General features: G+C 39.7%; 4 protein-coding genes across 9 annotated transcripts; 2 read left to right on the top strand and 2 right to left on the bottom strand.

The window, feature by feature from the left end:
* Positions 1-40910: 40910 nt before the first annotated feature.
* Positions 40911-97981, top strand: LOC137239711 (ATP-dependent RNA helicase Ddx1-like). 2 transcript variants are annotated; one of them, XM_067765325.1, is made up of 5 exons: positions 40911-42965; positions 43032-43547; positions 43960-45025; positions 45095-45222; positions 97968-97981. In XM_067765325.1, exons 1-2 carry the CDS (start codon positions 41896-41898, stop codon positions 43054-43056), a joined length of 1095 nt encoding a protein of 364 aa, XP_067621426.1. In that variant the 5' UTR covers positions 40911-41895; the 3' UTR covers positions 43057-43547; positions 43960-45025; positions 45095-45222; positions 97968-97981. The 2 variants fall into 2 exon arrangements, with proteins under 2 accessions (XP_067621426.1, XP_067621425.1); XM_067765324.1 differs by having other exon boundaries at positions 40911-43547.
* LOC137239710 (uncharacterized) lies at positions 84882-101157 on the bottom strand. Of its 4 annotated transcripts, none has more exons than XM_067765321.1 (3): positions 100215-101157; positions 87568-87690; positions 84882-87372 (listed from the first exon to the last, which is right to left on the bottom strand). In XM_067765321.1, exons 2-3 carry the CDS (start codon positions 87640-87642, stop codon positions 86281-86283), a joined length of 1167 nt encoding a protein of 388 aa, XP_067621422.1. In that variant the 5' UTR covers positions 87643-87690; positions 100215-101157; the 3' UTR covers positions 84882-86280. The 4 variants fall into 4 exon arrangements, with proteins under 4 accessions (XP_067621422.1, XP_067621421.1, XP_067621423.1 ...); XM_067765320.1 differs by lacking the exon at positions 100215-101157 and adding an exon at positions 91796-92951; XM_067765322.1 differs by lacking the exon at positions 100215-101157 and adding an exon at positions 87972-92950.
* Positions 101158-101306: 149 nt separating this feature from the next.
* On the bottom strand, positions 101307-102828 carry LOC137239712 (uncharacterized). Of its 2 annotated transcripts, XM_067765327.1 has the most exons (3): positions 102650-102828; positions 102390-102576; positions 101307-102323 (listed from the first exon to the last, which is right to left on the bottom strand). In XM_067765327.1, the coding sequence occupies exons 1-3, from the start codon at positions 102698-102700 to the stop codon at positions 101851-101853; spliced, it is 711 nt and encodes a 236-aa protein (XP_067621428.1). In that variant the 5' UTR covers positions 102701-102828; the 3' UTR covers positions 101307-101850. The 2 variants fall into 2 exon arrangements, with proteins under 2 accessions (XP_067621428.1, XP_067621427.1); XM_067765326.1 differs by having other exon boundaries at positions 101307-102576.
* A 30105-nt stretch (positions 102829-132933) lies between these two features.
* Positions 132934-134179, top strand: COX4 (Cytochrome c oxidase subunit 4). The gene is made up of 3 exons (XM_067769482.1): positions 132934-133039; positions 133451-133874; positions 133941-134179. Exons 2-3 carry the CDS (start codon positions 133463-133465, stop codon positions 134072-134074), a joined length of 546 nt encoding a protein of 181 aa, XP_067625583.1. The 5' UTR covers positions 132934-133039; positions 133451-133462; the 3' UTR covers positions 134075-134179.
* The last annotated feature ends 10000 nt before the right edge of the window (positions 134180-144179 follow it).

Raw genomic sequence — 144179 nt, 5'->3', positions numbered from 1 at the left:
TATAAAAAAAAATTATTTATATAAATTTATGTATATATTACCCTAATATCGAAAAATATACATATTCACATTCAAAAGGAAACTAACGCCTAAGCTGATCACCCTAGTGTATATTTTACCTTAATATCTAAAAAATAGAAAGAACTCAAATTTAATGGAAAGCTACAGCCTAAACTTAAATTTATTTTGTGTACTAACAACAATATTTTAACAATTCAAATTCCTGACCTACGACAATAGGAAATGTATGGGCGAAGAAAACAACAAAACCAAGGTATATAATGAAGAATGCTTTGCACAAAATGTGCAATAACAAAGTAAGCTTGTAATCAAATTATGTAAATATGTATGTTATTGTGTGTATACAGAGTAGGCAATTATATTTGTACACATATTTTTATTCGTTTTTCTTTTCTATTCCTGATCTTTTTGCTGATCTCTTGTGAGAATTGTCAGCAATGCTACTATATGTACATACACACTTGCTTGTATACTTTCATAAATTTGACCATAGATTACACTCACCGCTTTCTCAATCTGATGGAGACGCCTGCATTTAGTTGACTAGCTATGCTGAAAGGTGTTAAAAAAAAGGCTCAACATACATATATACATACGTAAAGCTACCCTCAGTTACTCAGCCAGATCGCTCGCTTGCGATCTTGGTTTATGAGTTAATTAGTATGTTGCTTATGTCCGGGCGATTATGCACGCGGCCAAAAAAGACCATGTGTACAAAAAATGTTGAACAAAAGAAAACAAGTAAGGAAGATTAAGTTCAGGTGTAACCGAACATTACATACTCAGTTGAGAGCTAAAAGGAAAATAACCATGTAGGAAAATGAACCGAGGGTAACCCTGGAATGTGTTTGTATGACATGTGTATCAAATGAAAGGTATTAAAGAGTATTTTATGAGGGAGTGGGCCATAGTTCAATAGGTGGAAGCCATTTAGGTATATCGCCATAAAGGTGGATCAGGGTTGACTCTAGAATTTGTTTGTACAATATGTGTATCAAATGAAAGGTGTTAATGAGTATTTTAAAAGGGCGTGGGGCTTAGTTCTATAGGTGGACGTCTTTTAGAGATATCACCATAAAGGTGGACCAGGGGTGACTCTAGAATGTGTTTGTACGATATGGGTATCAAATTAAAGGTACTAATGAGGCTTTTAAAAGGGAGTGATGGTAGTTGCATATGTGAAAACGTTTTCCAGATATCGACCAAAATGTGGACCAGTGTGACCCAGAACATCATCTGTTGGATACCGCTAATTTATCTAAATATATAATACCACGAACAGTATTCCTGCCAAGATTTCAACGGTTTTTTATTTCGCCCTGTAGAACTTTTTCATTTCATTCTACTTAATATGGTAGGTGTCACACCCATTTTACAAAGTTTTTTTTCTAAAGTTATATTTTGCGTCAATAAGCCAATTCAATTACCATATTTCATCCCTTTTTTCATATTTCGTATAGAATTATGGCATTTTTCGTAATTTTCGATATCGAAAAAGTGGGCGTGGTCATAGTCGGATTTCGGCCATTTTGTATACCAATACCAAGTGAGTTCAGATAAGTATGTGAACTGAGTTTAGTAAAGATATATCGATTTTTGCTCAAGTTATCGTGTTAACGGCCGAGCGGAAGGACAGACGGTCGACTGTGTATAAAAACTGGGCGTGGCTTCAACCGATTTCGCCCTTTTTCACAGAAATAAGTCATCGTCCCAGAATCTAGGCCCCTACCAAATTTCACAAGGATTGGTAAATGTTTGTTCGACTTATGGCATTAAAAGTATCCTAGACAAATTAAATGAAAAAGGGCGGAGCCACGCCCATTTTGAAATTTTCTTTTATTTTTGCATTTTGTTGCACCATATCATTACTGGAGTTGAATGTTGACATAATTTACTTATATACTGTAAAGATATTAAATTTTTTGTTAAAATTTGACTTTGAAAAAAATTTTTTTTTAAAAGTGGGCGTGGTCGTTCTCCGATTTTGCTAATTTTTATTAAGCATACATATAGTAATAGGAGTAACGTTCCTGCCAAATTTCATCATGATATCTTAAACGACTGCCCAATTACAGCTTGCAAAATTTGTAAATTACTTTCTTTTAAAAGTGGGCGGTGCCACGCCGATTGTCCAAAATTTTACTAATTTTCTATTCAGCGTCATCAGTTCAACTCACCTACCAAGTTTCATCGCTTTATCCGTCTTTGGTAATGAATTATCGCACTTTTTCGGTTTTTCGAAATTTTCGATATCGAAAAAGTGGGCGTGGTTATAGTCCGATATTGTTCATTTTAAATAGCGATCTGAGATGAGTGCTCAGTAACGTACATACCAAATTTCATCAAGATACCTCAAAATTTACTCAAATTATCGTGTTAGCGGACGGACGGACGGACCGACATGGCTCAATCAAATTTTTTTTCGATCCTGATGATTTTGATATATGGAAGTCTATATCTATCTCGATTCCTTTATACCTGTACAACCAACCGTTATCCAATCAAAGCTAATATACTCTGTGAGCTCTGCTCAACTTAGTATAAAAAAGGTAACGAAAAACTTTACAAAAAAAAAAAACCAGGTGATACCAAAAGTATAAAGCAAGTATTTATATCTTTAGTGCCAACAGGTGTGTTAAAAAAATCGCTAACAGAAAGTGAGAAAAAAAAGGCTTGTGCTTAGAAAATTCTGAAAGCAAAGCGAAGGAAAAAGTTAAAAGGTCGCGGTCGTAAAAAAAGTGTTGTGCGTTTGATAGCAAATCGATGATATTATCAGTGATGGTGAGTGTTGCTGATAGAAAAAAAATTCCTCAAACTCAAAAGTTGTAGTTGTCGTTACTGCTGGGACCGAGTATCACCAAAATCATGCATTGCAGTTGTTGTTGTTGGCGTTGCGGCGCCAAATGAGAACATGTACCTCTTGTTGGAAGCTGTTGGTGTTGCCGTTGTTGTTGTAGTGTCGGTTTGCCGGTACGAATGTAGTTGCTGTTGTTGCTGCGTTCTAACCCCGCCAATAAAACATGTTGCCAAAATTGTGTCGAATGTGTTATTGTTGGGTGCTTTCTAAAAACGTAAAAACGTGTGGTGCTGTGGATGGTGGTAATTGTTTAATAATTTGGGAAAAATTTAAACAACGTGACATCAGGACGGACAAGGCGACAGCTGTTTCGACTATACCTTGTAAATCTCTTCAAAGCCTTTTCTCCCGGGAGTGGGAGTCGAACTCGCACTCCTACGATAGTTGAAATGGTTGTAAACGCATTCAGCTACGTCATGCCTGTTGTGTAGTTCTTCCCAATTGCCTTCTTTTTGCATATTTTAATCTTTTACACATTGCATACTTCGTATGCAATTATGTGTTAAAGCTATGCTTGGTACGGCGGTTTTCAAAGAAACTTTGGTTTTTGTTGCTGTTTTCGTTCTATTTTTAGAACTACAACGAATTAACCAATTTTGTCTGTTTGTATGATTTTAATAATCGGGGATTGCCCATATTGCTATTGTGGTAATTGTTGTTGGGCGGTATTTCGCCAATGTAAAAAATATGAGTTTGTTGTTGGCGTTGCGCCACCAATATAAAAACGTTGTTGTAGGGCGGTACGTCGCCAATATAAAAAATATGCTGTTGTGGTTGTTGCGGCCGTAGGTTGCCAATATAAAAATGCTATAGTGGTTGTTTTTGTGGAGTGCGCTACCAAATTAAAGATGTAGTGTAGTGCGTGGTAGTTGTTGCCGGGCAGTATGTAGCCAATTTAACAGGTGATGTGGTTGTTGTTGTAGACGTGGTTGTAGACGTTGAGTGCCGTCGGGAGTTTGATGCCGCTAATTTGCCTTTTTAGGCCGTAAAACGAGACTTTAAATTCTCTCAGTGGCTTCTTTTCAGCAGGAAGTGCCCTGTTACGATACAAAAAAAAAAACGTTAGTCTTGCAGCATTTCTAGCATTAAATTTATTTTATTTTTATTTTCTTTTTTGTTGCCTGCATAATTATATACTCACCGACATACATATATCTGTATGAAGGCGTGCATACATGCATCCAAGTTTGCTCTTGGCTTGCTTGGAAAATTGGCTATATAGAAGCCAGCTTCCCAGTGGGCCTGCCAAGTTGGAGGAAGACAAAATAAATCCAAGGGCAGAGAAAACCATCAGACTTACCTGGTTTTAGCAGTCGCGATAGCCTTTGTGGTCTAATTTATTTCTGCTGCAACGGTCAGGATCGGGAGCTAGTTGGAAAACCAGATGGCCGCGAGACACTTTTCGTCGCGCACTACACAATTAAAAAAGTTACTTGGTTACAAAATTTAGTAAACAGGCTTTTACGTCGGTTTGAGGCGAGCACTAAAAACTTGGATTATTTAAAGATTTTTAAATTTTAACCACTTTCCACTTACACTCGGTGGCACTGATAAAATAATACTTTGGCCCGTTGGCTCAATTTCCCCCTTCTTATAGCCACCGCCGTGGTCAGGAACGTTACCCAGAAACAGAAAATTCCTACCTATACATGCCAATCTTTCATTTCGGCTTTCCCGTATTTTCCATCTATACAATCATGCACTCATACATTCACACGCTTACCGCTCCACAAAACGAACACCTACACAGATACATTAGGTTCGTGCCTTGACCGCTCACACTGATGCATTCACACGCTCATAAAAAAATAAAAAAATAAATAAATGTAAGGCGCGATAACCTCCGAAGAGATCTAAGGCCGGGCTTCTCTTCCAATTTTCGTCGTGCTCCTCTTGATTTTCCCTACAAATTGGCCGGACGGGACCTACATGTTTTATGCCGACTCCGAACGGCATCTGCAGGGCAGATGAGTTTTCACTGAGAGCTTTTCATGGCAGAAATACATCCGGAGCGCTTGCCAAACACTGCCGAGGGGCGACCCCGCTTAGAAAAATTTTCTTCTAATTGAAAAATCTTATTTCTAAAATTTCGATGTTGCTTTGCCCGGGTTGCGAACCCAGGGCATACGGTGTGATAGGCGGCGCACGCTACCATCACACCACGGTGGCCGCCATGTCGCCGCTGTTTTTCATTTAACTCATACGGCGAAAGGCTAAGCAGCGACATCTATTTTTGAAAAAGTAGGTATATTAAAGGCCGCGTTGCCAACCTAAAAAGAAGTAATTAACAAATTATCTAGCTCACAAATTGAACCAGACTTCTATCTGGATTTATCTGGCTCAAATAGTTGTTGTTGCATTTACATGCAAAATTATTTATCAGGCTCAGGATTTTGCCACCGGATGATAGCTATTGTGTTCACTATAGCTACAATGTTGTCAATACATGATGTCATTAGATTAGTGGCAACATTGCGGCTAAGGCACGGGATTGGACACAAAACACATAGACACATATACGCGCTGTCACTCATTCCAGCCAGTATGTAGACAGGCTGTCGTTACAGGCTCGCAACCGCCGATGGTGCCTGCACTATGCAGCGTGTGCGTAGAAAAGTTTAAACGCAGCCTGGCAAGTATTATTTCCCGCGTCCAACGTGTGGCCTCGACCCACGACACAATGCCGGGCCTATTTCTCTTCACGCCTTTAAATTTTTGTACTGTTTACCAACAAACTAAATCACTGGGCTAATGCTACTAGTTAAACCTATATCACAGGTACTACTCTACATATCTAATGGTAAATAAAATATCACAGATAAAAACTAAATAAAAAAATAAAATAAAATAAAATAAAATAAAATATCACAGTTAGCCGAAAAAATTATAAAAAAAAATTGTATAAAATAAAATATCACAGATGGCGGAAGAATTAAAAAAAAATTCATAAAAAAAAAATATCACAGATCGAGTAGTTAAGTAGGTAAGTAGGTAGGTTGAACTGGCCGGTCCATGAGGACTTCACGTAGACTGATTGAGTCCGTAGTGTTACCAGAAGTTTGTTTTAACGACCAAACTGAAAAACCCTATCAAAAACCAGGACCTATGTTATAAAATAACTCCGTCCTCTTGGCAAATACTAGAAGCTTCCTAGGACTTAAGCCACATGCTGTTTCTAGATCTGACAGCTGTATCACTCCTAATAGCTGGAGTCTTAGCCTGGCAAGTGCAGGGCACGAGCACAGAACGTGCTCGATCGTTTCCTCCTCCAACCCGCACTTCCTACATCTGCTATCACTGACCAAGCCTTATTTAAAGGCATGTGACGCCAGAAGGCAGTGTCCAGTCAGAATACCCGTCATGAGTCTACAGTCCTCTATTTTTAATGATAGGAGCAACTGTGTTAGTCTAAGGTTTTTAGACCTACACATGATCTTCGACACTTTACAGCCCCGCGCTTGAACGCATGCCTTTCCCGCTTGGTCGATCATGTGCACCTCTCGCCTTCGCTTATTCTCGCCCAATCTAATTGGGACATTTCCGGAGAAAGCTTCAAGGGATGCGCCCTTTTTAGCTAGTTCGTCCGCTTTTTCATTCCCATCTATTCCCATATGCTCTGGGACCCAATATAGATGTACGCTTCTCCCTGTCCCGATTCTCTCCAGAGACTGCTTACACTCTAACACGCATTTAGATGCTGTGCTATGCGAGATTATTGCCTTAATTGCTGCTTGACTGTCAATATAAAAGTTAACACGGTTGCAGCTTAAGCTATTCTCTTCCAGGGTTTCTACTGCTTTAGTTACGGCTAATATTTCCGCTTGGAAAACGCTACAGTAATCCGGCAGCCTATAGGATCTGTTTATTTCCGGATCAGCGCAGTATACCGCAGACCCTACTCCTTCCACTGCTTTGGAACCATCGGTGTACACATGTATCGACTCGTCCGCCATTTGCACACCCTTGCGCCAACCGCCCACCTCTATTGTGGCCTTAAGATCTCCCTCGAAGCGCAGATAGGGAATCATGTAGTCTGTTCGTCTTGTGATTGATGACGCTATACTATTATGGCCATATGGTCGGCGCTCAAGCTGCCCCGAACCACCGAGCCTGGTTGCGGTCCTTAACGCTTTGTTCTTTGCTACCAGGTCTACAGGTGGAATGTGCAGAATTGCATACAGTGCAGCCGTCGGGGTTGTTTTCAGGGCTCCCGTAATGCTGAGCATTGATAGTCTGCATACCCCCTCTAATTTATTGAGGTATGTTGTTTTTTGTGTGGCTTTCCACCAAACAAGAACTCCATAGTATAGAATAGGGCTTACGATCGCTGTAAAAACCCAATGAGAAAGAGAGGGCGATAGGCCCCACGTACACCCCAGCATTATTTTACATGCATAGAGTGCGGTTGAGGCCTTCTTGACCCTCTCCTCCACGTTGAGCTTCCATGACAGCTTACTGTCTAGGATGATTCCTAGATATTTTGTGCAAGGTTTCTCCTGTAAGGTCACCCCTCCTAACTTAGGTCTGGTCCAATTTGGGACCTTGTACCTCTTTGTAAACAAGACCACATCCGTCTTCTCCGCATTGACTTTCAACCCGACATTTGATGCCCAGGTATGAATATCCCGAAGCGCCCGATCCATCAAAGAACTAATCGTTGGAAGGCACTTTCCACAATTGCAACGTCATCTGCGTAAGCCGTAAGTTTCACGGGTCCCTCATCGAATTGCATGAGCAGTTGGTTAATGACCAGCGTCCACAGCAGAGGTGATAGCACCCCTCCCTGCGGCGTGCCCCTGTCCACTGATTTCGTGGCCTCGTACAATCCCCATTGTGATGTAATCTTTCTGCAATTTAACATGCAGCCGATCCATCTGATTAAGGCAGGATGTACTTTAATGTAATTAGGACCATCCATAATCGCCCATTTTGCAACATTATTGAAAGCCCCGGCAATGTCCAAGAAGACTCCTAGAGCATACTCCTTATATTTCAGGGATTTCTCTATGCTTATTACCACCCTATGCAATGCGGTGTCTACCGACTTGCCTTTGGTGTACACATGCTGTGTTGTGGAGAGCAGCTTTTCATCCACGTTGGACTTTATGTACACATCTATCAGCCTCTCAAAGGTTTTGAGCAGAAATGATGTTAAGCTAATGGGTCTATAGTCTTTGGGATACACGTGCCCGATCTTCCCCTCCTTTGGTAGAAAACTACACGAGCAGTTCTCCAAGAGTGCGGTACATAATTCAGTATTATGCACCCATCGAATATTATTTTAAGCCATTCCACGACCGCCCTACTTGAGACTTGTAGCATGGCCGGGAATATACCATCTGGGCCCGGCGATGTAAACCGGTCACCAAGCCCGGCACTACTAGCTCCGTTATCGAAGTGTGAGTGATGTCTGCTGTCTCTTCTAAACCGTCTCCCATCAAGTAGGTAAAAGAAGGTAAAATAAATAAATAAAATAAAAAATTTAAATAGATGCAAAAATAATCAAATAAATAAAAAAGGTCAGGAAAAATAAAAAAAATTTAATAAAATAATTACATACGTCAATGAGTTAATAAATAAAATACGTCATTAAGTAAATAAATAGACTACGTCAATAAATAAATAAATAACATAGCACTACAAAAAACATTAAACTATTTCGCAAAAATGTCTTTAGCGTGGTATACGCCGATCTTTTTCCCATTGCTGTCGCCAATTTCATACATCGAATTTCCGATTACATTTAAAACTATACATTTGATTTGTTTCGGGGCTAAATTGGCGTTGTGATTGTCAACTTGGAAGCTTTGTTTGAAGTTTCGGCGGTATATCACTTGTCCAATCTGAAACTTTACATCTCTACTTCTAGTGTCATATATCTTTTTACTCCTATCATGGGCCAACTTCAGCTCTTTCAATATATTATTTCTTATCATCTGCATTTTATCGCTTTGCGCTCCTATCTCGCAATCAACATCTTTCACTGCCGCCAGCTTTCGGTATAGCTCGTATGATGCAGCATGCTGTATCATAGGCATAACGAAAGTGGCATAATATGGAGACATGTTGATGGCTGAGTGTGCAACGCATGCGGCATCGCTGACGCATTTGTCCCAATTTTTCTGGTTATCCTTTATAAAGGATCTAATTTATTTATTTATTTATTTATTATTTAAAGTCGACGACAAACTATGGTCGACTGCATAATATAAAATATATATAAATATACAACTCAAAAGATAAAATTTAAGATATATCGAGATTTCAACAATGTTATATTACAAACAAAGAGAATATTAATGAACATTACTATTTAATTTCAGAATATAATAATAATGAGAAATATGAGCAGAAATAAGATCTTATGCCGAAATCTTATACTGGCGGAATGCATCAGATTCCGCTCAGCATGATTTCGGAATGCAGTGGATTCCAACCTCCCTGTTGGAATGCAACAAGATTCCAATTAGCATGTCATGGGAATCCGGCAGTGCTAAGAGTAGTGTAATGAGGATACGCCATCACAAGGCATAAAAAAGTAACATGACCTGTGTTGTTGGAATGCACCAGATTCCAATCAGCTCGATGTCTGACCCATAAGATTATACTGCCGGAATGCATACGATTCCGGTCAGTGACTCATGAAAAAGCATGTTTTTTACGTTGTTGGAATGCACCGGATTCCAATAAACACAGTACTGTCTTGTTCCTTCTTAATGATACATGTTGATAAATGTTCCTCCATCCTGAAGCGAGATAGTTCCTGTTTTTTTATGGAAGGAATAAAATTAATTAGCTTGTATCTCTTAAATTATGATCTGCAGAACAGATCTATTTACCCTCTCCGCAGCGTTACCCTGTGGCGAATAAAATGCAGTTTTTATGTGCTTGGTGCCGTATTTTTTCAGAAAGTGGTTGAAAACTTCTGACACAAACTGCTTTCCATTGTCTGAGTGGGTAGGTAGGTTGAACTGGCCGGTCCATGAGGACCTCACATAGACTGATTGAGTCCGTAGTGTTACCAGAAGTTTGTTTTAACGACCAAACTGAAAAACCCTATCAAAAACCAGGACCTATGTTATAAAATAACTCCGTCCTCTTGGCAAATACTAGAAGCTTCCTAGGACTTAAGCCACTTGCTGCTTCTAGATCTGACAGCTGTATCACTCCTAATAGCTGGAGTCTTAGCCTGGCAAGTGCAGGGCACGAGCACAGAACGTGCTCGATCGTTTCCTCCTCCAACCCGCACTTCCTACACCTGCTATCACTGACCAAGCCTAATTTAAAGGCATGTGACGCCAGAAGGCAGTGTCCAGTCGGAATACCCGTCATGAGTCTACAGTCCTCTCTTTTTAATGATAGAAGCAACTGTGTTAGTCTAAGGTTGTAAGACCTACACATAATTTTCGACACTTTACAGCCCCGCGCTTGAACCCACGCCTTTTCTGCTTGGTCGATCATGTGCACCTCTCGCCTTCGCTTAATCTCGCCCAATCTAATTGGGACGTCTACGGAGCAAGCTTCAAGGGATGCGCCCTTTTTAGCTAATTCGTCCGCTTTTTCATTCCCATCTATTCCCATATGCCCTGGGACCCAATATAGATGTATGCTTCTCCCTGTCCCGATTTTCTCCAGAGACTGCTTACACTCTAACACGCATTTAGATGCTGTGCTATGCGAGATTATTGCCTTAATTGCTGCTTGACTGTCAATATAAAAGTTAACACGGTTGCAGCTTAAGATATTCTCTTCCAGGGTTTCTACTGCTTTGGTTACGGCTAATATTTCCGCTTGGAAAACGCTACAGTAATCCGGCAGCCTGTAGGATCTGCTTAATTCCGGATCAGCGCAGTATACCGCAGACCCTACTCCTTCCACTATTTTGGAACCATCGGTGTACACATGTATCGCCTCGTCCGCCATTTGCGCACCCTTGCGCCAACCGTCCACCTCTATTGTGGCCTTAAGATCTCCCTCAAAGTGCAGGTAGGGAATCATGTAGTCTGTTCGTCTTGTGACTGAGGACGCTATACTACTATGGCCATATGGTCGGCGCTCAAGCTGCCCCGAAGCATCGAGCCTGGTTGCGGTCGTTAACGCTTTGTTCTTTGCTACCAGGTCTACAGGTGGAATGTGCAGAATGGCATACAGTGCAGCCGTCGGGGTTGTTTTCAGGGCTCCCGTAATGCAAAGCATCGATAGTCTGCATACCCCCTCTAATTTTTTGAGGTATGTTGTTTTTTGTGTGGCTTTCCACCAAACAAGAACTCCATAGTATAGAATAGGGCTTACAATCGCTGTAAAAACCCAATGAGAAAGATAGGGCGATAGGCCCCACGTACACCCCAGCATTCTTTTACATGCATAGAGTGCCGTTGAGGCCTTCTTGGCCCTCTCCTCCACGTTGAGCTTCCATGACAGCTTACTGTCTAGGATGATTCCTAGATATTTTGTGCAAGGTTTCTCCTGTAAGGTCACCGCTCCTAACTTAGGCCTGATCCAATTTGGGACCTTGTACCTCTTTGTAAACAAGACCATATCCGTCTTCTCCGCATTGACTTTCAGCCCGACATTAGATGCCCAGGTATGAATATCCCGAAGCGCCCGATCCATCAAAGAACTAATCGTTGGAAGGCATTTTCCACTTATGACAATTGCAACGTCATCTGCGTAAGCCGTAAGTTTTACGGGTCCCTCATCGAATTGCCTGAGCAGTTGGTTGATGACCAGTGTCCACAGCAGAGGTGATAGCACCCCTCCCTGCGGCGTGCCCCTGTCCACTGATTTCGTGGCCTCGTACAATCCCCATTGTGATGTAATCTTCCTGCAATTTAACATGCAGCCGATCCATCTGATTAAGGCAGGATGTACTTTAATGTAATTAAGACCATCCATAATCGCCCATTTTGCAACATTATTGAAAGCCCCGGCAATGTCCAAGAAGACTCCTAGAGCATACTCCTTATATTCCAGGGATTTCTCTATGCTTATTACCACCCTATGCAATGCGGTGTCTACCGACTTGCCTTTGGTGTACGCATGCTGTGTTGTGGAGAGCAGCTTTTCATCCACGTTGGACTTTATGTACACATCTATCAGCCTCTCAAAGGTTTTGAGCAGAAATGATGTTAAGCTAATGGGTCTATAGTCTTTGGGATACACGTGACCGATCTTCCCCGCCTTTGGTAGAAAAGCTACACGAGCAGTTCTGCAAGAGTGCGGTACATGGTTCAGTCTTATGCACCCATCGAATATTATTTGAAGCCATTCCACGACCGCCCTACTTGAGACTTGTAGCATGGCCGGGAATATACCATCTGGGCCCGGCGATTTAAACTTAGAAAACGTCTTCACTGCCCACTCGATCTTGGTATCGGTCACCAAGCCCGGCACCACTAGCTCCGTGATCGAAGTGTGAGTGATGTCTGCTGGTTCTTCTAAACCGTCTCCCGATGGGAAATGTGTATCGAGAAGCACCTCAAGGGATTCCTCACTATCACGTGACCATTCCCCGTTCTCTTTCTTTATTAGTCCCTGGACTATGTTTCCCTTTGCTAGGACTTTTTTCAACCGTGCTATTTCACTGGAGCACTCTATGTCCGTACAGAAACTTTTCCATGAGTTTCTCTTCGCCCTGGTAATTTTACGCTTGTAGATCCTCAGTAGATCCCTGTACTCGTCCCGACACGCTTCGCTTTCCGCGGTCTTTGCGAGTTTAAACATTTCTTTTACCTGTCTTCTTAGAAGACTCAGCTCATTGCTCCACCATGGCGGCTTTGCTTTTCCTCTGAATCTTCTTAGAGGGCAAGCTTTGTTATACGCAGTCATAAGCGTCCTTGTTAGGAATTTATTCGACTCCTCCAGTTCCTCTACATTAGCAACCTCTTTGGGTTGTCCCAGTTTCGTTTCTACATGTTTCTGGAATTTAGTCCAATTCGTTGCCCTAGGGTTTCTAAAGGTTCCTCCCTTCTCTACCCTCTTTAGTGGGATGCTGAAGCTTATATACGCATGGTCGGAGAAGGATGGTCTATCGAGAACCATCCAATCATACCTTGATATATCACGCTCGGAGCTCAATGTAATATCCAGAACATTGCTGGATGTTGGACCAATGTATGTAGGAACATTTACCCTGTTGGCTATCTGCAAATTGGTTTGCAGGATGTAACAAAATAGAGATTCGCCTCTCTCGTTCGTATCTGCTCCTCCCCACGCATTGTGGTGCGCATTTGCATCTGCGCCTATGACCAACCGCCCTTTGCGCCCTTCCTCCTGTACTAGCCTTTTGCACTCCATCGGTGGAACCTCCGCAGCATGGGCCATGTAGCAGGACGCCAGGATAAATGCCTGCTTATTCTTTTGCTCTACGGCCACCGCTACGAGATCCTCGGTGGTGTAATTAGGCAGCATATATGAATGCAGCTGTTTCCTTACCATTACTACAGCTCGCACCCGTCCTTCCGTTTGTGCGTAGTAAACGCCAAACCCGCGCGCGCTAAGTCCAGAAACCTTTCCTCCCGATGAGAGCCACGTTTCCTGGATCAGCGCCACGTCAAACGAACCCTCCTCAAGGGTTAGGAGGAGTTCGCTCGACGCCACTTTACTGTGTTGGAGGTTTATCTGTAGGACTCGCAGCACCATTGGGCTGTTTGTCCCCCTCCAGCACCTTCGTCTTGACGTCGTCGTCCTCCTCTTGCCCTTTTGGTTTAGAGTATTCGAGGCGCCCTTCAGCCCCTCGTGAATGTTGTGCCGTGTGTTCCTCTGTGCGAGTCACAGCACCATTTAGCGTTTGATCCTCTTCTAGCACGTTCGTGGTGACGTCGGGGACCTCCACCTGTCTTTTTTCCCTTAGGCTTCTGAGGTCCTTTTCGACTTCGCCCACTTCCAGCGTGTTAGGATTTTTATCCTCGGGACTTCTTTTCCTGAGTCGCATGTAAATTTTGCCAGTGCCAAAGGACATTTTGCCAAGCTGCGTGTACAAAATATCCTCCGCCTCCTTGTTTATTTGGAAGATGTAGAACTGACCATCCTCGGTAGGCCGAGATACAGTAAGTACCTTCCAATCCTGTGTCGGTATGTTCGGATTCTGATTCTGCAGAAGTCGCAGTGTATCCTCCGACTTCATCACGCATGGTATCCATACCTTAACTTTTGGTACCGTGGGGATTTGCGCTTTATCCACCACCTCAAACCGCGCGTTCGTGCCTTGCCTTTGGAGGTTTGGAACGACTTCCTCCAGCCACCGCAAGCTCGCGATGTTGTCGCACGCTGTCATCTTCACACCATTATACCATCCCCCCGAATGAAAGGTTGGAAGGGGCTTACTTGGTTGTTCCCGCATCATCTTAAGCATTAAGCTAATAAGCTCCCTTTCCACAGATCTCCACCTTTCAGTAGTCATTTGTCCGAACGGACTGCTACGATCAACCAGCGCCACAGTCAGTGACTGCTTTGCCACATCACTCATCTTCTCGGGAAAAGCAGGAGTCTTAGTGTTATCTCCCTTTGGAACCTCCGAGAACACCGGAGTCTTCGCGTTAACTCCCTTTAGCGCCTCCGAGAAAGCCGGAGTCTTAGCGTTATCTCCCTTTGGCTTATCTCCTACTTCCGTAGTTGGAACTTCCCTCTGACTGGCAGCTTTCGAGGTAGTTGCTACCTCGCTATTGGAACCCATCTGTCTTACAGCTTTGGGCCTACTTGTCTTGTCTATGCGACTGCCCTGCCTCGCGGCTCTAGGACTGGGTCCTTTCTGCCTCTTGAAAGCAGGCTCGTCGCCTTCTGCCGAACGTTGCCTCTTCATTCTGCCATTCGACGCTTCTTCCTCCTCGTACCGGTTGCAGAACCGAGGGTTTCTCGCAGCAAACCTTTTGAACTGCCTTCGACCTACTTCTACCGCTTCATGGGCCCATTCCAAGCGCTCGATCTCCACTTCTGTTGGGTCGACCACTGCTCCCAAGCGTTGTACAATTCTTAGTGCTGCACGGTACTGCGAGAGAGCTCTTTTACTTCCTCTGCTCCGTACCCTTCTCCACTCTTCTACTCCGTTTTCATTTGTGTGCTTCTCCAACACGGAGTTCATTGAATCAGCACTACTCTCGCTCCCCGAGTCCGACGCATCGCTTAATTCGTATTTGTCGTCCCTGGATTGCGACTCAGTCCTCCTCTTTACATCCTCCTTATTACGTTCAGGTAATGAGTTGTTCATCTTGGTCGTACGACCACCTGCCCGACAAGGCGGGCTCAGCGGTCCAGTATTATATACGGGGAAAGAACCGTCCGCCACAGCAGCGCCCCTTACTGCGGTAAGGCCATAAATACTTCCCGAGATGGCCCGGTATCGGGAAGGCTCCGTTCGAATACAGCCGAATTTATCCCCTGGCTGCAAATCGTCCAATAGGCACGGTCCGCATAACACCCTGGATTAGGGGTTGGCAGTTCTTGGTCACCGACATCCCGCCGCCCTCCTATGAGGCGAAACGGCGTAGATGTCAGTCCTAAACAGCTCCGTCTCATAGTCGGGCGCTATGGAGTTCGGCTAAGCCCTCACACCAACGACAAGGTGCCTACCCTAGTGAGGGTGTCTGAGTGGACATACTCAGGCACACCAAACACATGGAGGACATCCCTCTGCAATAACTTGACGACTTCGGCTGAAGTTGCCCTTCTCATCGGTTTTAAAAACACAAACTTCGATGAAAAATCGAAAATGATCTAAACAAACAAAGACATTCACATGACCCTCACTAGTACGCGGATAAGGACCCATAAAATCAATGAACAGACGTTGGAAAGGTCGTTCTGTGACTTTTTGTTACCCCATTAACCTTTAAAAACGTTTAAAAACGTTTTGTTTCTTATTTGCTTTGCAAGTTTCACAGTCTTAACGAATGCACAAACATCGCTTGCCATGCCTGGCCAGTAATATTTTTGACGTAGTCGGGATAGCGTTTTGTGGATACCACCATGACCAGAGGACGGTGAGCTGTGAGACGACTCTATCGGCCCGGTCGCAATCCCGACGGAACCCAGAGCTTCCAGCTCTGGTCCGCTAGAAGATCATCCCCCCTGTCGAATTGCGTCCGTTTATAGATGTAACCGTCCGATATCCATAAGTCTGGTAACTTGTCTTTATTCTCGGTCACCGTCTTTTTCAACTCCGTATACTCCTCCGACTCGAAGCACGGTGACTCGAGACATACATCGATGTCTCTGTCGTTCGTCTGTATTTCGTCCATGTGCATTCGTGAGAGTGTGTCAGGAACCACGTTTTGTGCACCTTTTCGATGTTGGATAACGAAATCATAACCCTGGAGTTTCAAACTCCACCTTGCCAACCTCCCAGAAAGATCTTTCTGATTCATGAGCCATTTGAGGCTGGCATGATCAGTTATGATGGTTAACGGGGTTCCTTCCACATAAGGTCGGAATCTCTTCACACTCACGATGGCGGCGTAGCATTCCAGTTCGGTGATGCTATAGTTTTTCTGCGCCTTATTTAATTTTGCCGAAACGTAGGCAATAGGTCTTTCGTTCTGGTCATCGTCTAACTGAAACAAAACTCCTCCCACTACGTCAGTCGATTCATCACATTGAATATAAAAACGACCATTAAAGTCAGGATGTGTGAGCACCGGTGCAGAAACCAAACTCTGCTTTAAATTTCAAATGCTTTTATTGCTTCGTCCGTCATTGCAAACTTTTTGATTTTGTCTTTCTTCAGGCAGTCGTGCAGCGGAGCTGCAATAGTCGCGTAATCCTGTATGAAACGTCGGTACCAACCCGACATACCCAGAAACCGTCGTAGTTGCTTCGGGGTTTTCGAAACTGGAAAGTCCCGCACAGCCTCTTTATTGGCGTCCGTCCTAATACAACCACCCCCGACTACGTACCCTAAGTAGCGAACCTCTTTAAAACAAAACTTGCTTTTTTCGACATTAATCGTTAATTTGGCCTCGCGAAGACACCGAGCGACCTTTTCCAATAAACACATATGAGACGAGAAATCTTCAGAACACACTAACAAACCGTCAAGATAAACAAAAACACATTCACGTAAAGCGGCCGGAATGACCTTGTCCATGAGACGACACATTCGTTGTGCTGCATTGCACAACCCGAAAGGCATGACCGTGAATTGGTATAGGGGTCGGCCAGTGACAGTGAAGGCGGTCTTTTCCCTTGACTTCTTCTCCAGTGGAATCTGCCAGAACGCGTCCTTTAAATCGATGGCGGAGATAAATCTGGTATTCTGTAATCGGCTAAGTATTCCATCGATGTGGGGTAATGGGTAGGCATTCTTTATCATCCTTTCATTGATTTTGCGGGTGTCGAGGTACAGACGGTTTTTGGTCCATTTGATCAACAGTGAGACTGGAGAGTTCCAACTGCTGTTGGACTCCTCGATGACACCCATGTTCAGCATCCTCTCCAGCTCCGCTTATATTAGTTTTTGAATAGCTGGTGAAATCGGGTAATGGCGCTGCTTTACTGGCAGATTCTCGTCAACCACCTCGATGACGTGTTCCTCCTTATCTGTTTGGCCTAACCCTAATACCGCGAAGGACGGGAATTGGGCCTTCACACGCCCCAACATTGCATTTTGCTCCGGCGTCAAAACGTGCTGCCCAGCGTCGAAAGACAAGTCACCCTCGGCGGGTACGAGCTCCGCCACACTGGCAACATTTGGACACACATTCCCATTCATACCTTTACTCACAACACTCATACCAAAGGCCTGCCAAAAATCTAACCCAAAATACACCTCCTGTTGCAGATCAGGAACTATGAAAAATTCTAATTCTCTGGTCTTATTATCCCACTCGACTGGTAACTTTATGACCCCTACCACGGTGGTTTCCTCTCCGTTCGCGGTTCGGATATTTTGGCCCCTGATTGGCACAATCAAGGCCTCTTTACCGCCTAGGAGTCCCGCCGAGCCTTTTCCTAACCAGCTGGCACTCGCCCCTGAGTCCAAGAGAGCCAGGACCTCATGACGTCATTGTTTTGGCGTAAAACCTGTTATCTCCTTTTGGTGGTTTACCAAATATTTAAATATTTATTTTTTAAAAATATTATGTTATTTATTTGAAGTATAAAATATTATTTTTGTTTATTTTTGAGTTTAGATATTTTCCAACTAATTAGAATTTTCTTTTTTTGAAGTTATTCAAAATTTTAAGTTAACACGAAAACTCAATTAAAATTATTTTAAAAATTAAAGTAAAGAGTACAAAGTAGTTAACACTATATTTACTCCCCCTCCAAGAAAATTTGAAACAAACAAATAATTAATTAATATTAAAAGTAACCTTTTTTTGTTTTTTGTTGTTTAATGTATTTGTATTTAAATTAGTGTTAATAAGTATGTTTGCTGGTTTAAGTAAATCAATTGAAATATTTTTAATAGTATTTTTGTATTCAATTGTAAATGTTTTATTTTTCTTAGACATAACTTTAAAAGGTCCTTCATAAGGTGATTCTAAATTAGATTTACGAAGAACTTTAACAAAAACATACTCACAATTTTCTAATTGTTTAGGAACGAAAAAATTTTCTTTATTATGATGAAACACTTTAGAACGAACAAGCGAAAAATATTCTCTTATTTTATGAAGAGCGTCATTAGAAAAATCATGTTCTTTATTACTATTTGAAATAATTAATTCACCAGGTATTCTAAGTGTTTGGCCATAAACAAGTTCAGCAGATGAACATTTTAAATCTTCTTTAATAGAAGTTCGTAAACCAAGTAGAATGAATGGTAAAATGTCAGACCAATGAACCGAGTCGTTTGATGCTATAATTGCTGCTTTTAAAGTTCGATGAAATCTCTCTATCATGCCATTTGCTTGGGGAGGGTAAGGAGATGTATGAATTTTATGAGAACCTAAAAGTTTAGTTAATTCCGTAAAAAATTTTGAGGTGAATTGTGAACCTTGATCTACTGTAATATTCAATGGTATACCAAATCGTGGTATATAATTTTGAATAAAAGTTTTTACTATAGTATTTGTTGAAATATCTTTAAGTGGATAAGCTTCAGGCCAACGTGAAAATCTGTCAATAATTGTTAAAATATAACAATTTCCATTTGAAACTGGAAGAGGTCCAACAATATCCATATGAATATGTTCAAAACGACCTGATGGTATTTGAATTTTTTGGATAGGAGATTTAGTATGTCTTGAAATTTTGGATTTTTGACAATTGATGCAAGATGAAGTCCACCCGTTAATCTCTTTACGCATGTTAGGCCAATAATATTTATTTTGAATTAATTTTCTAGTTGTTCTTATACTTGGATGAGATAATGAGTGAATTTTGTCAAATATAATTCTTCTCATAGAATGTGGAACATAAGGTCGAAAAGGTTGTAGAGAAACATCACACCATATGTTTAAATTAATAATTGGAATATGAATTTCTTTTAAATTATTTTTAGAATTTGGATCAGAAATGGTTTTTTGTAAAAATGTATCAGTTTGCTGTTCTTTATATAAAGTTTCTAAATTTATATCTTGAGTTGAAATTGCATTTATTTCTGGAATACGGGAAAGTGTGTCGGCAACTATGTTGTCTTTTCCACGTATATATTGAATATCATTTGTAAATTGAGCAATATATTCAAGATGACGTAGTTGACGAGGAGATCTATCTACTTTAGAATTTAGAACATGAATTAAAGGTTTATGATCAGTATAAATTGTAAAAGTTCTACCTTCAAGAAAATGTTTAAAATGTTTAATTGAATTATAAATTGCCAAAAGTTCACGATCAAATGTTGAATATTTAGTTTCTGTTGTAGTTAGTTTTCTTGAAAAATAAGCTAAGGGTTCTAGTATATTATTGCTAGTTTGTTGAAGAACTGCTCCAATAGCAACATTTGATGCATGTACTGCTAATGATAAAGTACCATTTTTGTCGAAATGTGTAAGTAAAGTATTTTTAGATATTTTCCAAATAATTAGAATTTTCTTTTTTTGAAGTTATTCAAAATTTTAAGTTAACACGAAAACTCAATTAAAATTATTTTAAAAATTAAAGTAAAGAGTACAAAGTAGTTAACACTATACTCCTTTCACTGTAACAATTGCTGAAACTATTTTATTCTTCAACCTCTTAAAATATTTTCTCTTTTCCCTCATCTTCTCTATCTTCTTAAAATTCCTGTTTTGCTTCTTCGTACTCTAGCTTTCTTTGGTGTAAACTCTTAATCTCCTTTTTTCCCGTGTCACCCCTTCCTGCTTCACTTCTTCCATGTTTTCCCTATCCCTTCTCCTCAAAATTTTTACTTGAGTGTTGCCGGGTTGCCTGTCTTCTGTCTGGAGTCCCCGGTTAACTCCGCCATCTTGGGGTTTCCATTTTTTGGTTTAAACACGCAAAAGGACGAATCACTTCCACACGCAAAACAGACCATATTGTGGAATGAGGACGAACATTTATTTGGCTTTTGTGCTTCTGCCGGGTTTTTCACAAAGTGATCCACCGGCATACCACACGAAAAACACAACATTAAGTGGAAAGGCGAAGCACAAAAGGAATTGATTGGCTGGGGTTTGGTGTAGGGGTAGAGGTTGTGGTTGGTATTGGGGCTTCCCAACATCGTCCCCCTGTGCCCTCAGTTCTCGCTATCGGACATTTGGCACACCAAATCGATCTTCTGGGAGAAATTTAAACTATTTTCCGAGTAGTTGAATGACACCCCGTTCGCGAAGGAGAGCCTAATCGGGCGTTCAGGGCCAAACGATCCGAAAATACGCGACGCGCATCTATCGAAATAGTCTGTGGGCACAAAGTCGACGGCCCTGGGAATACCAGTGTAGATTTGATTGAACACCGAACCAGCGATCTGGTTTTCTAGCGGGGACCTCGTAACGCTCCTAGTGACTGGTCTAGCAGTGCTCAGTATACCTAATCCCCCTGCAACACGATTCTCAGCCTCCTCGTCCTTGTCAGACATTCACTGTCTGAAGGAAACCCAAAAACAAAAGTAAACTCAAGTAAAATTGGAAAAATAAAAACGAATGGACTAAAAATATTGTCCCGGACGCCTCAATGTATCCACGGGCACGATATCCAAACCGCGAGTACCCACCGACGTTCAACCCAAATGGAAAAAAAGGAAAATTAAAAAATGTGACCCAAAGAATTAATTTCAATAAGAACAGTCTGTGTATATTTGCAGATCGAAATAGGTTAAAGTAAATATAAAACAACCAGGTAATATGATTCAAAAAATAATAAATAATATAAAGATACCAAAAAATTCAGTTTATATGTATAAAATCAATATGTTAGTGTGTATGTGTATGTAATTCAATTAGTGTATGTGTATAAAAGGATTAAATTGTATGCCTTATATGTCTATTGGGCAGTCCTATAGAAATTAACCCAAAGCCAAAAAAAAATAACCGGGGATATATGTAGTTGAAACAAAAAATATTCAAATTCAAGTTGGTAAACTACGATATAAAGGTATGAAAGAAAAAAATAAAAAAATATATATATAAATAGGGAAAAAGCTTCCGAATCCAAGAACAAAAAAAAAAAAAAAAAAACCAAAGGTTCTACTCTAACCCTTCTATGAACCCAAAATAATTAAAATTTTAAAATTAAATAAAAATAAAAAAAAGTTTGTTATTATCCAGGCACTTTGTTAGTGGTTGTATTTGTAGTGGGTTACCCAAAAATTTTAAAACACAATTTCAAAAAAAATGTTTGGAAACAAACCTAATAAGAAAATAATCGTAAACAAAATTTGTTGATAACCTCGAAAAAATACTGAATTTTTGAATTTGAAATAAAAAGTTAACAACTGAAATTGAATGTATTAGTATTGGTGTCTGTGGTGCCGCCTTGGCGAAGGTTCGATGACGGTGATCACGTCCGTAAATAAGTACCTTAAGGTCTGGTCCGTCGTGCTATCCGTGGAAGTGTGGCACTTCACGTTCAAGAACTTACTCCTAAGTGCGGATGCCACACCTCCTACTCCTAAATATCGTGGCGACGACTGTAAACCTCACTTACCGGCAGTGCTGGACTCCCGGTAAGGTAGCTTAAACAGCTCGCCACGACCTCCTACTAACGTCCGTCTTCTAGCTGAGTATCATACCAGGCACCACTTAATCAAGTTGCAGGAACACGAGGAAGGAACGCCGGCATGAATACTCAGCCACTCCCCATTCGTTTGTCATGGTGACACTTGTCGACCAGGCGCGCCCAATCGGCGTTGCCATCATGATGGTCCCTGTCCTGTCAAAAGACGAAAAAAGGGATTGGGTTTGGATGGAACATGGGATAAAAAAAGGAAGGAAATCTGGAAGAAAATTGGGAAGATTAAAGAATAGTGCAAAATAGAGGTTACTTGAAAAATGTGGAAAATAAAAAAGGATCGGGCTATTAACGTTGAAAATACAAAAGGTAAAAACTGGAAGGTTTAATGGAGATCGAAGAAAACTGCAAAACAAACTACAATTTTAGTAATGATTTAAAAAAAGAGATGGAAAGACAAAACAACTAAAAAAGGTCATCGGGCTATAGTCGTTGGGCGCCATAGTTACGTGACTGCCTGGTATGGGAGAGGAGGAGTTGCGGGGTGGCATGGTAGTAGCCCGGCTGAGGTCGGCTTTGAGGCGCGGTTTTTGCCACTTCTCCTTTCCCAACAGTTGCATAAGAATAAGAAATTTCTATTTGGAAACAAATAAAACTAATTAACTGCACGCTTTGTACACATCATAAAAATTTAAAGCTCCTTTAATAAGAAATTCCTATTTGAAAACAAATAAAACTAATTAACTGCACGCTTTGTACACATCATAAAAATTTAAAGCTCCTTTAATAAGAAATTCCTATTTGGAAACAAATAAAAATAATTAACTGCACGCTTTGTACACATCATAAAAATATAAAGCTCCTTTAATAAGAAATTCCTATTTGAAAACAAATAAAACTAATTAACTGCACGCTTTGTATACATTATAAAAATTTAAAGCTCCTTTAATAAGAAATTCATATTTGGAAACAAATAAAACTAATTAACTACACGCTTTGTACACATCATACAAATATAAAGCTCCTTTAACAAGGAGCTTTTCTGGAAATGTCATTTTTAGAAGTTTTGTTGTTCTTATTAATTAGGCGTTTAGAATTGTGGCACACCTTTCACTCTAAAACTTAAGATTAAATGGTCCCAGTGTTGTATAATGCCAATTTCACACAGATGCTTAATGAAATAATTAGCCAAGTTTTCTACATTACAATCCAAATCGAACTCAATCTTCCATACAAAATACATATTCTTAATTATCTGAATTATTTTGTTTTGTTGATTTTCCGGCAGTGTGGATAAATGATGTATATTGGAACGATTTTCCGTCATCCCTTGTCAAATTTGGTTTTGAGACAAACCGGTCTCGGCGTTGTACCACCATCAGTGTCGATTTTCGTTCTGATCTGTTGTTTTCGTTTGTACAGGACAAAATAATTATTGCCATATTGAATGCCTAATCGAGTGAAAAATCCAGGCGGTTTTGCTTGGTGCTTCGATTTTTATTGCCAATGTAACAAATGCCAATCAAAAATAAATTATTTTTAATAAGTTACAAAAAATAGAAAAACACGAAAATATTCAAAATTTAATTTTCGCTGCATTTGCTGCCTAAGATAATATGGTTTTATCGAAAATATGCACATTTTTGGATAGGTTCAACATCTATGGGTTGTTGCGCATGCATTTTATATTGATTGTATTTATAGTTAAGAAGGAAACGGCTGCTTTCCATTTTAACTATTTTTTGTAAAAACGAAATTTTTTGTTGGGGCTGCTGAAAGATGTTCGTTTAATGAAGCAAAAGATCCTGTATGAAAAGGGAAACTTAATTACTTCATGAAATAAAATTGTGATTCGATTAAGTTTGTGTGTGAAAACGGCATAACTCTAACTGGAATTGTGAAGTATTTTTATTGTGTCTAATTCCTAAAATCTGCGGGAAAAGTTATTGCTTATTTTTTACTCACACGACCCAATTATGTATATATAGCGGCCACAAAATTTAACTTGTTTCACTTTATACCTTAAAAGCGTTGGGAATAAACTTAAACTAAAATGAATTTACGTTATCATTTCGCACTACTGTTTGTCGTGGTGAGTTGCCATTTCTTCACTTATGCGAACTCGGAGTTTCGCATTATAAATGGCGTTGATTGGGATATAGCGAATAGCCAATATTTGGTAGCAGTAAATTATAGCCGCGAGAATATTTGCGTTGGTTCATTAATCACTATGCAGAGGGTGGTAACAGCTGCGCATTGCGTTATTAATAAATATGCGAGCCTCTTCACTATTATAGCTGGTGTCACCGATATTCGTGATTTAAGCGTAACTGGACAAAGTCGTGATGTGGAGAGGGCAGATTATCCATGTAAATTTAGTCTCCAAACAGGACATTTGGATATAGCTGTAATTAAAGTGACTCTAACCTTTGACGCAAGTTCAACAGTAGAACCAATATCACTTTGCGAAACTAAATTAACCCGGGGCACAGAAATGAAAGTATTTGGATGGGGTTTTACAAGAAAACGTGGAAATCCTTCGCCTACACTCAAAATTACTGTCTTAAGTGTAACGTCATTCAACCAATGTGCGGACCGTTATTTTGAGAATGCGAAAATTTTAACAAAAGCAATGATATGTGCTGCAGGTCGTGGAACTGATATATGCAATGGAGATTCTGGGGCACCGGGCGTTGTGAGTGGAACGCTTTGTGCGGTGGTATCAAATAATGTAGATTGTGACAGCGACTATTTTCCGACTATACTTACAAAGATAAATAATCCAGATGTTCAAGAGTTCATAAATTTAGTGACGACATATTAATTTTAAATCAACTGCTGAGTGGGAAATCACCTTAACTCGCCTAAACGCCCAATTTCAGAACTTTTTTCATAAACGCCCCAGCTCACGGCAAAACATACATATAAAACGCTATGCTAAGATAGAGCCTTTTCGAAACGGCAGCAGGGATATGGTGATATTTCAATCAGTAGTCGAAGTGGCGATATTTTATTTTTTGTTATCTACAAATAAATGTTTATAATTGCGATATAATAAAATGTTTGGTTGTATGCAATTTAAGTGTGACGGCTTAGGTTGTGAGATCAAACTTTAATCATAGGTTCATAGCGGTCGTAGTATATCGGCGGACTGGGTTGCCAAAAATGTTGCAGTGTTCAAAAGCTTATTTGGCAACTAAGAAAACGACGCAGTTAACAGTAATTTCATATAGCTGCAAGCCAAGGTGCAAACTGCAACTCATGATGTCGGTGTGCCCATTTCAAATATAACTTGAGCAAAAAAGTATCTTTCCCAAACTGTCCTATATTTACAATAATCTTAAGATCTTACTTACGTACCTAATTGGAGTTTAACCGTTTAAACGGTTATGGCTGTCTAACAAAGCGCTCCAGACGGTTCTCCGCTCTGCTCACTGACACCAATTGGTCACACCAAGCTAATTTAAATAATTTTCCATCTGCCTTTCCTTTCCAGCGGGGTGGGGGCCGCCCTCTTCCTTTGTTTCCATAGCGCATTCCTATATAAAAATGCATTTCTTAGCCGGAGCATCCTCTTTCATTCGTATAACATGGCCTAGCCAGCGTAGCCGCTGCGTTTTAATTCGCTGGAATATGTTGGCCAATGTTGCCATTTTAGCTTTTTTCAAGTTAGATTACCTTTTTTTCTTTGTTTAGCTTGAAAAATTGCGACCTAGCTGTAAGCTTTTTTTCTACATTTATATTATGTCGCTTTCATGTTTGTCCCCTCATTTCCATACGAATTTTTGACCTACGGAAAAGTCTTTTTCGGTAACTTCCCATTGAGGTAGACACTTGATACTTAGAACATAGTTCAGAACAGGGAAACATTATAATGCAAGTGGAACAAAATCCGCTAGGTGGCGCACGGATCGAAATATACAGAAAATTAATTTAAAAATGCAAATTTTGCGATCGACTTTTAACTAACTTCTCGGTGATCCAGAGACTTGAAACATAGCACATAGTTTGCGAGTCGATGGCACTACCATTCGTGGAAAACAAAATGCCGCCAGGTGGCAGACGAATCGAGATAAACGAAAATCCCTGAAAAAACGCAGGGAATTTTGCAATCGATTTTTGAGTAACTTCCCGGTGAGCTGGAGATATGAAACTTAAGCCGTAAATCAGAAGCGGATAACAATGTAATATTTTATCAATAAAAAATCCGCTAGGTGGCGCATAGATCGAGATATTAGGAAAATTAATTTTAATTTGGGAATCTTTCAATCCATTCTTAACTAACTTCCCGGTTTCCTAGAGACTTGTAACTTAGCACATAGTTAGAGACCCGGTGACAATACAATTTATAGAAAACAAAGTTCCGCTAGGTGGCGTGCTAATTGCGATAACTACAAATCCCTGAAAAACGAGGGGAATCTTGCGATCGATTTTTGAGTAACTTGCCGGTAGAGCGCTTGTTTAAATTTTAAATAATCAATTAGTAAATCCCAAGTACATGGTTTGCCTTAAATTGAAAGATTGTGCTCCACCTTTATAATTTTAAATCCCAAAATTCTTTTACAAGAGCTATTTTTAAAGTTTTTTAGTCAAAATTCAACAAGACTATTTCCGTATTAAATGAAAAATTGCCTTCCATTTTTTGGTCCATTTATATAAAGGTAGTCCTTAAAATTTTGTATCATCTTTTTACTTAAAACTTAATAATGTTAAAATATTTTTACATTTACTTTGTTTTATAGTTCTTTCTTAATGAAAAAGTGAAATTTTTTAAGTAAACTTTGCATTGAAGAAACACCATACCTTCTTTTATAAAAAAGTTTTATCTGGCTAGCTCGACCTCCGCGTTCTTAGTAATACGAATATACGTAAATATAGTCAGGATTAGCTTCAAATCAAATAACAAAAGTCCTTTTTAATTTAAAACTCCACAGTTCTCATTTTCTTTTAGCACACTGTGCGGAGTTTTCACTCAATTTTTACACACGCGTATGCAATTGTTTTAGTATTTGTGTGGCCGGCTCTGTTTTACATTGTCGCAACGCATGCTTATTTCGGTTGGGGCAAAAACGCCGGTTGTTTGCGTGCGCTAAAAAACGCAGTGGCTTGTAAGGCATCGGGGCAGCTTGAGTGGAGGCCATATGGCCATAGCAGTACAGCGCCATCTAATATCGGGCAAACGGAATATATGATCCTGCGACTTTTTTTCGAAAAAGATCTTGGGCCGTTATTGAGTCGGAGGGTTGGTGTCAGGATGCAGAAATGACAGAACATACAAAACATGTGTAAACAGATGGTCCCAAGTTAATCGAAGGGATCGGGTCTGCTGTCTGCTGTGTCAGTCCAGAAAGAAGTAGATCATCCAGGCTGCCAGAGAACTGCAGTGTCCTTCAGGCGAAAATTATAGCTGTGAAGAAAACAGAAGAAATTCTGGAGGAAGCGTGCTTAAGTTGCAGTCGCGTCAATATACATATATATTGATAGTCAGGCTGCGATTAAGGCAATAATCCCACACAGTACTTCAAGAAGTGTTCTGGAATGCAAAGAGGCATTGGAAAAGCCCAGGCCGGACCATACATCTATACTGGGTTCCGCTCATAAAGCGATAGAAGTTAACGAAAAGACTTATCAGCTGGCAAAGGAGGGTGCAATACTCGCTGAAACGGCGACAGGCGTCCCAATCCGTTTAGGAGAAATTTACAAAAAGAAAGGAGTTGCATATGATCCATCAAGCAAGAAAGACGTGAACAAGAGCGTGGAGCTTCACATTTTTTTTAAATTATGTGTAACTCCTACGATATCAGGCTCACAAAGTGGCTCATATCTCTGAAGAAAGAATACTTAAGGCTCGCGATGGGCATACTAACAGGACACTGCCTTCTGACGTCACATGCCTATAAGTTAGGTCTCGCCAGCAACAGTAGGTGTAAGAAGTGCGAGCTGCAGGAAGAAACGGTTGAACACGTTTTGTGTTTGTGTCCTGCGCTCGCCAGATCAAGGCTCCAGTTATTGGGGCGAAAGAGTTAACAGATCTTGAGGCAGCAATAAAGCTAGGCCAAAGAAAACTTATAGTATTTGCCAAGAGGTCGGAGTTATTCTACAATGTAAGTCCAGGTACCTGATTGAAGTCCTTCCGTTTGGTTGTCAAACTAATTCTGGTAACACTATAATACTACAATAATATAATGATATAATACACTAATACTGTTTGTGTATAACTGGTAAAAATAATATTTAGAAAGACAGTCGTATTCTGGCCTGAAAATAAAGTTTCTCATACGTGTTTGTAAATAATGTGTACTTTAGAAATTTGATTTTGCCGTAACGTTACTGAAGATATTCAAAATATAACATGAAAATCTAGAGATTGATTGAAAAGTTTTATTTGATTTGAAAAAAGTTTCATTTCACCTGGAAATGATATAATAAGGCCCTCAAATATGCACGTATCCATATATTAATTAAAACAATTTTTTTACACACAATTTTGTTGGTACATTTGATACTAAAAATCAAATATTCTCTGCACCTAGATTAAATATTACTGCCTAACAGCCGAATAACCACTAGTGATGGAAGATATGGCTATTTTGAGCCATCAGTGAAAATAGACATGGCTATTTTTGAATCGCGGCTATTTTTTACAGCTATGGCGATCGCTTTAATTTATCTTTAATAAGCGAAATCTGCTATTATTTGTATACTTGGATATAAAAAATGAATGTTTAAGTTTGTTTACCGGAGTAGATTGAATGTTACACATTAATTTAATTTAGTATACAGAAAATATGAACCAAAATTGGAATAAAAAGAAAAAAATATGTACCTTTTATTGTAAACTGATGTAATGTGAAATTCTAATTTCCTGAGATGTTTGATATATATTATTAACTGGCTGACGACAATATGTTCAGACTCGTATTACATTCAATGAGATGAAACTAGCTGAAATAGATGTCTATGCATCTTTGTTTTATAAATTTTGCTAATTGAAAATGCTTTGATTTTTAATTGTAAGATGAATCAACCCGAAATATATCTGTAAATGTAACACCAAAAAACATGATTTATTACTATTATTTTTATACTACACCGATGTATTCATAAATACTCCGTATGAATTTATTCTGAAAGTTGTATTTGGCTGCATAATATTTATATAGTAAAGTGAAAAAATCTTTAATGAAAAATACAGAGGAAAAATATAGCAAATTCATCAAACTATTAGCCACCCACTTCAGTGCCCTAGAAATTAGCCGGAGAATTCAACCATATACAAAGCCATATGACAAAGCTTGAATTTCATTCTCCCAAAAAACTTAAATTTTGAGTTAATCTGTTTACAATAAGTCGAGTGATATATGTTTCTATAATTCTTTTATTTTTCCATCAAAAATACAAATTTTATAAAACTTTTAACGGCTACAACATAGAAGTATTAACTTATGAATAACACATGCATTAGTTTCGATAACGTTTTACAAGACGGTGCACCACCTAATTTTTATCGAAATTTATCAAAGGTCATATCAAAAGACACGTCTGGACCTCCGTTTTAAGAATCCGAAAGCAAAAATTACTTTTTTATTTCTGTCAAAAGATATAAGAAAAAAATCGGTTCAAATTTCCATGTGGTTGTTGTTTTTTGCCAAATTTGATGTACACATTCACACTAATGCAGAAAGGTGTTCTGTGCGCATTTAGTTTTGATCCCCAAACCGGTGTCGGATCCACCCAGGGTAATTGTTTATAAGCGCGGCCGAAGGCCGCCAACCCAAAAAGGTGTTCTACGCAAACAAATTGTGGATCGGGCGCCATATTTTGCACCCTCCCGGGGTCGTTTTACGGTTTTTTGTAAATAAATTTTGACTGAAATAAAATTTTTGATTTTCGCTTTCGGATTCTTAAAACAGAGGTCTAGACGCGTCTTTTTATACCACCTTTGAGCAATTTCGATAAAAATTAGGTGGTGCACCGTCTTGTAAAACGTTACCTTAGTTTCATGTCCGAATCAGTTTTAGCAAGCGTAAAATATGCTATTGTTTTTAAACGGTTTTATTTAGCTTAACTTGACAGGCTGGTTGGTTGGATGGCTGGTTGGTTGGCTGGCACAAATTTTGTAATTGAAATTTAAGTAAGTTCCCGATAAGCTACAAGCTTGATACTTGGAATATAGTTCACAACCCGATGACAATTCAATAATAAGAAAAAAATCGCCGGTAGGTGGCGCAAGGATTAAGTTATTCACAAAAATCGTATTTGTGGTCCGAGTTGGCTCATATTTGGAACACATAATACATACAAGAATAGAAAGCGACCTATGAAAAAATCGCCGCTAGATGGCGCAAGGATCGAGATATTCACAAAAAATCGCTACCTTCCAGCAGCCCCGCTGCTCAGCAAGCGACAACAAGTACCCGCTGTTGCTCGCGCCCACGGCGCCACCAACTCACACGGCTGCTCCCACTCATACATACAATATCCGTAGTAGAGTCGGGACCAATGCCGAGCATCAGCCCCTGCCCCTGTCTTCTTCCCCCCTTTTTTCCGGCAGCAATTGTGTACGTCAGGGAAACAGACTCTTAGTCCCTACCTCCCTCTGCACCGTTTGCCAGCACAGAATATATACGTTTGCGACATCCGCCCAATGCAACTCCTGCCATGGACGGTGCCACTTTCCTAGATGTTCTCGTCTCCGCGACGGCAACCCCCCGACCGGTTTCATTGCGCCATGTTGCCAGGCCGCATACCCAAATACACCGGGTACCCCAATGCCTACCCAAGGACGTCTAGTCCCAGGCCGTCAACAGCAATCGCGTTCTGGCCTTCCACAACACAGACGTAGTCACCCGTCACTTACTCCCAGAGTGACGACGTCTCCTCCTATGCACTTCAGAATTCTGCAGTTAAACTGTAATGGATTAACTGGGAAGATCACGGAGATAGTCGTCTTCATGAAGCGGCACAACATCCGCATTGCTGCGATTCAAGAGACTAAACTCACAGCAAGATCTGCATTGCAGAGCTGTTCTGGGTATAATGTCCACAGAAAAGATCGCGAGAGCGGAAATGGAGGCGGCCCCGCGTTTATCATACACCACACTGTGCAATATCATATATTTGATCCCGACATCGACCGCAGGGACAGTGTCTTAGAACGTCAAAGATTATCTGTCCGGTCGGGCGATGCAAATCTAGAAATCATCAACATCTACATCCCTCCTGTCACTGCGTACTCACTGGAAATAATCGCATTATCTTAGGCGATTTCAATGCCCATCACGATCCCTGGCATTCAACTTGCGGGTGGACAGTAGAGTGAGATGTTTGCGGATCAAAAAGAAGAAACGACGTTCTGCACTATAAACGGAGACGCCCCCAAACTTATGGTAGGAAGCTGTCACAGTTCGCCGGATATTTCAATCGTAAGCGCAGAATTCGTAAACTGCGTCAACTGGCAGCCGATGGTAACATTGGCATCCGACCACCTGCCTATACTTATTTCGCTCGAGCGACCCGTGACTTCATCATCGCAGAAAAACGCCTTTTCATTAACTTTAAAAAAGGAAAGTGGGACGAATACAAACCCTTTACAGACAACCGCTTTGCTGCCCTCCCTATCCCAACTGATGCCCGCCAAGGGGAGCGTGCTTTCCGCAAGGTAATTGAATCCGCTTCGGCTCGTTTCATTCCCGCCGGTAGAATTTCTGAAATTCGGCCCCACTTTCCGGCAGAGGCCGCAAGTTTAGCTAGAGAACGTGACCTTGTAAGACAGCTCGATCCCGACGACCCCCAAATAAGGGATATAAACCAACTCATCAGATTGCTTGTAGATGAACACAAGCGGGCGAAATGGGAGGAGCACCTAAGCGGTTGAAACCCCTCTGCCGGTGTAGGTAAACTTTGTCCACTGTTAAGTCCCTACCGAATCCGTCTAGGCACAATGACAAAGCTTCCATCGCCTTTGGCGACAAAGTGCTGTCGGATGCGAAAAAATGCGCGAGCGCTTTCTGCCGACAATACATAATGCATTCTACGGTCGACAAAAATAGACGGAGGGCCAACAGACACGCACGTAAACATAAGTACAGCACGTCACCAATTACCATCACCGCCAAAGAGGTTGAGGATGCCATCGGTCATGCTAAACCATCCAAATCAGTGGGCCCAGACGGCATAGCCATGCCGATGCTTAAAAGCCTAGGGAAAGAGGGTTTCAAATATTTGGCACATGTCTTCAACCTGTCTCTTTCCACTTTTGTCATACCCGAAAAATGGAAAATGGCCAAGGTGGTCCCGCTACTAAAGCCTGGGAAACCAGCTAACATAGGAGAGTCATATCGCCCGATATCTCTCCTATCGCCAGTAGCAAAGACGTTTGAAGCCATTTTGCTCCCCCACTTCAAAGCAAATTTGCAGCTCGTCTGTCATCAGCATGGCTTTAGAAAACTCCATAGCACCACCACCGCGCTAAGTGCCATTAGTACCCAGATAAATTGTAGTTTAAATCAGAAGCCCCACCATAGAACAGTACTCGTAGCGCTACACCTATCAAAAGCTTTTGAGACGGTCAACCATGGCACGTTACTGCAAGACTTGGGAGGGTCTACCCTTCCCTTATGTCTTAAAATGTGGACCGCAAATTATCTGGGTGGTCGGCAGGCATCGATGCAATTCAGAAACGAAATATCAAAGCCAAGATGAATTAAACAAGGGGTGCCTCTGGGTGGGGTCCTATCCCCACTTTTGTTTAATTTTTGATATCAAAACTACCTTCGCCACCAGAAGGAGTTACTATCGTTTCTTACGCCGATGACTGCACAATAATGGCCACAGGCCCGGGCCCAAAGATCGATGAGCTTTGCAACAGAATAAACGGCTACCTCCCTGATCTCTCCAGTCTTTTCGCCTCGCGAAACCTGGCATTATCACTAAATCATCCGCGACCCTATTTACAACTTGGACGTCCCAAATGTCGACCATTTTGAACATCCACGTCGATGGCACTATGCTACCGACTGTCCTACACCACAAAATCTTGGGTGTGACGTTTGATCAGGATCTACATTTTGGTGAGCACGCAGCCGCAATTGTTCCGAAAATCCAGAGCCGTAATAAAATCCTCAAATCCCTTGCTGGCAGTACTTGGGGAAAAGACAAAGAAACGCTCATTACCACATAAAAAGCAATTGGCCAGCTGTTCGCGTGCTACGCGTCCCCTATATGGTCGCCAAGCCTAAAAACGAGGCGAGAATACTCCCCATTATGGAGAGAAATGAGATGCTAACCAAACAGTTCCTGTTGAATACCCAGAAACCTGGGCATCCCAGCAGACATCTGATTGATGAGCCAGCACCGCCTAGGGACTTAAGGAGCCATCTCCGTAAGCATTTTGAGGAAATACGGCACCTGAGAACTCAGCCGTATGAAGCAAAAAAACACAAGCAGGTCCTTGGTGAACTCCACAAACAGGCGTCGGACCTTTATACCGGGAATTGCCCCGTGAATCTAGTACTCGGGGAACAGTACCCAAAACTTGCGGAAGAGGAACGCATACTCCCCAGGGAAATGCGAGTCACTCTGGCTCAACATCGTTCTGGATACTGTAACAGGTTAAACTCTTACATATCCAGAATCAACCCCGACTAACAAGATGTATGCTCCGCTTGCAATGTGTTCCCGACATGACACCAACAATCTCTTCAATTTTAATGTGGAACCAACGCTTCTAAGACCCCTTTCATTATGGTCCACCCCTGTCGAAACAGCAAGTTTCCTTGGACTCCCGTTAGAGGATATTGATGAAAATTTGTGATCGGTCGCAGCTATTAGGTGGGGCGAAACATTGCTACAACAAAAACAACAACAGGGCAATTGGCACCTCCTGGGGATTCTCGCCTAAGTTGACCTACTGGATTTACACAGCCATTGTGCGCCCGACTCTTCTTTATGGTATCATGGTCTGGTGGCCTGCACTAGCTAAAAGTACCTATCTTAAAATGCTTCAAAAGGTGCAACGAAATTCGGAGCTCTGCATTACCGGGGCTCTCGTCTCCACTCCAGATTCCGTTACATACATACGTGGATACATAGATACATAGATAGATACAGGCCAAGCTAATAAAAGCGTGTTAAAAAGGGCTCCAGTATACCCTTTCGTAGATGTGCCATGCATTCACTTCTATCATTAATAAAGGAATGCGTTTTTCGCATTATGTGTAAGGTTTCAAATCTATGGCCATTTGGGGTGGTCATAAGTTCAATTGACCTTATGTCCGTTAACCGTATGTCACCCCACCACACTATTGCATTGCCATCGAATTTTGATACGTGTGCAAAGTTTCAATCAAACTTATGGCCATTCAAAATGGTAATAAGGCCAATTGACCTTATGGCCGTTCACCTTATGTCACCACACCATCACATTAATGCATTGTCATCGAGCCTTGATACGTTTGCAAAGTTTCAATTAAACTTATGGCAATTCAAAGTGGTAATAAGGCGAAGTGACCTTATGGCCGTTGACCTTATGTCACCACACCATCACATTAATGCATTGTCATCGAGCCTTGATACGTGTGCAAAGTTTCAATCAAACTTATGACCATTCAAAGTGGTAATTAGGCCAATTGACCTTATGGCCGTTCACCTTATGTCACCACACCATCATATTAATGCATTGTCATCGAGCCTTGATACGTGTGCAAAGTTTCAATCAAACTTATGGCCATTCAAAATGGTAATAAGGCCAATTGATCTTATGACCGTTGACCTTATGTCACCACACCATCACATTAATGCATTGTCATCGGTCCTTGATACGTATGCAAAGTTTCAAATTAATCAGACTTCTAGAAACCGGTGAAAATTAAGCTCAAAGATTCCGTTACATACATAGATAGATACAGGCCAAGCTAATAAAAGCGTGTTAAAAAGAACGAAAGAACCGAATATCTGAAATGAACGAAAAACACAACTCTATTGTATCCAATAAACTTTTTTACTCAGACGGAAAGTAAAGCACACAGATGAGTAGTGATGAACGATATTGCACTATCGATGATTGCATCGCCGCTATCACTATTAGTATTAGAATTTCATGCTGAAGGAAAATCGCCAATCGCTATAATCGCTATTGGCGATATTCTGCCAGAGGTGATTGTCATTTAAAAGAATCGTATGAAGGAAAATCACCAATCACTGATATCTTTGGATTGCAATAGCAATAGCTATTAGCGATTAGTCAATAGCGGCGATGCAGTCACCAATAGCGAAATATCGTTCCATCACTAATAACCACCATGAGCGAATATAGCGAAAAATATCTGCTCAGTAATTCGACGTAAAATTCTAACCGTTGACAACATTACTTTACTTACTCACTTAATTGGCGCTTAACTGTCTAAACGGTTATGGCCGTCCAACAAGGCGCGCCAGTCGCTCCGCCAACCGGCGCCAATTGGTCACACCAAGGGAGTTTAAATCGTTTTCCACCTGGTCCTTCCAACGGAGTGTGTGCCGCCCTCTAGCACTGCTTCCATAGGCGGGTTCCGATAGAAACACTTTCTTGGCCGGAGCATCATCTTTCATTCGCATAACATGGCCAGCGCAGCCGCGTTGACAACATTGCGTTCACAAAATTATCACTCAAAGATATATCAGCACTTGTGTTCGCTGAAAGCGCCCAATGAGGAGTTTTTCTGCGCCCAGGTTATGATTTAAGTTTGGTCTCACTACCTAAAGCATTTGCATGCGTCACACTTTCATTGCATGCAACCAAAAGTTTTTGAAGTAATACTTCTTTAGCCGCACAAAAGTCACAGGTTGAAAATGCAGTTCGTGTGTATGTTCGCTGTGAATTGCTTTCTCATTCAATTCACAGCGAACATACACTTCGAGTGGGATGTATTTATGTTCATAATGGATGTACATAAATATAAAAAAAAAAATGTAAGGCGCGATAACCTCCGAAGAGATGTAAGGCGCGATAACCTCCGAAGAGATTTTAGGCCGAGCTTCTCTTCCAATTTGCGTAGTGCTCCTTTTTAATTTTTCCTACAAATTGGCGGGACGGGACCTACTTGTTTTATGCGGACTCCGAACGGCATCTGCGAGGAAAATGAGTTTTCACTGGGAGCTTTTCATGGCACAAATACACTCGGAGTGCTTGCCAAACACTGCCGAGGGGCGACCCGCTAAGAAAAATTTTCTTCTAATTGAAAAACCCTATTTTGATGTTGCTTTGCCCGGGGTGTGAAATCAGGGCATTCGGTGTGGTAGGTGGAGCACGCTACCATCACACCACGGTGGCCGCATATGGATGTACATATTGTTACGAATATTAGCAAAACTAAGGTGTGCTGCTATCTCTAAGCCGATGCTAAACAGTGATATCATGCACATCGATAGATCAATCATTATGTATCTACATAAACGAAACAATAATTACGTCTACACATATGTACCATGTACGTATACGAGCAGCGGATAGTCAATGCACAAACACATGCATATATCTGAGATACTCCTGAAAGTATGCAATGAGAGAAGTTATAAAATCGTGCAATTGTAGTTACAGCTGAGAAGTTTGAGAGCTGATGGCATCTAGTAGATTCTGGAAATGGAAGAGCCTAGAAGATGCGAACGTTGAAATCAGAGAATATAAAAGGCAGCAAATGTAGAGGCACTGGAATTCAGTTTGATTTGAGCTATCAAGCAGTTTCGATTAAGACGCTATCTAGCGAGCCATAGCAATATTATTTTGGAAGTCAGTTTCATTTGAGCTATCAATCAGTTTGGTTATTAAGCCAGCTAGTTGCAAAGTATAAGTGTTTTCCCATTATTCAATATTGGAGTTATTTATTCAACAGTTTAGTGATTCGGACTTAGCAGAAGAGGATTTGCAAGTAAATTCGTTACAATTGGTGTCAGAAGAGGAACTGTTGAGTAAATTCCAGAGGACAACAAGGACATTGCAAAGTTAAGTGAATTGAACAACTGAAGAAGGAGTTGGAGAACCGTGGATTGAATACAACCGGCATTAAACTCGAACTTTAAGCACGACTACGAGATGCAATGGAATTAGAAGGAATTGACGTGGAAGAGTATGTCTTTCATCTTGATGGCGATGAAACAAAATTGGAGGAGAAAAATGAAACACCGCAGACAATGGCGAACACAGACTTGAACGTGATATTGGCTGCAATATCGGCACAAATGTCCGAAATGTCATCACAAATATCCACCAACATGTCATTGCAACTGGAATCACAAAAGACAGATATAACATCTAAGATGGAAACACAGTAGGAAGAACAGAAAACGTATATGTCATCACAGATGGAATCCCAAGAGACACGAATTACATCAAAGATGGAAACACAACTGAAAGAACAAGAGGCCCGCATAACAGTACAACTCGAAGCGCAGGAGGCGCGTATATCATCAAAACTCGAAGCGCGTATGGACGAGAAAATAACGATGTTTGAGGAAAAAATCGAAGCCGAGGTGGATGCTTTGAGAGGTCGTATACAGGAGTTGCAATTACATCGCCCAGCTGTTTCAACAAGCAACCGGGGGGAATGTGGCACCCGGGTCGTGGGGCGCGATCGTACGCAAATAGAAGAAAATAAAAAGGAAGAATTAGTACCGAGTCGTTACAATTTATTTATAAAAGATAAATATTTTACAATAATTGTTTATACAAGTGAAGCACTCACAAACTTCCTGTTCGTCAGGAAAGCTAATTAAAATACAAAATGCACCTAATACATTCAATGTTATGCAAGTAATTAATTGCAAAGAGAAAATTAAAAATTAAGTGACAATGGCGAGGAGTTAAGTGATACCAAATAAATTCGCTTGGCAGTTCACAACTTATAACATTAATTGTTAGCAAATATTAACTCACTGACACTCGCAAGTTATTTATATGTAACACTGTATAAAATGGTTGTTTTGTCTTACTCACCTGGGGCTAGCTGCTGGCTCGGGAACGTTCCAAAATAGAAAAGAAAGCCAAGACCGCGAACAAGTCCGCGGCACCTGCCGATAGCTAACTTTCGTTAAGTTTTTCCCCTTCAAAGTTAGCTCTCGGCTGGTGTTATCCGTTACCGGTATTAATAACAAAATAATTAATGTGCGTGTTAGGGTGGTCCGAAATATTTAGGCTGGTGGCCTAAAAATGCCGGCCCCCTTGCGGCGAGCAACTTGAAACTCGGTGAGTACGCCAGCAGCCTTCCCAAGGCAAGATAAACTAAATAAATTAAAAATATGATATGTATGTATAGTTTCATAGTAAGTACGATCTCCGTTGGACATCCGTGCTTTCAATACTGCAGCCTCGCTGAGCTGTGGATGAAAAAGAAAAGCGTTAGTGTTCAAGTACTTGGGGTTGCTTGGTTTAAATGCACCTTGTGGTATAATTAAAGTTTTTATAGTGGGTGGGCTCCAGACACGACGAGGCCGAAAATTGTGGCTTGGGTGAGGAGCCCGCTGGCAGTCGACGCGGGTGTGCCGCCGACCATAATACTGGCGTAGACGTCGGCGCCCAAAGCGAGCAACACTGGCGACGATCGGTAAAACGTCGGATCGGCCAGCTTCATGAACTGGAATGGGGCCGCTACCGACGGGTCCAGATTGGCCGTGGGGTTTAACCTGGCATAGTTTGCTATTACGGTGGCTTGGTTCGTGATCTTTCCCGCTACCCCATACTTCCCTCGAAGAACGACGGTGCACCTCGAAAGACGTGCGGTATTGTTACGCTCCAGGTGTAGATCCTTGCACAGATTGGCGTCGATAATGCTGGTGGGAGCGCAGGCATCTAACAGGGCGCGGACCAGGTGTAAACGGCCTCCTGACTCAATTCGGACTATGGCTGTCGGCGCGATGGCGATCAATTCTAGAGTTATAGTCGGTGCCGCTAAATTGTCCCGGAGCCGACCACTTCTGAAGCCAGTGGGGGTTTGCTGTTGCCTCACGAGAGCTCGATTGTTGTTGCGCATCTTATTAGGGGCCGCCCTCCCAGTGAACTGGCGTGACGAGCGGGACGGACGCGGTTCCGCGTCGTCACGCTGTTTGCCAGTAGGGCGGTGCGATGGGCGGAAAGGACGTGTCTCCGCGCCATCCCCGATTTGTAAGCGCGCGAAAGCGCCGAGCATAGGCGAGCGGTTCTCGGGTCTCTCATGACGTAATGGGGGCCGGAATCGCGGCGTTTCTAAGCTGCCCGATTGGGCTACCTCTGCTGCATTGGCTAGCCTCTTTTCTTCCTCGACTTGCTGGGCCCATGATATCGTTTGCTCCGTGACATGGATGGAGAGGACCCCATCCGAGCTCGCATCGTCGTCGTCATGCTTGCTTTGAGGTGGCGACGGCTGATCCTCGTCCATATGTAGCGTCGTGTGATGTGGTTCACTGCAACGTTGGCATCGGTCTTGGCTGGGGCATATTTCCAGGCGGTGGAACGGGGATAGGCAGTTGGGACAATAGCGGTGAATGAGTATTGCACGTAGTCGCCCCTCAGTCGACATACCACGGAAAATAGGCACAATCGCACTACGTGCGGTTTAATGCACAGACGGCAAGTGATGGTGAACGCATTGGGGCGTGCCTCGGTTTTGGAGCGTTTGAATGCAAATCCAGGCATGTCTGGAAGTGGTAGCGTTTAGTAATATCGCTGCATATGTTGGTTGGGTGGCTAATGGCCGGAGACCAGGGGTCGATTCTGGCTGACATATTGGTTGGCGTACTCGGGATAAGGGATTCATGTGGAGTGCATAATCTTATTAGGTTATTCTGCATAGATTTTATGCTTGTGGTGGTTGAAAACACTATTAGACTCTTATTAAATCCTTTATTTAGATAGTACGCCTAAATGTATATTCTATTTTGTTGAATATTTTCAACAGGGTGAAAATTGTTATATTGAAAATAATCAAAAACAGTGAAATGTGGTTCCGGACATAAACTATGGCAATTGTATTTTTTTTCCATTTGTTTCCTTTCCTGATGCAGGTAATCAACGTTTATATGCGCGATGATTTGGGTAAAAGATGGTATCACGTGTTACCAATGTATTTTCAATGCTCTTTGTGAATCAGAGCTGGTTAATAAGATTGTCGTTTAAGCGACTTCGTGCAGATAAAATGTGCGACAGATGTAAAGAGGTCTTTATCCGCTGTCTGGGAACACTCTTTGTGTTGATTTGGGCCATGTTGTGTGAGAATCAGAAATTGTGGTGTGTTTGGTGATTTCAACACTACCGGGGATAGGCGGGGATAGCCTACACTATCGAGTGTGGTAACTTGTAGAGCTGTCAGCTGCTAACTCTTCCACTCATTGGAATGAGACAGCTATGCGGTGCTGCCCATTGGGCAGCGTAATTATACATAATGGTCATGTCATGAAAGTATTTAGGGAAAACTCGAGTCTGAGTTCTGACGCGACATAAATTTTATAGTCTTTACTACAAATTTTAATTTCTCCCTTGTTTGTATTATCTAGAGCATATATGACACTACTTTATTCTTGCTTAGGTTCCAGGCCAAAAGGACTGACGAAACTTTATCGGAACTTCAAAACACAAAAACAATTTCTATCATGAAAGCGAGACCACTGTTCACCAAAACTTAGGGAGTTTGACATGTTTTTGTTTATGTTTGACATTTTGATTTTGCACTAACCTTTTAGCAATGAAAACAATGCAAATAAACCGCGAAAATTATTTCGGTCTCGAGTGGTTCACTTTTTTTTTCCCAAGAAAGTTGATTTTGATCGTGTTTTTATGCACCACATTGTCAAAATAAAACAAAATTTTCATTTGTCGGAAAAAAGGGTAAAGCTGTTCGGGTACTAACACTCGAGTTTGTTGGATCCCGCGGATCCGACTTGTGATCCCATGGGGTCGCGCGCAATGTGTTTACGGCGTAAGAAAAGACAAAAGCAAATGTCATCGAGTGGCAACCTTGATTCGTTCATTCAAAAATGTCATTCATTCATGGAAATGAGTATACACACATTTTGAATGAATTTTCATTATGAAGAAAAACGTGTGATGGGTAAGTATAAGTATCGTTCCCTTTTTATAATTTTGTAACATTTTCTAATTTCTTATTCCTTTTTTTTCATTTCAGCTGATTACTAATCCTTCGCAAGAGCATGCTCTGATATTGAAAATATCAATAAATTCGGGAAAATACAAAATTTCATCAACGATTGGTCTTATAAGGAAATTCTAGAACATAGCGATAATTTTAATATACGTTTATGTATGGAACGCCGTCTACGTATGCCATTTTCGGATTCACAGACCGGTGGCGCAGAGTCCCGCTGTGCTCTATTCATGAAACAACGGCAACGAATGCCCGGATTTCGTGGTGGACAAATATAAACATATCCATCGGCACGTTGGCGTAAACCAAAGCGGCAGTACTTACTAAATCATCACAGTTATAAGAGCGTATCAATATCGTGCGCACCTTATCATCAAGCAACGGGCAATGCATCGGCAGAGTGTAGCAATTGTTGATGCTGATGGTAATTCTATGAGTGTTTCAGGCGTTAACGATAGCAAAGACTCACACGCCAACGCTGAAAAGGATTGGTTCCATGAAGATATTGATATGTCACATTATCATCATGTGGATGACTTCGAAGAGGATTTTGAATCGGACAATGACTTCGACGAATCCTATGGTAGTAGTAGTAAACGTAAACGTGGTACACGCAGAGGCACAGTTACCACTGATGGCACGCCAAACGGGGACGTAAAACAGGTCGTAATAATGCGGTGATGGTGGCGAGTAGTATAACCATTTTGTGCAGTAACGCTATTTGCGTGGGTGTTCGTACTATACCATTTAATTTTATTGGCTTGAATTCGTGCTCGTTAGCCTCTCCGTCGCTCTACATATTTGACATTGTGTACAGCGGCTTTAGCACCATAGTGAAAATTTTTTGTATCTCCGAAAATGACTGCCTTTGAAGAATTTTGTGTTTTACCGGAAATTGCCAAGGCAATCGAAGAAATGGAATGGACCTTGCCGACCGATGTACAGGCTGAAGCAATACCGCTCATTCTCGGAGGTGGCGATGTACTTATGGCCGCCGAAACTGGTTCTGGAAAATCAGGAGCTTTCTGTTTACCTATTTTGCAAATAGTTTGGGAATTATTACGCGATTTAGAGGAGGGAAAGGTTAGCAAACCTGTTGCTGCTGGTGGCGCTATTGCACCATGGACAATGTCGTTCTTTGATCGTGGGGCAGCACTTGCCGTAACAGCGGATAGAATGCGTTGTCAATCGCGTGAGTTTAAAGAATGGCATGGTTGCCGTGCAACAACCGGCGTCCATGGCAAAGGAAAATTCTATTATGAAGCTACTGTCACTGACGAAGGCCTTTGTCGTGTGGGTTGGTCTACTGAGCAAGCCGATCTAGATCTTGGTACATGTCGTAATGGTTATGGCTTTGGTGGCACAGGAAAAAAATCCAATAATCGTCAATTTGATGATTATGGGGAAGCATTTGGTAAAAATGACGTGATTGGCTGTTTTCTCGATTTGCAGGCCAATGAAATTGTGTTTGCCAAGAATGGCAAAGGTCTTGGTGTAGCTTTTCGTATACCTGAAAATCAATGTAATAAAACATTTTATCTAGCTGTTGTGTTGAAAAATGCTGAAATATTATTTAATTTTGGTAAAAGCGAATTTAAGTATCCACCAAAGAATGGTTTCATGGCGGTTTGTCTAGCAGGTGCTGAACGTTCTAAAGCAAATCCGCTTGCAAGTCCTGCAACAAATACAGCAGCCAATAAGCCAGCACCTAATGCCCCACAGGCCATTATTATCGAGCCGCGTCGTGAATTAGCTGAACAAACTTATGATCAAATTGAAAAATTTCGAGTACATTTAAGCAATCCGGATGTGCGTTCGCTGTTACTGATTGGTGGTGTTGAGTTAGAAACGCAGAAAAGTTCACTACAACAAGGTGTCCATATTGTAGTCGGTACACCTGGACGGCTTGAAGAGATGATTAGTAGTGGGTTAGTGTCGTTGACATATTGCAGATTATTTTTTCTGGATGAAGCTAATTTTTGCAATTGTTGTAGTGGTTGTAAGGGTGATTACTGCTAACACGACAAGGTTTTGGCTGACCATACGCGTCATAACCGGTATGGCTTGCTGTGGTTCCTTCATTGGTGATGACGAAGGACCTTGTGATGAATCTTGATCATCGTCTTCCTCATATTCGCCATACGGTTGCATATAATCCAAGTATTGTTCGGGTAAACTTTCCAAAAAGGTTTTACAAATCTTGTACAATATCTGGTATCCACAAGGATAAACCATTCGGTTTCACTAATTATTGGCCAGCTTTTGTGCAAAACCTGTCAAGTGTATTTCAGGGAATCTATTAAGCCAACGATTATCGGCAATGAATACGTATAATAGTGACAATGATATTGGTGGCAATGATGATAAGAAACACACAACTTCCCGTTTAAACTAACAAAGAAATTAGATTGAGTTGTTTAAGAAGGAAAGAGGAGGAGGAGAGAACATGGGGAAGAGGACTTACTCACTTGGCAGGGCAATGATGAAGCAAGTGCAAAGGGTATTGATTGGTATGCAAATTGATATTGATTTATGTTGAACAGTGACTGTCAATTCAGGCAAAAGCCTTAGAGTACACTAGAGTAGTCGGCGAAAATACAACCTTTTCAATCCATCGGATAAAGCTTTCTTATTTTTGTAGATTCGCTAGAAATGAATCTTTTATTGCTTATTTTCTTGAGGAAAATGGAGCTTTTTAGTGGATGGACTGAAGCAATTTTAGTTCGTACGACCGACCACCCCAATGTACTTAGAGTTTGCTATGTCCTAGGACAGTGACGCATATTTATGTATTTTATTATAATTTTTTTTTTTTTTAGCGCATATATTTTCGTATGCAACTATCTACATATAAGTAAATTATGTCTTTTGAGTATTTATGTACATACAAACACATGATATCAACTTGGTCTTTACTTGTAGGTACTGTCGTGTTGCAATTAAACAACTGAAATTGGGTAGGCCGTGCTAAGAACATTGCAAAGCCGTTGAGTCACCCGCAAGCAGGAGAGGGTGGTTTTTTTTTGACAGTATCTTGTATAGTAATTTTGCATTCGAAACGCAAAGTCGGGAGAAAGAGGAGATTAAGTAGTGGGTACCACTTATGTTCCAGCCTACATTGTGCAGGCTTTCATGCTTTGTTGAAAACAGCTAGAACTGGCAGACATTGATTTATCAGAGAATGCGAATTTAGCAGTGGCAGTAAAACATTAGGTCAAGAACTATGTAAACCATCACGAATATATGTTAATGAAATACTCGCGCTCTTAAGGGAATGCGAAATTAAAGCCATATCGCACATTACTACGGGCTTACTGCCAGATGTGCAACGTATTATACCACGGGATCATGAGGTCCCTCTAGATAATCTTAACTGCGGCATTGGTTTTGTAGTGATTGCACCCGAGCATGAGCACACCATTTTAGCGGGACTTGAATATAGTTAACGGGCTACACGTATGGGTGTGGCTTATAAACGCAGTAATCCCAACGAACCTCAAGTTGTTGTGAAATTTGCAAACGTTGTTCACAACTTCTACAACAATTACAAAGCAACCACGCAAACGTGTTTTCGTACTCATATCCGGAAATGGTAGCAATTTTCAAGCACTCATCGATGCTTGTCGCGATACATCGCAGGGTGGCATGCCGATGTGGTATTAGTTATATCGAATAAGTCCGATGTTATGGGTATTGAACGCGCGCAAAAAGCTGGAATACCTGCAGTTGTGGTATCGCATAAGTTATATGCAAAACGTGAAGACTTCGGCGCAGAAGTGAGTCGCATTCTAATGGAGTACAAAGTAGATTTGGTATGCCCGCTGGCTGGGTGGGGTAACAAAGTCACTTGTATTGAACCTGCACCAGCACTGGATGTCGCTGCTGTGGGGCATCAAGATGGCACAATTGGTGTGCTTAACTTTAAATTCGATGAGGTGCTTATGAATTCAAACAAGATTGGGTATTTTGGAATTTGGAAGACAGAAAGGTAATGCTGGCTGTGCAGTATCCCGTTGCTCTACGTATATTGATGATTTTGTTTTTTAATAACTTATAGATAGCTAGACAGATTTGGTGCTGTTATATCGGAATTTCCATTTGGATCAACAATTGCAAAAATGATAATTGCCGGCTGTCAAAATAATTGCTCAAATGAAATACTTTTAATTACTATTATGCTGTCAGGTGAGATTGTATGCATTATTATGAATTGCACAGACTGCTGTTTTTGGAAAAAAAAGACCCTTTAGATTTTAATAAGCACAAGAGACTCGTTTTTATACGTTGTTGTGGCTTTAGTAGATGTCACTGAGGGGGAGAATTCTTTGAATTGTGGATAGGTAGTTGCTCTCATTGTTGTTAAGCACCAGCGTTGTGGCCGTAATGTGCCAAGCAATAAAAAAGGGGGTATGCGGTGGCAGATAGTTTATCTGCTTTAGGCTTCTGTTGGCCTCGTTCGTGGTGAACGAGAGCTGGGTTACGGGGTTTGTTAAAACTGGTGGGAGTTACAAGTCTCCCTCACCTTCACTGGAGGGTGGTAGTAGGACCAATTTCGTGATTGGTCTTGTGGTTTGTCCCCTTGCCGTATCCAGTTCGACGACTCGAACTCGGTTATCGGGGCCATAATGAAGGGTGGCTATCCGACCTAGTCTCCATTCGTTGGGGGGCAGATTGTCCTCCTTAATGACGACTAGGTCTCCCTGTTTAAGGTTCGATTGTGGATGCTTCCACTTAACGCGCTTCTGTAATTCGGTGAGATACTCCGTTTTCCACCGTTTGCAGAAGGTTAGATGCAGCGCCTTAAGTTTTTCCCATCGATTGACGAGTGAAGCGCGATCCTCGCTGACGTCAATCTCGGGTGGCGCTAGTAGATGGCCCCCGACTAGGAAGTGCCCGGGGGTAAGTGGCTCCAGGTTGGACGGGTCATTTGAAGATGGGCTCAGGGGTCGGGAGTTGAGACAAGATTCAATCCTACACAGGAGGGTGCTAAACTCCTCTAGAGTGAATTTGTGATCCGATGCGATCTTTTTGAAATGGGTTTTGCAACTCTTGACTCCTGCTTTCCACAGCCCGCCCATATGAGGAGCAGCTGTTGGAATGAAATGCCAGGTGAGGGTTTGGTGGGCATACTTAGAGAGGGTTTTGTCGCACGCATCAACGAGGAATGCCTTGGACTCTAAGCGGAGGGCCCTCGACGCACCGACAAAGTTCGTTCCGTTGTCGGAATAGAGGTTTTTCGGGCATCCTAGTCTGGCGACAAACCGAATAAACGCTGCTAGAAACGCGGCGGTGCTGAGGTCGTTAGTCGCCTCTAAGTGGATCGCCTTAGTCGCAAAGCAGACAAATAGGCAGACGTAACCCTTGGACATGCGACATCCTCGTCCACTGTAAGACCTGATGTCAAACGGTCCGGCAAAATCCACCCCTGTATTGGTAAATGCCCGAGAAAAGGTGGCGCGTCCCGCAGGGAGAATTCCCATGAGTTGCGTCGGGGAACGTTTGCGGAATAGCGTACAGGCCTTACAGTTGTGGATCATGGATTGGATCATGTTTTTGACCCGAGGTATCCAATACTGCGTGCGTAGGAGCCGCAGCATTAGTTGGTTTCCGCCATGTATGGAAATGGTGTGGACAACCTGGACTAGGAGACGGGTGAGTCGGCAGGCGTAAGGGAGGATTATCGGCTGACGCTCGTCGACGGGAACGTCCCCGGATGCGTTGAGGCGACCCCCACCCGAAGGACATTATCTTCGTCGATAAAGGGGTGTAGAGAGAGAATCTCGCTTTTGGTCGCGATGGGTTTCCTAGTCCTCAGAGAGCTTATTTCTGCGGCATAGTGGTTGGTTTGGGATATCCTGATGAGGCGGCTAGTCGTAGCCTTGATTTCGTCAGGCGAAATCTGGCGCGACTCTGCTTTAAAGGACGTTTAGTTTTTGGATGAGTTCTATTCGAGAATCTTATAATGTAGGAGATTACCCGCAACGCTCTTGATAGATCGGAAAACTGATCAAGAATATCCTCGCTATTGTTGATGGTCGTTGCTGCATGCACTTGTACTTGAGAAGGCCATTTCGCTTTGCCTTCTTGCAGCTAAGGAGGTCCCTGCCACCACAAAGAGTTGTCGACTAGGTCCGTGGCTGGAAGTCCTCTGCTGGCTAAGTCTGCTGGATTTGATGCGGACTCAACATGATGCCATGCTTTCGTTCTTACCTTTTCCACGATTTTTGTCACCCTGTGAGCTACAAATTTTGACCAGGAACAAGGGGGTTTTCGAATCCATGCTAGGACGATGGTCGAATCTGTGAATGTTAAATGTGCCTAAGTTCAGGTTCTCCATCACAGTTTCCAAAGTCTCAGCCAGCAAGACGGCACCGCATAACTCCAATCGTGGTAATGAAATTGTTTTCACTGGTGCCATTCTTGTTTTTGCCATAAGTGGACTAACGTAGATCCTATCGTTGATCTTAGCGCGCATGTAAACCGTAGCCGCGTAGGCCTTTTCGGACGCGTCACAGAAGCCGTGAATTTCTATATCGTTGTTTGGGGTGAAGTGCACCCACCGAGGTATACGAATCTGGTTAATGGCGGGGCACTCCTGCATAAAGGTTTTCCACCGGTCTAAAGTGATTGAGGATACCGGTTCATCCCAATCCGTCCCCTCCAGCCAAATGTTCTGCATCTTAGCTACGATGATAACTGGAGCGAGCCAGCCTAAAGGGTCGAAGAGTTTGGCGATGGCAGATAGGATCGCCCTCTTTGTTAAGATTTCCTGGTTTTCGATTGGTTTCGCTGTGAAATAAAAATAGTCGGGATACGCGTTCCAACGGATGCCTAGGCTTTTTACCATGCTCGCGTCCTCGAACTCCAGAAAGTCTTCCGTAAGCCTGTGAGGTTTGTGTATGCCCTGTAGTATCCTACTGCAATTAGAGGTCCATTTTCACAGAGGGAATCCTGATGACTTTAATGCAGCTGTGATTTCATCTCGAGCAGTGATCGCTGCCTCGATGCTATGCCCCCTGCCAGGACATCGTCGACGTACATGCTATTTGGCAAGATGTGCGATGCGATCGGCAGTGAAGGTTCGACGTCATCTGCAAGTTGATGTAGGGTTCTGATCGCTAGATAGGGGGCACAGTTGACCCCAAAGGTTACCGTGTTGAGCTCATACACGCTGACAAGGTCCTCTGCTTTGAGTCGAAAAACTATTCTTTGGTATTGGGTTTGATTTTCTTTTACCCAAATTTGCCTGTACATCTTCTCAATGTCGCTGTTGAAGACGTACTTGTAGAATCTCCATCGGAGGAGCAGTATTGTTAAGTCGGATTGAAGTACTGGGCCGGTGTGTAGAACATTGTTCAGGCTTGTGCCATTGGATGTCGGGCACGACGCGTTGAACACGACCCTCACTTTAGTCGTTGTACTTTCCTCTTTGCCGCATGATGCGGCAAGAAGTAGCAATCAGATGATTGTGGTGGTACTACGGTGTGTACCTTGGATATGTGCCCTAACGTGACGTATTCTGTCAGTACCCTGTTGTATTCCACCTGTAGGGCCGGTGTCTTGGCTAGGCGTGTCTCGTTCCGATAGAACTGAGAGCAGACGCTCTTAAGAGATGGGCCCAAACAGAGGGTTTTTGGGAAGTCTTGTTTGAATGGAAGGGCGACGGTATATCTTCCATCTGAATTCCTTTCCGTTGTGTTTTTATATAGTGCCTCGCAATAGGCGTTATCTTCGGTCAGGGCCTTTTTTGTAGGTACATTTTCAAGTTCCCAGAAAGCGGCTAGCTGCTTGTCTAGGCTAATTTCATTGAAAAAGGATACCCGCGTATTGGTTGGGTGAGGTGCATCTGCACCACCGGTTAAAATCCAACCGTAGACGGTTTCTTGGGCGAGAAGCGTATTTAGAACGTTCTTCCGTATACCGTTTAGTATGATCTGGGGATAAACGTCGCCTCCAAGTATGAGATCGACTGGTTCATTAATGAAGAACCTCTTATCCGCCAGAATCAGATCAGGGAACGCTTGCCGAGTCGTTGCGCTAGCTTGGCAAGTCGGAAGGTCCGCTGTTAGTTGAGGCAGGACTAGGACCATTGTATCAATGCTTACTAAGGGGTCTGTAAGCGAACCTAGCGTAATCGCACATGATTCCTTTACCTGTGCAGATGGTGTATTATTTATTCCTGACACCTGCACATGCAAACGTTTGGATGGAAGGTTTATTCGCTTTTTTAGTCTTTCTGTTATGAAAGAGCATTCGGACCCAGAGTCTATCAACGCTCTGGCGGAAAATTTTACTCCGTTGTAGATTATATTCACCCGCGCTGTTCCTAATAACACCCCTTTTGTCGTGTTAGCATGACACGAAGTGACGTTGTTAGCATTATCTTGCCTTTTTTCAGCTTCCAGTCTTGCTCTAGCCTGTTGTGAGGTTGAAGGTGTATTGTCGGTGGCGTTTTGAATCCACCTTTGAGGAGTTGTCTTTAGTTGTGCTGTCGGAAGATGGAGCAAGGTGTTGTGCCTTGCGTGGCACGTGCTGCAATTGAATTGGCTAGTGCATCGTGTCACGGTGTGTCCACCCGACAGACAATTCAGACAGTAACTATTGCTTTTTACAAACTCGATTTTCCCTGACGTAGACAACCTACGGAATTTTTGGCAATTTCGTAATTTGTGCTCCGTACTGTTGCACATCTTACATGCTGATTTTTGTACGCTGGCTTGGTAAACCCCAAGTTTTGTAGAATTTTCCCTAGAATTCGAATTTTGACTTTTGGGTGCTTTTGTAGTTTTGTTACCCCTAATATCAGAAACCGTATCTAATGTCGGGATATCTGTCTTTCGTTCTACGGTCTGTTCCCAAAGAGCCAACGTAGATTCAGGGAGTTTTGTGGAGCATAGGTAGGTTATAATTGCATCCCAATTTGTGATGTCAATATTATGACATTGTAGCGCAGAAATGCAATTGTTGATCTCACGTTGCAATTTTTTAATTGATGTTCCACACTCCTGCTCGACTGCCGTCAGATTAAATAAAAGTTTTAGTTGTGTGTTGACGAGGATACGTTTATTTTCGTACCTGTCGCTTAGATTTTTCCAGGCGGTTGCAAAACCCTCGTTTGTTAATGAGCACCTGCCCACTATTTCTTTTGCCTCCCCTTGAGTTTTTTGTTTTAGATAATATAATTTCTCGACATCTTTCAGATCAGTATTGTGGATGTATATCGCCGTGAACATATCTCTAAAGGCTGGCCAGGAAAGGTAGTCGCCTTTAAATACATCGGTGTCACAAGGCGGCAACAGCATTTTATGTCCACGGCGCGAAGAGTCTTCATCCTTTGCTTCATCCTTTGCCGGCTGTGGGGTGATAGCTTCGGCTTTAGCCGCCACAGCAGACATGCATTGCAGGTAGCATGCGAAGCAACTTTTATTCTTCTTTCTTAGTGAGCTGAGCTCGTCTTTGGACAGCTCAGCATTGCTGAGAAGACTTTCATATGTGGACTTGGTCTTCTTCCATAGTGCTCTTAGCTCCTCTTGCAGTAGTGCAAGGGTGTGCTTGTTTCGGGACTCGACCGGGGCGGAGTTGAACTCTTGTTCAAACTCGACTATGGAATCAGCCAATCTGATATAAGTCTCCATTGATTTTATTAATTTGAATATCTTGTTTCTTTAAAGGGTTCGAGATTGGAGGCAAAAACTTAGTGGCGTTGGTGTGTATCTAACCGCAGCAAAAATTATAAGAGTGTTTTATTTTTTAACGTAGCCCAGCTATCAATCATGCTGTGATTGTGCTGTATAAGTAAAATCTTTAAAAATACACGGATTGAAATTCTGGTCGGATTGAATGTGTTAACACAGATAGCAATCTTATGTGAATTTAGTAATAAGCAAAAATTTGAATCAGATGTAAATCTTGACGTGAATGTAATGCGTGGCCAGTGATATGAACCACTTATAGAGATCCTCACGAGGATTATGTAGGCCACAGATAGAAATCCTGACGAGGATTTAATGTGTCTACAGTGATATAGAAAGAAATCCTGACGAGGATATAGTGTGTATGTAGTGATATGCAGCACAGATAGAAATCCTGAAAGGTTCTAGTGTGTACAAAGTGATATCAAACACAGATAGAAATCCTAACGAGGATGTAATGTGTCTACAGTGATGTGTAATGCAGAGACGAGAAATCGTCTGCAAATATTTAATATGTCTAAAGAGTGTATTGGACACAGATAGAAATATTTTCTGAAAATTTAGCGTGTCTAAAAAAATTTAAAAAAGGCAGATGTAATCCCGACGTAGATATAGTGTGTCAACCTCGAGATTTGAAACACAAATCGAAATCCTGTGGATTTAATGTGTGTAATTCTAGAAATTTGAACCACAGATAGAAGTCCCAATGAGGATTTAATGTGTATACAAAGTGAAGGTGAACGCTGAGTATTCCCGAGTAGCCAACCAGGGATCTTTCCCAATATAAAAAATAAATTTGTTTATCCAACTTACTGTGGAAAATTACGATTTAAAGTATTTATTAAGAAAAAAAGTGATAAAAATACAACTATATAATATAAAGCGGTCAGTATAAATTGTGTGATTAAGCCACTAGCCACCCAACGTAGTGATACTTTTTGGCTTTTGGTATTATTTCAGCTCGCAAACTGATTACTAAAGTGCATTCTGTGATAGACAAGCTAAGGCTATCAAGCAAGTGAAAATATGGTTCCTGACTAGGAAGTTTTGTCACGTATGTGACGACGAGGGGTAAAATACAGTGCAGTGATGAATGTGAAAAAAAAAAACGAAAAAAAAATTCACTGACTGTCTGCCTTGAGCGGTGTCGAGTAACCCTTACCACTGATGGGGGGAATTACCCGATCGTCAAAAGGCGATTGGGGTGTTTAAACACGAAATTTAGCACTTTCACTTGCTTTGCCTTTATTATATCTAACACGGAATGCACTTTCCGTGCGTAAAATCACGCAACTAATAAAAAAAGGTTTTTGTGCAACCAAGCAACCACGTACCCTGTGTTTTTAGTTGATTGATGTGATAAATGGACTGTATGCGATAATAATGGACTGGCTGATGAATGTGATATTATGATGATGATATGATGTGTATGACTGTAAGATGTGATGCTAATGGATGTGTTTGATGATGTGATTTTGATGTGATGAATCGACTGTATAATGTGATGATTTTATGGCAGTATGTGTGTTGTGTGATAGCGAGTTGCCAAAAATGTTGTGCTAGTTGGTTTCGTTTCGCTGATTACTTTTTCCAATGCTGGTTGAATTTAACACTTTTATAAATAATTTTTCTTGCTTGACTAATAATTTCCAACTCTTCCGCTGCGCTGCTTCTTTTTGATAAATCACCTATGTTGTCTTCGAATTCTTGATTTTCTCGGCGCGTAAGGACCAAATGTTGCGGGGGGAATGTGGCACCCGGGTCGTGGGGCGCGATCGCACGCAAATAGAAGAAAATAAAAAGGAAGAATTAGTACCGAGTCGTTACAATTTATTTATAAAACATAAATATTTTACAATAATTGTTTATACAAGTGAAGCAATCTTATAATGTAGGAGATTACCCGCAACGCTCTTGATAGATCATCAAGAATATCCTCGCTATTGTTGATGGTCGTTGCTGCATGCACTTGTACTCGTTTTTCTTCGATGTCTGTGTGGTACTCCTGTTCGCCTTGAGATGGCCATTTCGCTTTGCCCTCTTGCAGCCAAGGAGGTCCTTCAAAGTTAGCTCTCGGCTGGTGTTAGCCGTTACCGGTATTAATAACAAAATAATTAATGTGCGTGTTAGGGTGTTTCAAAATATTTAGGCTGGTGGCCTAAACATGCCGGTCCCCTTGCGGCGAGCAATATGTATGTATAGTTGCATAGTAAGTACGATCTGCGTTGGACATCCGTGCTTTCAATACTTCAGCCTGGCTGAGCTGTGGATGAAAGAGAACAGCGTTAGTGTTCAAGTACGTGGGGTTGCTTGGTTTAAAATGCACCTTGTGGTATAATTAAAGTTTTTATAGTGGGTGGGCTCCAGACACGACGAGGCCGAAAATTGTGGCTTGGGTGAGGAGCCCGCCGACAGTCGACGCGGGTGTGCCGCCGACCATAATACTGGCGTAGACGTCGGCGCCCAAAGTGAGCAACACTGGCAACGATCGGTAAAACGTCGGATCGGCCAGCTTCATGAACTGGAATGGGGCCGCTACCGACGGGTCCAGATTTGCCGTGGGGTTTAACCTGGCATAGTTTGCTATTACGGTGGCTTGGGTCGTGATCTTTCCCGCTACCGCATACTTCCCTCGAAGAACGACGGTGCACCTCGAAAGACGTGCGGTATTGTTACGCTCCTCAAATTTTCGGAGATACAAAAATTTTCACTATGGTGTTAAAGCCGCTGGACACAATGTCAAATATGTAGAGCGACGGAGGGGCTAACGAGCACGAACTCAAGCCAATAGAATTAAATGGTATAGTACGAACACCCACGCAAATAGCGTTACTGCACAAAATGGTTATACTACTCGCCACCATCAGCATTATTACGCCGCCGACTACCTGTTTTACGTCCCCGTGGTAACTGTGCCTCTGCGTGTACCACGTTTACGTTTACTACTACTACCATAGGATTCGTCGAAGTCATTGTCCGATTCAAAATCCTCTTCGAAGTCATCCACATGATGATAATGTGACATATCAATATCTTCATGGAACCAATCCTTTTCAGCGTTGGCGTGTGAGTCTTTGCTATCGTTAACGCCTGAAACACTCATCGAATTACCATCAGCATCAACAATTGCTACACTCTGCCGATGCATTGCCCGTTGCTTGATGATAAGGTGCGCACGATATTGATACGCTCTTATAACTGTGATGATTTAGTAAGTACTGCCGCTTTGGTTTACGCCAACGTGCCGATGGATATGTTTATATTTGTCCACCACGAAATGCGGGTATTCGTTGCCGTTGTTTCATGAATAGAGCACAGTGGGACTGTGCGCCACCGGTCTGTGGATCCGGAAATGGCATACGTAGACAGCGTTCCATACATAAACGTATATTAAAATTTTCGCTATGTTATAGAATTTCCTTATAAGACGAATCGTTGAGGAAATTCTGTATTTTCCCGAATTTATTGATATTTCCAATATCAGAGCGTGCTCTTGCGAAGGATTAGTAATCAGCTGAAATGAAAAAAAAGGAATAAGAAATTAGAAAATGTTACAAAATTATAAAAAGGGAACGATACTTATACTTACCCATCACACGTTTTTCTTCATAATGAAAATTCATTCAAAATGTCTGTATACTCATTTCCATGAATGAATGACATTTTTGAATGAACGAATCAAGGTTGTCACTCGATGACATTTGCTTTTGTCCTTTCTTACGCCGTAAACACATTGCGCGCGACCCCATGGGATCACAAGTCGGATCCGCGGGATCCAACAAACTCGAGTGTTAGTACCCGAACAGCTTTACCCTTTTTTCCGACAAATGAAAATTTTGTTTTATTTTGACAATGTGGTCCATAAAAACACGATCAATATCAACTTTCTTGTGAAAAAAAAAGTGAACCACTCGAGACCGAAATAATTTTCGCGGTTTATTTGCATTGTTTTCATTGCTAAAAAGTTAGTGCAAAATCGAAATGTCAAACATAAACAAAAACATGTCAAACTCCCTAAGTTTTGGGGAACAGTGGTCTCGCTTTCATGATAGAAATTGTTTTTGTGTTTTGAAGTTCCGATAAAGTTTCGTCAGTCCTTTTGGCCTGGGACCCAAGCAAGAATAAAGTAGTGTCATATATGCTCTAGATAATACAAACAAGGGAGAAATTAAAATTTGTAGTAAAGACTATCAAATTTATGTCGCGTCAGAACTCAGACGCGAGTTTTCCCTAAATACTTTCATGACATGACCATTATGTATAATTACGCTGCGCAATGGGCAGCACCGCACAGGTTTCTCATTCCAATGAGTGGAAGAGTTAGCAGCTGGCAGCTCTACAAGTTACCACACTCGATAGTGTAGGCTATCCGCGCCTATCCCCGGTAGTGTTGAAATCAACAAACACACCACAATTTGTGATTCTCACACAACATGGCCCAAATCAAGACAAAGAGTGTTCCCAGACAGCGAATAAAGGCCTCTTTACATCTGTCGCACATTTTATCTGCACGAAGTCGCTTAAACGACAATCTTATTAACCAGCTCTGATTCACAAAGAGCATTGAAAATACATGGGTAACACGTGATACCATCTTTTACCCAAATCATCGCGCATATAAACGCTGATTGCCTGCATCAGGAAAGGAAACAAATGGAAAAAAATACAATTGCCATAGTTTATGTTCGGTAACCTCATTTCACTGTTTTTGATTATTTTCAATATAACAATTTTCACCCTGTTGAAAATATTCAACAAAATAGAATATACATTTAGGCGTACTATCTAAATAAAGGATTTAATAAGGGTCTAATAGTGTTTTCAACCACCACAAGCATAAAATCTATGCAGAATAACCTAATAAGATTATGCACTCCACATGAATCCCTTATCCCGAGTACGCCAACCAATATGTCAGCCATAATCGACCCCTGGTCTCCGGCCATTAGCCACCCAACCAACCTATGCAGCGATATTACTAAACGCTACCACTTCCAGACATGCCTGGATTTGCATTCAAACGCTCCAAAACCGAGGCACGCCCCAATGCGTTCACCATCGCTTGCCGTGTGTGCACCAAACCGCACGGAGTGCGATTGTGCCCAATTTACCGTGTCGACTGAGGAGCAACTACGTGCAATACTCATTCACCGCTATTGTCCCAACTGCCTATCCCCGTTCCACCGCCTGAAAATATGCCCCAGCCAAGACCGATGCCGACGTTGCAGTGAACCACATCACTCGACGCTACATATGGACGAGGATCAGCCGTCGCCACCTCTAAGCAAGCACGACGACGACGATGCGAGCTTGGATGGGGTCCTCTCCATCCATGTCACGGAGCAAACGAAATCATGGGCCCAGCAAGTTGAGGAAGAAGAGAGGCTGGCCAATGCAGCAGAGGTAGCCCAATCGGGCAGCTTAGAAACGCCGCGATTCCGGCCCCCATTACGTCATGAGAGACCCGAGAACCGCTCGCCTATGCACGGCGCTTTCGCGCGCTTACAAATCGGGGATGGCGCTGAGACACGTCCTTTCCGCCCATCGCACCGCCCTACTGGTAAACAGCGTGACGACGCGGAACCGCGTCCGTCCCGCTCGTCACGACAGTTCAATGGGAGGGCGGCCCCTAATAAGATGCGCAACAACCATCGAGCTCTCGTGTGTACCTAAAGAGTGTGTTTATTGTGTTTTGTAGCAAAACAAAGGGGCGTAAAAACCTTTGTTTGTGTAATTTATTGAAAGTATTGGACATTTGGAGCCCCAAGTTAGCGGTCAGTCGAGGGTCAATCTCCGGCGGAGCCCTAATTATTGTGCGCGTGTTTTTGGTTGCTATCAATTTTCGCCCTAACCTCAAAGTGCTTGCACGTGGAGGTATACTTGTGTGTGTGCGCGCATTCAATCGGCTGTGAGTGAGTACCCAGGTGAAAACTTGTGTGTGATTACACACTGTTCCGCTTGGGACCAGTGTTGGACTACTTGCGCAGTGAGCGATTGTGGACTGCCTGTGTAAGGGGGCATAAACCCATATTTGTATCAGTGGCGGTATCAGCTGTAGTGTTATAGTCTGCCCGTTCAGCTCGGCGGAGCTTTCGTGCCGGTCGACTCGTCCCCGATACGGGGAACAGTGTTCCGTCCGTCGGGGCGGTGGTAGTGACCACGTCAGCACTTTGCTGACAAACAGCGAACGAGCTACGTCACCGCGCTATTGCTATAGCTGACGGGTTGGGCTGCTACTGCTGCTGACCACTGGTTCTGAGTGGTTATAGCCCTCTAATTTAGGGCAGGCTACATTCGCCCAGTGGGCATCGGTTTTCTCCTGGTGATTACTTCCACATCCGTGTCGTGTAAGTGTGACCAAGTTTGTCTCTGGCGACAGGCGCTTTGAGGAAATGGGGGGCAGCGCAAGGGGCGGTGCAAGGAAGCGCCCGGGGCCGCGTTCCGTCGGAGGTCGTTCTTCTGCGGCCGCTGATGGGTCGACCTCGCGCGAGGACAAGGGTGTTAGTGCGCGACAATTTTTGAAAGTGAACACAGGTAGGCCTACCGCTGTGCAAACTGAAGGTCGCAAAGCAGACAAAAAGGCGGGTAAGTCGGGGATACCGGTGGCGTCGGGGAAGGCGACCACCTCGAAAATTGCTGTGCAGATGGGTAAGGGCGGGCCGAGTAAGTCCGCGAAGTCAGAGAATGAGGAGAGTATTCTCCCGAAATCCGACGACGACGCGGAATTACCCAGTCTGCCGGAATCCGGGGTATGTCCCTTAAGCTGGGACAAATCGGATGTAGTGGGGGGTGCCGGATTCGCTCCTGAGTCCGTGGTGACTACTGTCGCTAGCTCCTCAACCGAAGGTAGAGCAGGGGGGGGGGGGGGGGGGGGGGGGGGGGGTAGTTATTTGCCTACCCTCCAAGGAGGAGCGATATAAAGTCCTCGCTAATAAGAAGTTTTCCGAGGTAGAAGTGTGCGAAAACCGGAAGCAAGGCACTAGGGTGGTCATTCGGGGGGCTTACGCGCAAATCTCCCCTGATGAATTCATGGAGGAGGTCTTTCGTCTGAACCTCACGAAGGTCGACCCTGAGTGTCAGAGGTCAGAGGTTAGGCTGATCAGTCGACCTTGGAAGGCAGACGTCGAGGGAGCAACGGTGACCGTCACCCTGGAGAGACCGGACAAGTTAATGTCCCCCCTCTTGGATGCGGGCCGTTGCTACGTCAAATGGTTTTCCTTCCCGGTTCGGCCGGAGAGCCAAACCTACAGCTGCTTCCGTTGCCTGAGTTTTGACCACCAGGTGAGGGACTGTGGGTTGAAGGCTGCCGTCTGTCGGAGGTGCGGACAGGAAGGGCATATGGAGGCAAAGTGCCCTAACGGGGTGCATTGCCGAAATTGCGGATTTAGGGGCAGACCCGCCGCACATCTTATGATGTCGGCGGAATGCCCGACATATGCAGCCGCTGTTGCCCGTGCACTCGCCAGACATTGATGGGTTTAGTTCTTCAACTCAATTGTCAGGGAGCGTACTCCGTTATGTGTGAATTGGGGGCGCGTATGGCTGAGGAGAGTTGCAGTATTGCCCCGCTCCAGGAACCCTACACTACCAATGGTTTAGTGAGAGGGCTTCCTGGAGGGTTTAGGTCCTTTTGCGACCTTCGGGGCAATGCTGCAGTTGTGGTGAATGAGCCTAGCTATGAATGCTTGTTGTTGAATGCGTCTGATTGGGGAGTGTGTGTGAGCATTGAGGGCTCTTTTGGTAGAGCCATCTTTGCAAGCATATACTGCAAGTTTGGGGAACACATGGAACCATACATCCAGTACCTCGATACGGTGCTACTACTAGCGAGTAGCACGCCAGTTATCATTGGTGTGGATGCCAATGCCATATCCCCTATATGGCATAGCAAAATATCCAGGATTTCTCCTGGATATGCTAGTCATGGACGGGCGAGGCGTTGGGCGAGTGGGTACTCACCTCTCACGTTCATTTTGTGAACGAACCGAGTGGGTGGTACATATTCGATGGGCCCATGGGCAGGAGTGACATTGATGTTACTCTCATGAATAAGCCAGCAGCGAGAGCGTTCAGTTGCAGATGGAGAGTAAGGGGGGGTGAGGGGATAAGCGACCATAATCTCATTGAGATTGTGGTTACCCCCCGTACCACCCCGGATATGCTTGGTACGCCTTCCGTAATGGGGTGGCGTACTGCCGGGGCAAATTGGACTCTGTACGGGTTATACGTCGAGCAGGAGGTGACTGCTACACCCCTCGATGTATTTGCAGAGCTCCCAGTAGACCAGCAGATTGCCCTCTTGAACGCCTGTATCTGGCGGGTCAATGACAGCATGTTTGAAAGGTGGAAGAAGGAGCGTTTTCGCTGTGTCAGGTGGTGGACGCGTGAATTGACCCAGAAGAAGAGATCTGTCAGGCGCCTGAGACGTCAGTTTCAACGTGCCCGGCATATCGATTCCGATGGTCTGTCCCAGCTTAGAAGTCAATTAAGTGTGGAAACGCGTGAATACAAGAGAATGATTGTAGAGGTTAAAGAAGAACAATGGCGCAACTTCGTGTCAGAAAACTCGAACGACCCCTGGGGACGGGTCTATAAGGTCTGTAGGGGTCGCCGCCAGACCGAAGTTAATTCCCTCCGTGTAGGCGAGAGAACAATATTAACATGGAGGAAATGTTCAGAGCTGCTTATTGAAGGGTTCTTTCCTAGGGCGGATGTTCAGGTAGCTCCCCTTGTACAGGATGTGCCTGTACCTCCACTAGAAGTTGAAGAGTTGGATTATACATTTGGCCTGGTTAGGTCTAAACGGTCTCCGGGTTTGGATGGAATAAACGGAGAAATGTGCAAGTGTTTGTGGAAGTTTATTCCGGAATACTTGGAAGCCGTTTATGATAAATGCATATAGGAGGGTTACTTCCCACGTGAGTGGAAAGCTGCTAGGGTTGTCGTTCTCTTGAAGTCGCCTGACAAAATAAGATCTGATCCTCGGTCTTACCGAGGTATCAGCCTTCTTCCAGTGCTTGGTAAAGTACTGGAGAGGGTTATGGTTGAGCGGCTTCAGGAGCTAGTTGGGGGTAACCAGTCGGATAGACAGTTTGGATTCAGGAAAGGACGCAGCATTGAAGACGCCTGGATGCATGTCCAAGACTGTGTTGAGAGAAGCCCCAATAAATATGTCTTAGGCATATTTATTGACTTCAGGGGGGCGTTTGACTACCTGCGCTGGGATAGGGTCATCGAGCGGTTAGTGGAGCTCGGCTGCCCAGAAATTGCTTTGTGGCAGAGCTATTTCTCGGACAGACGAGCTACTATCGTTGGTGCCTGTGAAAGTGTGGAAAGGGAGGTGGCTCGAGGTTGTCCGCAGGGATCCATCTGTGGTCCATATATATGGAACATGATGATGGACTCCCTGTTAAGGCAACTCGAGCATCTTTGCAAACTCTGCGCCTATGCGGATGATCTCCTCCTATTAGTGGAGGGGGATTCTCGCGCCAGCATTGAGCGTACCAGTGAGTCTCTATGTCAAATAGTGGCTGGCTGGGGCGCCCATGTTGGCGTAGATATTTCGGTGGACAAAACTGTGATGATGCTGCTGAAAGGCAGATTGTCACAGAACCGCCCACCGGTTGTCCGCATCGGCGGGGTCAGCATCAGATATGCGACGAAAGTCAAATACCTGGGGCTGACAATGGGTGAGCGACTGAACTTCCTACCACACTTGGATGCTGTCAGGGACAAGATGCAGAATGTTTCGGGGCAGTTACGACGTATCATTCGGAGTGACTGGGGCCTGAGTCGCCGTGCCGTTCGCACAATATATCGTGGCCTATTCGTAGCATGTGCTACTTTTGGTGCCGCCATATGGTACCGAACGGTCATGACTGCTCATGGTCAGAGACGCGTGCTGAGCATACAGAGGTGCATGATGCTCCCATGCTTGCCCTTGTGTCGTACCGTTTCCACGGATGCGATGCAGGTGCTTCTTGGTGCACACCTTCTCGACCTGGTGGTTATACAGCTCGCTGTTTCCTTCAGGCTGAGAAGGAGGGCAAGTTTGCCGCCGTTGGAGGATGAATGGGCCGCCGACGATAATGTGGAGAGTGGATGGTTTGAAAATAGGCGTCGATTAGAAGGGGTGGTTAGAGGGAAGTGGCAGGAGCGCTGGGACAATAGTCCCAACGGCAGGGTAACTACGGGTACATCCGGGACGTTTCATTTGTGGCGGAAAATCCAGACTTCAGATTTAATCTGAGCCTGGGTTTTCTGCTTACTGGTCATGGTCCTCTTAATGCATTCTTGCATAGGAGGAGCTTGAGCGAAACGGAGGGGTGTGTATGTGGGGCTGCATGCGAGGACTTGGTGCATGTGTTGTGCGAGTGCCCGGAGTACTCGGACATAAGGGATTTGGGTAGTTGTGGGATTAATGCTGAAGAAGGTAGAGTTGATGTTAGTGGAGCGCTCTCCACTAGTCGGACTATTGATTTGCTCAATAGGTATGCTTTCGAGGTGTTTAGACGGAGGAGACGTGGTGGTGACCGTGGTGGTTAATTTGTGTGTGTGTTCGTGGATGTGGGGGGGGGGGGGGGTTCGAACCCCACCTCACCCCTAGGCGGCCGGTCCGGAGTAGGTGGATACTCAACCGGAAGTGGCTTCGGCTGCGAAAGTCAGACCAAGACTTTAAAGTGGTACCACGGGGAACAGATAGCCCGCGGAGCTTGCTCCGTTTCTGTTCGGTTGCGGTTGGCACCTTTGGGAGCATCGTGGTGGCTGTGGTTGATATCCGAATGCGGTAAGAGTTGGTCAGCTCGAATGTGGAGTTGCATTGCAACCGGGTGCCATGACCCATAGAATGGAAGAGGTGTTAGATAGGCCTCCAACCCCACCAAGGTGATGATGTGTCCACTCACATTATCGATTGGTACCAAGGTAAGCGAGCCTTGGGGGCTGGTCAGACCCACTTTGACCTGTGTACTTGGTACATGCGTGAGGTTAGGTCTTCGAAGACAGGCACTCACGTAAAACCTACACTCGCTGACCACGAAACCACCGCGCCGATATTCAAATTTGTAGGATAGTTTCACAACGACCCGGACAGTCTTTATGTGAAGTTTCTTTCCGATAAGTGTGCCAGCCGATCTATTCGAACGAATTCTATTCACGGTTTCATTTGTCTGAAATTTGGTATTAGAGATATACGCCGCCGATGAATGCCGCCACCGCCGCCGATTTGAGACGTTTTTCGCACGCCGCGTTACTATATTTTCTACTCTTTTAAGATTGTCTAGGCCATTTATTGTTCATCTCGAAAATTGGTCCGATATGGTCGAAAGGGGTATCAAGGGATGCGCATCACTGCCAGTTATAAAAATCCAATTGCGAAATTTATTTATTTATTTATTTATTTATTTATTTATTTATTATTTAAAGTCGACGACAAACTATGGTCGACTGCATAATATAAAAGATATATAAATATACAACTCAAAAGATAAAATTTAAGATATATCGAGCTTTCAACAATGTTATATTACAAACAAAGAAATATTAATGAACATTACTATTTAATTTCAGAATATAAAAATAATAAGAAATATGAGCAGAAATAAGATCTTATGCCGAAATCTTATACTGGCGGAATGCATCAGATTCCGCTCAGCATGATTTCGGAATGCAGTGGATTCCAATCTCCCTGTTGGAATGCAACAAGATTCCAATCAGCATGTCATGGGAATCCGGCAGTGCTAAGAGTAGTGTAATGAGGATACGCCATCACAAGGGATAAAAAAGTAACATGACCTGTGTTGTTGGAATGCACCGGATTCCAATCAGCTCGATGCCTGACCCTTAAGATTATACTGCCGGAATGCATACGATTCCGGTCAGTGACTCTTGAAAAAGCATGTTTTTACGTTGTTGGAATGCACCAGATTCCAATCAACACAGTACTGTCTTGTTCCTTCTTAATGAGACATGTTGATAAATGTTCCTCCATCCTTAAGCGAGATAGTTCCTGTTTTTTATCGAAGGAATAAAATGCCGGCAAATTAAATTAGCTTGTATCTCTTAAATTAGATAGGCAAGTATTGCATTACGTATAGTGGCAAAAGTACATTCAAGACTGATGCAGCTATACAAGTCATTGTAGTGCGCGCACCAGATAAGAAGAGGATTATTTTTAGCAAAGTTTCGTCGACAAAGGGGTAAATAGAAAGGCACGTAGTGTCTGGATACTCTAGGGGGAACCGCAAAAAACAAGCGGCTGAGGAGGTCCGCGGAATCAATTTCTCCAATAATGAGCTTATGGATGAACAATACCCCCAGTAATATTCTCCGATTTTCCAGAGTGGGTAAGTTAATAAGAAGAAGTCTACTTCTGTATGGAGGAAGGTGGAGACTTGAGTCCCAATTAAGGCCGCGCAATGCAAATATCAAAAATTGCTTTTGAACTGACTCAAGACGCTTTATATGCTTTTGAGAAACAGGGGACCAAACGCATGAGCAATACTCGAGTATTGGACGAACCAGCGATGTGTAAAGAACCTTAGTGAGGTACGGATCATCGAACTCTTTAGCCCATCTTTTAACAAATCCAAGTAAACCCAACGCTTTGTTGGCTATAGATGAAATATGCATGTTAGAATTCAATTTCGGATCAAAAAGGACACCTAGATCATTTGCAATAGATATACGCTCCAAAGGCGTACCATCTATTACATAAGATTTCAATGCTGGCTTCACTCGGTGAAATGTCATATGCTTACATTTAGAGCAATTTAAAGCTAATAAATTTGTTGTGCACCAACATTGGAACGAGTCCAAGTCGGCCTGAAGAAGATCCAAGGAACTCAAATCGGTAGGACAGTAAGTGTAGCAAAGTTTTACATCATCCGCATACATTATAGTATGGGAATATAATATTGTCTGTGGCAAGTCATTAATGAAAAGGGCAAAGAGCAAAGGGCCTAGATGACTTCCCTGGGGTACGCCGGAGGAAACTCCGAACGATTCCGACAGATTGCACTTGAACAGGACTTTTTGGGTCCGGTTAGAAAGATAGCTTTTCAGCCACATTAATAGGTGAAACGGAAAGCCCAGTAAATCAAGCTTATGAATAAGCAACTCGTGGTTGACGGTATCAAATGCTTTGCTGAAGTCCGTGTAGATGACATCCGTTTGCTTGTTCGCTAAAAATCCTTCCATAACTATAGAGGTGAATACAAGCAAATTTGTAGTGGTTGACCTTTGACGAATAAAACCGTGTTGGCATGGAGATAAAAGACTAGAACACTGATATTGCAGTTGATTGGTGACAATCTGTTCAAAGACTTTAGGAATGACTGAAAGTTTAGCAATACCCCTGTAGTTTTCAACTTTTGACCTACTACCTTTTTTATGCAGGGGTATAATAAAAGACTGTTTCCAAAGTGCCGGGAATGACGCAGATCCCAGAGATAGCTCAAATAATTTTAAAATAGGCTCATACATGTTTTCGGCGCAGTACCTAAGCACAGGAACACCGTCCGGTTCCGGAGAAAAGGTGGGCTTCAAAGATCGAAGACTCTGAAGAACAATATTACCATCAATAGCAGGATTCCTTATGTAATTCGAGCTATCTAAGCGATAGGGATATTGACCAGAATGAAAACCACTGGATGAATACGTGGACTTAAAGAACTCAGAAAATAGTTCAGCAACGTCGTCGTCAGTGCAAGCTTTTTTACCTCCAAAGGTTAATGAGGAAGGTTACCCAGAAGTTTTCCGCTTTGAATTTACGAAACTGTAAAACTTTTTTGGATTTCTAAAAAAATGGGCTTTACAACAACTCAAGTAATTTTTGTAACAAAGCTGATTAAGACGGTGAAATTTAGAACGAGCTATTAGATATTTAGAGAGGTCAGCAGATGCTCCAGATTTCTTGAACCTCTTATAAAGCCTAGATTTGATGTTATTAAGTCTGATAAGTTGCCTTGAAAACCAAGGGGGCTTATTCGAACATAGGGTATAGCGAGTAGGAATGCAGGTATCAAAGAAGCTATCAAGCGTACTGTAAAATATAGAGATAGCCGAATCGACATCAGTGCAAGCATAGAGATCCGACCAATCATGGGAAGCCAACAGATCATTGAGCATAATGAAATTCGCTTTGTAGAAGCATCTAGATCGGGGACGAGACTGTACTTGAATCCTACGGGGTAGGCTGATATCAAGTGATATCTCTAGCGTAGGGTGAAGAGGGTCTTCTGGAAGGGATAAAGGTGGTATTTGCGTAAGAGCAGTACCCACCGAGCCATCCACAAATACTAAATCCAGCATTTTATTTCCACTATTTGGAACATTGTTAATCTGTAAAAGAGATGAGTCTAACAAGCAATTGAGAAACTCATGTTGAGCAGTGGGAGTTAAAAAGTTTGAATCACTTATATTAACCCAACTAACTGTTGGCAAGTTAAAGTCACCAACAACAACAAGTCGATCGTTATCTCCCAACTGCGAATGCAAATCACAGATGGCCGAGCTATGACTAGCATAAACATCCATATCCGAACGAGGTGGTATATACGAACAGCAAACAATTACGCTATAGCTACCGAATGAAAGCCTAACTGCTATGAATTCGATATGGGAGATATTGTCCAGCGAAATCAACTCAGACGATAGGTTAGATTCAACAGCAATAAGGACACCTCCCGCTCTAGAGATGCGATCACGCCGATAAACAGCATATTTATTTGAAAAAACCTCAGAATTGTAATTATCAGGCTTTAGCCAGGTCTCCGTAAAAGCTACAACTTGTGCAGAAAAGTTGAAAGAATTAAGGAAGAATGAAACAAGTTTTGATCGTAAACCACGAACATTTTGATAATTAATGAGAAGACGGGACATATCAGCAATTACCTTTGTGTTGTTATTACTGTGTTCGTCATACCGTTTTTTGGCTGTAATAAAACAGGTTCGGCCCTCGCCTTTCTCGTGAACAAGTGAACCACAGTATGCTTGGGCCAAAAAGAGGAATCAAGTACCTTATCGAAATATTCATCTGAAAGGGATATTTTAAATGAGGAGATGTCTCTCTCATATTTAAAGTTAAATTTATACACATTGATGTTACTAGTGGGTGCAACACCAAGTTTAGAGCAAACGTAATGAGCAATGTCATTTTCGGTAAGCGAGGCGTGTAATCGGGACACAAATACAGCCCTACGAGGTTGCACGGCAGTCACCTGCAAAGGAGTAGCGGATAGCGCACCAGAGAGCTGAGAAGGTGCGGCCGTTATAGCGTTGGTTATCGAGCCCGTACTATTTTTTTCAGGTACACTTGTATCGCTAGCAACAACCCCAGTATCGGTAACTGTTATTGTTGGAGCTAAAAATACCGGTGGAGGTGTAGGATGAATTGGGGAGTCCAGCGAAATCAACATTGGTGACGTAGAACAAACAGCCGCAAAGGTACCACTATTAGTTCGTGCATCGTTTAATTTGCCAGAGATCGTCTCACTGGAAGTCTCGACACAACCTTGTGGAGATTCTTGTGGAGATTTCTCAGCTGCATTGTTCATAACGTCTTTGGTTAGCCTGTTCGTATTAGTCAACGCGGTTGAAGGGACATTCGTAGGAGGACAGCTTTGCCCCTGACTCGAAGACAAGTTGGAGTCATTGTTGGGCATACATTTCTTTCGTGTAACGTTTAACATTTTCTAACCGTTCAAAAGTTATTTAAGAAAACAGGCCATTTCAATGTCAGCTTAATGGGGATTTAGTATCACCGAATTCACTCACACTTAAGTTGCATATATCTTCAACACATATGACAAGGGTTTGAAAAATCACTTTATTTGCTTAACTATAAAATAGCGTCTGAAATCTTTGTTTTGATTTTCACACATCATCATTCAAAACCCAAGTATCCCGGTTTGATATTTCCTAAAGTTGGCGGCCCTATCCCCAACTAGTCCCTCGGAGTGAATCACATTGGATATAGCCTATCAAGCATATTTAAATATGTCCTACACGTGACGGCTCCAGTTACAAATGTGAATACGTAGGCAAAATTTTTAACCAGGTTAGACGTTGTCCTTCCCAAGAACACTCAAAGCGGTTAAGCAAAAGCTTTCTCAAGATATTCGACCAAATTACCGGGTGTTCTACTACCCTAACGTAGGGGATAGTCGAACTTGTGTGAAATCTGAAGGCGGTAATCCATAATGAGCTCTTATATCATATGGCCGGAAACGAAGACTATGGAGGTCAATGTATCGAACACAAACGTCTGCAAATTTTGGTCTAAATTTCTAAACTTTTTTTATATAAATGCGCCAAGGATTATACGATTTTCACCCATGAGTTACGTAATGATATCCACTTAGACTGCTTATGATTTCGAAGGCGGCATCCTTGACCGAATAGTTACTCCCTAACGTTTCAAGATGTTTTTTTTTTTTTTTTTTTGTAACTCGGAAGCATAGCGCTACAAAAACATCCGTCAGAATGTCTTCGGAGTTACACCTAGAGCTTCGAGGAAAGTGACGTCGGCGAAGGTATGAGTTCGAAGTCGCAGTCCTATGGCTTCTGTGCTGGCAATTGGTATAAGGGCCAGGATGCGTGGTAGCGACTGGTGGTCGGGATTGCTACTGTTCGCACGTCGGCAATTGTAGCTCTAAAAAACAGCCGAAAAAGGAAGCGCCCTTTGTCACGATCAACAAAAAGCCAGCATTGATGCTAATCGTTAAAACTGTGCCATGAGAGTCATGACTATTAGTAGATAATTGATAGCAACCGTAAGTCGCCTTTGCGCGTGGCAAGCATGTAGCCATAAATGATTTAAAGAAATCGTGGCGACGTCTGTTATTAGAGTTAGCCCAGAACATCTCCTTCGATGAAACTACGCTACAAAAGTGTGACCATTTTAAGTATTTCTCCCTCTCTCCGCAAGGAGCTACTCCCGAAAGTTTTTGACCGATCCACGAGATTTTGAGGCAAAAATTGCGGATATTTCCGAAAAGGCCGAAACGTCGACTTCCTTAAATATATATAAACAAAACCTTTCTAAATATTATTTTTATTTAGTTTTCACTTTACAAGACTCCCAGATACTCATCCGCAAGTTAACGATATTGTTACAGATCGTCAAAAATACCATTGACGTCAGCAGTATGTTTCCATATTCATTAGTTGTGGACAATATGATACTCTGAAATCCAGCCATTCAATTCAGAGCTTTACGCCGATCACTTTGTCGGCGCGCCGGCCAAGCCGCCGCCGCCGGTATATAATAGAGTCTACGCCACCGCCGCCGATTAATAAGTATACAGGGCCGTAACGAGACTGGTACAAGCGGTGCGGTGCACCAGGGCTGCCAAACCCCCGAGTCGTAAATGTATACACTAAATTACGGGACATTTTTTATTTTTTATTTATTTTATTCAAATTCTAATCCAAAAGCAGATATCGGGATGGACGTCTAGGATAGAAATTGAGTAAAATACCGAATTATACACATGTTAAACGTCGATTTAGACCATCCACTAAAAATTCTAGGCTTCGCCTTGGATTTTGAACTGTGGATGAGCGAAAATCGACTGTTCGAATGTGCCGAATGAGCTAATATTTGTGTGTAAAAATTATTTAATTATTGAAAGATTTTAAGCCCTTTAATATATAGGTTTGTAAATGGACACAATGAAATTCCATTAATTAATTATTGTCAATTAATTAATATCTGAAATGGAGTGGTAGGAAGATAGAATGATATTTCACTCAGTAGTCATATATGTATGTCCCACTCTTATATTGCTAAAAATATTTTGTTCCGAATGGGTTTTGAATGCACAACCACCAAAGAAGTGTGATTATAACATTATAAGTATGACAAGAATAAAACACCTAAAAAAAATGTTTAAGTTAAACGGTTTTATTGAAAACAATACTTACATGAAGTAATAATAATACTAAAAGCTAGAAAATAATTAGGTAGGTCCTAGGTACTAGTAATCACACTCCTCATCAATCTAGGGCGTTGATCAGACAATTAAATAAAAGCGTTGGGCGCGTTAAATTTCAAAAAATGTGAGGCGTAGCTAACCCTGATTAAGGTTCAGTTGGTCTTACTTATGACTATCAATAGAAATTTTACGCGTCCAACGCTTTTATTTAATTGTCTGATCAACGCCCTAGATTGATGAGGGTGTGATGACTAGTAGTGAGTAATACTTCCACCGATGATTGCATACTTTTGTGAGTATCTCAGATATATGCGTGTGTTTTTGCGCATCTCTCCGCTGCTTGTATGTACATTAGGGTGGTCCTTATAATAGAATGTAGTATTTTTTCCAGTCTCACCCCCTATATCGGTTGCAACACGGTCAACTATATCGCACAAAAACGTTTATACCGATTGGAGATGGTTTAGGCGTGTTGCTGGGGGGTCAAAGTAGAAATTGCTCTATGGAGACTCAAAAAATAAAAGTGATTTTTCTTTTTATCTAATACTCGAAATCGGTAGCCCTATGGTAGAAAATATCAGATGCAAATTTTGGTCCCGATTGGAAACGCCTAAGGGGTGTCGCAGGGGGGTTGAAGTTCAGACTACCCTATGGAAACTCGAAAAATAAAAGTGATTTTTCTTTTTATCTAATACCCGAAATAGATATCACTATGGTCGGAAATATCACATACAAAATTTGGTTATGATTGGAAAAGCCTAAGGCGTGTCGCATGGGGGTTGAAGTTCAGACTACCCTATGGAGACTCGAAAAATAAAAGTGATTTTTCTTTTTATATAATACCCGAAATAGATATCACTATGGTCGGAGATATCACATACAAAATTTTGTTACGAATGTCCAGATTAACCGATGGAGGCTCAAAAAATGTGAATAATTTGTTTTTATTGAGTTTTCAAGTTATATAAATAAAATAAAAATAAATTCACGTTCGTTCATTTTACATCATAATTAAACAATAAATTTATAAATAACCAATGGTTGTGATAAAGATTGCTTTGTAGCGTATTTTTCTTTATAGTATTTGTCTACCTGCAATATGTATTGTTTGTCCTCTTTGTTTTTGGATAAGAGTTTGTTGTACTCTTCTACAAGTTTAACTCCTCTCTCTGCCGTATCGTTTACGACTTTCAAATTTTTTAATCTATCAACAGCTTTAATATAGTTTTCGTTAGTTGCCCAACAATTTGGGTCTGAATGAAGAAACTCTTTATTTATGCAAAACGTATCGAAAAAATCTAAGCTGCTTTTACTTACAAACTGATCTAGATCAATGGCAAATACTCTTTCTTTACTTCCACAAAGTAATTGTCTTTTCCTAGAGCTGCAACCATTTTTTGCTTTGTTTCTTTTAAAATTGCCAAACAAACTGTTTTCGGTGAGAGATACCATAAATGATTTTTGAACTTCGAGAACGTGGCTTCACCTACCACCTTGTCAAAGTTTTTGTATTGGTATAACTCATTAACAAAAAAGAAGTCAGTGCCTGGGCAGCTATGGATTTAGAGGCGTGCATCCAACTCTCTAAATAAATTTTAACTATAAAAATGCATAAATTCCGAAGTGCTATTTCTAAATTTTTTTTCAATATTTACTCTTCTCGAAAGATATATAATTTTAGAGTATAAATACCCTTTGCCATCCACCGAGCTTGGTGGAAGGCGCCTGGTGCTGAAAATATATAGCTCTTTGGAGAACAACCAAGAAAAACAAGTGCTTGTTCTACAAATTCTTTATAGTCTTCACGAGGCTGTCTTGATACTAAAATGTGATGGAAGCTATCTACAAGCTCTTCTTTATTAGGTATTTCTGTTCTGACGAAGCCGTCCTCAATTCCAGCTTTGAAATTACGTTTGTCTAAATTGGACCAGGCGTCTCTAAAGTCTTTAAAAATCTCAACATTGGGTCCTTTTGATACGGGTATTTTTGCTTCGAAAGCGCTGCGTAACACTATTTCGTATATATGGTGACGACACGGCAAATGCAACAAGCTTTTGTTCCAAGAAAACACAAGCTCCCTGTAACCTGCCCGTGTTCGACGCCGTTGTATCACAACATACCGCTTCAACTTTCTCTTGTACTTTCCACCTAACAAGTAAGTCGTATACTACGGAAGCTTGTGATTTTCCACTTCCGTTCGAAATTGCTGGAGCACCGAGTAGTTGTTCTCCATCTTCCCAGGAAATAATTGTTGGAAGCCTGTCTACTTTCCCTGTTCCTTCTGTTGCAGGCAACAACTTCCCATCCCAGTGAACGGTAACTGACGTAATTGCTTTGGATTCAAACGATCGTTTTAGCTGCTTCATTATGTATCGGCGCTTTTGTAGACGACGTCGTCGGATACTACTCCGGTTTACGGTTAGAGTTTTTACATTTGCACCAAGGGCTTCGGATACTGCTATTAGTATTCTGACTGCATTTCGATCGCTGACTTTACAACTGTCAGTAACTGATACTTGTTCGGGTGTAATGAAACTTTTCTGCCCTCTTTTGTTTTTTGGTTCATTTCGACTTGATATTTATAGTGAGCAATTGCTTCCCCGATCAAAGTCTTCATTTTCGCCTTCTTCAGCGGCTTTCTCTAACCCAGTATTAAAATGATATTTGGAATTACATAATTGTAAAAAGTAACAAAGAATGTTTATTACCTCCAGGCGAGTCTACATCGCAGCTTTTTTTAAGCACTTCTTTATTATATCCGGCCCAATTTATTCTTGAAAATGCGCCTAAACGTCCTTTCTTCCTCTGATTGATAAGAAACTCCTTATCAGTTTGGTTGTCGATCATGTTCAATGCTTTTTCGTGAGCTATATCAAATAAATTTTCCAATTCTTCGCAAAATCTCGACTCTTTCGCTTTTTGGTGTGCAGAATGGCGTTTACTGCTTTAAAAAAACGAACGCCATCTCATATATAACGCTTATAACTTCGCAACACTATGATGTTTAGGCTTGAGAGGGATGCGTGCTTTTTGCGAAAACACTTCCGTCTCTTTTATCACAAGATATGCACTCTCGCGAACACTTAATTTTATTTTTCTAATATTGTAGAAAAAAGGCGTTACACTTGCCCATTAGAGGGCAACTTGGCACCCGTAATTTGGTTTTCGATGAGGCCCACTAAATAAATCTTAGTTTTTGGCGCGATACCACATTGAAACGAAATATCAACTTCAGTTCTTGATCACTTGAAAGCGTAATTTATTTTATGCAATTAATTTGCTTATAATATTGACAAAAAACCCATAAGTTACTATATATAGACAATTCCTCTCTTCTCTCTTTCTCTGTTATGTTGCGAGTCTCCATAGGGTAGGCTGAACTTTTACCCCCCCTGCGACACGCCTTAGGCTTTTCCAATAATAACCAAATTGTGTATGTGATATCTACGACCATAGTGCTATCTATTTCGGGTATTAGATAAAAAGAAAAATCACTTTTATTTTGCGAGTCTCCATAGGGTAGTCTGAACTTCAACCCCCCTGCGACACCCCTTAGGCGTTTCCAATCGGGACCAGAATTTGCATCTGATATTTTCTACCATAGGCCTACCGATTACGAGTATTAGATAAAAAGAAAAATCACTTTTATTTTTTGAGTCTCCATAGAGCAATTTCAACTCTGACCCCCCTGCAACACGCCTAAACCATCTCCAATTGGGATAAAATTTTTTGTGTGATATCTTCGGCTATATTACTATCGATTTAGGGGTCGAGACTTTGGAAATCTGATGATAAAATTTTCTCCATACAAATAAGGACCACCCTGACATAATTATTTGATTTGTTTATGTAGATACAAGTGACTGCTTAGTATCGGCTTAGAGATGATGGTATCCCTTAATGTTGCTAATATTCGTCACACTGCCCTCCACCTAGGTCTGATCGTCCCGATCAGACAAATTTCCAGATTTAAACGCCGCCAGCCTTTCCAGGTGAACCACTTTCATTTTGGTTGGTGGTTTACCAATGGTTTGTATGCGGTAAGCTACATCGTTGATCCGTTTTACAACTTTGTATGGGCCTTCCCAGTTACACTGCAATTTCGGGGACAAACTTTTTCCGTTGTGGGTTGTATAACAGCGCCAAATCTCCTTCCTGAAAACCTTCCGAATTAATGCTTTATCGTATTTGGCTTTCATCTTCGCACTCATAATCTTTGTTCGTTGCCTTATCAGATCGTGTATTTCTCTCAGCTATTCTTCCAAAACACCAGTGGATTTCTTGACATTTCTCTCCGCATCGGCATCTATCCCAAACTTCAAATCAGTTGGTAGTCAAAAGTCATTGCCAAAAATTACTTTTGCAGGGGTTTGGCCCGTTGTCTAATGCACTGCTGAGCGGTAAGCAATCAATAATAATGGTATGCGGGTATCCCACTGTTTATGAAACTTGTCCACTACTTTCCTTAAGTGCTCCTCCAATGTTCTATTGAATCGCTCCACCATACCATCGGACTGAGGATGCAATGCAGTTGTCCGTGTCTTTCGAATGCCCAATGATTTACCCATTTCCAGGAACACAGCTGATTCGAAATTCCTGCCTTGTTCAGAATGTAACTCAATTGGTACACCATACCTTGCAACCCAATTGTTTATAAACACTTCTGCTACTTTTTCCGCTTCTTGATTTGGGATTGCGTATACCTCTGGCCATTTGCTGAAATAATCCATAACCACCAGTACATATTTGTTTCCGCAGTTGCTAGTAGGAAATGGACCTGCGACATCCGTAGCGATCCTTTCAAATGGCGCAGCTGAGTTATATTGCTTCATCTGGCCATGATTTCGGCTTTTGGGCACTTTCGCTCTGCTGCAGACATCAGTGACTGACTGATGGCAACCAACCCAATAGAATCTCTGTTTAATCTTCTCGAGCGTCTTCGTGGTTCCAAGATGACATCCGCTTGGACCATTATGCAGCTCGCTGAGGACGTCAGGAATCCTCTTTCTGGGAACAACTATCAGTTTCTCCTTGCATTGACCATCCTCATTCTCCCATACTCGATGCAAGCAACCGGATATAAATTCTAAACTGTTCCACTGTGCCCAATATGACTTCGCAATGGGAATCTGCTGACATCTCCTCTCTATTTGATCTTTCGTTTCCTTCGAGCCCTTGCATAACATGTGACAGATCTGTATCTTCTAGCTGACACTTCCTTAGTTGTTCCTTGTCCCATTCATCTGTAAATGTTATAGTCAATAGCCGGATATCTATAATGTCTTCTTTAGCCTCGGCCTTTGAACAGTACTTGCATTCCAAACTACATGGTCTTCGTGACATTGCATCAGCATTTCCATGGGTACTACCCTTTCGATGCTCAATGGAAAAGTCATAGCTTTGTAATCGCTCGATCCACCTTGCCAATTCTCCTTCTGGATTGCGGAACTGCAGGAGCCATTTCAATGCTGCGTGATCTGTCCTGACGCGGAATCGCTGGCCGTAGAGGTATTTGTGAAAATGTTTAATGCACTCTACCAATGCCAACAGCTCTCTCCGTGTAACGCAATAGTTAAAAAAAACAAGTAAGGAAGGTTAAGTTCGGGTGTAACCGAACATTACATACTCAGTTGAGAGCTTTGGAGACAAAATAAGGAAAAATAACCGTTTAGGAAAATGAACCGAGAGGAACCGATCTTGGAATGTGTTGGTATGACATGTGTATCAAATGAAAGGTGTTAATGAGTATTTTAAAAGGGAGTGATCCTTAGTTCCATAGGTGAACGCCGTTTCGAGATATCGCCATAAAGGTGGACCAGGGGTGACTCTAGAATGCGTTTTTACAATATGGGTATCAAACGAAAGGTGTTAATGAGTATTTTAAAAGGGCGTGGTTCTTAGTTCTATAGGTGGACGCCTTTTCGAGATATCGCCATAAAGGTGGACCAGGGGTAACTCTAGAATGTGTTTGTACGATATGGGTATCAAATTAAAGGTATTAATGAGGGTTTTAAAAGGGAGTGGTGCTAGTTATATAGGTGGTCGCCTTTTCGAGATATCGGCATAAAGGTGGACCAGGGGTGACTCTAGAATGCCTTTGTACAATATAGGTATCAAACGGAAGATGTTAATGAGTATTTTAAAAGGGCGTGTGGCTTAGTTCTATAGGTGGACGCCTTTTCGATATATCTCCATAAAGGTGGACCAAGGGTGACTCTAGAATGTGTTTGTACGATATGGGTATCAAATGAAAGGTGTTAATGAGTCTTTTTAAAAGGGAGTGGGCCTTAGTTCTATAGGTGGTCGCCTTTTCGAGATACCTCCATAAAGGTGGACCAGGGGTGACTCTAGAATATGTTTGTACGATATGGGTATCAAATGAAAGGTGTTAATGAGTATCTAAAAGGGCGTGGGGCTTAGTTCTATAGGTGGACGCCTTTTCGATATATCGCCATAAAGGTGGACCAGGGGTGACTCTAGAATATGTTTGTACGATATGGGTATCAAATTAAAGGTATTAATGAGGCTTTTAAAAGGGAGTGGTGGTAGTTGTATATGTGAAGACTTTTTCCAGATATCGACCAAAATGTGGACCAGGGTGACCCAGAACATCATCTGTTGGATACCGCTAATTTATTTATATATATAATACCACGAACAGTATTCCTGCCAAGATTTCAAGGGTTTTTTATTCCGCCCTGCAGAACTTTTTCATTTCATTCTACTTAATATGGTAGGTGTCACACCCATTTTACAAAGTTTTTTTCTAAAGTTATATTTTGCGTCAATAAACCAATCCAAATACCATGTTTCATCCCTTTTTTCGTATTTGGTATAGAATTATGGCATTTTTTCGATATCGAAAAAGTGGGCGTGGTCATATTCGGATTTCGCCCATTTTTTATACCAATACAAAGTGAGTTCAGATAAGTACGTGAACTGAGATTAGTAAAGATATATCGATTTTTGCTCAAGTTATCGTGTTTACGGCCGAGCGGAAGGACAGACGGACGACTGTGTATAAAAACTGGGCATGGCTTAAACCGATTTCGCCCTTTTTCACAGAAATAAGTTATTGTCCCAGAATGTAATCCCCGACCAAATTTCACAAGGATTGGTAAATTTTTGTTCGACTTATAGCATTAAATGTATCCTAGACAAATTAAATGAAAAAAGGCGGGGCCACGCCCATTTTGAAATTTTCTGTTATTTTTGCATTTTGTTGCACCATATCATTACTGGAGTTGAATGTTGACATAATTTACTTATATACTGTAAAGATATTAAATTTTTTGTTAAAATTTTACTTTAAAAAAAAATTTTTTTTTAAAAGTGGGCGTGGTCCTTCTCCGAGTTTGCTAATTTTTATTAAGCGTACATATAGTAATAGGAGTAACGTTCCTGCCAAATTTCGTCATCATATCTTCAACGAATGCCAAATTACAGCTTGCAAAAGTTTTAAATTACCTTCTTTTAAAAGTGGGCGGTGCCACGCCCATTGTCCAAAATTTTACTAATTTTCTATTCTGCGTCATCAGTTCAACTCACCTACCAAGTTTCATCGCTTTATCCGTCTTTGGTAATGAATTATCGCACTTTTTCGGTTTTTCGAAATTTTCGATATCGAAAAAGTGGGCGTGGTTATATTCCGATATTGTTCATTTTAAATAGCGATCTGAGATGAGTGCTAAGGAACCTACATATCAAATTTCATCAAGATACCTCAAAATTTACTCAAGTTATCGTGTTAACGGACAGACGGACGGACATGGCTCAATCAAATTTTTTTTCGATCCTGATGATTTTGATATATTGAAGTCTATATCTATCTCGATTCCTTTATACCTGTACAACCAACCGTTATCCAATCAAAGTTAATATACTCTGTGAGCTCTGCTCAACTAAGTATAAAAATAAATAATCCGATCGAACGGCTGTAATATGCAACTACCTTCTCCTGTCCATCGCCCAGTTGTGATAAAACGCCTCCTTTAGCATATCCACTCGCATCTGTATCTAGAATAAATGTTGCTCCTGGAATCGGATATGCCAACATTGGGGCAGTGCACAAACGCTCCTTCAATGTTTGGAAAGCCACTTCTTGTTGCTTCTTCCATTCTAAAGCTTTATTTTTTCTAGTAAGCTCGTGTAGGCTATGGGCTACGCTGGAAAAGTTTGGTTCAAACCGGCGGTAATATGTGCACAGCTCAAGGAAACTTCTTAATTCATGCAAGTTCTGTGGTCTTGGCCAATCCTTTACTGTATCTGTCTTTTCATTTGCTGTACGGATACCTTCTGTCGTTACCTTGTGACTCAAATAATTTACTTCCTTTTTAAACAGCGAACACTTTTTGATACTTAGCTTCAGACCAGCGCCAGCTATTCTCTGGAAAACTTCCTCCAAGTTCTTAAGATGTTCATCAAAGTTCTTGCCCAATATGATGATGTCGTCCAGGTACACCAAGCATGTTTTCCAATGTAGTATTTCAGTACCTGTTCCATGAGGGTCTCAAAAGTAGCTGGCGCATTACAAAGACCAAAAGGCATCACTGTAAATTGCCAAAGACCATCACCGACACTGACGGCTGTTTTCTCTTTGTCTTCCTCCTTCACCTCCACTTGCCAGTAGCCGCTTTTCAAGTCCAGTGTGGAAAACCACTTCGTACCAGATAGCGAGTCCAGAGTATCGTTAATTCTTGGCAATAGGTAGCTATCCTTTTTTAGTAACGGCGTTCATTTTTCGATAGTCCACGCAAAATCTGATTTTTCCATGCTTCTTCACAAATACCACAGGTGAGCTCCATGGACCAGCAGATGGTTCGATGACGCCGCTCTTGCTAAACTGTTGAATAAATAACTCCAATATTCAATAATGCAAAATGGTCTTTATTAGACTACTTTGAAAATACTTCACAATAACACTTATACTTCGCAACTGATAGCGTGCTTAAATCAAACTGATTGCTGCTTACTCAGCTTTCGCTCCTTTTATACTCTCTGCTGTCTCGTTCGCATACTTCTAGGCGTTTCTTCTTCTAGAATTTACTACTTATTTACCAGCTATAAACTTAGTAGCTATAAATTACAGATGCACGTTTATAGCCTCTCGCATAGCCATATGCGCGTGTATATGTGAGTAACACTTCCACCGATGATTGCATACTTTTGTGAGTATCTCAGATATATGCATGTGTTTGTGCGTATCTCTCCGCTGCTTGTATGTACATATGTGTAGACATAATGATTTGATTTGTTTATGTAGATACCAGTAACTGCTTAGTATCGGCTTAGAGATGCATGATCCCTTAGTGTTGCTAATATTCGTCACAATATATAAACATTAGTTGAGTGCTGCCAACTCTCAGAGAACTGATTCGGATCGTTCCAATGAAATTTGATCGTGGTCCAGACCTCAATGGCTCAATGGAATGCTAGTAATAACTGCGTAAACCGTGTGACCCAAATATGAACGGATCGTGATGATACAGGGTGTCGAATGTTTATTATTTTTTCCTTGGGGTTTTGTTTTTTCAAGAAACATTTATACTATCAAATTTCAATGTACAAAAAAAGTTGTAGATGATTCCTGTGGATTTTTTTCAGAACTCTAAAAGAAATCAAAAAAAATTTATTTCATCCTAAATTTATAAAAACAAAAACAATTGTCATTAAACCAAGTGCACATTGAAATTGCAAAAAGAAATTGACAGTAAACGAAAATCCAATATTATCAGTGATTTTCAACAGATGGCGCAACACCGTTAAAAGAAAATTGTTAGGAAGGATTAGAAGTAGCAATTGATCATCAAAAACCCACCGCTGCATAGGTAAATGGTTGTTATAGGCTTTGAGCTCGAATTTCAACCAGAAAAAGAAGACATTTTTGGATAAGGTTTTTGGAACATTTTCAAATTTTTTTCCAAAACTTAAATTTTGTTCTACTAAATGTGGACGGTACCACGCCCATTTCACAAAATTGCACTAAATCTCTATTTTGTGTCATAAAGTTTATCTACAACGCCAACATTCACCTCGTCATCAGTATTTGTTAATGCATTGTTCTTCTCTACCATTTTTGAACTTTTAGAGAGTGGGCTTGGTAATAATCTTATTTTCACAATTTTCAATACCAATATATCGTCGCCGATGCTGTAAAAGCTGCTAACTCCATCCAAAAAATCTTCACAGTTGAACAAAAAATTCTGTTGAATGAAAATGTCACTCAACATTCAATAGTTTAAAATGTATTGAAATTTTCCTAGAAAACTTCTAGTATTTGCCAAGAGGACGGAGTTATTCTAGTAGAAAGTTCTAGTACCTGAATGGGATTCTTCCGTTTGGTCGTTAAACTAATTCTAGTAAAAATATGGACACATTTAGTCTACTACGTTTTATAAAGAACAATACCTTTTTTAAGCAAAAGCAAAAAAAAAACTTAAAATAATGACCCCAACATTTTAAAAATAATAATGAAGAAGAAATACTGTTTATCTATAATTAGAAAAAATAATATTTAGAAAAAAAGTCGCATTATGGCGTGGAAAACGTCTCTGTAAATAATGTGCCCCTTAGAAATTTGCTTTTGCCGTCAAGTTACTGAAGGTATTCAAAATATAACATGAAAACCTAGACATTGATTTCAAAAGAATTTCACTTGATTTGTTAAAAGTTTCATTTGTTTTGAAAAAAGTTTCATTTGATTTGATAAAAGTTTCATTTTACCTGGAAATGCTATAATAAGCCCCTCAAATAGGCATGTATATTGATTCAAACAATTTATTAATCTTTTTCTTTTGCACACAATTGTGTTAGTACATTTGATACTAATCTAATATTCACTGCACCTTGTTAAGAAGAACATTAATGAATCTAGTTTTCTATCCGATGGCGGCATTTTATCATACTCTTCATACCAATCATTCCATCTTTTTATACTCAGTTGAGCAGAGCTCACAGAGTATATTAAGTTTGATTGGATAACGGTTGGTTGTACATATATAAAGGAATCGAGATAGATATAGACTTCCATATATCAAAATAATCAGGATCGAAAAAAAATTTGATTGAGCCATGTCCGTCCGTCCGTCCGTTAACACGATAACATGAGTAAATTTTGAGGAATCTTGATAAAATTTGGTATGTAGGTTCCTGAGCACTCATCTCAGATCGCTATTTAAAATGAACGATATCGGACTATAACCACGCCCACTTTTTCGATATCGAAAATTTCGAAAAACCGAAAAAGTGCGATAATTCATTACAAAAGACAGATAAAGCGACGAAACTTGGTAGATGGGTTGAACTTCTGACGCAGAATAGAAAATTAGTAAAATTTTTGACAATGGGCGTGGCACCGCCCACTTTTAAAAGAAGGTAATTTAAAACTTGCAAGCTGTAATTTGGCAGTCGTTGAAGATATCATGATGAAATTTGGCAGGAACGTTACACCTATTACTATATGTAGGCTTAATAAAAATTAGCAAACTCGGAGAAGGACCACGCCCACTTTTAAAAAAAAAATTTTTTTTAAAGTAAAATTTTAACAAAAAATTTAATATCTTTACAGTATATAAGTAAATTATGTCAACATTCAACTCCAGTAATGATATGGTGCAACAAAATACAAAAATTAAAGAAAATTTCAAAATGGGCGTGGCTTCGCCCTTTTTTATTTAATTTGTCTATGATACTTTTAACGCCATAAGTCGAACAAAAATTAACCAATCCTTTTGAAATTTGGTTTTCTGTGAAAATGGGCAAAATCGGTTGATGCCACGCCCAGTTTTTATACACAGTCGTCCGTCTGTCCTTCCGCATGGCCGTTAACATGATAACTTGAGCAAAAATCGACATATCTTTAATGAAATTAGTTCACGTGCTTACTTGAACTCACTTTATCTTGGTATGAAAAATGAACGAAATCCGACTATGACCACGCCCACTTTTTCGATATCGAAAATTACGAAAAATTAAAAAAATGTCATAATTCTATACCAAATACGAAAAAAAGGGTGAAACATGGTAAGGTAATTGGATTATTTTATTGACGCGAAATATAACTTTAGAAAAAACTTTATAAAATGGTTGTAACACCTACCATATTAAGTAGAAGAAAATGAAAAAGTTCTGCAGGGCGAAATAAAAAACCTTTAAAATCTTGGCAGATATTACATATATAAATAAATTAGCGGTATCCAACAGATGATGTTCTGGGTCACCCTGGTCCACATTTTGGTCGATATCTGGAAAACGCCTTCACATATGCAACTACCACCACTCGCTTTTAATCACTCATTAATACCTTTAATTTTACACCCATATCGTACAAACTCATTCTAGAGTCACCCCTGGTCCACCTTTATGGCGATATTTCGAAAAGGCGTCCACCTATAGAACTAAGCCCCACGCCCTTTTAGATACTCATTAACACCTTTCATTTGATACCCATATCGTACAAACATATTCTAGAGTCACCCCTGGTCCACCTTTATGGCGGTATCTCGAAAAGGCGACCACCTATAGAACTAAGGCCCACTCCCTTTTAAAAAGACTCATTAACACCTTTCATTTGATACCCATATCGTACAAACACATTCTAGAGTTACCCCTGGTCCACCTTTATGGCGATATCTCGAAAAGGCGTCCACCTATAGAACTAAGAACCACGCCCTTTTAAAATACTCATTAACACCTTTCGTTTGATACCCATATTGTAAAAACGCATTCTAGAGTCACCCCTGGTCCACCTTTATGCCGATATCTCGAAAAGGCGACCACCTATACAACTACCACCACTCCCTTTTAAAACCCTCATTAATACCTTTAATTTGATACCCATATCGTACAAACACATTCTAGAGTCACCCCTGGTCCACCTTAATGGCGATATCTCGAAAAGGCGTCCACCTATAGAACTAAAGCCCACGCCTTTTTGAAATACTCTTTAACACCTTTCGTTTGATACCCATATTGTACAAACGCATTCTAGAGTCACCCCTGGTCCACCTTTATGGCGATATCTCGAAAAGGCGTCCACTTGTAGAACTAAGGCCAACTCCCTTTTAAAATGTTCATTAACCCCTTTCATTTGATACCCATATCATACAAATTCTAGGGTCACCCCTGGTCCACCTTTATGGCGATATCTCGAAACGGCGTTCACCTATGGAACTAAAAATCACTCCCTTTTAAAATACTCATTAACACCTTTCATTTGATACCCATATCGTACAAACAAATTCTAGAGTCAGGCCTGGTCCACCTTTATGGCGATATCCCTAAATGGCGTCCATCTATAGAACTATGGTCCACTTCCTCTTAAAATACTCTTTAATACCTTCCATTTGATACACATGTCATACAAACACATTCCAGGGTTACCCTAGGTTCATTTTCCTACATGGTGATTTTCCTTATTTTGTCTCCATAGCTCTCAACTGAGTATGTAATGTTCGGTTACACCCGAACTTAGACTTCCTTACTTGTTTATGTTTAGGATTTATTGATAGCGTCGAATTATTTGCATAATCATACACTTTTTTACCAAAAGAGGCGAATAAATCTATTGCACGTTTCTCCATTTCTTTTCCAAAGTTAAACAAGTTTAAATATTCAAGAATCTCCTTAAGAATTCTGATTGCTCTTGTATAAGTTGTGAATTCATAGTTCCCAATAATATTACCAAAATTACGTACCACATTCCTGGTGGTGTTCAAATATTTGACGAGCGTGTAGCCATTCAGCGTACCAGTGAATGTAAAAACTGCATCATCTTCAATAAATTTTGAACAAGACTCCCTGAGTCTTTCCATTGGTCGGGTTTTAATATCAGTTAGCGTTTCATTTTGTATAATGTTTTCGACAGCTAATTGTATTTTATCTTTGAATTCTATAAAGATTTGTGAATATTCATTCAAAAAGAATTTTAACAAGTAATCACATGCTTCTTGGTTTCCTGTGTGTTCTTCGCTGGAGGATGTAGATACCAGCTAAATTGTCGTTAACGCAATGTTATTTGGCATCACAATTTACCTGCCTCGAAAGCCATAATACCGAAAATATAAAGATCGCCCTTATATGCATTTGTTCTACCTTAGATTTCTCTTTGAATATTTAGATCGAACTAAACTAGATTGCGCATCAACATTCTCTTTTTAAACTGCATATAACACAAATGTATTCTAACCCTGAAGGAAAATCAATAACTTCCCTGCAGCGAAAATGGGAGTCAGAAACGCCAAACACCAGTTCAATACTACGGGTTTACAGCCTCATTCTATTTGGCGAACGAGACGCTTAACGAACGGTGCCTGTGCTGGCGATATCATCTGCTAATGGTACTCTGAAGCTTACGTTATCGGTTAACGTCTAGCTTTACGTTCTGCGTGAACTGCACGAAAGAAATTGTCAAATTTGTTTTCGTCCTTTGTTTTTGACACTTTATTTGCGCTTTGGCAGCAGCTAGTTGTGATAGAAAGTAACGTAAGAATTGGCTTTTACCGATTTTATTATCGTTTTGCCAATTGTATTACTAATCGTGTTACCAACAGATGAATGACGATCGTTTTGGACACGATATCGTCAAAAGTAATGAGGCTGTAAATTACTATCTCCGAGCTGATGCTAATCGGACTCAGAGCGGGACAGTTGGTAACAGTTGGTACAGATCTTAAGTCTGAGCTAAGGCATTGAATCCCGAAGCTCTTTTACAATCCCGGGATTTCGGGATTTGAAAATGACAATCCAGGGACCGCGGTATTTTTCGGGACTATCCAGAGACTGTTGTCTTTAAATGTTGGTTCAAAAATAATTATGTAGCCATACGAATATGACCAGTTTAAGAAAAAACTTTTATTATAAAACTGTATGTTTCCTTTGAAATCGGATCATTGAAATTTGTTACGCCTAAATAAGGAAGCGAGGATTCCCTGTGGTTTAAAGTGAAGCTTAAAAAAAATAAACCAATTAAATATATTTAAATTTGCAAATTAAGATCCCGAAGAAATCCCGAAATCCGCGGAATTTTTTTAATGAAACCCAAGATATCGGGACTGCAAAATGGCTTGGATGACCCGGGGCTCGGAATCAAGGGCGATTATCATTTCAAATTACTGTAAGGGAACAGAATAAGTACTTGTACCGTATCTTAAGAAGGTAGTTCTGCAACACTGCGACTCGCCGCAGGGTATAAACAAAGTTTGAAACCTAGATTTATATTGCTTTGACAAGAAAAATATTGAATTTAAAACAAAATTATATAAATGGTTAAAACAAGCATCCTCTAGGTGAGTTACACATACATATGTATATATGAATTTGGGTATATGCGTGCAACAGTTCATAGCTAAAAATTTTTCGTACAGAGACGCTTATAAACGAAAATTATAAAGAAAGCTTGTTTGCTTATCAGACACATTTTTTCAATGGAAAAATTAGGTGTACACATTTTCTATGATGAAAACAAATTTCCGATTTAGCTGTGCCAAATAAAAATATACATTGGGTGATTTCAGCGTTTACAACTGTTGATCAAAATTCAATTATTGTTCTTATTTGTTTGTTATTAATATGTATACTTATATTTTTAAAGAAATGTGACAAAAACCACTGGTTTAAATAATATTCCCTGAGGAAGACACGAAAATGTGTCGAAACGCGTCGGAAATAAAAAAAATAAACTTGTTTTATTTAATTAAATCGGCCTATAAGCTCCAAATTCATATTAAATAACTAAGCAAATATTTGGCTAAACTCAATCATATTTTAATTCAAAATTTATTCATTGAGGGGACCATTAAAATTCTTTAGACATTTAAAATAATTTTCTTTATTTAAAAAGTTTCAGTGTACATATAACCTTGTATAGGAATTACGATTTGCACTTCCATATAAAAATTTTTGAACGACCCTGCCTGTAAGGAATGTGGGTATCTGGCATTTTTTTTTTAAGATTAGTCATTTACAAAAGTGTAAAATTCGCGTATAAGAATTTCAAATGTGAACAATTTTTTTGCTTAAATAAAAATATCACATCCAAATTAGAACAATATGCCGATTTTCAACAAAAAAAAGCATATGTTGGATAGTTACAAACAAGTTAAGTTCAATATATCAATTTCAGTAAGAATGTAGATAGCCTTTTTTTTAGGACGGAAGAATGTGTATCTGCGGAAGTAAAAGTCATCAAAACGTACAAAAAAATGTGCTTTTTATTAGTTAACAAATTTATGTGCTTAAGTATAAATGTATTTTTATAAAAATTTGTTGTTTTTTTTTTTTGGTAATGAATTATGTTATTGACAATGTACTTTAATTTTTACGGATGGCTTAATTTTATTGCACTATATAGCTAAATTGCTTTCGTGAAGCATTTTTCACTTAAAGTTATTAATAATACTTTATTTACAACTACAATCAGTTTTCTATTTTTAATCACAAATTAGTTATTATATTGGTTCTTTTTTTTTAGTAATATAACGCAAACTGTTTCTCTTTTATCATAAAAGTCCGTCAGAACAAAATTTTTCTGTACTTTTAATTTTTTAGACCGAAAAAAATTATTAAATCCGGACTTTTATTTTATAAGTTCGAAAAAAATGATATGCGGACTTTTTTTTTATAAGTCCAAAATTAAAATTACGACCCTATAACTATGGAATGGGTCATTCAAATGAAATGATTTCTTCTTTTCATACAGTCCTTCTTGCTTCAACAGAAAACTGTGTATCAAATTTCGAGTCAATTACACAATTGGATCAAACTTTATGGCGAAAAAAGGGTGCAAGTTTTCTATGGAAAGGTTAAAGTATGAGTACTATAAGAGTTGGTTATTGTTTTTCAATAACAAATTTCTAGTATAAGTAACAAACATTTCGAAGTGTGCCTTTAGGTTGCTAATCCGGATATTTGGGAGAATCGATTGAAAAATCCATTTCGTTTGAATGATCCGTTCCTTTGTTATGGGGCCGGACTTCTATTCAGTCTTTAAATAATAAAAGTCTGGATTTAACTTTTATTCTGTCCTTGGAAAACCTAATTTGAATATAGTTCTTATTTTCGAACTCCTAAAATATATGTAAATAACTTTTATTTGTGGATTAAAAAACAAGAGTCAAAAAATAAGTAGAATGCATGATTCTTCATGAAAATGCATGTGGATCCCCGGGCTCCCATAAACTTTCAACTAGAACAATTTTTTGAACCGGAATTTTTCCACTAAAAAAAAACTATAAAATGTGTTCGAGCTTTTTATGTAATCTTTCGAAAATTTTAATATTTTTAGAAATTTTTTTGGTTGTTAACTCGAAATTATATTTTTGGTTTAATTTTTCCGCCTGCTATGGTTTTTTTTTTTGTTGTAGGTTTTTTTACAAAAGCTTGTGTTGACTTTGTTGTGATTTTTTTATTTTTTATTTTTTTTTCTTTCAACAAAATTTTTGTAAAAAGTTATTAATTTATTCGTCCCGGTTTTTCGACTGCATAACCAGTTCGTTTCTATTATTTTATATACTTCATTATCACTTGATTAATTTAATTATAACTAACGTGCTATAAATTATTTCTACTACTATTTTGTTTTTATGTAAAAATTTTTTCACCATATCACTCCAAGCTTGTCAATCATTTTTTAAGGCATCCAAAAAAATTTGTTTGTACATTGGAAAAAATTTTGATAGTACCATCATTTGACTGCTAACATTCGTCGCTAACGCAAATTCGCCATACCACAGCACTAACTTATCATTTATTTGCAGCTGCGCCTGTTGCAACTGCTGCTCATTTGACAACAACTGCGGCAGGTGACGCTTCACATATTCACTCACAGTTGTATTGAAAAATTTTGAAAATTCTAAAATACGTTTTTGCAACTCTACCTCAATCTGCATTATACCCGCCTTCTTAAGCGCATTATTTATAATCACATTTTCTGCTGTCGGTTGCTCTATAAGCGTTGTATTATGTTGCTGCACAAATGTTTCAAAATTGTGTGCTGTCAACGTCTTCCAACCGAATGAGATTAATTGCGTCAGTAAATTTTCGCCTTTATCCAATTGCAAGATATTACGCACGCCCACCATAAATGCACTACAGCTCTTTTTTATCTTTTCCATTGCCTCACATTTCACCATTTCAATGGTTTCGTCTTGTAGAAATTCGTTGACAACCGATCTTTGTTGCTCTAATGCATAATCAACTATCTTTGAGAGTTCACGCAACATAATGGATGCGATACGTTTGCGTTCGCTTATATCAAATTCTGACAATTCTTCGCTATCTTCGATATCAACACCACTACCACTACTATCGCCCTCGCCGATATCTGTATCCATAATACCCGCACCACTGCCACTACTGCCAACAACGTAATCACCACTATCACTACCCCCATCGTGTACATCCACTTCGGCATCGTGATAATCACTCTCGTGCAGATTCGTTTCACTTTCTTCTTTTTTATTGCTATTTGCTGCTGGGTTTATCATTAAATGTAGTGGAGTGGCTTTTCTTATCATTTCACTACTCTCCTCCTCGGTTTCATAAGTTTCTACAAATGCTTCATCCCAATCATGATCGTCGTCGTCATGTTCGTCATGACCGTCATGAATATCCAATGCTTGCGCTCCGGAATGATCTGTGCTACTACTACTATTCGTGCTGTTGTCATCTGCATTAAGTGTTGGTTGTGTTGTTGTTTCTGTTGTCACCAACTATAAGTAAATAGATAATTTGTTTAATAATAAAGTAAATAAATATGCATAATAAAGTATGTTTTTTTGTTGTTGTTATTATTATTTTTTGTTGTTTAGTTAGCTTGGCATGTAGTTTAAGGTCAGATTTGTTTATAATAGAAAAAATGTTTAGTTGTTGTAAAGTGATGCAGGAAAATGTTGCAATAAACTTACCTGTACCAAGAGTAATGCGATGAGTAGCAGCAGCAACAGCAGCAGCGTTTGTGGCAGCGACGCTTTCTTCCACATTCTCTCAGCGTAAAAGTGCTTTACCGCACACCAATGACTGAGATGCAACTGAAATTGTTTATCATGTCTATAGTCTTTTATACATTACACTTAATAATGAAAGAGAAATTGCAATATCTCTTTGATTTGTTTTGTATGTTTTTATGTTTTATATGTATGTATATATGTATATATTTTTTCACACCCTACGCGCAACAATTGGGGTACTCTCAGTTTATTGGAAAGAGATTGTATTTGCATATAAGAATATGTATATGATGCGTTTATTTGAATGAATGGAGTTTCTGCAATATATACATACATACATAGTTTCAATGCAAGATACATACATGGCATTAACGAAGTGTATCCTTTGTTGTGTTGCAAATTAGGGCAGGTAATGAAATTTCTGCTTTTACAATCTATGATCTATGCTCTATTTTTAAATTTTACTGCAGTTTTAGTTGAAACATATTTTGACTTTTCCAGTGTTTATAACTTTAGGAAACACTTAATCCTTTTCTTAAATGATTTAGCTGTATTCTTTACTTATTATTATTCAGTCATCATGGAAGCCGCAGCTTTATTTTCTGCGACAGCGAGGCTGCCATAAAATCTCTTTCCTCCTACTCGTTCAATTCTGAACTAGCACTAAACTGTCGCCGATGTCTTCAAGATATAGCCCAACAGAACAGTGTTAACCTTACATGGGTGCCTGGATATAGGGGCATCGACGCAATGCAATAAGAACTCGCTAGGCAGGGTACAACCAAGCAGATTTTCCCGGCCAAAAATGATTAGGTATGCCCCTGTCCCCATGCAAGCTAATGCTAACAGGACGCAGCCACCGTCAAGCCGACGAATGATGGCTACAAACACCGCGGTGTCGACCATCGAAGGTAACTGGCCAAAATGAAATCCTAAAAGATCCCGTCACGTTTAAAACCTAAGTAAGGATACAATTTCCACACTTTTGGGACACTAACTGTTCATTGCCTTATAGGTGATGCAGATCGATGCTGCAGGAGTTTTAAAGAGGATGAGGAGAAGGAAATAGTGGTTCACCTCATCTGCAACTGCCCGGTACTAAACGGAGCACGATAGAGTTTTCTAGATGCTCCATTTCTAGATAATCTGAGTCAGGTTGTGGAGTATGACGTCAAGGACCTGGTAGCTTTTATCAGGTCCTCAAAATGGTTCGAAGATGAAAAGTTATGGTGTATTTTCGTGGTATCACAACGGCCCTAATACCACTGGCCTAAGTGTGCCCTCGGGCAGCTACCTCAACCTAACCTAACCTAAATGTATTTATTTAAATAAATAATGCAAAATGTATATAGATCACCACTTGAATCAAGTGAAAATTTAAGTATATAAATAATAAATACTATTCGAATGTGACGTCTGAGAAATCATAAGGTTTTGCACCAATAAACTAGAAATATAAATTCTAAAAAAAATTAAGTCTTGTGCTAAATATTTTCGTTTTCCTTCATTGAGTATATGGTAAACTCGTATAAAGTGCAACTGCAGATGCAATAACTGTTACTCATACGCCCTGCCCCTATAGTGACTTCACAAACTTGTGGCTTACGCAATTTTACGAAAGTATGTATTTGCAAATTATTGAACATTTTTATTGATTCTTGTCACGAGGGGTTAAGTGACCGTCAAAATAAAATTGGTTTAAATTTAGATGCAGGTTTTTTTCACAGATAGCTCATGGGAAATTATGTCAAAAAGCTGCAACTAACTTTAGAAACTATTTTAATTTAATAATGGCTATGCGCCATACACTTTTAACCAATTTTAAAATTGACTCCGAAGTAAAAAGTTAGATTGCCGTTCTGCAGGTGGAGCTAAAGGCTTAAGAAACATATTAAAAATCATGGCGAGTTTCGTATAATGGAAAAGGTAAAATACGCTAACGTATTAAGTCCACTTTTTTTAATTGCAGTAGGGCTTCGTGGCCAAACTTATTATGTCCCAATTAAACGCCTGAAAAGAATCAATGGTTTAGAACCAGACCTAAAGTGCCAAATAAGTACTAGTTAGTACAATAGTAGCTAGATTTTCTCCTGTTATAAAATCGACAGTGTGGATTCTTATATTTCAAATGGGATAATATCGAACTAGAAGCAACATGTAGAATTTCGGTCCGGGTCGGAGCCAATGAAATAGTACTAAGAAAAGCACTAGATCTTAGCTGTAAGTTTTTAAACTAGTTCGGAACTATCGAAATTGTGCCACTATAGAACTAGTTCTTAAGTGGAAATTTATATCTAATTCGGAACTAGGCCATGGTCATGTTAAATTCGCCAGTTGAAAGCATGTAAATGACATAGATGGCGAACTAATAGTGGTCCGGAATGCATTAGAAGCACACCAGTTTTGTACTAGAGATTTTCCCCATAGGGTCTGGATATTTTCCAGCACTTTTCTTGAGTACATGATTGTCAAATTTTAAAATTCGCGAGCCTTTCTCAACCTGGAACTATAGATCTCCTTTCGCGTTCCCGACCATTGTAGCCTTTATAAAGCTGAAATGTTTCAATACGCGATGCTGTAAATCATTTGGCACCTGTGGCTAAAGAATGGAAAAATGTAATAATAACTTCAGAGAGCTAGCGGCGCTAAAGGCTTTGGACTCATGTGTCGAAAGCATAAAGTACATTACTGAATGCCGCAGATCGTGCAATGAGGAAGGTCTAAAACACCCTCCAAAAAATAAATTGTAAAAATTCAATGCGAATTTCGAGTGACCTCTAACTTGTACTTTGTTAGATTAAAATTAATTGGGATAAAAACTGCGTACTCAAAAAAAATCAAAGAACACCAAAGTTCGAAATTTTCTTAAAATTTTTTCGAAAACGTTTTTTAGCTTTTTAGATTATTTGCATTATTAAGCTGGAAGTGCCCTCTACTGCTTTTAATATATGAAGACATTTTCTAAAGCACTTTTTAATTTTTAATTTATTTAATTATTTTGGAATAGCAATTGTCTTTCGTAATACTGTGGTTTGTTAAAGGATAGTAGCCAAAATATTCCAGTAGTCTTACTCAGATTTTTATCTATCTTTTGTACGTAGCTCAGTAAATGACTCACTGTCTCGCTGTAAAGAGAATCAAGAGGAGCTTATAAATTTGCTTGAAAACAACAACGATTTGAGCCAGATGGATCCGAAAAGATGTGTGGTTTAATTGAGTCAGATATTTTGTTTACTTTCTTTTTTATAAACCGGTTTCTTTGGATAGAGATTGTATATTGATGCTTATCCTTTAGCTTTTTGTGTAAAATAAAATACAACAGCAACATCTGCCTATCACAACTCATATACACAAAAATAAGAGGAATTCCGTTTCTGAAGTCTCTCAATGATCCAAAGTATTCCCAAGGGAATTGAGCGTGAAGTGGCGCTAAAAAACTCACCGGATGATGGCCAATTTATTATTTATCTAGAAACTTGTTAGGAATAACTTAATGCGTTTAGGATTGGAACTCCTGACTTGTATTTACGACGTGCTAAATTCGAATATTGGTTCCATTAAAATTTGTGTAAGACTTTTCACAAACTACTTTCTCGTTTTTCTTCTTTTTGTTTTTCGCATCCACCCAAAGTATTAAATACAAATTTTTTTAAATTTATAGATTTTAAATCATATTAAATGCTTCGTTTTCTGTATTCAATTTTGATTTTTTTTTTCAGAACTTTACTGAAATTTTTTTAAAACTTATTTTCAAACATTTTTTCGAAGTTTCTAAAACAGAATATTGAAACATTTTCTTATATTCTTGAACTCTGATACCAATTGACTTTCAGTTGTTCGAACAACTTCACAACCGAAAATTCGAAAGTATTGCCCGAAATATATTACGACAACCGAATTCGCAACACATCAAAAGCTTTAAAAACAAATATTTTAAAGCAAACCAAATTTAAAAATTTTAGTACTAGAAAAAATATTCGAAAGTTTGAAGAAAGATTTTGAAGACTCCAAACGCTTGGTTTAGGCTTTAGAAGATCAAACATTTAAGCTTTCACACCGTTTTTTAGCAATTTTACCACATCCGCGCATAAAAGGTTTGTCTATACTTCATTGATAAGTTATATATAGGGTTTTGTTGCAGCATTCCCACACTAGATTAAAGTTATAATTTTATGAATGTACTTACACCAATGAAATTGTTTATGAACTGTAAATTAAGATAAACTGCACTTAACATGCCCTTTTATGGGGAATACTTCAAGATGCACGCACTAAGTTAGGTCATATTTTCTTCTTTTTTTTTTAATATCATGTGATTACTTTTTAATTTTTAATTTAATTATTTCATTATAAATTATTAGTTATCAACTTCAGGTCCCCGAGCAGCTTAGTAGTGCGCCTCATATTCGCACTTGACCGCACCGATTTGCGAACTTGTTTTTAATTGGAATCAATTGCTTGCATTTTTCAACACCCAATTACATATATATGAAGTATCTTCATATATAAAAAAAAATCACACGCTTTAACAAATGTATAATTCTACATACATATATATATATGTACAAATTTACACTTAGCGACAAGTATTAACAGCAGTGAATTATGCATATGAAGGCACGAGCTCTATTGATAAAGATTCGTAGTTTCAACTTTAATTGATGAACCAAATATGTGGAATAATTCTTTATATAAGAGATTGCATTGAATGGTAAACTTAACATTTAGTGATTATAAGGGTCTGCAAATAATTGTTATTTCACAAAATTTAAAACAGAAACACCATACTACGTTCCTATCTTATATTTTTGGGATTATGCAGTGACTATTCCTAGAAGCTATCTTAGTAGTAATGTTGGGGACTGATCTGAGATCATTTCGGAATAATTTTTCTTTTTTAGGATTTATTAGGACTATTTCGGGATGGATTTGGAAGGACGTTTGCGAATATTTCGGGATTAATTTGGGACGATGTCGTAACTATATATTGAGATCGTTATTAGATCATCTTTTGATTATTACAGAGCAATTGTGAGATAACTTTGATATAGAGCTATAGTTTCTAGCTTTCGGGATCATTTTTGGAATATCTTGGAATCATTCAGTAGAGTTCGAAAAAATTCTTTTCTGAATTGGAAAATTTATGGGGTTGTTATTATTACTATCATCGCTTTGTCATCTGCATGTTATCGATGTGATATAGACTTGTTATCGATAACAACTGTTATCGGTATATAATTAGTGAATTGTCGACGTGTTATCAGTTTATTATCGAAAAGTTTTCTAAATTTGGCGGCCACCGTGGTGTGATGGTAGCGTGCTCCGCCTACCACACCGGGCAAAGCAAAATCAAAAAATTTTAGAAATAAGGTTTTTCAATTAGAAGAAAATTTTTCTAAGCTGGGTCGCCCCTCGGCAGTGTTTGGCAAGCGCTCTGGGTGTATTTCTGCCATGAAAAGCTCTCAGTGAAAACTCATCTGCCTAGCAGATGCCGTTCGGAGTCGGCATAAAATCATGTAGGTCACGTCCGGCCAATTTGTAGGGAAAATCAAGAGGAGCACGACGCAAATTGGAAGAGAAGCTCGGCCTTAGATCTCTTCGGAGGTTATCGCGCCTTACATTTATTTTTATGTATTATTTATAAATTTGTATTGAAAAGTTATCGATTTTTATCAAAAAATTGCCGATATGTTATCGAAAAAATATCTCTTTTTTGAGTCGAACATACATGGATCTGTTCTCGAAATCGATGTTTTTCCGATACCTGTTCGAGAAGATATAAAAAATTTTTCGATAATAGATTGATATTTTTTGATAATAAATATACATTTTATCGATAGAAAATCGATATTTTCTCGATAAAAGTGGATATTTTTTGTATAAAAAATCGATAATTTTTCCAAAACTTAATTGCTAACAGCCGTTCGGCTTAGCGCTTATTAAGGCAAGTCAAAATATACATAATTTTCAAATCTTCACTTACAAAAATTATGTAAGTTTTACGCATTAGACGGTATGAGCCTAATATAAGATAAAAACGTTATAAACATCAGCAAAAAATTATATGGAAATTACTTAACCTTCCATTAAATTATTTAACATTTTTATTTAATCAGTTAAAATTTTCATACACATTTGTTTGCACCGTAGTGTATGCATTTGTATGCAAAATATATTTTTTATATGAACGCACACTCTGAGTAACTTTCAATGGAAAAGTAATGCCCCTCTGCAATACTTTAAGTTGCGTTTTGGAATATATTCTCTTTATATCTCAATGAATTCTTTATATTTTTTAATATGTAGATACATATGTACAACTATACACAAAACAACTCCATGAGATGTAATACATTGGTGCATATGCTGAGGTTTGCACTTAACTGCAATAGTAGTAAATTTACTACGAAATGTAAAAATCGACTGCTCATCTTCGATATTTTGTTGTTCTTGTTGTTGTTGTAGTGATAAGGACTCTCCCTGAAGGCCTTGGGTAGTGTTATCGATGTTGATGGTCCTTTGCCGGATGCAGAAGGTACTACTAGACCGACCATCTCGAGAACGATTTAGTTAGTATGACCACATGAAACCTTCTAAGCCATCCCACCCTCCCTTCTCCTAGATCCATGAGGAAATTGGCGTCGCCAGAGCCTCGGCTGTTAAAGAAACACGATTCCTCACGGGTAGGTGAGGCTGAAAATTGGGTTGGAGAAGCTATATATTGCACTGGCAACCCATTCAAAGGGTTGCGCTACAGCAATTGAATCAATTTGGTATTTTAGTCGCCTCTTACGACAGGCATACCTGCCGCGGGTATATTCTAAGCCCCCTAGCCGAATGGTGTGTCGATATTTTGTAATGGCTCATTCTACCGCAACACTACATCTGGCTTGAGACAAACTGTTAACGGCAACTTGGAGAAGAATCTCGGTTTTAATTATTTTTATTATTTTGGATTTTATTAGAACTCTTCAAAATATTCGATTTAAGAATTTCACTATTCGAATAGTTGATTTATTTACATTATTCGAATGATGGCAACTAAAGCATTATTCGATTCTCAAAATCGAGCTTCGACTTTGTATGAGTTCATTAAAAAATATTACGTATACGCCATGTGCGTACCACATTTTTCTTCTTTGTTTAATCTTTGTTAATTTGATCGATTTATAGATCTCGAAATCTTTGAATTCCATATCACAAAAACGCTGTTCCCAAATAAATTTTCCGCACTTTCCGATTCTGGTGAGAAAAACGTAAGTAAGAATACAAAACTTTCCGAAGAAATAAATTTTTTTGGAAAGAATATCAAAAAAGGGTCAAAACTCGATATTTTTTTCTATTTTTGGGAACCTATTTGTGGTCAAAAATCTACATTTTTTTCTATTTTTGGAAACCTCTTTGTGATCACCGCAAGCATCTTTAGCTTTAGGAACAAAGAACAGGTCGGTATTTTACCAACGTGCCAATCTGGTCTTTGTACGATAAAAAATGCGCTCGAAATCAGCAGAGACGTGGTAAGTGACAACCGGCTGACATGAGAGCCTTGATCACCCATTAGTTGAAAAAGTTGTATGAAGCTCAAGAAAATGTTTTATAAATTTTTCCTTCTTGACTTCAGGAATATGTGAGCAAAGTATTTAAATGCAAAGTAGGCCCCCTCTGTATATATCACATTGAATTAACTTTGGACCCTCAAATTAAACGCCAAAATGCAGACAGTTTTTGCGGATATATATTGACAATAATCTAAATGTTCCGAAGATTGGCAGTTTTAATAGCCAGCAACATACCAACAACGCCTTTTGTATCATGGACAAGCCAAATCTAGTTGCGTGATTGATTTCGGAGTATTTCTCGGTAATTTTGAGAATATAACACACTCTGTTTGAGATTTTTCAGTATTATTATTACTTTTTTAAGAAGAGGTCAAAAGCAAGGCCGTAGCTGAAATGTGAAAGCAATTCTCTGGGACTGCTATCACCTATATTGGGGCCTATTTCGGGGTCCTTCCAGGGTCAAATCTTTATCATTTGAGAATTGATTCGGTGTAATTTTTAATGGTATTGGGAACGTTTCGGGATCCTTATAGGACCATTTATTGATTATTTGAAAGTTGGAAATAAACCCCAAAATCATCGTAAGATTATCACTGTACGACCATGAAATAAATTTAAAAAATCATCCCTTAAAGAGCCAAAAATAGACCCCGAAGTGATCCGCAAGTTACTCTAGAATGATCTTGAAATTACCCTGAAAGTACCCTGAAATGGTCCCGAAAATCACCATGAAATGATCATAAGTTGATCCCGAAATTGCCCCGGAAGAGCCCCGAAATAGCCTATAAAGCCACATCGAAATTACCCCGAAGTGATCCCGCAAGAACCCCGGCATAGTCCCTATTATAATCAGGACATTGCTACAAATTGGCCTCGAAATGCTCCCGTAAATACCACGAAACGGTCCCAAAATGATCCGGATATGGTCCCAAAACTACCACAGGAAATCATCTTAAATTTATCTCAAAAAAACCCCGGAAATAGTCCACAAATTGTCCCGAAGTAGCTCTAAAACTATTCCAAAATTGCCCCGAGATAGTCTCTATAACCATCCCGATATAAACCCGAATGGTTCCCAAAATCATCCCGAAACGACAACGAGATAGTCCCTAAAACCTTCCGGGAGTGACCGAAAGGACCACGAAATGGCCACGGACAGAAACGCCCTATCTACCCTACCGCCCCGCAACAAACAGCATACCGTTCGTAGTTTTTATTTTGCTAATTGCTAATATACTAAAATTTTTTCACCAACTCTACTGCACTTTCGATTTTGCGATAGCGGGAACACTGGCGTGTTGTGCATGTGCCTATAAGTGATATTCATTTAAAATCTGCAACATGTGTGATCATATTTGTGAAATGCTTACTTTGTTGTATATTTGCATACATAAATCGATAACCAGTATTTATGATTATTTAATATAATTACCGTGTATGGACAGATGTATGTTAGGGTGGTTCCGAAAAAAAAAATTGTTCAATTCAAAATCTTCGTATGCCAGAAATGTCTTCTAGCGCTGACTCATACATATATAAGCATTGAAGCTGTGAGCAAAAAATGCAGTATTCACTTACAGATGATTTTTAAATTATACTTGCATTGCAAAAAACGTAAATTTGGCGTTTAATGTTATATAGTTAAAAATAAATATTTATAAGATAAAAATATATACGAAAAAATTTACCCATCCTAATAAACATACTCACTGTATGTATGTCAACAATACAACTAGAGCACAAAGCAGCGAAAGCACTTGAAATTTATTTATCTATGCAATTCTTTATCTATGCTTAATATCTCCAACAATTGTGTTGAATTCAAAAGCGTGTTCTTTATTCTATAAATAAATGTCAAATAATTTATGACGTTTATAATAGGTAAAGTGAGATGATCAATATATTTTCATTCCAATAAATTTATATGTGTATGTAGTTAAACAATAATTCATAAAATATGGGTAATGATAAGCGGCTCACTTTCTATACAATAGAGCATCCGTTACAACTCACTTCACTTATTTAAGTAGATATCTACATAGTACTCACATTAGGGTGTGCCCAAAAATTACGAAACTTTGTTTCGCTCTCACCGAAAATATCAGAGATTGTGTTCATACAAAATTTTTGTCAGAGATGGAGCTCTTAATTTTAGTTTCAAGAAGTCCCCCACGGAACTTGAAGTTTTGACATTCAAATATCGTAGTCACTGTGGTTTTTAGCATTACTTTGCCCTGCAAAGTATTTAGAATTTTTTTTTTTTGACAAAATGGATAGGTGGAATTCCTAAATTATCATCGGCCATGTTAATGTTTCTACAGATATTAAGAACTGAAAATTATTGAATTTGGCTCTTATCTGTAGACATGTAGAAACTTCAATATCGACTATAAAAATTTAACTCGATACATTTTTTTTCATTATAATCTAGTGATGAATATGATCTATGTATTCATTTTAGCTAAACAAAATTTCTTCACACTTTGCAGCGCAATGTAATATATAATGTTGGAAACCCTAGTTCCCGTGTTATTTAAGTTGCAAAGCTTGAAGTTCCGCGAAGGACCTCTTTTTTTGTTTGGACATAGTCTCTGTCATAGTCTTTTCAGGTGAGAGCGAAAAAAAAAATTCGTTAATTGTTTAAGATACCCTTATATACATTAGGCGTTTTGATCAAATTTATTCGTGCTACAAGTTAAGTTATGAACTAAAGAAATTTTTTTAGCTTAAAATAAATTTGTTTCGTTTTAGAAGCCAGTGTTTTTCAAAATTGGTTACATTGTTGCATTACACTTTTAGCCCCCTCTCACTATGGTACACCCCTGTTGAAACTGGAAGTTTCCTTGGACTCCCGTTGGAGGACATTGATGACAGTTTGTGATCGATCGCACCTATTGGGCGAAGCATTGCTACAACAACAACAACTTTTTATTTTTCAAAAATTCTCCTTTGGATAGAGCCATAAAAACAATTTAAGTGTAACCAATAAAAATAAAATAATATATTATCTGCACAAACTCAGACAAACGCATGCACTGTTTGATGCTGCATATTAGATTGGGTCGAAAAAAATGTTCTCCAACAAACATCAACAAAACAGGCGAAATGTGAATGTACTCGAAAACATGGAAATTTATAAACAGAAAACATTCGACGGCAAAATAATAAACGAACAGACAAACGCAATTTCTGATACAATATTTGAACCTTTAAAACCGGTACAACAACCAAGCACACAATAACAAATCAACACAAAACAATAAAAAGCAACAAACACAGAAAGAAGGTAAAACAACTAGAATTGCTGATTTCTACCTGCCTCAGTCAGCCACACGATCAGTGAAAACCACTCTCGCTTCTGAATGAACACTAACCTGGGTCGATTTGTATGGACGAAAGTTAACTATGTCGCGCCATCGGTGTTTCGATAGGATTTGGGCTCAGGAAAAAGGGTTCCACTACGCATACCCAAAAAAATAATTTTCGAGCCTGCGAAAAAAATGGCTAAAGGGTCAATTTTTCGACCAAAACACTCCCCAAAACCCACAAAATATATTTTTTTTTTTTTTGAAAAAAATGTCATCGCCAACCTTTTTGCAACAGTTTTTTGGAAAAAAAATATTTTTTGGGTTTTGGAGAGTGTTTGGTCGAAAAATTTACCCTTTCGCCATTTTTTTTCGCAGCCTCGAAAATTATTTTTTTGGGTATGCGTGGTGGAACTTTTTTCCTGAGCCCAAATCCTATCGAAAAATCGATGGCGCGATATCAGTTTATAAATCGACCCAGTCTAATGAACACACAGCACATGCATTTAAACAAACATCCATTTGTATTGTCACCTGCTCATGTAACTACGAACTATAAATACAAGACAAACGACAACAACATCATAACGAAACCGTCCCGAAACAAAATTTGACAAGGGATGATGGAAAATCTTTCCAATATACATCAATAACCACCCTGTCTGAAAATCAGTAAATCAAAATGAGTTAGTTTATTTTTATAATTTTTCAATGGGTTCTACGATTTGTTAAGTCGTTGTGGAGTTATTGTTAGCCAAATACAGCTCACTTATTTTGCATTATCCTTCTTTGGGATACTCAGAACTTGAATACAATTTCATAGCAAATATTTTATTATATTTTTTTTATTACAAATAATTGAATATATGAAATTTGAAAAATTTTATTTTTTATTACTAAAAAATTGCATTTATGAAATCCTCAGTATTCGAATAATAGCAGTTGCTCGATTATATGCAAAGTTCAAGTCGAGTACCAGATAGTCGCTTTACAATCAATGTAAAAGTTGATAGTCGACTTATTGACTAGTCGAATAATCGATTGCCAAGAGACCTACTGCACATATCATAATCACCTAAGTCAAAATAGGATGATTCGCAAAATTTATTTTTGATAGCATGAATGAACACAAACGATGTTCCATTTTAAAATCGTATAACGGTCCATATTTGGAATATTGATTTTTAATGACATTTATGAATATTTGACTTTTTGATTCCAGATTTGAAGCGCTTTATACAAAACTTTTCATTGCGTGTTTTTAGACTTAGGCTGTTATGACTAGTGCACAGATATATGTCTAATCGGTATCATTATATTCAAACCTTTTGAATAATAATTATGAATCATAACGGTTATGGTTTAATTAAATAATTTCTTGGGGAAGCAGTTTATGATTATTTAGCATTGTTCTTTATTTTTAATGATTATTTTGATATAATAATCAAAATATGCGGTCACTATACTATTAAAATACAGAAAAATCATCAAAAAATAAATCAAAATAAAATTTAAAAATATATAAAATAATCAAAAGTAGTTAAAGGAGGCTTTTTTGATTACTTTTGATATGTTCCAATTATCGTAAAAAGTCATTTTTTTTTTGTGATTATATTCAAGCGTTAATTGCTTTTCTGGAAAAAAAATTTAAATAATCATTGGGAATAATAAAAGACATCTAATCAATTGATAAATTAATTCAAATTGGACAGATGACAGTTTTTATACAAGTTATTCTTACCCATTGATGATGAACCCGCCTGTAAATCACCACCAAACACAAACTCCGTATTTGCCTCTTTCGTACGAGTGCTAAGCCGTTTCTAAAGTTATCGAGATAGGTAAAGAAATATGCGATTTAACCTCAGTAAATGTCAATTTTTTAGACTACTCTAATATTGTACATCCAATAAGTATTTGGGGTAGCATCAAAATTTGTGTCATTTGTTGCGTTCAAATGAAGGGTGATCCAGATACAGATAGAAATTTAACATGCAAATGCAACAAAAATGTGATCCATATGGATCAATTTGTTGTTGCGTTTTCATGTTACATTTTTATCGGTATCTGGATCACTGTTCATTGGAACGCGAGGATTAATAAACACTAGCAACACGCATGACGCAATAAAACCAGACAGGTGAAGTCAATGACACAAAATGGGGTTACATTTGACAATACTCGCTCTCATAAATTTAAGTGTAGCTTTTTGATTTAACTGCAACATTGATTATTTCAGTATAATAAAAAACAAAAATACTATATTAATGCCTTTCTGAAATGTAAAGTAACGCGCAGGAAAATAGCACCTGCGGTCTGTATTTCAGTTTTTGGGAGGGTTTATATCCTTTTCCTGAGAGGAAATGAAAAAGTTTTAGTTAACGCAATTGAAACTCTGAATTATCCCACTGTCCACAACTTAGAAATATGGAAAGATATTCAAATTTACACTAAAAAATTGACAATACAAAAATCTTCAAAAATATTGTAGCACTGAGAAAAATTTTAATTCATTAAGCGGACCATCAAAATTCTTTAAACATTTAAAATTCGTTTTTCTTTTTAATTTAAAATAGTTTCGGAAAAAAATTGTTTTTGAATTTCCTTATTTATCCTCCTGCCCCTCCTCTGTCTAACCCTCTTTCTCTCTTATGTATTCTCCCCTCTATTTTCTAGTTTACCTTATTCGGCTTATTCATTTTCCCTATCCCTTTTCATTTTCCGCAAATCTTGCTGCTTTTCATCTTAATCATCCCGCTCGTGCTCTTTTCCAAGCCTATCGCTCACCATAACCCTTAATCTTATTCTTATTCTTAATCTTCCTGTTAACCTATTTTTACTACTTTTTCTCAAACCATTACCCTTATTCTTACTTTTACTCTCACTCTCCATCTTTCTCTTGTCCTTTTTACTTTTCCGACTTGCCTCCAGCTTCGTCTACTTTATCCTCCCATTTTTTCTGTTTTCTCTTTTCTTTCATGTTCCCGTTTCCAATGTGGAGATATATCGAGTTTCACTCTTTACCGCATATTACATTGCTAAGATAGTAGAAAAAAAGAAAAATAGTACGAAAAGTTGTCCCTTCCTACTACTTTAAAATTCATGACCGGACTATGAGGGCCGTAAAATTTTTGTTGTTGTACTACAGATATCGCCTGTCTGGTTTTATTGCGTAAGAGCAATACGAATATCGTTGGGAATATTTTGATTTACTATATTTTTGGAAAAACCTCGTTTAGAAGTTTGCGTCTAAATCTGAAACTTTTTTGTACTATGTATGTATAGGACCCAACCAAATTTGGTTTTAAATTTAGATTATACCGAAATTCCTGAAAATGAATGTGCCGAACAGGGTTTCTATACTTTAAGTACCCTCATTAGTACAAATCAAAAAACCTAATAAATATATCTACTTTTTTCTCTGGATCTGTTTCGTCATTAAACATTCGATACCAATCAATCATTTTCTGTTCCTCTGCACGTTGCGGCATCGTTAATTTTTCCAAATAATTATCGATACACTTATTAAAATTTTTGATAAAATTGAGAAAACGATCTAAGAAATCGACCTGCAATTTATCCAAACCATTCTTCTTTAACAGCATTTCCAGAAACATGTTTTCAGTGGTAGCATTTTCATGCTTTGTTTTTGTAGTATGTTCTTCCACCATCTCTGTAAATTTTACAACAATATCATATGATTCGTTGAATTCTATATGCTCGCTTTGTTTTGCCAAATTATCGGATATAACTATATAATCGTTAAAACTTTTTAAGTGCGCTTGTAAAGCTACAGTAGGCTCCTCAAGTGTGGATGCTTCTTTAACAACTTTACGTAAAACTGTAGTACCTTGTTTGATTGTAAAATCTGAAAGTAATGCAAATTGCTCAAGCGTATAGAAAAGTAGCTTATTACGTTCTGTGAGTTCATTGTTGTTGCTGTTGATATTTCCCATGCTAATATTGTTGTCAACATTGTTAGATTGCTCACGTACGATGTTGTTGTTAATTTCATATTGCTGCTGTTTGAACGCCACCTCTGATGCCTCGATTGGGTTGTTGCTAAGTGCTTCTGCATTCCGTTGATGAAAGGCGTTAGTGTACTACAAATTGGATTGATTGGGTTTATTGATTGTTAGAGGACACAATTACTTATTTTTGATTGATCGTGCTAACCTGTGCCGAGAATAGCAAACTGCAAAGCAAAAATAATTTGGTCTCATGCATCTTGTGCGCCTTCAAGAAGTATTATAATAAAGTTTCTTTGTTAAGACTATGTTGTTTATTTTTAATTTTGTTTTAGTCGGGTTTTCAGCATCACTCTTCACGTTTCGAATACCACTCAATTTGTACTAAATTAGTGTCTAATAATTTTTAAATACAAAAATAATTTTGTTATCGTCTACGCTGTGCAAGAAATAAATATGTACATAAATACATATTTACTACGAGAATAAAATCACTAATATACTTATGTATATACAATTTTATATTTAAAGTATGTATATTAATATTAAAGTTCAATGCGGTCAACTTATAGCGTGAATTATTTTATGCATCGCCCGTTCATGATGATTGAGCTGCTATATGAAGAGCTCAGAGCTCAAAGATTTTACTTGCAAAGTGATTTCAGTGCAAATATGGCGGTATTAAGAAAAGTTCGATTATTTACTTGATACTTTCAACATTTTCACAAGATTCGAATCGAGCTCAAGGCCAGAACAATAATTTTTTTCTAATGATAATTATTGTTATTTTTTAATTTTTCTAAATTTGAAAAATTCTATTTTGTTTTTGGAATAGTAAGTAGAAAATTTTTCAGACAACCTGCCATAGCTGCGCAGATAGATCCATTTCGAAGGGTGCTAAGCCTTCATCATCAGTACGCTTTAGGCATGCTGCGCTAACCATTTAGCTATACAGCGGTGGTTTGTTTAACTGGCAAATTTGCTACTTCTATTCCTGAATCGAGCTCAAGGCCAGAACAATAATTTATAAATAAAATATAGTTGGTAAAAAGGAATAGAAGTAGCAAATTTGCCAGTCAAACAAACCACCGCTGTATAGCTAAATGGTTAGCGCAGCATGCCTAAAGCGTACTGATGATGAAGGCTTAGCACCCTTCGAAAGGGATCTATCTGCGCAGATATGGCAGGTTGTCGGAAAAATTTTCTACTTACTATTCCAAAAACAAAATACAATTTTTCAAATTTAGAAAAATTAAAAAATAACAATAATTATCATTAGAAAAAAATTATTGTTCTGGCCTTGAGCTCGATTCGAACCTTGAATGATTTATCACTAGGCCGATAAAAACAAAAACAATTTTCACAAGATATCTTTCAAAATGAGGTTGAGCAGATGGCGCCTTTTGTTTCAAAAACGCAGTATCTCAAAAAAGGGTAATTCTATACGAAAGCATGACACTCTTAATACATGTCCAAAATAATTGGGAGGAATATCAAAAGAGGCGTTTTGGATCCAGGATCGTGAATCCGAAAACGCAAACCAAAAATTTTGAGTCGATCAAAAGATATTATTTAAAACCGAAAAATGACCTCGGAGTGCTCCGAATCCGGGGAATCCATTGTATTTTTGCGCAGAACACCTATTTTCTTCTTTTCCTCCGTGCTTATAAAAAATTACCCTGGGTGAGTCCAACACCGGATTGGATACCAAAACTATATCCGCGCAAAACTCTTGTGTTTACAGTTTTATTTTTTGTATGGGTACAACAAAATCATCAAAATTACAACAGCCGCATGAAAATTTTCAATTCATTTTGCAAATATCTCTTGACAGACTCAAACTATATCCGCTTTCGGATTCGAAATCCAGGGTCCAAAACGCGTTTTTCACACCCCTCTTTATATTTTGGGATGTGTATTAGGAGTGTCATGCTATCGTATAGAATTACCAAAAAAAGTTTCGAAAAAGATCCTTCCCAGAATTTGATATCGGTAGGTACATTTTGACAAGGCATTTATGAAAACATTCTGAGATAGGTAGTTCTTTCGAATTCTGAGATACGACATTTTTAATCAAAGAAATTCTGAGATTTTGCGTTTTCGAACTGGCAGTTGAGATAGAGTGTGTTTTCACTCCGACGTCGATATGTAAGTTTCTCTGTTTCTGTGTTTCCAAATATTTCTGTTAGATTATTTTTCCATAGCCCCATAAAGTTTAACTAAAATCTTGCACTGTGGACCGAGTGACGTCAAAAGTTCAAAAAGTTTTCCAATTCGATAAGAAATAACGGCTAATTGGTTGAGCTTAAATTTATTAGATAGGTTACAGGAATTTAAAATATGATAAATCAAATTTAAGCTATATATCGTTAGCTTAATGTGAAAATGTGCTAAGTCAACTTTTACAAATTTTACAGCAGACGAAAAAAACTGAATAATTTTTGAAATACCCATCTTTTTTCAAAACTGTTAATGAGGATACCTTAATTGCAATCCTTTTGAGTGTAAAAGCTTTGAAAAAGATAAATAAAACAATTTCCGCACTCAAAACAAATTTTTTCTCCCGACTTAGCACTTTTTACTCAATATGTTTTCCAATCACTCCTCCCCTTTAATGATTGAAGCATAACACTAAAACTATATATTTTACAAAAAATACTATTTATTTGTCAAATTATTTCTACCGGTTCTGATCTGGACTCTTTTGGCGGATGGTGCGCAGACAATAATTTATTTTTAAACTCAAACAAATGCTGCGTTGTGTCTTATTCCAAAAAAAAAAAACTGCCACATACTTTATCTACAAACTAAATGCTAAATCTCTTAATCGTTGTCAAGAGAGTAAACACTTGGGTGTAAACTTTGACTCCAAACTCTCTTTTTCTAGTCACATTGACTTCATTGTTTCAAAATTTATTGCAATGGTTGGGTTCAGTAGACGTAACACCAGTGACCTTAAGAACCCTATGACGTTGAAGGCACTTTATATATCCTTGGTCAGAAGTGGTGTTGAATATTGCTCAATAATATGGAATCCTTTCTATGACTCTAACTCCTATAAAATTGAGGGACTTCAAAATTTTTTAATAATATTGCTTTACGTATGCTTCACTGGCCAGGCGGCCTCCCATCACATACAAGCAGGCACAAATTGCTTGGACTTCAGGCTTTGCATGACAGAAGAACTTTTATCTCTTCATGCTTGCCTGTAATGTAATAAACTTTAGCTGCTCTGATTTATCTAATTTGTTCATTCCATCTTTGGCATAACAGATTACACAGGCTGACAGCATCTCAGACCCAGGGACCGGACTATATATTTTCAAAGGATTTTGATACGATGAATCGAAATCTGGCCTCAAAATTGCTCTATCAGCTCTGGTTTTCGAGATATTCTAACCTAAAAGTGCAAAAACACCGTTTTTGCCCATATTTGAGGTTATATAGCCTTGCAGATGTTTTCTTTCACCAAAATTAAAGGATGGCATCTTTGCATACAAGTCTTATTCTTTCAACTGGCGTTGAGTTGGCTCAAATATCAATTTTTTGTGGTGTGGTAGGAGTGGTTTCTAAGGGTTAAGGGATACGGAAGTTGATGGATTAACAGTTAAGTTGGTTGGCCCACTTGTGGTGTGATATATCTAGATAATAAGACTTATTTTAGGAAAAATATACTAGTAAACGCTGTCCCAAGGGTTAAGTGGGTTAGACTGCTTGCGGTATGATAGGGGTGGTTTCTGACTTATGTAGGGGTGTTGTGATAGTGTAAGGGTCTTGTGAGTTAGCAAACTTATGGTGTGAGACAAAATTTTAAGAAAAATGAGACTCAATTCAAGAAAATTAGCAATCGACTCTATCATGTCTATGTTATCTCAATCGATTTTCAGGTGTAAGGAAATTTAGAAACAAAAAAATTTCAAAATGCGATATCTCAGCGAAAGAAAATGATATTTGAGCAAACTCAACGCCATTAGAAAGACTAAGGCTTGTGTTCAAAGATGCCATCCTTTAATTTTGGTGAAAGAAAACATCTGCAAGGCTACATAACCTCAAATATGGGCAAAAACGGTGTTTTTTTCACTTTTAGGTTAGGATATCTCAAAAACCAGAGCTGATAGAGCAAGGGCAGATTTGGATTCAGAGCATCATAAACCTTCGGAAATATATAGTCTGGTTTCTGGGTCTGAATAATGGTTGAATTTTGTCGGCCTGTGTTATTTATCGAAATAACTCATAAAACGAATTATGCTATGAATGAACCTATAACTAGGACTATACATCAGCTGGAAGGTTTAATGTGGTCATATAAATCGTTCCTGAGATGGTCGGGCTAGTACCTTAATAGTGCTTTGCTACCGGAACGTACCGGAACGAACCGAACGGTCCGGCAAAGTACCATCAACATCGGCCCAAAGCCTTCGGGGAGTGTCTTTATCGTTAATACAACAACAACAACAAAGCATGTACTTTTAGACTGAATGAATTAATTCAGATTGATATTGTAACGATTTTACTTGCAAATCCTCTCATTTGCAACCTTCTGCTGAGTTCGAATCACTAAACTGTTGAATAAATAACTCCAATATTTAATAATGTAAAATGACCTTTATTAAAGTACTTCACAATAAATAACTATACTATTGCCCGACAGATAGCGTGCTTAATTGAAACTAATTGTAGCGCCTCTATCTGTCGCTGCCTTTTATACTCTTTGATTCCCTCGTTCGCATCTTCTAGGCGCTTCCATTTCCAGAATCTACTAGTTGGCCATCAGCTATCAAATTTCTCAGCTGCAACTACAATTGCACGATTTTATAGCTTCTCTCATTGCATACTTTCGGGAGTATCTCAGATATATGCATGTGGTTGTGCGTTGCTTCTCAGCTGCGTGTACGTACATATGTGTAGAAATAATTATTGATTCGTATATGTAGATACATATTGATTGATTTATGGATGTGCATGCCAGTCACTGCTTAGCATCGTTTAGAGATGACAGTACTCCTTAGTGTTGCTAAAATTCGTAACAATATTATTGACTGGTTGAATTACCACATTTTTAACACGCTTTTATTAGCTTGGCCTGTATCTATGTAACGGAAACTTTGAGCTTAATTTTCACCGGTTTCTAGAAATCTGATTAATTTGTAACTTTGCATACGGACAGATAAAAATGCATTAATGTGATGGTGTAGTGACACAAGGTCAACGGCCATAAGGTCAATTGGCCTTATTACCACTTTGAATGACCATAAGTTTGATTGAAACTTTGCACACGTATCAAAGCTCGATCAAAATGCATTAATGCAACGGACATAAAGTCAATTGGCCTTATTACCACTTTCAATGGCCATAAGTTTGATTGAAGCTTTGCACACGTATCAAGGCTCGATCACAATGCATTAATGTGATGGTGTGGTGACATAAGGTCAATGGCCATAAGGTCAATTGGCCTTATTACCACTCTGAATGGCCATAAGTTTGATTGAAACTTTGCACACGTATCAAGGTTCGATGACAATGTATTAATGTGATGGTGTGGTGATATAAGGTCAAAGGCCATAAGGTCAATGGGCCTTATTACCACTTTGAATGGCCATTAGTTTGATTGAAACTTTGCACACGTATCAAGGCTCGATGACAATGCATTAATGTGATGGTGTGGTGACTTAAGGTCAACGGCCATAAGGTCAATTGGCCTTATTACCACTTTGAATGCCCATAAGTTTGATTTAAACTTTGCACAGGTATCAAGGCTCGATGACAATGTATTAATGTGATGATGTGGTCACATAAGGTCAACAGCCATAAGGTCAATTGGCCTTATTACCACTTTGAATGCCCATTAGTTTGATTGAAACTTTGCACACGTATCAAGGCTCGATGACAATGCATTAATGTGTTGGTGTGGTGACATAAGGTCAACGGCCATAAGGTCAATGGGCCTTATTACCACTTTGAATGCCCATAAGTTTGATTTAAACTTTGCACAGGTATCAAGGCTCGATGACAATGTATTAATGTGATGATGTGGTCACATAAGGTCAACAGCCATAAGGTCAATTGGCCTTATTACCACTTTGAATGCCCATTAGTTTGATTGAAACTTTGCACACGTATCAAGGTTCGATGACAATGTATTAATGTGATGGTGTGGTATTATAAGGTCAAAGGCCATAAGGTCAATGGGCCTTATTACCACTTTGAATGGCCATTAGTTTGATTGAAACTTTGCACACGTATCAAGGCTCGATGACAATGCATTAATGTGATGGTGTGGTGACATAAGGTCAACGGCCATAAGGTCAATGGGCCTTATTACCACTTTGAATGGCCATAAGTTTGATTGAAACCTTACACACGTATCAATGCTCGATAACAATGCAATAATGTGATGGTGGGGTGACACAAGATTAACGGGCATAAGGTCAATTGAACTTATGACCACCCCAAATAGCCATAGATTTGAAACCTTTCACATAATGCGAAAAACGCATTCCTTTATTAATAATAGAATTGGATGCATGGCACATCTACGAAAGAGCATACTGGAGCCCTTTTTAACACACTTTTATTAGCTTGGGCTGTATCTATCTATGTATCCATGTATGTATGTAACGGAATCTGGAGTGGAGCCGAGAGCCCCGGCAATGAAGAGCTCCCAACTCCGTTGCACCTTTTGAAGCATTTTAAGATAGATACTTTTAGCTAGTGCAAGCCACCATACCAAGGCACCATAAAGAAGAATCGGGGGCACAATGGCTGCGTAAATCCAGTAGGTCACATTAGGGGAGAATCCCCAGGAGGTGCCAATTGCCCTCTTGCAGGTGAACAGCTCTGCTGCTGCCTTCTTGGATCGCTCCACTATATGGTCACTCCATAATAGCTTCCTATCCAGAATGACTCCCAAATACTTGACTTGATCGTTAAACGCTAAGAACGTACCCCCAATTCTTGGCGGTGTAAGTTTGGTACTTTGTACCTCCTCGTGAAGAGGACAAGCTCGGTTTTTTCCGGGTTGACTTCCAAACCTGTGGCTGTGGCCCAGTGCGAAATTTTGGATAGTGGCCCTTCCATTAGGTTGCAAAGAGTTTGCGGAAATTTCCCCCGCATGGTGACGCAGATGTCATTTGCATACGCGATCACTTGGTGACCTTCTGACTCCATGAGGCGTAGTAGTTGGCTGATGGTAACCACCCAAAGTAGCGGGGAGAGAACGCCGCCCTGCGGAGTGCCTCTGCCGACCGGTCTGCGGATCACGCATTCACCTAGCTCAGTTTTAATCTGCCTACGCGTAAGCAGATTGTATATAAACTCCACCACGCTCGCGTCAACCTCCAAATCGGCCAGCGCCGAGGTGATGGCCTCAGGGAGAACGTCGTTGAAGGCACCCGCTATATCTAGAAATGCCACCAGTGTGTATTCCTTGAGGTCAAGTGACTTTTCGATAGCGGATACCAGTGAGTGCAAGGCCGTGTCAGTTTACCTACCCTTAGTATAGGCATGTTGAGCTTGCGAAAGAAGCTATGGCTCAATCCTCCTCCTGATGTAGTCCTCTCGGAGTTTTTCGAGTGCTTTTAGCAGAAAAGAAGATAAGCTTATAGGCCTATAATCATTTGGTTTAGAGTGGGAGGTTTTCCCTGGGGTTATAACGACCACGTTGACTTCTCTCCACGATGCTGGTACGTAATTGAGCCTAAGACAACCAATAAACATCCCTTTTATCCAGGGCCTTATAAGTTCGGCAGTATAATGTAGCTGAGCCGGAAAAATTACATCCAGCCCCGGCGATTTATAGGGCTTGAAGCTCTTTCAAGCCCAATCAATCCTTTTATCATCTGTGATTTCGCTTATTAGCTGATCATTAGGTGACCCTCCGCTAACAATATTTGAAGACACGCCCGCGCTTGCTGGGAAGTGTGTATCCATAAGCAAGTTTGTGGTTTCAGCGCTGGAGTCCGTCCAGTGCCCATCCGGCTTTTGGACGTAATCCTGGAGCAGCTCCAGGATGTCAGCTGGGTCCGTTGGCGTCACTGGAACCCAGGCTCTAGCCCTTGGTCGTGAGGGGATATCACGCGCCCCACTACCTTGAGGCGCGCGCCCGAATATACCACCCCTATCAGCGTGACGGCGGACCTATAGAGGTTTACCGACCTGGCGTTGTCACAGGCAATTAACTTGACATTGCCTTGGAAGCACCCTGCATCGGTGTAAGATGGCGGTGGACCAGGGTGGTCTTTCTTGACCTTTATGGCCACCGTAGCGAGCGCGGCCTCGATCCACTTCCACTGTTGTTTCGGGATCCTGCCATCTTCGCTGCTCTCGTTTATAATGCCAATGATTTGCCGACCCTTGGCAATTTCGGCGTAAGACCGCGTCCAGCCTCCCTGCGTCTTGGCCCTTTTCGGTGCCGTGGGCTTGGATTCGTCCATGGACCGCTGGCGTTTCGAGGTTTCATCACTCTCGACTAAAAATTTTTAAATTACTTGAACTAAAAAATTAAAAATAATTAATAGTTTAAAAAACTAAAAAACACGCTTTTATAGCTAACCGAACTAAAAACTAGAAAATAATTTTCAATTAAAAAGAGTTTATATAACAGTAGTAGAAGGTCAAACAATCATTTATATTTAATCACCTCAAAATAAAATTATAATAAAATTTAAGTTATTAACAGAATAATTTAATTCACAGTAAAAAGCGTGGGGTGCTTGATATTGAATGTTACAATCATTCTATTGGCAACTATCTGTGAGGAATGATATGAAGTGTAGTCAAATGCACCCCATGCTTTTTAATCTGAATTAAATTATTCTGTTAATAACTTAAATTTTATTATAATTTTATTTTGAGGTGATTAACTATAATTGATTGTTTGACCTTCTACTACTGTTATATAAACTCTTTTTAATTGAAAATTATTTGCTATTTTTTACTTCGGTTAGCTATAAAAGCGTGTTTTTTTAGTTTTTTTAAACTATTATGTATTTTTGAACAGCTGACATTTACACATCATTGCCCACAGCACGTAAAAATTAAAAATAAAAATATTTTTTTTTTGCGATCGTTGTATTTTGAATTCAGTTTTAAAACTGCATTAAAATACAAATTTTCAAAAAAATTGATTTAGCACATTTTCACATTAAGCTAACGATATGTGTTGCTCACGAAATTCTATAATATGCAAGGCTGATTAATCTGAAACCAAAATTAACCAATATCAAGTAGCAGTGGTGAGGAGCCCCGAAAAAGTAAAACCCTGGAATGTGTTTGTATTACATGGGTATCAAATGGAAGTCATTAACGAATATTTTAAAAGGGGGTGGGCCATAGTTCTATAGGTGGACGCCATTTCGGGATATCGCCATAAAGGTGGACCAGGGGTGACTCTAGAATGTTTTTGTACGATATGGGTATGAAATGAATGGTGGTAATGAATATTTTAAAAGGGAGTGGGCCTTAGTTCTATAGGTGGACGCCTTTTCCAGATATGGCCATAAAGGCTAAATGCAATTCGAGCGGGTCGGTCGTGTTTAATTTTGCTCTTGGAGTTTGTTTTAAAACATGGTCAAAACCAATATAAAACTCGTCTAAATACCGTCATTAATGTGAGATAGAGACTCAGGAAGCTAACGAAGAGGTTATATTTAAAATCTAATGATAAATATCAATATACTGTGTCTACTCTAAAATATTGTGAGAAAGTGACTCAAATAAACTAATAAAACACATACGTATGTATGTATGCATGTTCGTCTAACGAGATACATATGTATATACAAATAATATAAAATAGTGAAAAGCGCGCGGTTTCAAAGACGAAATGTCCGAAACCCCCAAATGTGATAAATGCAAAGTTGCAATACGTGGAGAGACAGGTGTCAGGTGTGTGGGTGTATGTGGAAAGGTATACCACTCTGCACCAAAATGTTCTGGGTTGGATAGCTACAAAGCCAATGTAATAGGATCGCATCCTATGGTGAAGTTTATTTGTGATGAGTGCATTACGTATATACATAATGTTGACTTAGTTGTAAGAGACATGCAAGAGAGTGTTAACAAAAATAGTATATACTTAAAAGAATATAAAAATGAATTTGAACGGGCAATACAAACCAGCAAGAGAGAGCTAAAAGATTTAATGAAAGCGATGGATGATAAGTATCAGGCATGCTTAACGAACGAAACGATATCATTTCGTTACGATAATCAACGTTAATAAACGAAACGAAGTGACTTCGTTTCGTTTATTAGCGTTGATTATCGTAACGAAATGATATCGTTTCGTTCGTTAAGCATGCCTGATAAGTATAATGAAAGGTTAGCGACCTTAAAATGCACCAAGAAATGTACTTAAAAAATGCAGCAGAAATAAAGAAAGTGCGGGAGGTAGCAGAGCAAATGATAAAACAAGTGGAAGTAGTGGGAAATGAAAATGAAAAATTATGTAGCGAAATAAAAACAATAGTGAAAGATAAAGGCAGTGTGGCGCAACAGCAAAAATCATATGCAAATGCACTGAAAATGAGTGACAATATTTAGATAAACTAAACGTAGGATGGGAAAGATGCAGGTTTTACGATGGTGTTAATGTGACAACATGTTTCAAATGTAAAAGATACAACCATAAAGCGACCGAGTGTAAAAGTGATGAGGTGTGCAGCAAATGTTTGGGTAAACATAAAACCACGGAGTGTAATGAAACGCCTATAAACAAGTGTATAAATTGCATAAGGGCCATTGAAAAATTAAACTTAGAACTAGATGTAAATCACTTGTGCAATAGCCGACAATGTCCGGTTTATTTAAAGCACTTAAGTGCAAAAAAAGCATAGGCTTGGCTATTAGCAACTAACGCACTACTCAGAAGTTACAGATCAACTTGAGGATTATATTCCCGCAATAGTTAATCGAAAAAGCAAGTCTGCAAAAGCTGATAACAATATATTAAAATGTATTTACCTAAACATTAATAGTATAGTTTCGAATAAAAGTGAATTGGAAGTGACGGCAGAAGTTCTCAAGCCGGCAATCATATTATGCTCTGAAACGTGTACAACAAAAGATATTGAAGATAGTGAATTAGAAATAGCATCTTTTAACATGATAAGATGTGATTCCCACAGTAGGCATACTGGGGGAGTACTAATATATATACATAGAGAAATAAATTTTAATATAATATATAATGATAGTGTAAACATGAATTTTTGGTGCATTATAATAAAATTGAAAAAAACTTGGAAAAAAGTGGCAAATAGGGGTGCTCTACCACTCGCCCAGCACAAGTGATGCAGCCTTCCTAGACTATTTAAATGAAATATTAATTGATAAATATGAAAAAAGTAACCACAATATACTAGTTGGTGATTTAGTATCAATATGAATCACATATCAACATACAGTACAAAACTGAATGAAATATTTTCCGTGTTGGGTATGGTTCAAAAAGTGGATTTTAATACACGAATAACGGATACAACTGAATCTAAAATTGATCTCATATATTCAAATTCTGAAGAAATAAAGTGTAAATCTTTGCAAGCATACAGAATTTATGATCATGAAACAATAATGTTCAATGTTCAAATATCTAAATCATATAAGATGAGAGTGATTAAGAAAATAATTGCTTGGGATAAATATAGTAATGACAGTTTATTAAACCTACTTAGGTCCTTTAATTTTACTTTCAATGAAAATTTATTAATAGATGATAAAGTTGAACTAGTGAACCACATTTTAACGCAAGCGATGGAAAATTTAACCTATGAAAGAGAAGTACATATAAAACTAATGAATAAGTGGTACGATAGAGAACTTGCACAAATAAATAAACATAAATTTTATTTGTATACATGTGCTATACAGACAGGACTGTGGGAAGAATACAAAAATATTAATAAAATGTATAAAAACCTAGTTAAAATAAAGAAAATTAAATACATGGAAAATAAAGTTATAATGAATGAAAACAACGCCAAAGATATGTGGAAGTACCTCAAATCGACGGTCTGCTTGGCGCGGGATAACGATGGTATTAATAAAGCGGTAATCGATGGTATATTGGTAGAAGATGAACTTGCCTTGGCAAATGGCCTTAACAAATTTTTTATAAATAGTGTGATAGAAATAAATAACAATATAGAATATTTCGATATAGCACTCAGCGGTAGTCAAGCCAATTCTGAATTTAAGTTTCCTAAAATAACGACTGATGAAGTTATAAAAATCCTGAAAAATTTAAGTAAGAGTTCAAGTACAAAATAGGTGACAGGAACATTCTGTTCGATGGCGTAATGAAGGACTCTATAGTGTATACAGGGTTTTTCTATGCCCAAATAATTAATAGCAGTTTGGAGGATGGTATTGTACCAGAAAAGTGGAAAATGTCAACCGTGATTCCAGTTGAAAAAATTAAAAAGACAATACAGCCAGAAGAGCTTAGACCCATAAACACCTTACCAAGTGACGCTAAAATCCTTGAAGTTTATGTTAAGAATCAATTGATAAAATATCTATACTCAAACAAAATACTTGTCAATCAACAGTCGGGTTTTAGGAAAAAACATTCGTGTGAAACAACTCTTAACTTTGTGATATCGGAGTGGAAATATGATCTAAATGATAAGAAGGTGGTGGTTGCTGTCTTTCTTGACCTTAGAAGAGCCTTCGAAACGGTAAATAGGGAAATCCTTATCAAGAAACTTCAACAAATTGGTATTAAAGACATAGAGCTTGCTTGGTTCCGCAGTTATCTAAAACATAGGAAACAGCGGACAGTTATAAAAACAGCGATATCTGATGTATTGGAAGTGCCCATAGGCTTACCACAAGGCTCGGTCCTGACACCAATATTGTTCCTAATATATATAAATGATATAGTTAATGCGATACAAGACTGTGATAACAAACTATATGCGGATGATGCATTACTTATGATCAGTGACAATAATATTACTACTGCGGTATTAAAAATGCAAAATGATCTCAACAATTTATACACATGGCTATGTGCGAATAGGCTAAAGCTTAATATAAACAAAACCAAATATATGGTCATAACAAGAAAAAGTATTAATGATGAGGACTTAAGTGGGCTAAAAATAAATAATGAAACCATACAAAAAGTTAATAGCATAAAATATTTAGGGATTATAATTGATAACAAACTTAAATTTGAAGAACATATAAACTACACAGTTGCGAAAGTCGCGAAAAAGATTGGTGTTGTGCAGAGATCTACCAAGTATATACAAGAAAAGTATAAAATAATTATTTATAAATCTATTATTGAACCACATTTTGTGTATTGCCCATCGATATTCTTCATAATAGCGGACAAAGAAATTGATAAGCTACAAAAGCTTCAAAATAGATGTATGAGGTTTATTCTTAAAAAACGTAGAGATGCTAGAACGGCTGATATGTTAAGAAAGTTGAACTGGTTGAGTGTCAAGCAAAAAATTTATTTTCATACAATGAAATTGATATTTAATATAAAACATGGAAATGTACCTGAATATTTAAGTAGTAACGTAGTTCTAGTGGAGCAAACACACAATATAAATACTAGAAATAGACATAATTTTAAATTGACATTTTTTCGAACAGAAATAGATAAGCAAAACATTTTTTACAAAGGCCTAAAGGGTTACAACGAGCTCCCATCGTAAATTAAAAACTGCAATGAAATCTTAGTTTTTAAGGCAAAATTATATGAATTTTGTAAAACTCTACTTATAAGATAGAATAGTACTATTTGTATCTTGAAATAGGCTTTAAGCCGTAATAAATAAATAACTAATTAACTAACTAAAGGTGGACTAGGGGTGACTCTAGAATGTGTTTGTACGATATGGGAATCCAATGAAATGTGCTAAATATTATTTTAAAAGGGAGTGGGCCTTAGTTCTATAGGTGAACGCCTTTTCTAGATATCGCCATAAAGGTGGACCAGGGGTGACTCTAGAATGTTTTTGTACGATATGGGTATGGAATGGGTGATAATGAATATTTTAAAAGGGAGTGGGACTTAGTTCTATGGGTGGACGCCTTTTCGAGATATCGCCATAAAGGTGGGCCAGGGTTGACTCTAAAATGTGTTTGTACGATATGGGTATCGAATGACAGGTGCTAATGATTATTTAAAAGGGAGTGAGCCTTAGTTCTATAGTGGACGCCTTTTCGAGATATCGCCATAAAGGTGGACCAGGGATGACTGTAGAATGCGTTTTACGATATGGGTATCAAATGAAAGGTGCTAATGATTATTTAAAAGGGAGTGGGACATAGTTCTATAGGTGGACGCCTTTTCGAGATATCGCCATAAAGGTGACCCAGGGGTGTCTCTAGAATATGTTTGTACGATATGGGCATCTAATGAAAGGTGTTATTGAGTATTTTAAAAGGGAGTGGGCCTTAGTTCTATAGTGGACGCCTTTTCGAGATATCGCCATAAAGGTGGACGAGGGGTGACTGTAGAATGCGTTTTACGATATGGGTATCAAATGAAAAGTGCTAGTGATTATTTTAAAGGGAGTGGGACTTAGTTCTATAGGTGGACGTCTTTTCGAGATGACGTCATAAATGTGGGTGAGGGTTTTAAAATGGAGCCCTTAGTTGTATATGTGAATGCGTGTTCGAGATATCGACCAAAATGTGGACCAGGGTGATCCAGAACATCATCCGTCGGGTACCGGTTACTTATTTATATATGTAATACCACGAAAGGCTTTTGATATCGCCCTGCAGAACTTTTTCATTTTCTTCTGCTTAATATGGTAGGTGTCACACCCATTTTACAACGTTGTTTCTAAAGTTATATTTGGCGTCAATAACGTCAATTACCATGTTTCATTCATTTTCGTGTTTGGTATAGAATTATGGCATTTTTTTTTTTATTTTTCGTAATTTTCGATATCGAAAAAGTGGGCGTGGTCATAGTGGAATTTCGGCCATTTTTTATACCAAGATAAAGTGAGGTCAGATAATTACGTGAACCAAGCTTAGTGAAGATATATCGATTTTTGCTCAAGTTATCGTGTTAACGGCCAAGAGGAGGGACTGTGTATAAGAACTGGGCGTGACTTCAACCGATTTCGTCAATTACCGACATTGAATCTATGCCCCTACTAAATTTCACAAGCATTTGTAAATTTTTGTTCGACTTATGGCATTAAAAGTATTCTATACAAATTAAATGAAAAAGGGCGGAGCCACGCCCATTTTGAAATTTTCCTTTATTTTTGTATTTTTTGCACCATATCATTACTGGAGTTGAATGTTGGCATAATTTACTTACATATATACTGTAAAGATATTCAGTTTTTTGTTAAAATTTGACTTAAAAACATTTTTTTTTAAATGGCCGTGTTCTTCATCCGATTTTGCTAATTTTTTAGCACATATATAGTTATAGTAGTAACGTTCCTGCCAAATTTCATAATGATATCTTCAACGACTGCCAAATTACAGCTTGCAAAACTTTAAAATTACCTTCTTTTAAAAGTGGGAAGTGCCACGCCCATTGTCCAAAATTTTACCAATTTTCTATTCTGCGGAGGGTTTCATCGCTTTATCCTTCTTTGGTAATGAATTATCGCATTTTTTTGGTTTTTCGAAATTTTCGATGTGCGTGATTATCGATATCGTTCATTTTAAATAGCGATCTGAGATGAGTGCCCAGGAACCGACATACCAAATTTCATCAAGATACCTCAAAATTTACTCAATTTATCGTGTTAGCGGACAGACGGACGGACGGAAGGACAGACATGGCTCAATCAAATTTTTTTTCGATACTGATGATTTTGACATATGGAAGTATATATCTATCTCGATTCCTTTATACCTGTACAACCAACCGTTATCCAATCAAAGTTAATATGCTCTGTGTGCAAAGTACGCTGAGTATAAAAATGTCATTCCATATTTCCCCAGTGTTGAATTACATACCCACGATTTCAAGGTTTACTGCATGGCGGAAACATACAAGGTGCCAGCACTGTGACATACCTACAAACATAAATAAAATTTCCATGTACTTTGTTTTTGTAAATCGATGGACTAATTTCAAAATCGTACTGCGCCGGAAGTTAATGTATCAAATCATATTAAAAAAGTACAAAGAAGCTGTCACCGTGCTGCCCCCTGGTATCAACAGAAATGAAGTGTCTCTACTGTGGTTCAAAAACGCTTCGTACCTTCTGCTCACTGTAGGTTGGCCAGAAAATAATTATGAGACAAAATTCTGTATTTAAAATTCTGTTTCCAAAATTCTGGATTCAAAATTCTGAGTTACAAAATATTGTATGTTAAAATGCCGTTTTCAATATTCTGTTTTTCATAATTCTGTATAAAAAAATTCTGGACAGTCAAAATTCTGTTTTTCAATACAGCATTTTGAAAAACAAAAACAAACTTAGGCGAGACTTCTAATGAAAATATAGTTGTATTTCACCACAACCTAAAAAAATATGTATAAATTACTAAACAAAATATATGTATTTCATCTTGTCATATCAGAATATGAAACTAATTTGCAGTTTAGTGTACCCATAATAAATACCTGAGTGTTGCCGTTAATTTACATTCTTTAATATATCATGTTATTGTAAGCTTTGCAAAAATCACCAGACCTACGATAAGAATAAATAAGAATAGAAACATAAAAACATATCTGTGAGTACTTTGTTTTTATTTTTCCTTTATAGCATATGGAAATGCTTTGCTTAGAGAGTTTGCTTTTCCATTGATAGTAGCTGATCGGCGTGATAACTTGAAGGTTAAAAATATTAAATAATTTAACTTTTCTGTGTTCCCAGTGAAACTAACACAACTTCTGATCAATATGGCAAACGCGTATCTAGTTAATTCAAATAAAGGAAAGGATATGTTATGTGTTGAAGGATTTCGTTATTATTTTGAGCGGTCCAAAAAAAAAAAAAACTCATTTAATTGGGCCTGCTCCAAAAGAGTACAATATAAATGTCGTTCCCGCGTTATCACAAAATTTACTGAAAATCTGCATCATATCATTAAGCATTCTGAATGTCACTCACATGAACCTTTTGCCGATAGCCTTAACGTGGTAAAAGCAAATAATTTGGTGAAAAAGCTAGCGAAAAAAGTTTCTTAAATACATGCCAAATAATCCAGAAATCTGCTGTTGAAACACCCACCCAGAGCCATGATTACTTACCAAGAACCGTAGCTCAAAAAAGAAAAATAAACAGAATCAGAAGGTCAACGGCAATCATTCATGAGCCGAGATCGCTAGAAGAAATAGATATACCATTCAGTTTGTATGTTTCGGAAAACGAACATTTCATTTTATCTGAAAAACACGTTCAAAATGAATTAATAATAATATGCGGCACTAAATCATCAATAGAATTACTTGATAAAAGCGACTGTTGGATTATTGATGGAATTTTCGACGTGGTGCCTTCTATAATGTGACTTCTCGATACATGGCCGTGTTGAAGGGCAGATAGTTCCCCTTGTTTTCTGTATAAACTTCATTTCTACATACATGCATACATATATTACCTATAAAGTAAATTGTTTTTGAATTATATATTTGATTCTTAAAAATCAGAATATGAGTGCCTTATATTCAACAATAAAAATTACCAGAATTTTTTGTCTAAAATTATTTAGAAACCAGAATTTTACTTTCCAGGATTATGACCCTTCGTCATTATGTCCATCCAGAATTTTGGAATACAGAATTTTGATTCGAAATTATTAAGTCGCGCAAAATTTTTTTTTAGTTTTTGCCAGAATTTTGACCCAAAATCATTTTGAAATACAGACTTTAGTCACTATCCCGCTCACTGTATTTATCGGTGGTTGGGAACATGGCCCTATTAGCCATCGTTTCAAAATTCAAAATAATATTGCCGCTCGTAATAAGTCCATGGAAAACTCCTGTAAGAACGATACCGGCGTCCTTGTAACCGATATCCATAGAGTACTTAGATTATGGATAGAATACTTCTCTGCTCTCCTAAATGAGGCAGTGATGCACCGCTCGTCCGATTATGACGAAATCAGAATAACAATAAACAGATTAAAAAACAGCAAGGCTTGGGGGTTAATGGATTGCCTGCGGAGCTATTCAAATACGGCGGCGAGGAGCTGGTGCAGAAGAGGTGCAGAACTTCAGATTAAAGAAGGTACAAAAGAAGGGGTAAATAAAATGGTTGAAAGAAAAAGCGGATACAAAAGAAAATCAAAAGGTAACATAAAAAAGTCATCAAATGATGGTAAAGAAGAAAAGCATCAATTTTTCCGCTGTGGCAACACTGCGCACACAGCGAAAAAGTGCACACACAAAGACGCAAAATGTCATTTCTGTAAGAAACGAAGGCACTTACGGAAAGTGTGTGTTTCAAGAAAAGTAAAAGAAAAAAATAAAATAATTAAAAACAAATTTTTTAGTTAAACGGTTTTATTGAAAACAATACTTACATGAAATAATAATAATACGAAAAGCTAGAAAATAATTAGGTAGGTCCTAGGTACTAGTCATCACACTCCTTATCAATCTAGTGCGTTGATCAGACAATTACCCCTGGAAAGTCATCGTTATTTTTATAACGTAGAGGTCATCCCTCGTCGATTCGACGACGGCATTACTCAAAGTCCTTATTATATTATCCTACCTATCAAAACCTACGAAAATCAATATATTCACATTACCTTATTTATATATCTTCTAAATAAAAAAATATCAAATTGTTTTTCTTAAATCTTTTTATTATAAATAAAATTTTCACAGCTCTGATTCATTTGGTTTTGTACAAAATACAAACTAAGAAACATAAAAAAAACTAAACAATTTAATAACATATTATTCACTGAATGGTATTTTTTCATAAATATAATACTATTAACTGAAAAAATAAAATATTTTCAGGAATGAAAGTTCTCATTTTGTACAAGAGGCAAAAAGCTCAAGTTTATGCTCCCCACAAAGACTTTTCTTACATTTTACACAACATGATTTCGTCATCCGTCGCTTAGCAGGGGGACAAATTGCGCAAATTTTTCTCTTTTTTGTTACATTTTTTTGGCGATTATTATCTGCGGTATTTTCATCAAAAGAAATAAAATTTTCACTATTTGATCGCAACGACGTAGGCAATGCTGGTACTTCAAGTCTGTTTGTCAAATGACTTTGAACAAGGGCAGAATGTAATTTTTTCATAAAAGCTGGACGACTGAGAGGTATTTTATTTGTCTGAAATATGTTGTGTGAATAAATAATGTAGCTGTTTATAAAAGCCATGTTCAATATGCCAAACAATTGACACATTGGCCATCGGTTTGTTTTGCGTGAACAGCTCATAACGCTACACATTAGGTCAAAAGTATCAACTCCTCCTTTCGTTTTGTTGTAAAATTCGATCATGTAGGGTTTGTTTAATTTAGGGTTTACTGCTCCTTCCTCATTACAGGATGATAATAAATATATTACTTTACTCGGCTTCGGTTTATATGATAGAAGCGTCAGCTTATTATCATAGCAAAACATTGACGTATTACACTTACGACCTTTTATATTTTTCATTTCACTCGGAATTTCTCGTTTTTTAGAACGGAGAGTTCCAACCATTGTCAGCTTATATGGTTCGCATAACAGTGATTTAGCAAGAGGAATCGAACTAAACCTGTTGTCCATTGTAACGTTTCTATTTGAACCATGTACAGTTTTAGTCAGCTCTTTTACGTAGACATACCAAGTGGAAATGTGGTTTTGTTTGATCCTTTTCCCAAATACGGCATAGCATCAACCATGTAGTTTGTACCACTATCACATATCATTATCATTTTGAGTCCATATTTTTCTGGCTTGTTTGGAATGTACATCCGGAAGCTACATTTTCCCCTGAACGCCAGTAGTTGCTCGTCAATCGTAAGGTATTCTCCAGGCGTATAGTTTTCACGGCATTTTTGAATGAACATTTCCCAAATTTTTCTAATGGGGGAAAATTTGTCTTCAACTATTTCAAGGCGTGCAGATCTATCGTCAAATCGAAGACACGACATAAGAAATTGGAATCTAGCTTTTGTCATTATCGAAATATATGATATTCCACCATAAGATCTGTCGAACAATTCATCTGCCGACAGATGCTGATCTTTCTTGACTGCTGTTAGTACCAAGAGTCCAATTAAGGCAGAAATTTCATTTGAGGAAGTTGCTTTCCTTTGAGCTTCATCTGTAGTTACAAGTAAGATGGACTGCCGATTAACAATCTCAATGTTTGTCCACTGAACAATTTCCTCCACGATCTCTGGTGTAATGAACATCTGGAAGCATTGCAGTGGGTCTGTTATATTTTTGCAATGGCGTGTTGGTCCTCGAGCTTTATGTACTACATTTAGACCATAACGATAAAATTTTCCCTTTTGTGTTGATCACTTATGTTTATTTTTGCCCCGCAAAATAGATTTATTAAAATAAATTATATTTAACTTGGCTCTCAATAAATGTAAAGGTATGTTATCTTCATCTGTGTCGGTTGATTCTTCTGAAAAACTTGTTTTGTTCGATTTCTGCATCTGATTCTAGTTCGCTGTTGTCTAACTCATAGTCTAATCCATTCTCGTCGTCGCACATTGCAAGAAATTTTTCAATTTCTTCGTCAGTATAAGTTTTTCTGCCACTCATCTTGTATTACAACTGTACAAACCAAACAGATAAATAAGCAAGAAAAATAACTTCGGAACGAAAAACTCACACAAAGTTCATCGCTCGTCTTTTCGACTACGCATATTTAAAAAATAAATACTTACAAAGATCGTACGAAGCCAAGCAACTGCAAACGTCAACAGCTCAACAGCAACTAACGCTGTAAACAAACAAGGCACTTTACAAAGAAAGGAACAGTGTGATAACGGTAAAGTAAAAACTCGCGTCGTCGAAACAACGACGCATGACTTTCCAGGGTTAAATAAAAGCGTTGGGCGCGTGAAATTTCTAAAAATGTGAGGCGTAGCATAACCTGATAAAGCAAGAGGAGTTTTAGCATTTCTGAAAAGATGGGCAAAGAAGTTTAGTGATCCTTACGTTACAAAAACCCTTTTTACATCATTGGTGAGGCCGATATTAGAATATGGATCGATAATTTGGAATTCGCGTTATCAAGTTCATGTGGATAGACTAGAATCAATTCAAAAACAGTTTTTACTTTTCGCCTTTAGAAATCTTCAATGGGACTCTCCGTATAATCTTCCTCCTTACACTAATCGATTAAAACTAATAAATCTTCCTACCCTTGCAAGTCGTAGAGAAATGCTAGGTGTACTATTTATGGCTAGACTTTTAAATGGATCGATTTCAAGCCCATTTCCATTGAATGAAGTAAACTTAATGTTCCATGCCGAGTTTCAAGGCATTATAAACCTATAATTCTTAAACAATGCAGAAGCAATTTCCAACTACACGAACTTTTTCTATGTTTTGTTACGGTCTGCTGTTATGGTCTACGATTACGGTCCACTTGGGAGCGTTTTCGTGAGAACACACCTAGTTACTGGTGATGGGGCGAAAGTTGCGATACAAAAGTATCGAAAAACAAGAAAGAAAGACCGGCGATCACTAGCGAAAAAATTGCCACGAGTTTCCGGAAAAGTGTGATTGGCTTCAGCTGAAATTTGTGGCGGCCCGGCGATTATAAAAAGGATCGTGTAACATCTGTTGGCGCAACTTCAACAGCAAGGCGCCAACTGCTTCATTAACATTATTGCTACATTAACTACACATCCCCACTTATATTCAGGTGAGTTTCCGGAAAAGTGTGATTGGCTTCAGCTGAAATTTGTGGCGGCCCGGCGATTATAAAAAGGATCGTATAACATCTGTTGGCACAACTTCAACAGCAAGGCGCCAACTGCTTTATTAACATTATTGCTACTTCAACTGCACATCCCCACTTATATTTAACTAATCGCAAAACACCCTAGCCGGCTGTCACATATTCAAACGAGTATTGTGGAAGAACCAAAAGACTGCAACGAGGAATTGCAGGCCGATTCCTTAGCCCAACTACTAGAAGAACAAACAGGTGGTAATAAACCTTATCACGGTTGTGTCGTGTCGACACATGCTCAACGTATATAATATCCAGTGAAGTAGGTCGGCGTTTCACAGTCACACTTAGTGCGGAAAGTTCTAGTGATTCCGATTCGGATGCGGACGGCACTAAATTAAATGTTGATGAGAACCTTTGCTATCCGAAGATAAACCCCTTTCTCTACGCTTACGAAGTAGACTACCACCTTCGAAAAAGCGTTTGACACCAATTCCGCCTCCAGGGCCAGCAGTACGCCGCCGCGTAATACACTTAACGCCAAAATTACCAAGTCACCCAGATCGTAAGGGTCAGCACGAAGTTTAATCACCACCAGGTTCACTCGATTACCTCGGACCAGAGCGCAACAACCACCAACAGTACCAACACCAACCTGCAACGACAACGACAACGGCAGAGCCAACACCAAGGGCCTGCAACCTGACTTGGGTGAGTTCGTTCGGGCTACAGACAACCAAATTTTTTCCGACCTTTAAATTTAATTACTTATGATAGATTGAGTAGGTAATACTAGTTAAGATATACTTATAATTATGTATGTACATGAGCGGTAAAGGGGGGGATACAGTCAGTTATACCCAGTCAGCATTTTGGAAGTGTATCAGGAAGTTGATTAAAAAGCTCAGATGTAAAGTGTTCCTTGTATTCGAAAATCAATGTACCGTCGGGAGAAGGGTGTACTCTGGTTGGGAATGTTCCTGAATGACCATTTGCAAGCCACATTTTCTTTTCTCCTTTATTCGTTTTATCATCATATTTGCTATGACATTCCATTAGCTTACACAATCTTTATTTTTCGTATTCAACCACAATTATCAATCTTATAAAATGTGTTTTGAAATCATTTGGGAATATGCTTACGATTCATTTTTCCATCATATTTAGTGCGTAATCCAATATTATATTATAAACGTATTTCCTCAGCGGATGAAAGTGTCAGGAAGCTCGAAGGTGAGCTAATTAAAACCTCAGGTAATTGCCGATAGTTAACTTGAACGAGGTTCACACACGACTACAACATCCAACATTGTCTATGGTCATCCTCTTGAATAATGGTAGTGTGAGGTTTTAACAAGCATAGCCCATGTGGGATGTTGAAGCCGGAGCATATCGAGCTTAAATTACCAGCGGTTCAACCACATCGGAGCTTCCGTACCACGGTTTCATACACTGTAACCTTTTTCTTTTTTTTTTGACGACGTGTCGGCATAAATGCTGTCGGACATCGTAGTCTAGGAACGGCATCCACATTTCTTTTAAACATATTTTTGTATAGCCATAATTATTATCATTTTTTCCACTCATTTATTGAGAAGTGTGAGCATAAGAAGGCAATCGGATTGTCCATGAATAGGTGATTCCAATTGTTTAACTAAATCGATATTTAGCTGCAAGGAATAATCAAGGCGTATTGATACATAAGTAAATTCGTCATCCAGATGCTGGGATGGAGTTCATTTAAGAATGTTCATGCATAAAAGTTATAGGCGTGAACTAGGGTCATTATAAAAGCGTAATTAACTACGGCATAACCAATTTGAAATCTCGGATTATTCATTTTTAAACTAAGGTTAGCATAGTTAAAGAATTAATGTCAGCGGCTGAAGCATTATAAGCCTATTAGTGCGTAAATACATACGAACTTTAAACGTAGACTAGGAATAAAAAGAGTACTTAAATGTTTTTGAGAAGAATAAGAAGCGTAAATAAGCTTAAAGTCTATATCACTTGCGTTGTTCGCATATATAAGGATATGCACACCTACCTGGAATTACATTCATAAAAGTGCATGTGTTCATAGCCATGCAAAACTTATTATAACTAATAGTAAAAGTAGGCAATTTAAAGACAGTTCCTGAAACGGTCAAACACCGATACAAATAAATGTTACATTCTAAATAATTAGGCGAATAAGTTCAGATACATTTTCTTTGCGGATAGAATAAAATTAAAATCCAGTTCAATAAAATTAAGCAAAATATACAAAAAAAAAAAGAGAAAAAAAATTGAAATAAATTATAATAAAATAAACTTGGATAAGATAATAAAGTCTAGAAATAATAACAATAAAAATAAAAGAAAAGAAGACCCAGTAAAATTAAACTAATTCTTCAAGAGAAAGCATAAACTACCATAAAATAAAATGAGATAAACTAAAATAAAATAAAGTAAACTAAAATAAAATAAACTATAAAAAAAAAAAATAAATGTAAGGCGCGATAACCTCCGAAGAGATCTAAGGCCGAGCTTCTCTTCCAATTTGCGTCGTGCTCCTCTTGATTTTCCCTACAAATTGGCCGGACGGGTCCTACATGTTTTATGCCGACTCCGAACGGCATCTGCAAATCAGATGAGTTTTCACTGAGAGCTTTTCATGGCAGAAATACACCCGGAGTGCTTGCCAAACACTGCCGAGGGGCGACCCCGCTTAGAAAAATTTTCTTCTAATTGAAAAATCTTATTTCTAAAATTCTGATGTTGCTTTGCCCGGGAGTTGAACCCAGGGCATACGGTGTGATAGGCGGAGCACGCTACCCATCACATCACGGTGCCCGCTTAAAATAAACTATAATAAAATAAAATAAACTAAGATACAACAATTTTTTTTTGTTTTCTACTCTTCCGCCCCCTTTATTAATTATTAATAACTGTACTTACCCATAAGCTTACAACTAAAATCTACAGCTAAAAGCGTACAATAAGAATTATTCTCTGTTTTGCTAGTAGAATAGATGAAAAATCTAAATGAATTTTTGTAACCATTTTTTTTTAATGTATCTTAAATAAATTGTACTATAAATGGGAATGCTGACTTCCATATTTATTTAGAAGGCATAGGGTAATGCAGGTAAGGGGCCACCGAAAATTTAGGTGCGTCGGTGGCCATGGATTTTGAGGGAGGGACATAGCACCGGGCGTCGCAACAACACCCGAGGCGCCCCAAGATATATTCGGCCCTTTTCTTCTTCTTTTTGTTTTTCACCTTTTTATTTTACTTTTCAGCTTTTTTTTTATTTCAGCAGTTAGTAACCAGTCGTTTCCGCTTCGGTTAGTTTTTTTTTTTTTGAACAGTTTTTTTTAAATTTTCGGTTTTTTTTTGAATTTAAATTTTAAATGTTTAACGGTCCGTCCGTGGCATCCGGTTCTGCCGGATGTCGTTTTCTTTGAATTTCAAGCGTTTTGAGTCGGTCTCTGCGCTTCTGTCAGGTTTTTTGAATCTGACAGCTGAGTTTTTTTAAGGCATGATAGGAACCTTTTCCTGTTTATGGCGCAGGAACAGTAAGGTTGGCAAGGACCCGCTCCAGCCGACAATGACTAGCCACTGTGCAGCACCACATCATGCCGACCGCCTTCTTTACTGCTTCCACCGAAGATGCGATTCCATAACAGTTTGTGTGAAGATTATAACTCTCACTCGAGAATAATTGATGTTTCGGACTCGCTCTTTGCAATAAAAAAGACGGTTTTATCTTCTCTTAATAATTAAAAAATTATATTTATACTTTTAGTCTATTGTATTTTGTGAATCTATATTTCTCAGCTGATGAGTTTCTCTGTAGCTGAGCGGTTTTAGATCTCGGCGCTTAAGAAGCCACTGCCTCTCAAAGACTCGGTAACAAAAAAATTATAAATAACACATAAATAAGAATTAGGGTACAAAAAAAATTACAAAAAAAAAAAAGTATTTATGAATTAAAAAAAAAAAAACAGGATTAGCCTGGTTTCATCAGGCCACTTGAGGGCAGTGCGCTCACAACGTCCGAGAAAAAAAAAACAAAAAAAGTTCAGTAGGTTTTTCTTATGACTATCAATAGAAATATGACGCGTCCAACGCTTTTATTTAATTGTCTGCTCAACGCCCTAGGTTGACAAGGAGTGTGATGACTAGTACCTAGGACCTACCTAATTATTTTCTAGCTTTTCGTATTATTATTATTTCATGTAAGTATTGTTTTCAATAAAACCGTTTAACTTAAAACATTTTTTTTAATTATTTTATTTTCAAGTTTTTAGTTTATTTAATTGCCTATTATTTCTCATTCTATTTAGTTCATTTAATGACTCATTATTACAAGGACTCTTTCCTGACAATTTGTTACAACCTAAGTCCTCAATACATAATCCTTCCAGAGACCTTACTTGACTCTGCGCCACGTATGCTTGTCCCTCCTGTTATATTTTGATGTCACTTCTACCGGACTATGCAATATTTGTTCCAAATATGAGCCAAATCGGGCATCATAGGTCGCTTTCTATTCATTTAGGTATTATGTGTTCCAAATATGGACCAAATCAAATCGGACCACAAATACGATTTTTGTGAATATCTCGATCCTTCCACCACCTAGCGGCGATTTTTTTTGATAGGTCGCTTTCTATTCTTGTATGTATTATGTGTTCCAAACATGACCCAAATGGGACCACAAATACGATTTTTGTGAATATCTGGATCCTTGCGCCACCTAGCGGCGATTTTTTTTCTACTTGGAAAAGAGTGGCTTCGCAGCATTAAGTTGAACTGGGGTGACGTAATGGAAAAACAATTAACGTGCAACAAAGTCCAGTCTGCGCCACTGAAATCTAGCAATGTTTTTGATATGCTAAAGGGCAAATATCCTGAAGTTTTTTCTTCTACAGTAGGTAAAGTAACAGACATGCAAGCCAGATTGCACTTAAAGCCGAATGCTACACCGAAGTGGCTTTTCCACTGTATGATGTGGTGTAAAAGGAAATAGACAGGCAAGTGGAAGAGGGGCTTCTTGTGAAAGTTGAATAGAGTGAATGGGCAACACCTTTAGTTGTAATAGTCAAGAAACAGGGAGGCGTACGGATTGGCGGGGATTACAAAGTTACCCTTAATCCAGCTTTGGTAGTGGACCAGCACCCATTGCCCACAATTGATGAGCTATTATGCGTGTGAATATACAAAAGTGTGAAATTATGAAAGACCGTATAGAATATTGCAGATATGTGATTGATGAGTGTGGTATACGTAGGGTCAAAAGCAAAGTGGTTGCTATACAAAAAATGAAAAAGCCTACAAACAAAGATGAAGTACGGGCGTTCTTGGGCCTAGTTAATTACTATGGCCGTTTTGTAAAAAAACTTCAGCAACATCATCTATCTGCTAAATAAGCTGCTACAAAATGATGTAAAATTTGTATTCGACAAAAACTGCGAAAAAGCATTCGCTGAAGTTTATTTTTAACACACTATGATCCGAAGCTGCCGGTGGTATTGGCTGTAAATGTCAGTCCCGTTGGAGTAGGTGCGGTCCTCAACCACGTCTATGAGGACGGTTCTGAGAAACCTTTGCAATTTGCATCGCAGACCCTTGACAAAACGCAGCAAAAATATAGTCAAATAGATAAGGAAGCATATGCTATTATTTTCGGTGTTCGCAAATTTTACCAGTACTTGTATGGTAAACGTTTTATACTAGTAACGGACAATAAACCGATTTCACAAATATTTTCACCGCATAAGGGCTTGCCCTGTTGTCAGCCACAAGAATGCAGCACTACGCAATATTTCTGGCACATTTCGATTTTGAAATTCGAATCAAACGATCCAAGGATAATGCTGATGAAGATGGAAGAGGTAAACATGATCGAGCAGGAGATGATAGATAATCTACCGGTTACAGCCAACGAGTTAAGAAACAAAAACTGAAGAGGATGACGAAGTGAAGATTCTGCTACAATGTTTGAAATTGGGAAGAGATGCGGACCCAAAACACCGTTTTGGAATCACTCAAACAGAACTCGGTCTACAACACGGTTGCTTAATGCGAGGTTTACGAGTGTATATACCAGCACCCTTACGAAAGAAACCTCTCGACGAGTTACATTGCGTGCATTTTGGAATTAGCAGGATGAAGAGCCTGGCAAGAGCATACTGCTGTTGGAACAGGATGGACACGGACTTTAAGGACTCGAATTGTTCAGAGTGCCAACTTTCTAGACCAAACGCAAAGATAGTAAAGCCGGTTCACAGCTCGGTGGCCCCAAAGAAACCGTTTGAAAGAGTGCACGCCGACTTTGCAGGACCATTCATGGGTAAATTCCTTTTCATTTTAATCGACGCTTTCAGTAAATGGCCTGAAGTGCACATTGTACAGAACTTGACAACGAGTATCATGATTCAGAAATACCGAGAAATATTTTCCACGTTTGGGATCCCCGACGTTTTTGTTAGCGATCACGGAACGCAATTTGTTTCCAGTGAATTCCAAAATTTTTTGAATTTGAATGGGATTATCCACAAGATGGGAGCTCCATACCATCCTGCAACTAACGGGCAGGCGGAAAGGTTTGTACAAACGATAAAAAAAAACTTGGAGCCTCGAAATGCAACGCGGTAGACATGAATTGCGAATTGACAAAGATCGTACTCGCATATAGAAGGGCTACACAGAAGTCACCATCCATGATTATGTTGGGTCGACATAGATTTAGTACTACCAAAAAACGCAGGAAATCCGAGCGAACGTAAAATTGTAGAAGCAAAATTTTCGATCGGAGAGAGAGTGGCGGCACGAGAGTACCTGGCAAGGGAAAATAAATGGCGTTTTGGAACAGTTATTGAGGTGTTAGGAGAGTTCCATTTCAGTATTCGATTAGATGATGGTCGCATTTGGAAGAGACACGTTGATCAGTTAAGGAAAATCGGTAGTAAGACGAGCTTGCAAGTAGAGGACGACCAAACATCTGCTTCGAAACCTACAACATCTCGGTTTGTATATCCTAATCCTAACCAAGATAAAAGTTTCGTTCTAGGTTCGAGTCAGATAAGGAATCACAGCCCTTATTGATCAGTGAGTTGTCGCCACCAAAGCCGACAACGCAAGGAGCGTCAAACCCTGAAGGGGAAGCCAATAAAGAAGTCGAAATAAGAGATGCAGTAGAGACTCCAGTTAACATTGAAGGTGACAATTTACGTCGACAATCGAAACGAACACGGAACATATAACTACGTTTCCGACAATCATAATTTCAAATGTAAAATATAAAATAGTCATGAATTTAAATTTTTCCATGTCAATGTAAACGTACTTAGATTTATTAGAAAGGAAACTTAATCCTTACACTAATGCCATATGAATTAATAAATAAGTGATGGATTAATCATATATAGGGTATAACAATGTGCCTATAAGAACGTAACAAAATGCAACCCTTTAAGAATAGAAGTCAAGATGTAATTAGTAATAAGAATAATGTACGAAAAGAATGAATAAATGATCAGTTACTATCTAGAAAGCAAAGCCATGAGTTGGTTACATTACTGCCCATATGCAGCTATATCTGAATTTGGTTTCCCCACAAAACATACAGCCGTACAAAATGACGTTGAGCAACACTATCAGTTCAGTCAGAATTGAGAAGAACCTCTCTGAGCCGTTCGAAACTAAACGAGGTTTCACTCTTGCCAATAAATGCTACTTTGGACTGAGAAGGCAATTGAAAAGTAAAATCCTCTCTCGCAAAACGTAAATCATGCTCTACAAGTCAGTTATAGCACATGTCGCCTGTAGAGTCAGGGCTCGAATCCAGTATCGTTCTTTAATTATAACAGAAAGCTAAAGGACACACGGGGGGTTTTGGGCGAGAAGGTGGTAGTGCTGAATTTATATCCTGTAAAGGACCATATCCGTATAACATAATAGAATTCCGTGCCTTCTGAAAACTCTCGGCGAAAAAACGAATAAAATTCTGTTTGTAATGTGTATTGAAGTCTAATATATGATTCTGTCTATTAAATGATTGTTCGTGGCGCGCTGCGTTCCTGGACGCGGTACTCTTGTTGACTCATTGAATTAATTGTCAAGACCAATTATATATCCACAACTTCAATACTTCTTAAAAAGTATATTGACAAAGTACTACATATGGAATTAATGTCCTTCAACTATGGCGTAGAAGCATAAAAGAGATTAGTCTCTCAATGTGTTTTCCAAAACTCATACCAAAGGCAGTTCCAGGACACATGCTCGGCTGTCGTGTAAAGGGTTTACTCGGCCCGATTATTTTGGTATTCACTAGTAGGTTTTTTAAACTGTTCTCGCTAGTAACTTGCTTTAATAATTTTCTTTCCACAGTCTTATTACAAGATCTTTCCAAAAATAAGAGATAAGGGACTTATGCCGGGTTTTTCAGAGCGAGTTTATACTCCAGTTGAAGTTGACAAGGCTTTTAACCCGCCACTTCGGCCGTTTAGCTGAGATGAGTAGCAAAATTGTAAGTTATCGAACAAAGTAGTATGGTTAAACTCTAGTCCACTCTAACTAAGGTTTAAACTCGCACTAAATAACCAAACCTTAAACATGCGAATATTCCGTACGTTCCGAATCAAATATTTCAACCCTGAAATATGTGTTTATTAAGTTTGCAGTTACTCGCTACTTCTCGAAACGAGTACTACAGTGCTATTCGCTATTTCCAACTGTCAGATTTCGCTAAATTTTCTTCAAGAACGCAAAAAGTTGGAAAGTAAGTGAATTGTTTAATTAAATGCTATTTGTTTGTAATTATATAAAACCAAGCAAAAAATAATTTAATACGGTTGGAAGTATTAATTGTATATTTATTGCCAAACAATTACAGTGTGTGGTTGGACTGAAAATGAGTGTTAAACACAGGAAATTGGTTGTGTAACTAGCAGTCATCCGAAATGAAAATTTTGTGCAAAATGTGTACTTTCATTGAAAAAACAACATGTTCTTTATAAAAATGTATTCTAAATCAATTGGAACATAATTTGCTTGGTGTTTATACAAGTTTTTTGAATTTTTTTTTTTCGAATTAGAAGTTACGTAATCTCTGTGTGCAGTGTGCATGAGAATGCTACTGTGTAGATACAAAGTGATAGTTACTATAACTTTCAACCTTTTCTATCTTTAGCTAACACATAATATGGCTCTACGCGGTTTATCCCTTTCAATGCAACGGCAATTGTTCAACCAGTTGATTAAGAAATTTCCAGCCGGAAGTGTTGCATCTATTCATTCGTTGGACAAGATTGGTAGTCGTGAAATTGTAGGTTACGGCTGGAATGGTTCTGCCTGCTATGCGGATCGCGTAGAATATCCAATGCCATCCATTCGTTTCCGCGAGGATAACAATGAAATTAAGGTACTCCGCGAAAAAGAGAAACAGGATTGGAAGAAATTGAGCAAAGAAGAAATTAAAACTCTGTATCGTGCCAGCTTTTGTCAAACTTTCGCTGAAATCCAAGCGCCAACTGGTGAATGGAAACAACATGTAGGTTTTACGCTGATCTTCACAGCTTTGGCTATTTGGATTTCTGTCTTAATGAATTTGTTTGGTAAATATACTATACGTTTAAAGTTAACTTAAAACTTGGTAATTGTTTAATTTTTGGTCAATTTAGTTTACGATGAGATGCCTATTTCTTTTGATGAAGAACACAAGAAGGCTCAATTGGAGCGTATGCTGGATTTGGAAGTCAATCCAGTCACTGGTCTTTCTTCCAAATGGGATTATGAGAACAAGCGATGGAAGTAAATTGTAGGAGCCAGGTTGTGCTGGTTTCCAATGTGTGTGCTACCTAGTTAATAAGTCTAAAGCAATTGAAATCTACTATCAAATATACTTTCAATGAAAACAAAATTGTGAAGTACATGTTTTTGTAAGCATTGTATTCCAAGTAAGTGTAACTTAAAAGTAATCAGTGAAGTTTAAAATGTAAAAATCGGGCTAATAATAGTAAAAATTTTTTGGTAATTTTTATAGCCTTATGCGTTTACGTTATGTTAATAATAATGAGCTTAAAGGCCGTGGTTAAATAAAACACAATGTTTAAAATTTCATTGGTTTTTTAATTTGTCAATATTTCGGCTTCAGTCTGAAGCCATCTTCAGGAACTTGTGGTTATTCTTTATCGACTGGTCGATAAAGAATAACCACAAGTTCCTGAAGATGGCTTCAGACTGAAGCCGAAATATTGACAAATTAAAAAACCAATGAAATTTTAAACATTGTGTTTTATTTAACCACGGCCTTTAAGCTCATTATTATTAACATAATAGTAAAAATTGTTACGATAAAACATCACACAACTAACCTTATATATAGGCAATTGTTGTTGTTGTTTCACGAGGTTTTCTATTCGCCGCATATACTATGCTTTAAACAAATTTTGTATTGGAAACCATTGGAAAAACTCAAATCTTAAAATTGTACATGAATATGACACTCTTGTGAATTGCCCAATAGTATTTATTATTGTACTGCATACTAGTTCTATCAAAGTATGGTCTACATAGTATATCCTATTTTGTCTGCCGTTTAGGAAACCACCGCAGCAAAATTTGTTTGAAAAACGATGTTTCTTAGCATAAATTCAATATATTTGAAGTTGATATAAGGTGTTATGTGGGCAGCCCATATAAAGTAATATTCCACTTAGACGATGTAGCGTTGTTTTTGTTGTTGCTACTGTAGAAGTATCTTCAAAAACTCTTCGAAAGCTTTGGGGTAGTATAATAGGTATACACCAATCCCTTATTAATAAAGGAGTGGGAGAGTACCCTCCGTGGCCGTAGTTAGAGATTCAGCTGTCACTTATCACACCTTTCCTATCATATCGTGTAGGAGCATGCACGTTGACATCAGGTTGTTGTTGTAGCAGTGCTTCGCCCCATCCAATAGGTGCGACCAATCACAAATTGTTATCAATGTCATCTAACGGGAGTCCAAGGAAACTTGCTGTGTCAACAGGGGTGGACCATAGTGAGAGGGGTGTTTGAGGCGTTTAAGGTGACAATTTGTGGAGGGACGCAACAAATTAAATGGGGTTACACTGAAATGACTGCCCTTGGTCGAGAAAACTCCCAAGTCGCTCCAGTACATAGAACCGGCTGCCTTGGGAAGCAATTGACATTAGGGCAACCGCTTTGCTGTCGTCCCTATCCCGACTGATGCCCACCAAGGGGAGCGTGCTTTCCGTAAGGTCATTGAATCCGCCTCGGCACGTTTCATTCCCGCCGGGAGAATTCCCGAAATCCGGCCCCACTTCCTGGCGGAGGCCGCAAACTTAGCGAGAGAACGTGACATTATAAGACAGCTTGATCCAGGCGATACCCAAATAAGGGATATAAACCAACGCATCAGATTGCTTGTGGACGAAGACAAGCGGGCGAAATGGGAGGAGCACCTAAGAGGTTCTAACCTCTACCGGTGTGGGTAAACTTTGGTCCACCGTAAAGTCCCTATCGAATCCAACTAAGCACAAAGACAAAGTTTCCATCGCCTTTGGCGACAAAGTGCTGTCGGATGCGAAAAAATGCGCGAGCGCTTTCTGCCGACAATATATAATGCATCCTTCGGTCGACAAAGATAGACGGAGAGCCAATAGACACGCACATAAACACAAATTCAGCGCGTCACCAATCACCGTTACCGCCAAAGAGGTTGAGGACGCCATTGGTCGCGCTAAACCATCCAAATCAGTGGGCCCAGACGGCATAGCCATGCCGATGCTTAAAAGCCTAGGGAAAGAGGGTTTCAAATATTTAGCGCATGTCTACAACCTGTCTCTTTCCACCTTTGTCATACCCGAGAAATGGAAAATGGCCAAAGTGGTCCCGCTACTAAAGCCTGGGAAACCAGCTAACATAGGTGAGTCATATTGTCCGATATCTCTCCTATCGCCAGTGGCAAAGACGCTTGAAGCCATTTTGCTCCCTTATTTCCAAGCAAATTTGCAGCTAGCCCCTCATCAGCATGGCTTCAGAAAACTCCACAGCACTACCACCGTGCTAAATGCCATTAGCACCCAGATAAATTGCGGTTTAAATCAATACCCCCACCATAGAACAGTACTCGTAGCGCTAGACCTATCAAAAGCTTTTGATACGGTCAACCATGGCTCGTTACTGCAAGACCTGGAAGGGTCTACCCTTCCCCCATGTCTTAAAAGGTGGACCGCAAATTATCTGGGTGGTCCGCAGGCATCGGTGCAATTTAGAAACGAAACATCAAAACCAAGGAGAATTAAACAAGGGGGCCACAGGGTGGTGTCCTATCCCCACTTTTGTTTAATTTTTACATATCTAAGCTACCTTCACCACCGGAAGGAGTCACAATCGTTTCCTACGCCGATGACTCCACAATAATGGCCACAGGCCCAGGCCCAAAGATCGATGCGCTATGCAATAAAATAAACGGCTACCTCCCTGATCTCTCCAGTTTTTTCGCCTCGCGAAACCTGGCATTATCACCGACTAAATCTTCCGCTACCTTATTTACAACATGGACGTCCCAAATGTCGACCATTTTGAACATCCACGTCGATGGCACTACGCTACTAACTGTCCTACACCCCAAAATCTTGGGTGTGACGTCTGATCAGGATCTACATTTTGGGGAGCACGCAGCCGCAATTGTTCCGAGAATTCAGAGCCGTAACAAAATCCTCAACTCCCTCGCTGGCAGTACCTGGGGAAAAGATAAAGAAACGCTCATGACTACATATAAAGCAATTAGCTAGCCGATTACGTGCTACGCGTCACCCATATGGTCGCCAAGCCTCAAAATTACCCACTGGAAGAAACTACAGGCCTGCCAAAATACTGCTCTCAGAATCGCCACGGGCTGTCTTCTTATGTTCCCAGAACACCATCTGCATAATGAGGCGAGAATACTCCCCATCAGGGAGAGAAACGAGATGCTGACCAAACAGTTCCTGTTGAATACCCAGATACCTGGGCATCCCAACAGACATCTGATTGATGAACCAGCACCGCCTATGGGCTTAAGGAGTCATCTCCGTAAGCAGTTTGAGGAAATACGGCACCTGTTGTTGTTGTTGTAGCAATGCTCGCCCCACCTAATAGCCGCGACCGATCACAAATTGTCATCAATATCCTCTAACGGGAGTCCAAGCAAACTTGCTGTTTCAACAGGGATGGACCATAAGGAAAGTGGTTTTAGAGGCGTTGGTTCCACATTACAATTGAAGAGATGGTTGGTGTCATGTGGGGACACGTTGCAAGCGGGGCATACATTTTGTATGTCGGGGTTGATTCTGGATAGGTAAGAGTTTAACCTGTTACAGTATCCAGAACGAAGTTGAGCAAGAGTGACACGCGTTTCCCTGGGGAGTATGCGTTCCTCTTCCGCAAGTTTTGGATAATTTTCGTTAAGCACTGGATTCACCGGGCAATTCCCGGCATAAAGGTCCGACGCCTGTTTATGGAGTTCACCAAGGACCTGCTTGTGTTTTTTCACTTGTTGTTGTTGTTGTAGCAGTGCTTCGCCCCACCTAACAGACGCGACCGATCACAAACTGTCATCAATATCCTCTGACGGGAGTCCAAGGAAACTTGCTGTTTCAACAGGGGTGGACCATAGGGAAAGGGGTGTTAGAGGCGTTGGTTCCACATTACAATTAAAGAGATGGTTGGTGTCATGTGGGGACACATTGCAAGCGGGGCATACATTTTGTATGTCGGGGTTGATTCTGGATAGGTAAGAGTTTAACCTGTTACAGTATCCAGAACGAAGTTGAGCCAGAGTGACACGCGTTTCCCTGGGGAGTATGCGTTACTCTTCCGCAAGTTTTGGATACTTTACTTTGAGTACCGGGTTCACCGGGCAATTCCTGGCATAAAGGTCCGACGCCTGTTTGTGGAGTTCACCAAGGACCTGCTTGTGTTTTTTCGCTTCATACGGCTGTGTTCTCAGATGCCGTATTTCCTCAAAATGCTCACGGAGATGACTCCCTAAGCCCCCAGGCGGTGCTGGCTCGTCAATCAGATGTCCGTTGGGATGCCCAGGTTTCTGGGTATTCAACAGGAACCGTTTGGTCAGCATCTCGTTTCTTTCCCTGATGGGGAGTATTCTCGCCTCATTATGTAGATGGTGTTCTGGGGACATAAGAAGACAGCCCGCGGCAATTCTGAGAGCAGTATTTTGGCAGGCCTGTAGCTTCTTCCAGTGGGTAATTTTTAGGCTTGGCGACCATATGGGTGACGCGCAGCACGCAATCGGCTGGCTAATTGCTTTGTATGTAGTCATGAGCGTTTCTTTATCTTTTCCCCAGGTACTGCCAGCAAGGGATTTGAGGATTTTGTTACGGCTCTGAATTCTCGGAACAATTGCGGCTGCGTGCTCACCAAAATGTAGATCCTGATCAAACGTCACACCCAAGATTTTGGGGTGTAGGACAGTCGGTAGCGTAGAGCCATCGACGTGGACGTTCAAAATGGTCGACATTTGGGGCGTCCATGTTGTAAATAAGGTCGCGGAAGATTTAGTCGGTGATAATGCCAGGTTCGCGAGGCGAAAAAACTGGAGAGATCAGGGAGGTAGCCGTTTATTTTATTGCATAGCGCATCGATCTTTGGGCCTGGGCCTGTGGCCATTATTGTGGAGTCATCGGCGTAGGAAACGATTGTGACTCCTTCCGGTGGTGAAGGTAGCTTAGATATGTAGAAATTAAACAAAAGTGGGGATAGGACACCACCCTGTGGCACCACTGTTTAATTCTCCTTGGTTTTGATGTTTCGTTTCTAAATTGCACCGATGCCTGCCGACCACCCAGATAATTTGCGGTCCACCTTTTAAGACATGGGGGAAGGGTAGACCCTTCCAGGTCCTGCAGTAACGAGCCATGGTTGACCGTATCGAAAGCTTGTGATAGGTCTAGCGCTACGAGTACTGTTCTATGGTGGGGGTATTGATTTAAACCGCAATTTATCTGGGTGCTAATGGCATTTAGCGCGGTGGTAGTGCTATGGAGTTTTCTGAAGCCATGCTGATGAGGGGCTAGCTGCAAATTTGCTTGGAAATAAGGGAGCAAAGTGGCTTCAAGCGTCTTTGCCACTGGCGATAGGAGAGATATCGGACGATACGACTCACCTATGTTAGCTGGTTTCCCAGGCTTTAGTAGCGGGACCACCTTGGCCATTTTCCATTTCTCAGGTATGACAAAGGTGGAAAGAGACAGATTGAAGACATGCGGTAAATATTTGTGACCCTCTTTCCCTAGGCTTTTAAGCATCGGCATGGCTATGCCGTCTGGGCCCACTGCTTTGGATGGTTTAGCACGACCAATGGCGTCCTCAACCTCTTTAGCGGTAATGGTGATTGGTGACGCGCTGAATTTGTGTTTATGTGCGTGTCTATTGGCTCTCCGTCTATCTTTGTCGACCGTAGGATGCATTATATATTGTCGGCAGAAAGCGCTCGCGCATTTTTTCGCGTCCGACAGCACTTTGTCGCCAAAGGCGATGGAAACTTCGTCTTTGTGCTTAGTCGGATTCGATAGGGACTTTACGGTGGACCAAAGTTTACCCACACCGGTAGAGAGGTTACAACCTCCTAGGTGCTCCTCCCATTTCGCCCGCTTGTGTTCATCCACAAGCAATCTGATACGTTGGTTTATATCCCTTATTTACGGGTCGCCTGGATCAAGCTGTCTTATAAGGTTACGTTCTCTCGCTAAGTTTGCGGCCTCCGCCGGGAAGTGGGGCTGGATTTCGGGAATTCTCCCGGCGGGAATGAAATGTGCAGAGGCGTATTTAATGACCTTACGGAAGGCACGCTCCCCTTGGCGGGCATCAGTCGGGATAGGGAGGGCGGAAAAGCGGCTGTCTGTAAAGGATTTATATTCTTCCCACTTTCCTTTCTTGAAGTTTATGAAAGTGCGTTTTTCAGTGACGATGAAGTCGGCGGTACGCTCAAGCGAAATAAGTATGGGCAGATGGTCGGATGCCAATGTTACCATCGGCTGCCAGTTGACGCAGTTTACGAGCTCTGCGCTCACGATTGAGATATCTGGCGAGCTGTGACAGCTTCCTACCATACGTGTGGGGGCGTCTCCGTTTATTGTGCAGAACGTCGTTTCTTCTATTTGATCCGCCAACATCTCACCCCTACTGTCCGCCCGCAAGTTTGAATGCCATAGATCATGATGGGCATTGAAATCACCTAAGATAATGCGATTGCTGCCAGTGAGTAAGGCCCTGATATTAGGGCGGTATCCACTGGGGCAACAGGTGGCAGGAGGGATGTAGATGTTGATGATTTCTAGGTTTGCATCGCCTGACCAGACAGATAGGCCTTGACGTTCTAAGACATTGTCCCTGCGGTCGATGCCAGGATCAAATATATAATATTGCACAGAGTGGTGTATGATAAACGCGAGACCGTCTCCATTTCCGCTCTCGCGGTCTTTTCTGTGGACGTTATAACCAGAGCAGATCTGCAATGCAGTTGTGCCGCTTCATGAAATCGACTATCTCCGTAATCTTCCCAGTTAGTCCATTACAGTTTAACTGCAGGATTCTGAAGTGCATAAGGGGAGACGTCGCCACTCTGGGGTAAGTGACGGGTGACTACGCCTGGGTTGTGGAAGGCCAGGACGCAATTGCTGTTGTGGCCCTGGGACTGGGCGTCCTTGGGCAAGCATTGGGGTACCCGGATGATTTGGGTTTGCGACCTGGCAACATGGCGCGATGAAACCCGTCGGGGGGTTGCCGTCGCGGAGACCAGAACATCTAGGAAAGTGGCACCACCCAAGGCAGGAGCTGCATTGGGCGGATGTCGCAAACCTATATATTCTGTGCTGGAAGACGGTGCAAACGGAGGTAGGGACTAAGAGTCTGTTTCCCTGACCTGCACGATTGCTGCCGGAAAAGAGGGGAGAAGACGGGGCGGGGGCTGATGCTCAGCATTGCAACCAACTCTACTACGAAGGTAGTAGTTATGAGTGGTATCAGCTGTTTGAGTTGTTGGCGCCGTGGGGCGCGAGCAGCAGCGGGTACTTGTTGTGGCTTGCTGAGCAGCGGGGCTGCTGGAAGGTAGTGGGGGGGGGGGGCGCTAAGCCGTAGACTACGGGACGCCCTTGGGCGTGAACAGCAAGGAGCCACAAAAGATTTATAAAAGTTACGTGGACGTCGGGTTTTGGGATCAAGCCCAGAACAACCTGTCCGATGCAACCATCCCTTGCACGAGACACACTGAACAGAGTATGACCGTCCTAAAAAGATTCTTTTCCGGCAGATGCAGCAAAACCATTTCTCAGGACCGGGGTCAGGAGACGGACCCGGATTGGATTCGATGCCTTCCCGGAGTAAGAGAATATGGAGCAGTCCTGCTGCAAGGAGCTGCTGGGAGGATGACAATTTGTGGGAGGGACGAAACAAATTAGATGGGGTAACACTGAAATGACAGTCCTTGGTCGGGAAAAATCCCGAGTCGCTCCGGTACATAGAACCGACTGCCTTGGGAAGCGAATACGGCACCTGAGAACCCAGCCGTATGAAGAGAAAAAAACACAAGCAGGTCCTTGGTGAACTCCATAAACAGGCGTCGGACCTTTATGCCGGGAATTGCCCGGTGAATCCAGTACTTAAAGAAAAGTATCCAAAACTCGCGGAAGAGGAACGCATACTCCCCAGGGAAACGCGTGTCACTCTTGCTCAACTTCTTTCTGGATACTGTAACAGGTTAAACTCTTACCTATCCAGAATCAACCCCGACATACAAAATGTATGCCCCGCTTGCAATGTGTCCCCACATGACACCAACCATCTCTTTAATTGTAACGTGGAACCAACGCCTCTAACACCCCTTTCCTTATGGTCCACCCTGTTGAAACGGCAAGTTTCCTTGGACTCCCGTTAGAGGATATTGATGACAATTTGTGATCGGTCGCGGCTATTAGGTGGGGCGAGCATTGCTACAACAACAACAACAGTGGGGAAGCAAAGGACCAATATAGATTTTCGGACTTCTTTACATTGGTGACGGCGAGTAGCAAAGATTTTTAGTGATGGCCTATGAGCGCTTTAAGCTGACTTCAACAAAGGCCACCGAAAAATATCACAGAGCTGGCTTTGTCATGTCATGCAAATGAGAGTTGTTCTGGCCCAGAAGAAATTTTTGCAGAAACCCGCCAATGGAAGAAAAAGAAGAGGTAGTCCGCCCGCACCTGTGTGATGAACAGCGATTTGAGTTTCATAGGTGTTTCCATTTTGCGCCAGCTAGTACAGCAAAGGCTGTTGCTCATTGTTGGAGGGTGAAACCTGCCAACGTGGCTGAGCGCTAAGTAGGAAGAAATAAACTGGTGTAACTCCTATAAAAAAATAAATAAATGTAAGGCCCGATAACCTTCGAAGAAGTTTTATGCCGAGCTTCTTTTCCAATTTGCGTCGTGCTCCTTTAAAATTTTCCTACAAATCGGCGGGACGGAACCTACATAATTTATGCCGACTTCGAACGGCATCTGCAAGGCAGATGAGTTTTCATGACAGAAATACACTCCGAGTGCCTGCCAAATCACTGCTGTGACTCCTACATCTCTGGATAATACAATTTCTTAAAAGCTCCATAGCTTTTTCAGCCCAAACACAGATTAATATCACCTCACGAATCTCTCCTCAGTAACAAATCCCTGGAAGACTAGGTTAGGTTGAACTATATTATAAAATACCTTTGTCCTATTGGCAAATATTAGAATATTTGTTATGCTACTTGCTGCTTATAGATCTGATAGCGGTGCCACTGCTAATAGCTTGAGCCTTAGATCAGCTAGTGCAGGTCACGAGCAAAAACGCGAATAAAAAGCCGCACATTTAGCGAGAGAACGTGACATTGTAAGACAGCTCGATCCCGGCGACCCCCAAATAAGGGACATAAACCAACACATCAGATTGCTTGTGGATGAACACAAGCGGGCGAAATGGGAGGAGCATCTAAGAAGCTGTAACCTCTCTGCCGGTGTGGGTAAGCTTTGGTCCACCGTAAAGTCCCTATCGAATCCGTCCAAGCACAACGACAAAATTTCCATCGCCTTTGGCGATAAAGTGCTGTCGAATGCGAAAAAATGCGCCAGCGCCTTTTGCCGACCATATATAATGCATTCTACGGTTGACAAAGCTAGACCGAGGGCCAACAGACACGCGCACAAACATAAATTCAGCGCGTCCCCAATTACTATCACCGCCAAAGAGGTTAAGGATGCCATTGGTCAAGCTAAACCATCTAAAGCGGTGGAGCCTGACGACATAGCCATGTCAATGCTTAAAAGCCTAGGAAAGGAGGGTTTTAAATATTTAGCACATGTTTTCAACCTGTCTCTTTCCACCTTTGTCATTCCCGAAAAATGGAAAATGGCCAAGGCTGTCCCGCTACTAAAGCCTGGGAAACCAGCTAACATAGGAGAGTCATATCGCCCGATATCTCTCCTATCGCCAGTAGCCAAGACGCTTGAAGCCATTTTACTGCCCCATTTCAAGGAAAATATGCCACTAGCCTCTCATTAGCATGGCTTTAGAAAACTACACAGCACCACCACCGCGCTAAATGCCATTAGCACCCAGATAAATTGCGGTTTAAATCAGAACCCCTACCATAGAACAGTAGTCTTTGCGCTAGACCTATCAAAAACTTTTGCTACGGTCAACCATGGCACGTTACTGCAAGACCTGGAAGGGTTTACCCTTCCCCCAAGTCTTAAAAGGTGGACCGCAAATTTTCTGGGTGGCCGGCAGGCTTCGGTGTAATTTAGAAACGAAACATCAAAACCAAGAAGAATTAAACAAGGGGTGCCACAGGGTGGAGTCATTTCCCCACTTTTGTTTAACTTCTACATATCAAAGCT

Source organism: Eurosta solidaginis, chromosome 2 (assembly GCF_040869045.1).
Source record: "Eurosta solidaginis isolate ZX-2024a chromosome 2, ASM4086904v1, whole genome shotgun sequence".
Classification (NCBI taxonomy): Eukaryota; Metazoa; Arthropoda; class Insecta; order Diptera; family Tephritidae; genus Eurosta; species Eurosta solidaginis.
Note: the sequence above shows the minus strand (reverse complement) of the source record. Positions and strands in the feature narration are given on the sequence as shown.

Bases quoted from the DNA above. Each gene is read 5' to 3' on its own strand.
- LOC137239711 (XM_067765324.1), top strand. From the start codon at position 41,896: ATGACTGCCTTTGAAGAATTTTGTGTTTTACCGGAAATTGCCAAGGCA.
- LOC137239710 (XM_067765320.1), bottom strand. From the start codon at position 91,846: ATGTTAAGTGCAGTTTATCTTAATTTACAGTTCATAAACAATTTCATT. The intron at 87,691-91,795 runs GTAAGTACATTC...AAACAATTTCAG, and splicing joins TCATAAACAATTTCATTGGT to TTGCATCTCAGTCATTGGTG. The intron at 87,373-87,567 runs GTAAGTTTATTG...ATTTACTTATAG, and splicing joins TCGCATTACTCTTGGTACAG to TTGGTGACAACAGAAACAAC.
- LOC137239712 (XM_067765326.1), bottom strand. From the start codon at position 102,700: ATGCATGAGACCAAATTATTTTTGCTTTGCAGTTTGCTATTCTCGGCA. The intron at 102,577-102,649 runs GTTAGCACGATC...TCCAATTTGTAG, and splicing joins GTTTGCTATTCTCGGCACAG to TACACTAACGCCTTTCATCA.
- COX4 (XM_067769482.1), top strand. From the start codon at position 133,463: ATGGCTCTACGCGGTTTATCCCTTTCAATGCAACGGCAATTGTTCAAC. The intron at 133,875-133,940 runs GTAAATATACTA...TGGTCAATTTAG, and splicing joins TGTCTTAATGAATTTGTTTG to TTTACGATGAGATGCCTATT.